Source organism: Vanellus vanellus, assembly GCF_965231255.1.
Source record: "Vanellus vanellus genome assembly, chromosome: 8".
Taxonomy (NCBI): Eukaryota; Metazoa; Chordata; class Aves; order Charadriiformes; family Charadriidae; genus Vanellus; species Vanellus vanellus.
In genome coordinates, this window is record NC_138913.1 from 29,322,175 (window position 1) to 29,435,951 (window position 113,777).

The following is a 113,777-nucleotide window of genomic DNA, read 5'->3' on the forward strand; positions in this document are numbered from 1 at the left end:
CCCGCTCGAGCCGCTGCTGCGGGGGCCGGCGAGCATGCTGGCTCTTGGGGCAATGTCTCGCCCTGCCCTTGCTCCTAAGGGGGCTTTGAAATGCGGTCCTCGCCCCTCGTTAACGAGCTGTTTCCTGTGGGGTGGAAATGTGCGGGTGTTACTGCAGCCCCGTCCTGGAGAGGCTTTTCCACACGGTTTTTAAAGTGTAAGAGGAGCAAATGGGGCAGATGAAAGTTCTCAGGGCTGGAATGGCTCCTTTGGGGGCAGCCCTTGTCCTAGGAGGTTCTGCTAGCTTTTCACGCCTGCAGGGAGTCTTAAGTGTGATGGTGGTGCCTGGTTTAATTAAAAAGACCTTCTTCATTACTTTAGGAACTTAATTACTGCTCTGCTTATGCTTCAGGGCTTTGTCCAAGGAAGATGCCTGAGCCCTGGATGCAGAAGCGCGATGCAGCAGGGCTGCAGGCAGGGTGGGCGGTGGAAGCAGCCCAGCAGAGGGCTGCCTTGGGCCTGCGGCTTGCAGATGCTGCTTCAGTCGCCTTCTCCATCTCTCTCCTCTCCCCATCCCGCGTGTTTTAGCTGAATCCTGCGGCCGAGAGCTCGAGGGGGCGCAAGACGCTTGTTTGAATTCCTGGGTAAGGAAAGATGCGTGGGTTTTCTCAGTTTAGCTCTGCAAAGCCAAGACTCATCAGCAATGCTCCTGCTGTTTCTGTCCACGGCGGAGAGAAAGGCAGAGCGCTGAACCTACCAGACAATATCCTACCAACTAAGTAAGGAGGAAGGATGGCCTTTTGGGGGAGGGGGTCTTCCCTGCCCACAAGGCAGACGTGGCACACACGAGACTCATACAGCTTGCCCTGTGCCACAGGGTAATGCTGAGGCTTCTTTCCTGCCCTGGGACCCCCACCCTGAGCACAGGTGTGGACCAAGCTCTGGGGCTGCAGGATTCCTCTGGCAGGCACATCCCCCCCAGCTGTGGTTTCCTTCACCCCATGGTATAACCCACCGCAGAAATCTTAGGGTTCAGAAAAAATATGAGAAATCTTCTCAGGAATTGTGTTTGCTGTTTTAAACAAGCTCCTCTGTGCCTCCTGATAACACCGCTTCCTCATCCTCACCAGAACTATAATATTAATATTGTTAAAATAATTTAAAACACCTGTGTGAATGGCTTTGCTTGTGCTTCATAAGTTCGTGACGGTGACAACAGGGTCAGTGCAACTGTGGTGCCCATCCGACATCCTGTGCAGCCGGAAGGTTTTGTCCTGGGCACGTGAGGACAGTTAATGTGGAGTTACACAGTGTGATTCATTTTAACATGGTGTTTGGTATGAAGACTGTTGCGATCTCTAAAGCATCAATAACCAAATACATAAAGAATTTAACGTTTCATTAAATTAATGCCACCAGACTGAGAGTCTTTCTTCTTGGAGTTGGGGCTTGTTGTGCCTCACATGAAATGCCTTTTTTTTTTTTTTTTTTTTTTTTTCTTTCTCGCAAATACTGCAAAACTTTACATTTTTTTTCTAAGGGCAAATATAGCAACAGCTAGATATGTGAGAGAATGTATGTCGTAACTCCTGGGGTGTCTTTACAGTGCAGTTTTACACGGGTTACATTTCTCAGTCCCTGTAATTTATGCAGCTGATGGTTAACTTCATGACTTCATCCTTTACTATGCCTTTGAGCTTCTCCCTCAGTACATTGATGTGTAATGACTCAAAATTATGACGTTTGGTGCATGTAAACCCAGAATCCTGTTACCAGCCATTTACATACACATGGATTACTTGTGTCCCATCCCCAATCTGATAGTGAATGCGGATAATTACAGAATCCAGGCTCATTAATTGTGAGTTACCCAAAGTCTCTACCTTTAGAGCAGCTTCAGTGTGAAAGCATTGTAGCTCATGTACCTGGATGCCAAAGCAGTGTCTTTCAAATTAGGGGGAGAACAAAGTAATTCCACTGAATAATTAACTTTGGGGCTGGAGGAATGGTCAATAATTTTAGGTATACGCCTAATTTTGTGTATATACAGCGTAATATACTTCGTCTGTCATTTAAATATCTTTATTTTGCACGTTTTCAGGATAATGTCCAGGTGGCACAGCGCTATACCAAAGAGCTGTTTGCCAAAAAGACATTTTGCTGTTCCCCACACCCCTGCTGTAACGTGGCGAGGGGCCAGGTTAGCTCCGGGGCCGTGATCCTGTCCCGTCCTGTCCCCATTTTCACTTACTGCCTCCAGATGGGGGCTTGGCCTGCGTGTTTGGAGCTCAGCACTCCCAAATCAGCACCGCCAGTCCCCGCAGCGTGCCTTTGCTGATGCTTTCACTGGCTAATCTTCATGATTCTTTGCTTTGGGTATCATCCTACTAAATATGATTCAATTTGTCAACATAGCTGCCTTATGACTCCTGTGTGTTTAGCCGATCAGCCCATTTCGTACAGTCGCTGGCTCTCAAGTGGCATCGCATGTGGCAATAGAAATGGTTGGAAAAAAATAGCTTATATTTCACCCCGGATAGCTCTGAGGGTGAAACTTGCTCGCTGTTTTCCCGCTGCCCTGGTTGAGCGAGGTTATGCATTACAATGCGGTGCCTGTAGTTAAGGTGCATTTATAATACTGGTTCACATCGGTTGCGTTTTTTCCTTCCCTGTAATTTACATAGCTGAAGGTTAAGTTCACGGCTTTGCTGTGTATTATCCCTTTCAGTTTCCTGCTCAGGACATGAATAAATCTCAGCACATCTCTGTCCAGCAGAGATGTCCGTGTTTACGGTGCGTCGTAGCCAGTGGGGAGTATTTCACCCAAGCGCCTGTGTCTCCAGCGTGCTGGGCTGGGTGACCTCACGTGCATCTGAACGGGGCACCTAAGAGCACGGTGTGGGAGGAGACGTGACTTCCCTTTGAGGACCTCGCAGCTTGTCCCCGCTTCCCACCCTAAAACAGCCACTCCAGGAGGCAGACTCCGTCTCGGATGTAAAATTGCAGAGCGTCCCTAGTGCCCACTCTGAACACGGCTGGTGGTGTGGTGGCTGCAGGACCTTCTCAACCTCGTCCTGCTGTGTCTTCAGGGCAGGTGGTTACCATTGCCGGAGGGAAGTGAAGAGCATGGCAAGGGATGGGAAGGGAGGGCAGAGCAGAGGGCACCCAAAGCATCCCGGCCAGGTCTCCCAACCCCATTTTGAGGTCAGGATGGGAAGTCCCACTTGCCCTAATATTCCCCCACTTCCCACCCCACATGCTCCCAGCCAGGAAGAGGGCCCTGGGAGGGGGCAGCAGTGATGCCCAGGGTGGGCATCCCAGTGCTGGAGGTCTCTGGGAGAGCCCAGAGGCATCTCCGCTCTGAACTGTTTGGAAAAGGGCTGCAAACCAGGATCTGGGAGAGCCTTGGCGTGAAATGGGTTTAGCCAAGGCCTCCAGCCTGCCCAGCACTGTCACGGGTGACAGCAGCGGTGCTCCTGACACTGGGTCTCCCAACTGTGGTGCTCCCAGGGTTTTATCCCTGACCCCCCCCTCCAGTGCAAGCGAGAGATTATACTTGACCACTTGCTTCCTGGATCCACCACTTTATATCGCATTTAATGAACAGCCGCCAGACTCATGGACCCTCCGGTCCCTGCACGGCACTGAATGGTGTGTGCAGTGGTTGCTCTCCCTTGGGGTGGCTTCTCCTCGGCTACCTAGGTGTGACTTTACCTTTTCCTAACAAAATGGGGCTGCGACTAGTGGGCCAGGTGCCACTGTCATGCGGCGAGGTGAGTTGTGTCATCCTTCTGTGGTTGAGGGCAAACAAAAATACCGCGGCGCAGAAAACAACGCTGGCGATGATGACTCATGTCCCTGCGATGCCACGTTAAACTTTCTAAACACAGCCAGCTGGTCTTTTTTTTTCTTTTTTTTTCTTTTTTTTTTTTTTTTTTTTTTTAAGCAGATGCTGAACTTTGCAAATAGGAATTGCCAAGCTAGAAACCTCGGAGGACTTGCAAAAGCCCCGGAAAGGGAAGAAGATGCTGGCAGGCTCCCGGCAAGGGACCGCACGCTCAGCACAGCCTTGGCCGCTTTGGGAAGATGCTTCTGGGAAAGCTGGCATGGACGCAGGGTTAAACTTGGCTGCTGACTGGAAGGGCACAGGCACCGATGCATGTGATGCAGCGCCACACATTAAAGCCAATCCTATTTTCTGGGACAAAAGCAGTTTCTGAAGGATGCATTCATGTCCCAGCCATGTCCTGAGCTTCTGCTGTGTTGGCTGGTGATGCACAGAGGCAGGAGAGAGGGGAGGACCGCAAGGAAATGGCTTGGAGTGATGATACGATGTACTGAGATGCAAAGTCTCAATAATTCGAGTTGTGCTCCCACATCTGGATCCTGTGAAGCATCCTCACAGCCATAGGGAGCTCTGTGGAAGCTCGGGGGCTGCAGGAGGGGAGCTGGGACAGGCTTTTAGGGCAGGTGGCCCCACTCACGCCTGAGCACAGGCTGCAGCTTGGGATAAACGCTCAAGGCAATCTGCATCTTCTTAGTGCGCAGCAGGTGACTTGTTGAGTGTGTAAATGAGGATTTTATTCTAGGATGGTTACTGCCTCCAGCTCTGGGGCCCCCAGCACAAAACAGACGTGGACCTGTTAGAGCAGGGCCAGAGGAGGCCACAGAGATGATCAGAGGGCTGGAGCCCCTCTGCTGGGAGGACAGGCTGAGAGAGTTGGGGGTGTTCAGCCTGGAGAAGAGAAGGCTCTGGGGAGACCTTAGAGCCCCTTCCAGTCCCTAAAGGGGCTCCAGAAAAGGTGGGGAGGGGCTCTTAGGGAGCGATGGGATGAGGGAGAACGGTTTTACACTGAAAGAGAGGAGACTGAGATGAGATCTGAGGAAGAAATTCTTGACTGTGCGGGTGGTGAGCCCCTGGCGCAGGTTGCCCAGAGCAGCTGTGGCTGCCCTATTCCTGGAGGTGTTCAAGGCCAGGTTGGACGGGGCTTGGAGCAACCTGGGCTGGTGGGAGGTGTCCCTGCCCAGGGAACAGGGCTTGGGACTCGATGGTCTTCAAGGTCCCTTCCAACCGAAACCATTCTGTGATTCAGTGATCCTCAAGCATTTGCTTCCCTTTAACTCTCGCTTTCAGCAGATGACTTATTTCCTTATCAGTCGCCTCCAATGCTCTTCCAGAAACCGTCTGTCTGGGAGTGGGAGCCGGGGCTTTCTGCCGGGACAAGCCACCGGCAGCTGGACTGGGAGCAGAAGTGGACAAGCCATGTGTAACTAAGCGAAGTTGAATTCCACTTTGTGCGGGGTGGTTTGCAGAAAGCTGAAAAAGGAGCCTTTCTGCGGCAACCCATCCTTTCAGAGGGGAGGATGTTTCCAACTGCAAAATTTCTGAGCTTGTCCTACAGGGATTCTTCCTCTTCTCCACCTAGAGAGATTCAAAGCCTGACATAGAATCCAGATTATCCCAAAACACATAGTCAGGACTAACGGCACGAGGGTGAATTCGTTGCCTGGATAACTTGACAAACAGGAGCAAGTTCTGGGAAACACAGCCAGAGAGTGACCTCCCTTGAAAAATTGTTTCAAATCGAATAAAGGAAGTTCAAAAGAGCACCAGAGAAAGGGGAAGCACATCATTTGGACTGAATTTTTTTTTTTTTTTAAAGAAACCAAAAGTGCTGTTTCCCTCCTGCTTTTCTCACGGTCCCTTGAAGAACCCATAAATGAAAAATATTGGTGCTGTTCATCAAACAGCGATGGTCAGGAGCCGCCAGGGAGCAAGCTGGTCAAGCAGCCCAGGAGACAGGTTATTCTGTAGAAGCAGCCGAACCCACCGGTGGGACCGGACCTGCTCTAGGTCGCCCGTTTCTCTTCTCATTCCTCCATGATGATGCTCGAGGGGTATTTCAGTGGGAACGAGCGGTTGAGGGGGCATCGCCCGGGTTGGCATTTGGGACCAGAGAGGATGGGAATGTTTCCACTTGCTTCGGAGGGTTTTTAGGGTAGGACGGGAGGTAATTGGTATCGACCCAGCACGATGACCGCTGCTCTCAGGCCAGGGGACTCAGCGGTGGGAGCTGAAGCGGTGGTCCTCTCTGCTCCGACGGGCTCGCGTTAGGCGTTAACATTGATTCGGGGTGACCCCTGCCCGACTTGCTAAGGAGCGTTTCCAAAGGAAAACTCGTGTTAAACTCTGCCAGAAGGTTCTGGCGGCCATATGGAGCTGGGAGAGGGGTGGGGACCAGCCCTGACCTTTATTGTACAGAGGGCATCACTGCTGACCCCCTCCCTGCCCCCCCCCCGGGTGGCTGTTCCCATACAGCTCAGGTTGTTGCACGCAGAGCTTGGGGCTCTCTGCTAAATAAGACAATTAAATCCTTGAGTCCAGGTTTTAGTGTTTCCATGTGCCGCCGAGTATCTTAATCTGCGCCGTTTGGGGAATTTTTATCCCGTGGATCCCTTGGTATGCCTGGAATGTTTGCTTTTCCTACTGTGTGCGTGTGTTTGAGGCACTCCTGTAAAAACAAGAGCTTCCTGCCTGCCTTGTAAATCTTTCCTTGATTGGCAGAGTCGCCTTCGGTGATTAATCAAGGGGTGAGCCGAAGCTGACACCCTCGAGGGAGCTCGTACCTCACAAATGCCCGGCACATCGGTGTGAGGGACCTGCGAGGGGGACGGAGAGGAGAGCTGGCCGGTCTCCAGAGCCTGCCGTGGAGACACATGTGGTGACACCGGTTTTTCGGTAAGAGCCTGGGAGAGGAAGAAATAAACGGAAATTCCAGCGAGCTAAGGAAATGCTCCGGAGGGCTGGGACTTCGGAGGCATTTTCTATTGTATCATCCAGCGCGCAGCTAAAACACGCGGCTCTGCTCGAAGGTCTTTGCTCAGTGGGCAACCTAACTGTCCCGCATTGGGCTGGGCCGGGGAAAGGTGAGGTTTACCCCATGCACGGATGAAGGTTTCTCCAGGAACCGGGCCCAGGACATCGTAAAAGGGGAGACTGCTGAGAAGACCAGGACCGCCTCATCGGTGCACTTGGGTTTCATGTCCACGTTCCCCTTTGAGGCTTCCAGGTGCTGCAGGCTCTGCCTGCATGCGATGCAAGAATGTCAAGTTAGCTCTGAAGAGCAGGTCACCTCCAGAACAACAAAACCAGCTCCAACATCCTGGCCAAATGGGCTCTAACTTGCCCCAGCTAATGCAGCTATTGCTCTTCAGCCACCTGAACTTGCGTGTCGGCGCTATCCTAACCCAGAGGTGGCTGTGGGATTCCTGAACTGATGCCGTGTTGTGCAGGGCGGACGTGGGGACCTGTCCCCATGTCCCCATGTTCTCAGAGGAGGTTCACTTTGGCAAAAAAGCTGGCTTGTAGAGCAGAGCTGCGGGCTGCCAGCCACGGGGCCAGCCACAAACTCGCTACCACAAGCAAGATGACCTTCAGCGTGGATGTCTGGGGGAAAGTTGCCACCAGAAAGTTCTGTACCCATCACTTTGAGGCCTCCCGCTTTTTTCTTTGCTTTTCTCCATTGGTAGAGGCAGCATCCATCCCGCGTGCCAGGGGAGGGACACCGCCAGGACAAGAAGGTCCAGGAACAGAGCACTTCAGCGTAGTGTCAGAGCTGAGCAGGCAGCTGAGGAGGGTCCGTATGTCCACCCCAGCCGAGCCATGGGAGGAGGGACAGGTAGCAGCACAGGAGCACTGGGGACACACATCTCTGCCCAGAGCAGCCGGTGTGGCTGCTGGCTGCTCCCCGGAGCTGAGGTATAGGAAGAAAGATCATTTCTGCCAGGCACAGCTGCAACAGTCTGGGCACAGCAAGAGACTCCTCCAGCATCTCCCTAAAATGAGACAAACTGCCCCCAAGGTTCTGCCTCTGTTTATGCTGTTGGCTAATAAATAGGTGCTAGTTATGGGTCCTCCTGGAGACCGTCTCTCCACAGTTGTCTGTGTTCACCTGATAGACGAGACCGGAGGCAACACAGCCTGTGGGCTTATCCATCTTGCATCTTTCTCAGGCAACGTTGGGTTTGAAGCTGCTGCTGCTCCCCCCTCCACCTTTACACCCCGCTTTGCCTCAGCTGTGGTTCCTCCCTACCTTTGCTGGGCTGGAGGGAGCTAGAGAGAGAGAGAGGTGCTCTTCACTGTCTTCTCTCCATATCTGTCCTTGCTGTTTCTGCAGTCCCTGCAGTCCCCGGGGAGGTCATTCATTATCTCTTTCTCCCCTACCCACCACCCCTTTTTCCAAGGTTTGTAGGAAATGTGTGGTTTTGAGAGCTCTGTGTCTCTACAGGTGCAATTTCTATGATTTCTAACTTCGCTGGAGGGGACGGGCTGACCACTGCACCGACACCTTCCCACCCCGGCAGCGTTACCCGCATCTCCCAGGCAAGCCACGAGCAGCTCCAAGAGTTTCAGGGGCAGATCCAGTGTCTCTCCCAAGCCTTTGTGGCTCCAAAACACAAAGATGCTGAAAACACCATGGCAATTGTCAGCTTTGGGCTTCCCATGTCATGCTCGTTCTCGTTGTGCAACAAAATGCTTCGTTAGACACAGCGCAAGACAGGCAGCTCCTGCAGTGTCCAAAAAAGAGCAATAACATCTCCAACATGTCCATGTAGCAACAACGAAGAGCAATAACATGTCCAACACCAAACCCAGTCTCCAAGGTTTCTCTTTCTCCCCAGGGATGCCTGGAGGCAGGCTACCTCTTCCCAAGGGATGGCCACCATCCTGGAGGACCTCGAGGTGACAGAAATGCTGCTGACCTCCTTCTTCCCATCTTCAGGAGGCATAGCGTGATGCGTGCCAAGAACTGACCTCTGGGGCGTCCTTCACCTCTGCCCTACTCGGCACCTCATCCCAGTGCCTTTCCTTTGACGCTTCTTTCTGTTGAGGAGTGCTGATGTCCATCTCCTCCTTTCGTGGAAGCTGAGCAGCCGCTGAAGAAATGGAGACATCAAGCAGAGCTTTGAAGAGTTTGGCCTTTTTATTGGTGTATTGATAAGACATAATTATCTCTGTGGCATTTAAATGGGGGAAAAAGGAAGAGCTTTCTTTCCATCCATCCCTCCCACTGTGGATTCCATATTCTGCTCTAAGATTGTCTTTACGATTTCTCAGGCAGTTAACTTGTTGCTACCTAAAAAGACCAGCCGAGGTGCCCTGAGAAGAAGGTCTGTTGGAGGAGGAGCGTGGTGAGGGCTTGGGGGAACACCTGGTCCTCCTCCTGTCTGCTTCTGTTATCCCGTATTTGCATGAAAACTTAAAAGCGGGTTGTTCTTCACAACGCCGAGCTGTTTTTGCCCTGGCTGCGTCCCCGGCAGGTAATCCTCACAGCCGGGAAGATGCGAAGCCTCCTCAGGGATCCAGATGCGTGTGTTTATTTTCGTGATGAAAGAGTGCTGGGGAGCGGGGTGGCTGGTGTCTGTCCGCCCCTCTGGGTCCTACACCCCCCTCCTTCTGCAGGTGGTGGGCTCCAAATTAGGGTGCTGATCCCCTGCTTGGCCATGGGGAGGGGGTACAGACAAGGAGGCCACGTCAACCTGGAGGTGCTCCAGAGCAGAGACCAGCACCCAAAGGTGGCCAGTGCGAGGACACTGCCCATGGCCACCTGCCCGTGGCACTTTCCCGGGTGGCACTGTGTCACCCCACGCTCCCACCCAGCGCCGGGGCAGGGGACGGAGCTGCCCGCTCTCCCGGTGATGCCGGAGCCGGGGCGGGGGGGGGGGATCCCTGCCAGCCCTCCCGTAGGCAGGAAATCGCACCCGGCGCTTGGTATTCCTCAAGAAAGAGTGAAAATGCCTCAAAGGTGCAAACGCAGCCAAACGACAGCCAAGGGCTTTGCTATGGAAATGCCGAGTGGTGTCCCCCGGTGGGGGGGGTGGCAGTGGCTCCCGGCATCTCGCCGGGCGGCGGCAGGCGGCCACGCTCGACCTTTGTTCCCGCTGGCATCTCCTTGGTGGACGCCGGCGACCGAAACCAAAGCCCACCGCACCGGCGCCGGCAGGTCAGGAACAACGAGCCCCTTTCAGGAAACGGGGAAATAAAGGAAAACAGAAGGGGACAATTTAACAGCCAGGAATGGAAATGACTCAGGGGGTTTAAAATGCAGAGTAGAGGAGGAGGAGAAGGGTCCCGGCCCCTCTCTGGTGGCCACGGGGCTTTGTCACAAGTTCGCACGTTGTCCCTCGCCTTTCCTACCTGACGCCAGGGTTTGGCTCGCGCCGCCTGTGGAGAGGGGCTGGAGGGGACAGAGGCATCCAACCTCACTGCCGCCTCGCCGGGCTCCTGTGGTGACGGCTTCCTGAAGGCCGGGCAAAGCTTGGGGCTGTCCCCGCCACCGGGAATGGGTTTCGGGGCTGCAGAGCGGCCGGCGGAGCCGGAGCCGGCAGCGGGGATGGCCGGGAGGGCGATGCAGATCTCGCATTATCCCATGGATGAGCAGCAGCTGGGAGGAAGGGGGGGGTGGGGGAGGTGGGGTGGGTTTCCAGCCCCGCTTTTCCCCTCCCCGAATTTCCGAGAAGGGGCTTTGTGAAGGCACCGCGGCATCACCCCCCTATTGATGGAGATGTCCTATTGGAGATGTCCGCGGTGTCCTATTGATGGAGAACTGTGGCAAAAATCCCCTTGCCGGGGAGCGGGGATGTCCCCTGGGTCACCCAGGTGCTGGTACGGGGACATCCCAGCTGCGTGGTGGGTGGTCGTAGGGGGAACAGGAGCTCCCCAACCTTGTGTGACCCTCACCTGGGGCCACCATCACCCCAAAAAAGGGGGAGTCTCGGGGCTCCAGCTCCTGGGCGTGGAAGCAACCTGCTCTTTCCTGCAGCCATGGGGCAGGTAGGAGCAGCCCTGGAGCCCTCTTTTGGGGGACAGCTGCCCACGGGGACACCCCCATCAGCATCTTTCCAACCGGACTGGCCATGGTCCCCCCATTGCTCCAGCTGAGCCCCCACCGAGGCTGCTTGGGTTTCTCCCTGGGCAGGGAGAGCTCCAACTGGAACGAAAGTGGTTTCTATGGGAGGGGACCAGTTATAGTGCCCAACTTTCCCTATTTCCTCCTCCGAGGAAGAGCTGTGTCGGTCACCAGCTCCCGAAGCAGCAAGAAGAGGAGCGAGGGATCCCCACACGGGTCCTGGCGCCGAGAAACAGCCCGGGAAAGGCGCTTGTGTGGTTCCTGGAACTCCAGCTCTCCTTCCCACCCAGTCCCACTGCGAATCGGGAGCTTGGGAGAGAAGTGGGTACCCGGAGGGAGCTTTATAGGGCAAATCGCGGCTTGGGGACTTCAGCATCCCGCAGCCCAGCAGTGGGGGCTCGGTGGCTTTTAGGAGGGAACACTCTCACCACCATAACCATCTCCCTGGGGAGATGCGTTGAGCCCAGCCTGAAGCCGGCTGCAATCGCAGGCACCTTCGGCCGCCCGCAACGCCCCGGTTATCCGGGCTCGGCTTTGGGAGCCGCCGCGAAGAGCGCCGAGGTGATCTCATCCCGCGAGTATTTTCTTGGCTCATTCGTCTCGCTCCAACGCCTCGCCGATAAGGCTCGGTGGTGAGGTCAGTGGGAGGGTTGTGCATTGCGGAGCTGTGTGTCACCCGGGGAGCCTGGGACACCGGCACCTGCGCTCACCCGATGCCCTGGATCCCGCCGGAGTGGCCAGTCCCTGCCCCACGGCACGGCCCCAGACGGGCTTTCCAACCTGGGCAGAGGGTGTGCGTGGGGAGCCCACCATGGTGCCCACACCGCTGCCTGCAGCTGCCGGCTGCTGTTTCACCTTCTCCGAGGGGAAACAAAAAGGTTGAGGCTTTTCCTACCTCCAGCATTAGAAAGAAAAAGAGGAAACTCTTCAGATCGCTTTCCAGAGGGGTGTTATCAGCCCAGGAGGGGTTTCCTGCTGCCAAAAATAGAGCGGTGTTAAGATAGGAAGGGAAGTGGGGTGACGCAGGCGTAGATAAGGCTGGTGGATGAGCCGGGAGAGGCAGCCCAGCTCCCTCGGGGCTTGGGGTGGGTCGCCCCATCCCCTTGGGAAAGAGCAGGGCAAAGGCACAGTTATTTCCCCGCCGGAGCTGCTGCTGCTGCTGGGCTTGGTATCTCAGAGTGGTGCATCTGTCCATCCCTCCATCCATCCCTCCATCCACCCATCCTTCCATCCCTCCCTCCATCCCTCCATCCCATCCCTCCATCCATCCACCCATTCCTCCATCCACCCATTCCTCTGTCCCTCCCTCACTCCGTCCATCCATCCCATCCCATCCCATCCCTCCTTCCTTCTATCCATCCCTCCATCCACTCATCCCTCCCTCCATCCAACCATCCACCCACGCACCTGTGCACCCATCCCTCCCTCCATCCATCCTATCCCTCCCATCCCTTCATCCCTCCATCCCTCCCTCCATCCCTCCATCCATCCACCCACCCATGCACCCGTATACCTGTCCCTCCCTCCCTCCATCCATCCATCCTATCCCTCCATCCTTCCACCCATCCCTCCATCCACTCATCCCTCCCTCCCTCTCTCCATCCATGCACCCATGCACCCATGCACCCATCCCTCCCTCCTTCCCTCCGGTGCTGAGCCTGGGCTGGTGTTTCCAGGCTCAGCAGGTCCTTGGGGACACAGGGATGAGAGCCGTGCCCTCCTCTCCTCCCCACGAAGAGGTAGACCATCGCCAGCATTTCGGGATCTCCCCCACACCCGCAGGGCTGCTTCCCATCTCCAAAACTCCAGCTGGACAGATTTGACTTGTCACCGGTAAAACTGGGCTGAAAAACTTCTTTCTTGAGCCCTGTTACTGTTTGCTGAGCTCCCAGGTGCTGAGCGCAGGCTCAGGACCTGCCCGGGTGGGGATGCTTTGTGCAGCCCGCATCCAGACTGACCACACCAGAGCCACAGCCTTCATCCCTGGGTCTGTAATGCCGGGGCTACTCTTCCTCCAAGCACCGACTCCTTCTCCCCGTGCACCTTCTCTGCGCACTCCCCCGCCTCGGAGGCTGGGACCTGCTCCGCAGCAGGGATTTTAAAGAACTGGCTGGACGGTCAGACTCAAAGAGTTGCAGTCAACGGCTCAATGTCCAAGTGGAGACCAGTGATGAGTGGCGTTCCTCAGGGGTCGGTACTGGGACTGGTGCTGTTCAACACCTTCATTGGCGACATGGACAGCAGGATGGAGTGCACCCTCAGCAAGTTTGCCGATGATACCAAGCTCTTTGGCAAGGTAGACATGCTGGAGGGGAGGCATGCCATCCAGAGGGACCTGGACAGGCTGGAGAGGTGGGCCCATGCCAGCCTCTTGAAGTTCAACCAGGCCAAGTGCAAGGTCCTACACATGGGTCAGGTTAATCCCAAGCACAAATCCAGGCTGGGCGGAGAATGGATGGAGAGCAGCCCTGGGGAGAAGGACCTCGGGATGCTGATTGATGAGAAGCTCAACAGGAGCCGGCAACGTGTGATCGCAGCCCAGAAAGCCACCCGTAGCCTGGACTGCAGCAGCAGGAGTGTGGCCAGCAGGGCGAGGGAGGGGATTCTGCCCCTCTGCTGTGCTCTGGGGACACCCCCCTGCAGTGCTGCCTCCAGCTCGGGGGGTCCCAAAAGCAGGAAGACATGGACCTGTTGGTGCATGGCCAAAGGAAGCCCCGGAGATGCTGCGAGGGCTGGAGCCCCTCTGCTGGGAGGACAGGCTGGGAGAGGTGGGGGTGTTCAGCCCGGAGAAGAGAAGGCTCCGGGGACACCTTAGAGCCCCTTCCAGTCCCTAAATGGGTACAGGAGAGCTGGGGAGAGACTTTTTACAAGGGCATGGGGTGATAGGACGAGGGGGAATGGCTTCAAAGTGGAAGAGGGGAGATTTAGATGAGATATCAGGAAGAAAGTTGTCACTGTGAGGGTGGTGAGCCCCTGGGGCAGGTTGCCCAGAGCAGCTGTGGCTGCCCCATCCCTGGAGGTGTTCAAGGCCAGGTTGGACGGGGCTTGGAGCAACCTGGGCTGGGGGGAGGTGTCCCTGCCCAGTGCGGGGGGGTGGAACTGGGTGGTCTTCAAGGTCCCTTCCAACCTAAACCATTCTATGATTGTATGATTCTCCCCCCCCCCCCCCCACTTTTGGGGAAGAAAACCCAGAGGGTGAGAGCTGTGCCTTCAGCGCCTGCTACCAGGGTGGGATGGGCTGGGTTTCACACCGGCAGGCAGATGAAGCTGGAGACCACCGTGTCCCCCCTCCCCAGACCTGTGTCCCCAGTCTGCACCGGTTGGACGATGCCAAGTTCCCTCTTGCAAGAATGGGAGCTTAATGTCCCGTGGCTAATTAGCAATTTTCCCCTGCACCTGCCTCTCCTCCACCGCCTCCCCTCCGGCCATCTGCCATCGCAGGGCCCCGCAGGCAGCCCCGGCTTTGGGTTCCGCACCGGCAGAGCTGGGCCGAGCCGGCACTTGTGTTCTCCTGCTTTGTTGGGTTGGGGGTTCTTGGCGTCCCCCCAAAGATGAGCTGGGGCTCTTGGGTGTTGAAAGGGGAAAAGGAATTTGATCCCTGGTGGCCCCCTCCATCCCCTCGTGTCCCCCAGCCTGCTGGGTGGCCAAGCCACCGCCGTGGTCCCGTGGCTGTGCTGCGAAAAGGGAAACTGAGGCTGGGAAAGAGGCACCCAAAAATGCTGAGCCCAACAGGCCCGAGCTGGCAGGGACGAGCCAACATCCCCCAGCGAGGGGAAGAAGGAGAGGGATGCGAGGAGGAGGAGGAGGAGGAGAGGGGGGGATGCGAGGAAGGCAGGGGGGGTGGAGGGGTGAGGGCAGAGCAGATGGGGCCGGCAGGTTTTTTTGTGGGGCTGAGTTGGTCCTTGTAGACAATGGCGCGTCTCTCCGAGCTGCGATTAAACGGGAAGATTTATGCCGGCGGACAGCTGGCGGGCAGAACTCGCTGGCCCCCCTCTCCCGGCAGCTGCGACCTCCCCGCACGCATGCGGCACGCACTGGCCCCCAGTGTGCTCCTCCATCTGCCCCCCCCCCCAACCAGGCCCCTCGCACGCCTGCGAGCCCCTGTGCCACACGCGTGGCCGCTTGCCCACACGCTCCCGGGCCAAGGGCCGGCTGAGCGCCCCGAGCATCCCCGCACGCTTGCCGCTCTGCGAGCCACGTCGTCGGGGCTACCGGTGGGCTCAGCGGTGGGCTCAGCAGTGGGGTCACCGGTGGGGTCACCAGTGGGCGCGGGGGGAAAAGCCTGGGAGCGTTTTGGGGGTGATTTTGAGGAGGGTGGGAGTGGGGGTTGAGGATGAACATCCCGTTCCCCCAGAGGGGAGGCTGAAGCTGCCAGCCGGGGGTCAGCTGCCCCACGACACCCCCCACCCCCCCCCCCGTCTCCGCGTCCGCGTCCGCGCTCCCCCTGCCGGCAGCCGCCCCGACGGGCCGGGGAGGGGCGGTGCGGAGCGGAGCGGGGCGGGCGGGTCCGGCCCCCGCATTCCGGGCATAGCAGAGCCCGGACCGGCCCCCGCTGCCGGCGGGGACGCCCAGAGCCGCCGCCGCGCTCCCCCGCTCCGCACCGCCGCCGCCCCGCTCCGCCATGCCCCGGTAAGCCCTCGCCCCCGCTCCGGTTCCCCCCCACCGGTACCGGCACCTCCGTGCTCCCTTAGGGTCGCCCTGGCTACGGTGGGGGGGCGCGACGGTGGCCACCCCCCCCCCCTCCTCCCCCCCGCCGGATCCTGCCCGCCCCCCCGGTGGCTCCCTGCCCGGTCCCCCGGGGCCACCTCGTCGCCCGTCCCCGGGGCAGTCCTGCGGGGGGGGTTTCTGGGGTGGTAGGGAGCCAGCTTCGACTCCTAAGCCATCCCCAGTCGTCCCCCCCCCCCCCAGCTCAGCCCTCCTCCCCCGCCCCCCCCCCGGAGCCAGTCCCGGCCATGGGTGTGATGAGAGCGTCAGTACTCAGCCACGGCGGTGGGGAGGTTGCGACTGCGCTCCTGCCACCGCCACGGGCTCCCACCCGGCCGGCACGTCCCGGCCAGCCTGCCAACACGCCGAGCGGGATTGCTGGAAAACCAACTCTTGTCGGTCAGGGTCTGCGCTGTGTCCTGCCTGGGCCCGTTCCTAATTAATCCCCCTTTTTTCTCCCCGCCCCCCCCATACCATGCGTAGGTGCCTCGGTGTGGCCGGCTGCCGCTAAACTCCCCAGGGACGCCCTTCTCGGGTGGAAACGTGGCTTTGCCGACGGCGCGGGCGGCGATGAGGACGGCGGAGGACTCGAACGGCACGGTGCTGCACCGCCTCATCCAGGAGCAGCTGCGCTATGGGAACCTCACCGAGAACCGCACGCTGTTGGCCATCCAGCAGCAGGCCCTGCGTGGTGGCGGCGGTGGTGCCGGTGGTGCCGGCAGCCCTCGCTCCTCCCTGGAGAGCCTCAGCCCGGAGGAGAGCCAAATGGTGCAGCAATCCACGCGGCAGGAGCCGCAGGGCCAGGAGCATCACTCCGACCATGTCTACTTGGAGAACAGCGTCTATCGGCTCTGCCAGCCCCAGCACAAGGGCGAGGAGCTCCCCACCTACGAGGAGGCTAAGGCACATTCCCAATATTACGCCTCGCAGCGGGGCGGGCAGCAAGCCAGCCCAGGAATTCGGGGGGAAAACGGTCCGCGGGGAGCCGAGAGCGGCGCCCGCCGCCCCGACGAGGGGCTGAAGGAGCTAAAGCACGGCCACGTGCGGTCGCTGAGCGAGCGGCTGATGCGGATGTCGCTGGAGAGGAACGGGGCCAAAGCGCAGAGCCCCATCAGCGCATCCCACAGTTACCCCCAGCTCTCCCGCCACCACCAGCTGGCTGCTCTCCGAGGGCAGCACCCCGAGGGGCCGGAGCCACGGGGACCTCCCCCAGAGTATCCCTACATCATCCCATCCCAGGACACTTACCTGGCTGAACCCCGACCCTGCTCCCAGGAAGGTCCTGGATTTCAGCATCCCGAAATCAGGTAACCACCCCCACCCACCCCCCCCGGACTCTGCTTTTGGGGCACCTACCGGAGCAGCCGGGATGGATGCTCAGAAGATGCGGGACGCGGAGGGCAGTGGGGGGACCGGGGCAGCCATCACCGAACCGCTTGTCCTTGCAGGGCCGGATCCGGCTGAGCCCGTGGGGGTCTGCAGGGACCCCTCCGGTCCTCTCCTCTCCCCAGTTTTCCCCAACACAATCGAGTTTTTCCAACCGGTGGCAAAAATCCCGCTGCCTCTGCGGATCCTGCCCATTTCCCCCCACACCGGGGAAGAATTTGGGGTTAATTTAGGAACTGGAACCAGCTCAGGAAATGGCTAAATTTAGAACCCGGTGTGGGGCAGGGTGGAAGGCAAACGCGCTCCCCGCTCTGTGGAAACCCACCCCCGGTGCTGCGGGGTTCTGCTGAGCCGGGGCCGGACTGGCGCAGGGGCAATTAGCGGAGACGGTGAGCAATGCCGGGCACCTCTCCCCTTCGCTTCGGCGGCTTGACACCTCTGGCCAAGCCCCAGGTTGCCTCCGAGAGGGCCACGGAGAGAAGATCAGAGGACCAGGCACTGCCTGGCAATTCCGGGAGGGCTGGGAACAACTTTTCCCAGTGTGGAAAACAATAGGAAAGAAGGGAATTGCAGCCTGGATGGGAGGACGTGCGCCTGTGCTGACCTATCCAGGCGGAGAGCGATAGCATCTCCGGCAGGAAAACCTTCTCCTTCCAGGGAACAAAGAGGGGAAGGGGAGCCGCGAGGAAGATGTATGTATTCTTCCTCGCTCCTATATCATTCCGCAGGAATGCAGGCCCTTGGCGGGCAGCCCGTGCCGAGCGGAGCGGGGCCGGGCTGTCCACGGGGGTATTGGAGGCGGCCGCGGGATGTCGAGGAACTCGGAGCGGTGGCGGCTGGTGGGGCTGGTCCTGCTCCTCCGCGTACGGCCAGGATGTATTAACAGTTTGGTGGCGCGGAGCCGTGCCAGGAGCCCTCGCTTTGCCCAGGAAACAAGGAAAAGGGGCAGTGCCGCCGGCTTCCGAGGGGTACCCTTTGCCAAGCTGTCATCCATCTGGGAGCCCATCCTGACCCACCAGCTGGGTCCTGGGGTTGTCGGGTCAAGGCATCCCTGCGAGACGGAGTTTATATGGTGCTTGAGGGTGCTTGGATGAGCACCTTTTAGAAAGCAAACACTTCCCAGCTCTGAAAAGCAGGATAGGGGCTTTCCGGAGCCTCCCACCTCCTTAGAGGTGACCCGGTGGCACTGGCACCCGCCTGGCTCGTGTGTTCGGAGCGGTCGGCGCGGCGCCGGCGATGCGGTCGGCTCTCCTGTCCTGCCAAACCCCTTGAGCATCTTCCTCCTCCCTCCATACAGGGTGCTGCCCACCCACGTCCCCGCCGCTTTCCTGCCGCCACCGAGCGCCCTGTGCCCGGCCACGCTGGGTCCCGCCGGCGTGGAGGCACTGGTGAGCGCCCAGGCGGTCTCGGCCAGCAACCGGCTGGCCCGGGTGGACGCCGTCCTGCGGGAGAACGAGAGGCTCCAGCGGGAGAGTGAGAAGCTGCGGCGGGAGCTGGAGAGCTGCGCCGAGAAGGCGAGCCGCATCCAGAAGGTGAGCAGACGGGCGGCAGCCCGGTGGCATCGTGTCGTGTCCCCGTCCCCCACCCCAAGGTGGGGGATGCTCAACCAGCTGCTGTGAAAATTCACCCCTTTTAGCGTTTTAATCCCTTCTCCCCCTCCCTCCGGCGGCGTGCCCCCCTCCGAGCAGCTGCGTTTCGGCGGCACGGCAGCCGGGATGGGGGAGAAGGAGCCCATTCTCCGGTGACCCCCCCCCCTCCCTCCGCCTGTCCCCCCCTCCCATCCCCGGCCACCACAGAAAGCCCTTTGTGCGGCCGCGTACAAGGGGCGGCTGTTCCCCGCCGGCTGGGCTACGGCAGAGCCAAAACCTGCGGAGGGACTCTCTCCTGCAAGGAGAAAGGCAGAAAAAACTAGTTTTCTCCTCAAAAGATGTGCGCCAGGGGGGGAGGGGGGGTTTCCCGTGGGTGCGCTGAGCTCCTCTGGCAGCTTGGGTTGAGCTGAGCGACCTGGGTGAGCTCCGGCCAACATCTCCCTCTCCTTTCCTCATTCCACGAATATCTAACCCCGGCCTGTCCCTTCCTCCGCCCCAGCTGGAGAGCGAGATCCAGCGCATCTCGGAGGATTACGAAAACCTTGTCAAGGCCTCTTCCAAGCGGGAAGCCTTGGAGAAAGCCATGAGGAACAAGAAGGACGGCGAGATGCGACGGCTCCAGGACTTCAACCGGGACCTGAAAGGTGAAGGACCCTCCACATCCCCATCCCCATGGGTGCTCTCCATCCCCCGGCTCTTTCCCTGCTGGGAACCAGGCCTTCCTCCGGCCGAAATCTTGTATTTAAATCTTAATTGGGTTTTTAATTGCCTTTGGACCAGAGCGGTTGGAATCGGCGAACAAGCAGCTGGCCAGCAAGACCCAGGAGAGCCAGGAGAGCAACCAGGGCAGCGTGGCCAAACTCCTGGCGCAGAGTAAGTCCCCGGAGGGTGCCCAGCCGTCCTCGCCCGGCTCCCCCGTGGCACCCGTGAGCGGGATGGCAGGGCTCGGCGTGCTCCCCTTCGGCCAGAGGAGGAGGAGGAGGCGGGTGGCAGGCGGCAGCTCTCGCCCTTCCCCAGGGAGGATGGAGCCGCTCTTGGCGCTGGACTCTCGCCATTAATCCCGGCCGGCCGGCGGCGTGACCCGCATTCTCCGCATTCCTGCCGCCGAGGACGGCTCTTCCACCGCCGAGCCCGCACTCCCGCCCCGCGCCAGCCCGGCCCTCCTCCCTCCTCTGCCTCACAGCTTGGGGTTTTTTTTCGGGGGGGAGGGAAAAACACCTAAATCCATTATTTTATCTGAGAGATACGGTGTTGGTGTTACACGGGAAGAATCGCATCCCTTTCCCGAAGGCGGCTGGATTCACGCCGGGTGGCTTTGACCCTCCCCGAGCCAAAATTGGGGCTGGAATGGGGCAAATGGAGGCTTTCGGCCGCCTGCCCATGGGGCTGGGGTGCCCCTGGCCCCCGTATTCCTTGTGTGTGTGTGAAGGATGGCCCGGCTGGGTTTTGGGGAGCAAAGAGCCCCTCCCCCCCCACAATGGGGCTTGGTAGACCATCCTTGAGTCGGCGGAGCCTCCTCGGCTGAGACCTGGGGCTTTCCTCTTGCAGGCTACGAGCACCAGCAGGAGAAGGAGAAGCTGGAGCGGGAGGTGTCCCTGCTGCGCAGCGCCAACGAGGACCAGCGGCGGCGGGCAGAGCTGCTGGAGCAGGCGCTGGGCAGCGCCCAGGCGCGGGCGGCCAAGGCGGAGGCCGAGCTGCGGAAGAAGCGAGCTTACGTGGAGAAGGTGGAGCGGCTGCAGGCAGCCCTGGGCCAGCTCCAGGCCGCCTGCGAGAAGCGGGAGCAGCTGGAGCTGCGGCTCCGCACCCGCCTGGAGCAGGAGCTGAAGATGCTGCGGGCTCAGCAGGTGGGGGCTGGTGGGACACGGCGAGCCGCCGTGGCTGCCGCATCCTCCTGCCGCCTCCTCATCCTCTCTTTTTTGTTTTGTTTTGTTTTGTTTTTGTTTTTTTTTCTGCTGTCGCAGAGGCAGGCGGGTGCCGCGGGCGGGGGGACGCCGGAGCTGAGCGCCCACACGCTCTCCGAGCAGCTGAGGGAGAAGGAGGAGAAGATCCTGGCCCTGGAGGCTGATATGACCAAGTGGGAGCAGAAGTACCTGGAGGAGTGCACCATGCGGCAGTTCGCCATGGACGCGGCGGCCACCGCGGCCGCCCAGCGGGACACCACCCTCATCAGCCATTCCCCCCGGCACTCCCCTAACAGCAGCTTCAACGAGGACCTCCTCCTGGCCAGCCACAAGCACCAGGAGATGGAGAACAGGTAGGACGACCTCGCCAACAAACTCGTGCCGTGGTCTGGCCGGGCAGTGCCCGCATCCTCCTCCCCTGACCTCCGGCTCCTCTCCCAGCTTCTGCCTCTTTCTCCTCTCCAGGTTAAAAGCCCTTCACGCACAAATCCTGGAGAAGGACGCCGTCATCAAGGTCCTGCAGCAGCGCTCGCGGAGGGACCCCAGCAAAACCCTCCAAGGGTCCCTGCGGCCGGCCAAATCCGTGCCCTCTGTCTTCGCCGCCTCTGCCGCCCCGAGCTGGCCAGGGGCTGGCCAGGGCGACCGGCCGGCCGAGGGCACCTCCCGGAGCAGCACAGGTAAATAACGGCGCTTGCCTCCTCCCTGCCTTCGCTGGCGTTTGGGAGTAGAGAGCTTGGGGAGGGGGGGGGATTTCTCCGGCGAGCCGTAGGAGGTGGCAATCCCTCACGGCGCCTCCTCCAGCAGGCAAAGCCACCGCCGAAGGGGCAGCAGCGCCCGCTGCCCTCCCCCTGCCCTCCCACGCCAAGCACGGCAGCAAGGACGGCAGCACGCAGACGGACGGGGCGGCCGAGAGCAGCGGCGAGGCTACCGAGCACCGGGCTGGTTCGTTGGGTGAGTCCCCCGGGGATGGAGATGCTCCGGCGCGTGGGCTCGGCAGCCGGGAGCACGAGCGTCGGTGATTCTATAAGGCATTTGAAAGACCTGAGTGGAGTCCGGTGGGATTAAATCCCCGCGGTCCCTCGTTGGTTTTATTTTTGAAGCGCAGAGCTGATTTTTTTTCTCGAGCGCTCTTGGGGGAGGCTGGCGCGGCGGTACGCTCGCTGCCGGCCCTTCGGTGGGCCGGGTGCCGTGCCGGTGCTTTTCGCCTCTCCTCCAGCTCTCACCTTCTTTCCCTACAGAGAGCTCAGCCACTGCCAGAGCCCCGGACCTGTCCGACATGGTGGAGATCCTCATTTAAGGCCGCCGCCGGCCCCTCTGCCCTCCCAGCCCTGCCTGCACAGGCAGAGCCGCCCTGCCTGCATCCTCCCCCGCGATGGAGGAGCCCGTGGGGAAGGAGAACCTTGGCGGTGGCCCCCGTGTGTGGGAGGGTCACTGTTCCCGCTCGGCACCCACGCGGGTCCCCCAGCTGCGCGGGGCGCGCTGGAGCCCCGGGACCCCGCAGTGGTGGCGGGGCCTCGTGACCCCCCTTATAAATACACCTGGGTTTTGTATGACAGGAGCAAACGTATTTATCGTTTCAGCCTCTTCTCCTTCCCAAGGTGGGGGGCTTCTTCCCATCCCCTTCCTCCTCAGCTCCATCTCCATCCCGGCTCCATCCCCATCTTGGCCACCGGCACCCGCCCAGGTGCTCGGCCGCTGACTGGAAAATCCCTCTCTGTTCGCCCGAACTGGACCCACGAGCCGATGATTCCGTGAGAGGGCAGAGCCGGGAGGGATCCTCCGCGGGTCCCATCTGCTGCCCGTAGCCACGTGGCCAAGCCAAGAGCCGGGAGCCCCAAACCTCCATCACCGGCATCCATCACCTGCATCCATCACCTGCATCCTGCCTCTGGGTTCATCACGGGCGGGCGAGGGGTTCGGGATGGGGCGGTGGTGAAGCAGAAGAGAAAATGATAATGGAGGGAATGAAAGATGGAGGAGAGGTCCCCTCGAAACCAGAGGCGAAACGCTTGGAGTGAACCGAGGATGGCTGATGGATCCCACCGCCACATTCCCTGGTGACGGGCAGCTGGCTTCTGCCCATAGCCAGTGCCGCCGTCTCGCTCCTCGGAGCTCAGACGCTTCCCGTCCTTGCCCTTTGTGTAAATATATATATATATGTTTTTTTTTTCTTTCTTTCTTTCTTCTTTAAACATATGCATTTGCTGGACAACTGCATTTTTTATTTTTTTTTTCTCTCCCAGACACGTAAAAAATGCGTTCGGTTCTCGTGCATTGTTTACAAAGTGGAAAACAAACAAACAAACAAAAAATTATGAAAGAGGAAAAAAAAAACCCCACCCACCCCACAACTTAATATATTTTATATTAATATTGGTATTTCTTTTTAAGTATTTTTTTTTTCGTGCTGTGAACTTTGTTTTATTTTTTCCTTGCCAAAGACGATGAGTTCTTGTTTGTGCGTTTTAAGTTATCTTAAGTATTTAAACGTAAACCTGGCTGTTTCGTTATGCCGCCCTATACCGAGATTGCTGTAGCATTCCACTTGGTATAACAATATTTTAATAAAAAAAACCCAAATATTGACCCACGGGTACTCTTTTTTTTGCCCATGTGATGGGGCGAGACAGAGGCACCGCCGTGGGGAAGGGGTCTAGGGGTGGTGACCCCCTCTCTGCCCTCCGGGCACAGCAATTTGGGGTGAAGCTGCGTGGTAGAGGTGGGGGGGAAATGCTGATAGAGCATCTCTGCGTTCCCCGAAATCCTATTGGGATCCCTTTTCCCCTGCCTTGATGGGGGAAAAGGATGGAGTTGCCTAGAAATGTCGATGTAGTTTTCTTCCTGCCTGTAGAACTCCGGTGACTCCGTCCTGATGGGCTCCTTCTCCTCTTCCTCGCGAGACCCATTCCTGCCCTCCTAAGACCTCACCTTGGGGGACTCCTTGATGGTCGTTGCCTTCACACGTGGCTGGTCCTGGTCCCCAAGCTCTCCCCTGGCTTTGTCACCCACCTCCAAGCCCTTCCCACCCTGCTTGGCTCCTTGGTCTTCTGGAAGACCAGAAGGTCTCCTGGAAGGTCAGAAGGTCTCCTGGAAGACCAGAAGTTCTCCAGGTGTTCAAGCTGGGGCTACCTTGTCTTCCACAACCACGCTGTGCTGCTCCCCAGCCCTTCCCCCGTGAGCTTTTCATTTGCTGCTGTCATTTGCTTTTAATTTTTAATAGCTGTCGCATTAATGTTTCCCAGGGAGCATCCCCGAGGACTCTGCTCTGGCTGGTTGGGTGCTGGCAGCCCGGCTGGAGCTGCCACCAGCTGGGCTGGGGCTTTCCCTTTTGTACATCTCTTGGCATTTATAGGCAGATGGTGTTTTGTTTTTTTTTTTTAAATCCTGCCATCCCTGGGGACCGGGAAACCTTGTGCAAGTCTCTGCCATGGGCTTTAGTTGGGATTATGCAGAACAACGGCATAAGAAACCAGCGCTGCTGCCAACTCCTCCCTGGAAGGTGGTTGAGGACTCCATTTGAGGATCACCAGTTTTGGTGGGACCACGATGCTGAACGCCGGCTTGGCTCTACCCTTCCCACCCAGCAACCTGGAAGGCGCGTGGCTGAAAATTCGGGGCTTCCTGTGGCCATGGGACAGGTCGCCATCCCTGCAAGAGCAGGTTAGAGAGACTCGGAGCGATGGGAAGCTCGGAGCCGAGCTCCTCCTTCCACCCATAGCTTCTCCTGGGTTTTGCAAGCAGGGAAACAAGCCCCCCCCCCCCCTCCATGCAATGCACAGGGAGGGCATGTCTGAAGGGGACCCTTCTGCTCTCCCCAAAAGCGGGGGCAGCGATGGGAAGGACTGGGTGGGAAGCTCACGGGGAGCTGCTGCCGCTGGGAAGATGTTCAGGGGGTGCTGGTGACAACCCCCCCCCCCCCTTAAAACCAGGGACCGTACCTGCCTTGCCCTCCCCCAGCTCCTGCTGCCCCAGAGCTGCAGGCGGCCGCCCAGGGAAGGCTTGCAGCATTCCTGGCATACCGCAGCTCTCACGCCCCATGCTTTATTTACCCGAATCCGGATGCAGAACGGCCTCGCGGAAGGTCTGGCTGTTTGCAGGCAGTTTTCCGGATCCAGGGATTGAGGGAACGGGCTGCTGTGGAGAGCTTCGCCCACCTCTTGGCCACCCTCCGGCCTGCCCATCGCCCTGTGGACCCCCAGCCCCAGCGCTTTCACTATCTCCGGGAACTAGAAAATGGGGGAATACGGCTGTGTACGGCAGAGAAGAGCTGCAAAAAAAAAAAAAAAAAAAAAAAAAAGAAAAGAAAATGGGAAGGGAAAGGAAAACCCTAAACCCCATCTATAAATGTGGGAGTCAGTCCATGGGGAGAGGATGCTCGACCCTGGCAGGTCGGGGCAGGAGGTCATGGCTCCTCCTGCTGCATCCCAGAGGACGTGGCAGCAGCGCCCGGATTCGTTTGTTTTGGTAGGGTTGCTTTCCAGCCAGTGCAACAACCTTCCACACCTCTGTGCGAGGAAGGCTGGTGTGGGTGTGTGTCATCACCTGCTTTATCGTTCTGTCGTCACAGGCATTTCCCTCTGCCCTTTCCTCACCATCTCCCTGGGTTTCACCATCAGCATCGCTCGGACCCACAGTCCTTTATCCCACGCGGGTCCTGCTCAGGCCAGGACATCCCTGTCACTGTGGCACTGTTGCTGTTCCACTCTTTTGCTGTTCCAGCTGAAATACCATGTGGGAACCAAACCTCCCGCTCCCATCCCTGTGTCCATGTTCTCTGTCCTTGATCCTTGTGTCCCAGCAGCCCTGCATCCTTGATCCTTGTATCCCTGCAGCCCTGCATCCTTGACCCTTGTGTCCCTGCATCCCTGTATCCCTGCATCCCTGCGTGCTTGATCGCTGCATCCCTGTATCCCTGCATCCCTGCGTGCTTGATCTCTGCATCCCTGTGTCCTTGCATCTCTGTGTCCTCAGCCCTTGCATCCCTGTCCCTCCTTCCCTGTGTCCTTGGTCTATCTCTGCATACCCGTGACCTCAATCCTTGCATCTCTGCATCCTTGTGGCCTTGATCTTTGCATCCCTGTGTCCCTGCATTCCTTTGTCTTTGATCTCTGCATCCCTGTGTTCCTGCATCCCTGTGTCCCTGCATCCCTGTGTCCCTGCATCCCTGCATCCACAGTCCCCGTGTCCCTGTGTCCCCACGACCCTAAGACAGGGTGACCGGAGATGTCTGCCGAGCTGCTGGCTAGGCTGGCGCCTGGATGCGACACCTTCTGTGGGATGCACATCCGCAGCCCCGGAGAGATGGAAAAGGGCCAGCGGGCTCTGCTCCGAATGCCACTGCTGTCATCCCGGTGGCTTTGAGTGAGACACCCTGTCCTGGGGCAGCAGCTCCCTCGCAGGTGAAAGGGAGACGGCTCGTCTGGCCTGGGGGCTATTCGGTGAGGTACGGTCCCTCCCGCGGTCACAGCAGGTCAGGAGAAGGCTGAGGATCTTGTTGGAGCCCTACGGCCATCCTCTAAGTTCCCTTCCCAGCCAGGAGCACCTCGTTCCCCTGGTGCCACTCCACAGCAGCATCTCTGCAGCTTTGGCTCCTGCTTTTCCCCATTTCTCCGTGGAGCCTGGAGGTTGGAGCTTGGTCCTCGGTGCATCTTTGGAGCTTGGCAGGTCCTTTGCTGGCCCTGGTCCCTCCTCCTCCTCTCCTCTCCTCTCCTCTCCTCTCCTCTCCTCTCCTCTCCTCTCCTCTCCTCTCCTCTCCTCTCCTCTCCTCTCCTCTCCTCTCCTCTCCTCTCCTCTCCTCTCCTCTCCTCTCCTCTCCTCTCCTCTCCTCTCCTCTCCTCTCCTCTCCTCTCTTTTTCCACTTGCCAAACTCTGGAGCTGGATGGGGAAAGAAAAGCTCATCACAACCTCCTTATGATGGAAAACATCTCTTTGAAAAGCCAAAAAAAAAACCAAAACAAAAAACAACAGCAGGATTTGGGAGAAAGGGAATTTCAACTCCCTTTCCAAATAATCCCAGTTCTTGCTGGGGGAAGGTTGGCAACGCCGCGGGCCAGCCCTGCAGCCGGCTTCCCAGCAAACCAGTTGGGCAAAGCGCCGTGTTTTCTCCCGCCTCAAGTCCCGGCTTGTTCGTCGGGCCGGCAGGAATGAAGCTCTCCCCGCTGGGCCTGCTGAACCCTTCCCTTCCCCCTTCCTCCTTCCCTCGCCCCGCCGCCTTCCCTGGGTCCCCCCGAGCCCACCGGCTCCTCTCTGTGCCCAGGGCTTGTTGGGGGGCTGTCCCCCGACCAATGCTTCCCCCTGCAAAGTCCTCGCATTGGGCTTTGCATCCCGTTGCAGTTACGAGCCACCCCCAAAATGTCCCCTCCCTGCAGAGCATCAGCGTGTGGCAGGCGTCGGAACAGAGATGGGATCCGTGGAGTGGGGTGGGTGTCGTTATTTTGGGGTCTGCGTGGACCCGGGGTGGCTGGGACTCCGTCTGGGATGCTCCACCCACCCAACTGTGGAGCAACGTGAGCATCCTCCAGCACCGGGAGATCCTTCTCCATCCTCCCCAGGTCCCTCCCGGGCCCACGGTGGGGACCGGCCGGGTGTCGTGGCAGGGACACCCGGCTCCTGGCCCCGCGGCCGGCGCTGGCAGAGCCGCCCGGCGCTGTGCTGGGCTAAGCAGAAGCGGTTGGGCCGCGGCGCGAGCGCGGCAAATTCCTCATTCCTCTTCCCTGCGCTGTGCTGCCTGCCTGCCATCTTTGCATGCAAACAGTAAACAGGCTGTTATTATCCCGGATGCTTTGAATAACTGTGGCTATTTTTTCTCTTCCCAGTATTCTAAAAAGGCAAAAAATTCCCTGCGGTTTCTGAGTCAACTTTTTTTTTTTTCCTCGCTCTCTTTTCTTTCCTTCCCACCACCTCTGTGACCTTGAAAAACCAGGCGGACGAGCTCGCTGGCTCTCTCCACTCGCACCCGCTCCCCGGCCGTGCTCCGGCTGCCTCGCTCACTGCTTCCCGTGGCTGGCAGCGGGTGGATTTGGGGCCAATTCTGGTGGCAGAGCAGCTCTGGGCTGGCAGTGGCGGGCAGGATCCGGCCTGTTGGGCACCTTGCCCATCTCCTGCCCTGGCCAAGGCAGCTGAGGATGCTCAAGGAAGCTGGGGATGCTCGAGAAGGCTGGGGATCGAATCATAGAATGGTTTAGGTTGGAAGGAACCTTGAAGATCATGGAGTCCCACCCCCCTAACCTGGGCAGGGACACTTCCCACCAGCCCAGGTTGCTCCAAGCCCCGTCCAACCTGGCCTTGAACACCTCCAGGGATGGGGCAGCCATAGCTTCTCTGGGCAACCTGGGCCAGTGGTTTACCACCCTCCCAGGAAAGGATTTCTTCCTGATATCTCATCTAAATCTCCCCTCTTCCAGTTTGAAGCCATTCCCCCTCGTCCTATTTGATGCTTGAGGAGGCTGGGGATGTTTGAGGAGGTTGGGGATGCTGGAGGAGTCTGGAGATGCTCGAGGCAGCTCAGGATGCTTGAGGAAGTTAGGGATGTTGGAGGAGGCTGAGGATTTTCAAGGAGGCTGAGGATGCTTGAGGAGGTTGGGGATGCTGGAGGAGGCTGAGGATGCTGGAGATGTTGGGGATGCTTGAGGAGGCTGGGGATGCTCGAGGAGGCTGGGGATACTCAAGGAGGCTGGGGATGCTCGAGGCATCTCAGGATGCTTGAGGAGGTTGGAGATGCTTGAGGATGTTGGGGATGCTCAAGGCAGCTCAGGATGCTTGAGGAGGCTGGGGATGACTGAGGAAGCTGCGGATGCCGGAGGAGGCTGAGGATGCTGGAGGAGGTTGGGGATGCTCAAGGAGGCTGGGGATGCTCTGAGGATGCAGCTTATGAGGTAGCCGGGGTAAGGGCGCAGGATGCTGCCTGTGCTCCTCGGTTTGTGTCCCCATGGGTTGGAAGACGTGTGTCCTGGGATGATGCGGGCAGGCGGGGGGAGTGGAAGGGCAGCCCGGCCATCCAGCCCTTGCAGGCAGCAGGTATTCCCCTGTTCACCCCGCAGGTGGCAAGAAGCATGGGATGGGTCAGGGCTCCCATCCCCCTACCAGCTCCTCCGGCTCCTCAAATGGGGTGCGCGCATCGGGTTTTTTGGGGGGGGCTTCTTTCCTCTTGCCCATTGGCGGTTTGATGCCGATACGCAATTGTGCAGGTGGATCGACTTTAAGATTCCGGCTGGAGTTAGGGCTCAGTTCGACGAGCGGCTGATGAATTCATCTTCATGCAGCATCTCCAGGGGAAAAAACAGCACTGGGCTTTTGTGAGGGGGAGTCTGTCCATGCCGGGAAGGCACCAGGGTGGGAGCTGAGGGGTGGTGGGTCCCCAGGACGGCTGGGCTCCACACACCAGCTCTGCAATGGAGGAGCACCCACATGGACGTGTTGAGGTGAGTGTTGGACGGAAGGCTCGGGGACCGACAGCTCCCACGGGGTAAGGGAAGGTGTCAGCAAGCAGGACGGGGGTGATTCAACATCTGGAGAGATCCAAGAGTGAGGCCCCACCTCTGGGACCTCCCCCAGCACCCAGGTAGACCCCGCCGGCTCGTCAGGGTGGGAGCACGCAGAGGGCTCGCAGGATGCCGGACACCCGTTACACTACTCGTGTATGTAAATTATTTATGTGTCTCTATGTTCCCTGACAGCTGCAGGTGAGTTTTGGTACCCAGGGCAGCAATCAGCATCATCCTGCACATCGCCTGGCATCAGCGGTCCAGTGCGAGCGAAGGGGAGAGGAGCAAGAAACGTTTCTGAGCCAAATACCAAAACGTTTCTGAGCCAAAAAATTTTTGGTTTAGCCAAACGTTATTCACGGCACCCCCGCCAGCCCGTGAGTTGCCCCTGGCCCAAGCTGCCTTTTTATTTCTGCATTTATTTTGAGCAATATATAATATCACCGTGACATTTTGGCAGCCCGACTTCCCGCCGGGCAGGCGTTGTTTCCCGAAGCTTTTCGCTTTCAAAGGTGCCGCTGAAAATATTCAAGCAGAAATTGGAAAGAAAAGGAACGGAGCATCTTGCTCGAGCTGATGTAGGGTTTTTTTTGGGTTGGTTTTTGTTTTTTTTTTTTTTGGTTGCTCGTTGGGTTTTGTTGCAGCAGGAAAGTTTTAGAGGTTCGTGGCAGGTACCGGCTCACCATCCCGGCGGGATGGGTATGAGCACACCGGGCTGGTGTGCTTGGGATATTTGGCGCTGGGGCCAAATATCCTAAGGGAGCCAGGGATTAATTAAGTGGCTGGAGGCAAATCGTGGTGGTTAGAAGCTCGTTTGGAAGCAAAGGGGCTGGGAAGGGGGATGAGGCTGGTGGCCCTTCCTCGGCGGGACGGCAGGACATGACGCCCAACCGCTGGGGACAGCCACCGTCGGTCACAGCCACCGCTCGGGGCCGGAAAAGCTTTTAAAAACCGCTGAACTTCGTTCCCCAGGTCTTAACACCAGCACTGAGTCAGTGCACAGTAACACTGCTCAGGAAATTTCAAGTGAAATATTTTCCCATCCAGAAGTGACTTTGTTTCTTTTTGGGTTTTCCCCCTATTTTTTTTCTTTCTTTCTTTTTTTTTTTTTTTTTTCCTTAAAAAAAACTGGCTTCTTCCTTCCAGGAAAAATTGGACATTTGGCCTTCCTGCCCGCTGCGGGGGAAACGTTTCGTCGTAATTTTCCTTCCCTCTCCACTTTCGAGCTAAAACTCTTCCGAAAAACCAAGCGTGTAAGAATTTGCATCGGTTAAATGGAGAGAAGGTGCCCGTTTCTCACTGTTCTCACGCTCGGGGAAATCACAGAAATCCTTAAATTTGGGGAAAACGACCGGCTTTGGGCCAAAGGGAAGTTTTCACTCCTGATGCTTGAAATCTTCCGTGTATGAGGTGTCCTTGAAACGTTTCACAGCGGGGAGGGAGAGACGAGGTGGGGGGGAGGAGGAATCACTTCCCTTGATTTTCCTAATTCTTCGGTGGAGAAAGTCGGAGTGTGTTTCATCTCAAGCTGACACTCGGAAGCCAAACATCGCGCTCAGCTCCCCCCCCCCCCCCCCCCCGGGTGCTTTTCTCCCCGGGGGTTTTTGCACCCCGCCGAAGCGAAGACGGGGATGCCGGAGATGCTCAGTGCCCACGGCGGGCACGGGGGTGACCCCCATCCCCACGTACCCCCTCCCCGGGGAGCCCCACCGCCGCAGGCTGGATGCCGCAGGGAAGGGGGAGCGAGAAAGGCATTCCAGAGCCTGAAATTAAAAAAAAAAAAACAAAAACCCACCAAAAAACAACCAAACAGCAAACCCCCAAGTTTCAGGGAGAAAAACACAAACAGCGAGAGGCAGAATGTGAATTTTGGCCTCGACGGCGAATGACACAGGCTGGAAAATATTCCCACCCGCATTTTTACAGCCTTAAAGCGCGATCCTTTTATTTTTTTTCTGCTTGCATAGGATCCAGCGTGAAGTAACACTATGCCGGCGGAGCCCAGCCCTTGCGATCCCGTGGCATGCCCCAGCGATTTGTAAGCAACAGCGTATTTTGCCGAGTAAACAGGGGTCGGTACGGAGGGTAGGTTGGGGCCACATGTGCCCGGAGGACCCGGCGGAGAGCAGCTCCCGCCGTTTTTCGGGAAGCGAAGGTAAAACCTCTGCCACCATGACTGGCCGTCCTGGAACTCCTGGCATGCCTTGGACCCACCAAAAGTTTAGGAGCATGTTTCCAGGGTAACCAAAACATGTTATTTTTTCCAGCTGTCCAAAAAAAAAAAAAAAAAGTGGAATTTCAGAAAAAAAAAAATTAAAAAGAAACGGAACCAACAGAGGAAATTCTAAGAAAATGAAATCAGGCGGAAAACTGGCAGGCGGGTCCCTCTCCCCATTCCTCCCTGCGGAACGTTGGCTGGAGATGGGCAGGGGAGATGCTCGTGGTGCGACCGAGGTCTTCTCCAGGCAGGAAAGCCCAGCAGGGCCACGCTCGCCAGCCGGGGCTGTTCCTCAGCTGCTGCCCCGTGCGCCAGACCAGCAGCGGCTCCATCCCGGAATAGAGCCGCCATGGAGACGTTACCCCCATGGCGGCTATTTTGGGTTGTGTCCCTGCGGAGTTATATGTGTGTCTGCGGTACCCTGGAGGCTCCTTCTCCGGCGCCCAACCACATCTTGCTTCTCCCCCAAAGCCCCTAGATTTTCATCTTGCTCCTCTTCCATTCATTTTTCTCCCAGTTTTTCTTGGCTTTTCTTTTTTTTGGGTCTGTTGAACCAGCGCCTTTTTCTTCCCTGCCCTGCCAGGACGATGCGAGGGAAGCCAGGCAGCTGAGGCAGGAGACCCCACTTCGGCTTTGCAAGGTCCAAGAGGACCATAAAAGAGAAGATGACCCACGCGAGAGAGGGACATGGGTGCCACGGCTGCAGCAGAGCTCAGGGAGGCAGACGGTGGTTTTGTGGGCATTTGTGCTGCAGAGGAATGGGAGTGACAAGGAAGGAATGTCACCCTTGGGGCCACCACGCCATGGGCAGCAGGAGGGTTCGCTTGGGAAGCAGAAAACGTCACTGTGTGGTAAAGCAAGTCAGACATCACATCACCTCTCGTGGCTTCTGCTTGCTTCCAGGCGGGACAACCAGTCCCAGCCCTTCCAAACCACACGCTCTTCATGCTCCACCAAACACCATCTCCACTCCAGTGGTCCAAACACCATCTCCATCCCACAGTCCATCTCCACTCCCACTGGTCCTGGGAAGCTGCTGCCCCGGCAGGTGGGAGAGAGCACTGAAAACCACTCTGAATCTGGAGCATCTCCAGCTCCACAGCCTGTCCTGGCTCCAGCACCGGGGATCCTTGGTGTTAGGATTAGGGATCCTTGGGTGCTAGAACTAAGAATCCTTGGTGCAACCATGGCACAACTGCTTTGGAACAGAATCACGAGCATACAGGCTCCTCTGTTGTGTTGCGGACCCCTCTTGCTGCCCCCACCTGAAAACAAACATGAGGCTTAACCCTTGAAAACCAGAGCATCCCCGAGCATCTCCATTTGGAGACTGTTCCCACTCGGTCCAAAATGAGCTCAGACCCTTCCTTTGCTGGAAGAACAGGGGCAGATGGCCTTTGTGGTTGGGGCTGCCTTCTGGGTTGTTCCTTCCCTTAAAGATGTCACTTTGGGGCAACGGGTGTCTCCTGCTGTCCTCCTGTCCTAGGTGGCCAAGGACATGGGTCAACTCCTTCTGTGGTTCGACAGCAGGCTGTGACGACTGAAAGACATGAGCTTGATAGCGCTATCCACAGACACGTCAAGGGCTCAGGGACAGGCGGTCTTTCCTCCTGTGGCCAAGAATTTGCCAGGTAATCCTGGATGCTCCCCGAGCTTGACTTTAAGAGCATGACTAGAAAGTCTCGGCTGGCTCCAACGTGCCGAGGCAAGCGCTGCCTCTTCCTTCAGGTTCTGCAACAAACGGAGGGCGCTTTGCTTTTGTGCAACACCTGGAGACCTTCCAGAAGTTGGGGTAGGTATAGGGGAGGGGTGGGAGCCTGCGCCGCTGAGCCTGCTGGGAACGCCGGCTCAGCGTTTGCCGCATCCCCGGCACAGCGGGTCGGGATGGCGTCACCGCACTCACCCCCGCCCAGGGCACACAACTGAGGTGGATTTTGTGATGACCTTCTTTCATTTTATCCGTCTGGTCTGGAACCAGTGTCCCAGGGGCTGGGAATAACCCTCCTCTTGTACTCTGGTGTGGTTCGGAAATGAGAATTCCGCACTATTCTTTCGAAACTCCCCAACTTTCTCAGCTTCTCTGCAATCTCGGGGCTTCGTCATCCTTGAAAACGGGTGGAATGAGCATCATTTCCCTGGTGTCGTAATGCTGATGTAACAGGGTGGTGAATCAGTGGGGACCTTTCTGCCGGAGCCGTGTTGTATCATGGTTATGGCTGAAATTTTGCTATTTTAAACCACAAAGCCCCGTACAGTCCAACATAAGTAAATGGCGAGTAACTCTGCCATATCCGATTTCAAACCTATGAGCTGGTGAGAAGTGTATTGATGCAAAATTATTCTGGTCCGTGAGACCCCGCTCCAAACAAACTGGATGCCGCGCGGTAATCCAAGCGGTGTGTATGATTATAAAGTGTATAAATAGCCCTTGTCGGCCTTCGCCTGGGTGTGTCGGGGGGGCAGAGGGAATTATAACGCCCGTGTTTGCCTGGGGAAGATGAGCTGCAAGCCAGCGATGGGTTCAGGGCTTGACTTTACATTCAATTCTGGTTCCTGCCGCAGTACAGATGCCGAAGCGGGTCAGCTTTGCTTAACAGAAACCTCAGGAGACCTTCAGCCTGCGCTGCCTTTTCCAGGTCTTTAGGCAGCACCCACCAAAGCGGGGTGCTGGGTTCCTAAACGGTGGTCCCCGCTTTGCCGCCGGACCACGGCATGGCTGCCGCTGGCCCGCCAAGGATGGCTTTGCCCAGATTTTGAGCCGCCTGCCGCGTTGAAACCAGCCCATCCGGCAGCCCCCAGCGCACCTCCCGCACTCCCGACTTTTCCAAGAAAAGGCTGACTTATCTGCAGACTGAGGGGCAGAGGCCACCAAAACAAGGAGAAGCAATTCCCCAGGTGGTTTAGCAAGAGGTGGCCCATACGGGGAGACCCTTTGAGCGCCTGGAGGTGACGAGGGAGCGCATCAGCCCCCCTCCGGGTTACAGCAGCGTTGTCACCGAAAGCTGAGCCCCGCTCCCATCCTGGCGTCCCCCTTGCCCGGGGCTAGGGGTGAATGAACTCCAGCGCTGGAGTTTGGAGCGGACACTGTGTCCACATTCTTCAGCCCAGGGCCAGGAATGTCAGCTCCTGTCCCGACGCCAGGGGCTTGCATTCCTCCCTGATGCTGCTCCCAAAAAATGCCAGCCCGGAACGGTGCTGGGGAGAAGGGGGTGCCGTTTGGTCCGGGGGGGGACAGGAGATGCGCTAAGACCACAGAAAAGCCTTTAGTGTGCCGGTGGGTGCGTGGCAGAGCTGGGCAGGGGTGAGCATGTGGCAGGGGTTAGCATGTGTGTGCTCGCGTGTGTTTACTAAACACTGCTCCCGGCGAGAGGGAATGGCTGGAATTCACCCCCCTTCGCTCCCCGCCAGACCCCAAGGACACGCGGGCGGACCCGGGGAATTCGCTCCTCCAGCCTGTTGCCATGGCTGCATATTTCAGAGATCCAAGCAGCAAAAAAAAGAAAAAGAAAAAAAAAAAAAAAGAGAAAAGAAGAAAACCAATAACATTTCATTGGGAGGGAAGAAAAATAGCAGGGAGAAAAAATGCAGAAGAGTAATGAGAAGGACCAGCGAGTCCAAGAAATGTATTAGGTCATCCTTAGAAACTGGTGTCTGAGGAGTTCTCCGCAGCTCAGGCTATTCTGATATTTATTGTGTGTTATTTAAACCATGACTCTTGGCACCGGCTGGGGCTCCATGGCACCGCGTGCTGCTCAGAAACGTTATTAAAAGCTGGTCCTGGTCTCTAGGACTGCTCGAGAGGTGCTGGAAGAAACCCATCTGCGCTGGCTCTTGCAGAAAAGCTTCCAGATGAGCCGCTGGCAGGATGGCAGCGGGGGTATATCGAGCAAGCGTGAGCCGGTGCGGAGCTGGCGAGCACAGTAATGTGGGATACAAACCATGAGCGTGATAAAAATCCTCGGAGAGGCTAAGCAAGGACGGGCTGGTGGCTGGCTGCGGCGTGAGAATGCAGCCGAGCCGGGGCAGGACTCGCTTCTATGCCTCACCGCCATCGAGCGAGTGAAGGCGAGATGCAAACCTGCAGGTGAGCAGGGATCCCTAGTTCCTCCGATCCTGAAGGGACTTGTTTCTATCGGAGCACTGGGTACTGAAAAACCACTCCGTGGGCAGTTTTTTTCCGAGCAGGTTTCAGCATGCGGCTTGCGAGGCATTGCTCCCCGTGCTCCGTGTGTGTGACGCTCCGGCGAAGCATCCCTTCCTCGTGCCGAGGCAACGCAGGGCATCGGGAGCCTGGAGTTCCCGCTCTGGGCCAAGATGATGCAAGGCTGGCTCATTTGCCCCCTGCGGTACCAATTTGGGTTCGCATGGGAGCGCCAGGCGTGCCAAAACCTCAGCTGGTTTTGAAAACCCTCCAGTGTTGTGGCACTGTTGGCTCTACTCCTATCTCCTGGGAGGAACCTGGCACTGCAGCGCCGGTGATTCTCTCCTGGGATTCCCCGTCCTCGGTGTTAACGCCGAGACACCGGCGGGGAATGAGGGTGCCGCAGTCGCTGGCAGCGCCAGGGCCGTCTGACCCCACGCCGCAGCCTCTGCAGGGCCAGGTGCCCACGGGAAAACTTTTCCCTAGGGATGAACTCAGGTGAAACCAGCCTGGCAAAAGGGGAATCCCTGGAGGTGTTTAAGGGGAGGTTGGATGGGGCTTGGAGCAACCTGGGCTGGTGGGAGGTGTCCCTGCCCATGGCAGGGGGGTGGAACTGGATGGTCTTTACTGTCCCTTCCAACCTAAACCATTCTGTGATTCCATGAATTGCGGAATAAGACACCCGGAGAGGTGCCAGCACTCTGGGAAGGGGTGTGTGTGATGTTCCCGTGGACCACGCTGGTGGGGAAACACTCCCTCCCACCGCCCTCAGCCAGTTGCCGGGACGGGGCTTCACAGCCCCCGGGGCTGCGGAACTGGTGGCGGTGGCGGTGGCGGTGGCGGTGGCGGGGGGGGGGGGGGCGGGGAGGCGTTGCCCGCCCCGCCGGCGACATCCCGGGCGGGCAGTGACACCTAGCGTCCCCTCCGCTCCGCCGGACCGAGGCTCAAAGCCTGGGGTTTTGGGGGTGGTTTTTATGGGGGGTGCATATCATATTCTGCCACTTTGCTCTCTCCGGGGATGTCCCGGGGGGGGGACACCACCACTTGGGGATGGTGGAAAGCAGCCTCGGGCTGAGGGTTTGATGGAGACAGAGCAGCCCGTTCTTGTCTCAATTCTCCAGCGCCAGGACCTGTCACCCCTTGTCACAGCCACAGTGGTCCTCTACTAGTCTGGTAACAGCACCAAAACCAGCTGGATGCCATCCAGAGGGACATGGACAGGCCCGAGAGGTGGACCCGTGCCAACCTCATGAAATTCAACGTGGCCACGTGCAAGGTCCTGCACCTGGGTCACGGCAATCCCAAGGCAGAGAATGGATGGAGAGCAGCCCTGAGAAGAAGAACTTGGGGGTGTTGGGGGATGAGAAGCTCAACAGGAGCCGGGAATGTGTGCTGGCAGCCCAGAAAGCCTCCGGCATCCCGGGCTGCATCCCCAGCAGTGTGTCCAGCAGGGCGAGGGAGGGGATTCTGCCCCTCTGCTGCGCTCTGGGGACACCCCCCTGCAGTGCTGCCTCCAGCTCGGGGGGTCCCAACAGCAGAAGGACACAGAGCTGTTGGAGCGTGGACAGAGGAGGGTCACAAAGACGATCAGAGGGCTGAAGCCCCTCTGCTGGGAGGACAGGCTGAGAGAGTTGGAGGTGTTCAGCCTGAAGAAGAGAAGGCTCCGGGGAGACCTTAGAGCCCCTTCCAGTGCCGAAAGGGACTACAGGAGAGGTGGGGAAGGATTCTTGATCAGGGGGTGTAGCAATAGGACAAGCTGGAGCGGTTTTAAACTGGGATAGGGGAGATTTAGATGAGATATTATGAAGAAATTTTTCATTCTGAGGGTGGTGAGCCCCTGGTGCAGGTTGCCCAGAGAAGCTGTGGCTGCCCCATCCCTGGAGGTGTTCAAGGCCAGGTTGGAGGGGGCTTGGAGCAACCTGGGCTGGTGGGAGGTGTCCCCGCCCATGGCAGGGGGTTGGAATTAGATGGTCTTTATTGTCCCTTCCAACCGAAACCATTCTATGCAGAAGAAATCTACCCCTGAGTGCTTAAAATCCGCACACAAATCTTCTGCTCATACCATCCTCCTTGCTGCAAATATTATTTAGATGTCAGGAGGGCTCTTTAAAAAATGCATTTAGCCCATGATTTCCAATATCTTAGTGTGGCAATGATGGTTTCCAGCTGAGAGCTTTTTCTCATGATTCATTCGGGAGCATATCTCCCTGTCTGGTTTCATTTTGCACACAATAACGGGTCTTTAACGCGAGCCTCGCTGCTCTTGCCCGCACGTGTGAGACAAAGCTTATAAATTAAGGATAGAAAATCTGTTGCCCTCCCCAGGAGGGATTATTAACATGAGTTGTGAGATGCCAATATTACCAAAATAAAAACAGTCTTGAAACTGCATGACTGTAAACTTTCTGCACGGCTTTCACCCCATAAAAATGCCTGTAGATGGTATTCCAAGAACAGCCTTTTTATTTTAGTGTCGTTCAAGAGTTGTTAAGCACCACACCCGCAGCAGAAAGCTCGTTTCCACCTGACCCAACCCTCACCCTGATGCACATGGAGATGCCTCCAGAAGGAAACGGGAGATAGAATTCATTTGTGTGATCCATCACTGGATGATGTGTCCAGTTCTGTCACCGACAACTGAACAAAGAAGCCGAATAAATGCAAAATCCTGAAATAAGACTCGTGGAAGCAATTCAAGGTCAGGCTTCTGTTTTACAGGGAAATGCCAAGGAAATGGAGCTTATTTTGTTTATGGGGGAGAAACGGTTGATCATGGTAATCACAAAGCAAGAGAGATGCTGGTAACCGGTCTCTACTCCACTCTCGTGAGACCCCACCTGGAATATTGCGTCCAGCTCTGGACCCCTCAACGTCAGAAGGACACAGACCTGTTGGAGTGGGGTCAGAGGAGGCCACGAAGATGATCAGAGGGCTGGAGCCCCTCTGCTGGGAGGACAGGCTGAGAGAGTTGGGGGTGTTCAGCCTGGAGAAGAGACGGCTCCAGGGAGACCTTCCGGTCTCTAAAGGGGCTCCAGGAAAGGTCCCCTTTGGGTCCCTTTGGGTCCCCTGCCTCTTTCTCCCTTTCTCAATAAATCTCTGCCCAACTACCAAGACTAAATGCTGGACGAGGAGTGGAAATAACCTCTGAGCCATGCAGCTGGGAACGACTGCAATCCAGCCTGCAGAGAGAATGGAGGCGTCCAGCAGAGAAACTCTTCCCCTTTCTGCAGTGACTTGCTGCCGAATCACCTCGTCTAGAAAATGCCCGGCTCGGGATTTTTGTCACAGCAGTGACAAAGTTTTAATCAGCAGAGGAACAAGCTGGTGAAAATATGCGAGGATCCCGCAGATCACTCACTTGTCTGCTCTTGGAAGCTGTCATCCAAGACGGGGCAAGACCCGGCCCAAGGAAGTGCCTGCTTACAGGATCCCTCCTTGCTGACTCTGGGGCCTTAAAAGGCTTTTCAGCACTGAAATCTACGTGGGAATACTGGATATTTTAGGAAAAGCATTTTTTTGTTGTTGTTGTTGTTGTTGTTGTTGTTTTTGAAAGAAGGCATTTTCATTGAATTTTGGGTATACATGATTTCCCATGTTGTGAGCTGCTGGAGGATGAACGGTCCGGCAGGGACTCCGAAAACAGCCCGGAACAGTTGGCTGGGAGGAGGTCAGGTTGTCTTTCCACAGCCTTTTTCCTGACCCTTACCTCATTTTCAAGACTAGGATCTCTGAAAACACAGCAGCCCTGAAAGAACAGAACAGAGTCAAAAGCACAGAGCATTTTAATGAGGCAAAACATCCTGCTAAGTCTTCCGGTTTATTGGTGTTGAGTATGTTCCAAGCCCAAAGAAAAGGACTCAGAAAGAATCCGTTAAAATAGTTGGCTTACGGGATCTGCAGCGTAAGCGTGATTAAAACTGATCTATTTTTGTCTATATGAGAATATATCAGCTTTTTGTTTTGCAGAAGTACAACATATTTGTTTTCAATACAAGGTGTCCAGTTGAGCTTAGGGTGTAACAGTATTGCCCAGTGCTGGGAGGAGAAGCACATACCTTCATTTGGCCATCAATAGTGCCTCAGATCCCGTCTCCAGCTGAGGAAATCAATACCAACACTCTCCTTCATCCCCACAGGCAGGTGCCGGTGAATTTGAACACCTTCTCCTTCAATCCAAAGGCCTCCAGAAGCCACGGGAAGATTCCCATTGCCCACAATGAGTTCATTAGTATCACCTAGCGTTCACCAGAGTCTCGTACATTTGGTTACAGCAATAACTTAAACACGGCCAAATCTGCAGGATCTAACCACAGGTGCCCAGCCCGCAGACCGGAGCTGGAGCCCAGGCGTCTCTCTGGTGTGTGTGCAGAGGCAAAAATCTCCTAAGTATTCCTCCCGCTGAGTAGGAGTCACCCAGGAACTGCTGATTCGGGGCGTGCAGGTGACCACGGGCATCCAAATTGGGACTGCAGGCAAGAGATTTCATCCCTGCAGGACCCAGAGTCCAAAACACTCGCTAGCAAAAGGGTCTGTTCATCCCCCGTGTGCGGGGAGCGAGCAGGGTTTGCTCGTCCCCAGCCACTTGGTCGGCTGGTGCTGGTGACGTTGCAAGAACTGTAACGCCACCCGGCCAGAAAACGGGAGACAGGAGTTACATCTCTGCAGCCTGAAGAAATCCAGACTCGCTGCTCCCCAAAGCAATCTAAACCCGCAGAGGAGTGTGAGAGTCATGGTCTCTCGCGCTTCTCCCTTCAATGGATCCAGGGGTTCCGCAACTTTTTCTTGTAGAGGGAGTGGGGTTCAGCGAACTGGGTGAGTCGCTTGGTACATCTTTCTGGTTTTCATGTGCAGTGACTTTTATCCCAGTGAAAACGGGGTTTTTTAATATTTTCCCAGAAAGGAAGTCAAATAAATATTTTCCACTTCCAATTGTGCTTTTGTAAAAGAAGGATGGGATACGGTGACTCCAACAACTAATTATCTCCATTCCTATATCGTGTGTGGGCTCTGAAAAACCCTGGTAAACCATAACACAGCTCAAACTGCCAGAGCACAGGGAAAAACTTACAGAACTGATCTGTAAAACACGACCACGCGAGTTTATGACGGCTGTTCAGTTAACTTCCCAAGGGAAAAGGGAAAGGCACAGAGAGGATTGAGCTCTCCGAGGACGGGTGCTGCATTTGGAGTCATGGCGGAGATGGAAGGAAGCCCCAGAAGACAGTTTTTGAAGGTTCGTTTGCACTGAAAAGCCAACAAAAGACCAAGCAGGAGAGAGAAACCCAGGAGCACCTGCTCGCTGGGGTGGAGCACTGCCGAGCTGGTCTTGGGTCTCTGCCACCGAGCGATTCTCAGGACGTTTGTGCCAAGGTGGTTTTAACACCAGGGGTCGGGGGTGTTCAGGGTTGGTGTTTTACCACCAGCAACCCTTTGATGAGCTAGATAAAAACCCAATGTTTTCCAGCGTCTGCCAGAGCACGCTGGATCTGACAGCCTGCGCTAGCCACAAATCCGGACAAAGCCATTGCAAAGACAAACCTCCTGACCCAAGGTGAGACGGGGTATCCTGTAAGATGGGAAGTGTTCCCACCAAGCTGGGGCTGGCAGTATACATCGCCAGCTCCCGAGATCCGGTATCCCACCGCCAGGAGGGAGGCCCCAGCTTCAGGTGCTCCCTCCAGCAGACACCTTTCCAATTTTCTCTCAATTTTGTCATCTAAATGGTTTTATTTGTCATTTTCTGGCCTGTCCTGATATCAGCTCTCACCTGAGCATTAACCCCGATGGTCTGAGCACAGAAAAAAATGTGACAGCATTACAAACCTTACTGTGCAACCCAAGCCTTAAAATGGCCCCAAATCCTGGCATCTATTGGCAAGGAAAACATCTCAGATGACACACACCCCAGCCAGCATCTCCTGGGTGTCCTGGGGAAGGAAGAGGTGAGCTGACCGACCCCAGAACACAATTTATTTCATATTTAGCAATATCACGGTGTGCAACGCTCCCCTTACAAGGCAAACAAAGGAATGGCATATGCCTTCACAACCACATGCTTGAAATCATATTTTGACACCCTGCTTTCCTCCAGCCTCTGCTTGCTTAATGCTGTAGTAGCTCTCAGTTAGCTTAATGTTCCCAGGATGTTTTTTCCATCATATGCTACATTTCCAGGAACTTGTACAGGGCATTTCCCTCTGCTGCTGCGTGAGTGACTTCTCCTCCCTTTATGTATTCCAGCCCAAGTGGTCCGACTCTGCAGCGACTGATCCGCCAGCCCTTCCTTCTCCAGGACAGCTTTATGGACCTGCGTGCACAATTAGAAATTCGAAAAGGAAAAAGTAGAAGTCTGTTGCAAAAGGGAGACAGCTGGAAGCCTGAGGCTTTTTATCTTTCTTTCAGTGCCGGGTCTCTGCTATTCCAGGCACAGGGACACCAGCCTTCACAGCTACTGCCTCCTGTTTACGGCTGGGGTAAAAAGAGTTTGGGGGGCTCTGTATGTTTTCAACTTTGAAATTTCAGCTCTTCCCTACCCCGGAAGAGTCGATAGGTGACTGCTGATATGAGTGAATCCATCTGTCTCTTTGTACAGTTTGATATGAAGTTCATTCCCTCATTCTCAGTTCTCCTCCTTGGGCTGCAGGAAAAGAGATGGCAAATTTAAAGACGTGAGAGAAAAAAAAAAACAAACAGTGAGCTCCCCAGTCAGTTCCACCCACACGAGAGAAAGAACTGGAAACCCTGGGACACCTTGCTCCGTGAAATACAGAAGTGGGACACCCCCCCAGGAAACGGAGGCAGGTGAAGCAGAGCAAATGAACAGGGTTTATCCCTTCCCAGAAGCGTACTCACGTGTCCTTGCCCATGGAAAGGGGTTCTTGCTGCCATTACAGAGCCCTTTAGAAGCTGCCTGAGAAGACAAATAGCTTGGAAAGCCCAGTGCTTACAGAGGCTCAGCTGGGATACCTTCTCCTAGGTCTCCTAAAATCCCTTTTGCCCATTCCTAACGACTGTCCACGAGCAAAGCCAAAGCTCCGCAGCGTTTCTGTGGAGAAGCCTGGCTGGCAGAGGTCTCTGTGCAAAGCCACGAGACGAAGGCTCCCGGGCCGTGTAACCAACGCGCAGTTTTGCTGGAAGCCATCCAAGTGCTGAGGTCACCTGCGACTCGTAAAGAAGAGAAACTGTTTGAAGGCAAAAATGTTGGAAGACTGATTGAAGGAGGCAGAAGGACTTCATTCCTGTGTCTACGTGAAGGGGCCAGTTCTCCTCTACAGGGAATGCTACACAGTCATTTACAATTGTAAAGAGGCGGTGGGAAAAGCCACCCTTTATCGCAGCAGAGCGCGCAAGCGAGTCTGGACACGGAGCAGTCGTTACCAAAGCCCCGTCTCCCATCTTCCAGCACCCACGTAAATATCCCTATATCGTATGTCTTCCGTGAGCTTCTAACGTTATCAAATTCTCATCAGTTCCATTAATTGTCAGCTATTTGCTTTCGTTGATTTGTTTTACGTCCAGAAATGAATACCAGCTCTTCCCTGCCTCTCGGGACACAGTGGTGGTAAATGCTGATACAATCACGCTCAGAGCACAAGCAATGATGCATCCCACTGCCTAGCCAAGCAAAACTTTTCCATACGAGCGCTGTGAATTCACAGCTATTGCTAGCAGTTTTCCATGGAGAGACTTTGTGTATCCTCTTGCAATATAAGCTTACCCAGAATGGTTTTGAAAGACCGTGAACTCAATCCTGCCAAAAATAGTCCGTGCAGCCAAAAAAAATCAACAGAAGATCTTTAGCATTTGAGCTGGCCCGTGAGTTGCATTTTTCACCTTTTTTCAAATGATATGTTTCTTGACATCCATGAAACCTTCATTTGACTTCTAATACCCCTGATTATCCCTCTAAGTGCAGCAGACTGCATTTTAATTATAACTTCAGGGCTCAGCAAGCAATCAGCTTCGTGGGCATAATGGAACAGCCACACCAGCAATGACTTTAGCCCTAAAAGCGTCTGGGCGCAGGCTGGCAGACGTATCCTAAGAATGTGTTTATTTGCATTTGGTTTATGTGGTTTCGGTGACCTTTTGTTAAAATCAGCCAGTGACTTCCAGGAGGCAACTTACATACTCGCTAAAAAGAAATGCAGTAAAATAATCCAGCCTGGGTCCTTCTGATTAATATTATGTTTCTGCTGAATATCACATCCCTGTGTCCAAGGCAGGGATGATGGAGGGTAAGGTTAAAATAACGTTATCGGTGGACGGGATGGCTGCGTAGATATTGCCCCCTTGTTCCTAATGAAGAATGGCAGCCCAGAAATGGGTTATGGGGAAACTGGGGCCCAGTGACCATGTGGGGCTTCCTCTGGGGCCCATCACCATTACAGGCTGTTTCACAGCTGGGGAGTGCCTGCATTTTCCTGTCTCTTCTGCCAAGTCTTTGATGAGTCCACAGGAAAAAATGAGCTGCTCGTCTCCTGCCTGATGCTTACACGGCATTCTTCGGTCTTGCTGGGTTCGTGCAACCTCCGGAGAGCAGCAGCAATTTCTTGCTGTTCCCTCGTTGCTCCAACAAGACCGAGAGGGAAGCTGGGATCCCTCAAAGTGATAAATCCATGCCGATGCTCAGGTGGCTTTGGCAGCTTCTCAGCAGCTAAGCCACTTGCGAACTTCACCAGAGAAGGCTGCCGAAAGTTTGCTTGGTCTTTGGGCCTTTCAGGGTGCCCATTGTTGAAACCCAGGTGAGAGCGGCTCTGCTCAAGAAAATTCCGTAAGCGCAAGAGGTAACACTGCAGAAGTTATCTTTGAGCGACACGCTGTTTAGGGTGTTAACAGCCCTCGCTTCTCACAACGCGAAGCGTGGTTAGTTACTGCTAGTGTGAACAGAGTCTTTAAGGGACTGAATGAGGATTATTGCTGAAACAGGCCGACTCTGCGTTCTCTGCATTTCTCAAACAGAGCTTGGTGCAAATTCATGCTCAGTTAAGTGCAATAGTTTTGCGAATGTTTTTGTGATGATTTTTATCAGGCAGTTCAGGAATCCAAAGCCAAAGATGAGCCTTAGTTTTGGCTTTGATCACTCTAGACATGCAAGTTGCCTTGTCCGTAAGTCCCTAAGTGAGGGTGCGTTAGAAAATACCCACAGTCTGAAATTTATACTACATCTGAAGGACAAATAAACACACGTGCCCAGACTCTGGGTTTAGAGGCTGAGGAAATGGTCTGTGGAGAACCTGTGGTACGAAGGGCTCACTCTCGGTATCCACTGCTGTTCAGACTGGACCACATCCACCCAACTAAATACCTACACTCAATGTGCAACTCCATTTTCAGTTTGCCATTTTATTTTTTCACACCTCATGCTGCTAAGTAAGTGATGTTTATTGTGGGGAGGCATGCGAGCAATTTCTCTTTCACCACAGTGATTAGAAGAGCAGAACTTCCTATACGCTTTCCGCTCTTACGGTTATGAGGTGAAAGACCCACTGATTAAAAACCCTCCGTGGCCAATTAGCCTGCAGCGTCCTCCAGTCTCAGTGTCCTGTGTAGGTATGAAATTCCTCCTGGCAGGTCAGAAGTGAGCGTATAACACAAAGCTATTAACTGATTTGATGGTCATAAATGAATATCGTGACACATCTGCTGAAAATCTCAATCAAGCAGGCAGCCACCAGCGATGAATTTGGCTAAGATCGAAGCTGTTATGGCTCTTCAGGGAGTCCGGAGGGGCTGGAGAGCAGCCAGGTCTTGGAAAGCAGGTAGGAAGGTGGTGATGGAGACGGCTCTTTCATCATCAGCCCGGAGGGGTGAGGGACCAGGCACGTTTTAGGTCAGAAAAACAAGATCCGCTTGCTGAGCCCATTGCAACAGAGGTTTGGCGTTTCAGGGGAACGGTGGACATCTTGAAACGGGGGGTGGGGGGTGCGCCAAACTGCAACAGAAATACTTACTCTTGAAATTCTGCGCAGAGGAGTATTTTGGGAAAAGGTCAGGAATGTTTGTATAGGAGATTCAGAGTCTCATGCTGGAATTTAATGTTGTTTTCGTCGTTTGACTTGATTGCATTCTTTCAAAATATATCAGCTGTCAAGCAGGGCTGCTGCTGGCATTTCATACTATAACAAAACAGCAGACGTGTTTACAGTTTAGATTTTACTTTAGGATCATTATAGGCAGAAACGGCTTGGCTGGGAGTGAAATAACCATCCTTTGTAGATCAAAGGCCTTCCTTTGTTAGAGCGAAATGAAACGTTGCTGCTATTCTTTAGCTCTGGACAGAGCGCAGGTTAAAAGCGAAAAGCAGATTAAAGCATTAAATGTAACACCACTACACACGTTTTAAAAAAAAAAAAATACCAAAAAAGGAAATTTTCTTAAACTTAAAATGCTGGTGTTCCAGGCGTGTTTCCAGTTGGGTAACTTTGTGATCAGCACCGGTTACTTTAGGGTATCTTTTTTTGGCAAAAACCCGCCCAGCCCCGTGGATGAGCCCCCACAGGCCGAGCCGCCGGGCCTGCCTCCGGGCCAGGCCACCCGACCACGGGGACAGCCTGTGGGGCTGGAAGGGCAGGAGATGGAGGAGATGGAGGACAGAGGAGGAGGAGGAGGAGGCCAAAGACCAGCGTGAGGCAATCCGTGGACCGCCCGGGGTGGGGGGGCGGTGGTGGTGATGGCCACCCCCTTCCAGCCTTCCCTCTCCCTCAGGACAGACCCGGAGGCGCTCCGGGCAACGGGCAACAGCACCGGGAGGTGTGAGGGGCCGGGCAGGGCGGGCAGCGGGGATGAGGGGGCACAGCGAACACCGACTCCCACCGCGGCGGCGCTGAGGGAGCGCGGTTGGGGGGGGGGGTGGTGGTGTAGGGGGAGACGACACCTCCTGAGGCGGCGGTGGGAGGGCGGGGCCGGGCGGCCGCGCGTGCGCGGGGCGGGGTCTGCGGCGCGGCGGAGGAAGCGGCGCCAGCGGCGGCGGCGGGCGCGCGCAGCCATGAGTGGCGGAGGCGGCGGCGGCCGCGGCGGCGTGTGAGGGGGGGGTCCGGGGGGGGTGGGGGGTCCGTGTCCCGTCCCCCCTCCCCCGCCCCCCCGCCCTTCCTTCCCCTCCGTCAGCCATGGTGCCGGGGCGGCGGTGGGACCGGCCCCTTTCGGCGCCGGGGGAGGCGGGCGCGGGGCGGCCGTCGTCTTGCCGGCTGCGGGGCCCGGGCCCGCGCCGCCATCTCCTCCGCCTCCTGCCGCTGTTGCTGCTCCTGCCCGCCGGCGCCGAGGGACAGGCCGGCCCCAGCTCCGGCCCGCACGCCGCGGGGCCCCCGGACTGGCCCCCCGCCGGCCCCGGGCCTAGCCTCAGCCTCTACCTGAGCGAGGAGGAGGTGCGCCGGCTGATCGGTGAGTGCGGGCCGGGGCCGGGGCCGGGGCCGGGCCCGCCGGCGGGGCGGGCGGGGGGACGCGGGGGGGGGGGCTGTGGGGCTGATGGGGGGGTTGGGGGTCCGGGCGCTCAGAAAGGGCTGAGGGGAGCTCTGTGGGGCCGTGGTGGCAGTTTGGGGGTGTGAAAGAAGATGGAGGAGTCTGTGGGACTGAGGTGGTGTTGGGGGTCTGGGCGCTCAGAAGGGGTAGAGAGGAGTTGCGTGGGGCTGGGGTGGCAGTTTGAGGGTCTGGAAGAGGATGGGAGGGGGGCTGTGGGGCTGGGGGAGGTGGGGGGGGCTGTGGGACTGAGGTGGTGTTGGGGGTTCAGGTGCTCAGAAGGGGCTGAGGGGAGTTGTGTGGGGCTGGGGTGGCAGTATAGGGGTCTGGAAGAGGATGGGGGGGGGGGGGGGGGGCTGTGGGGCTGGGTGGTCTGTGGGCCTGAGGTGGTGGTGGGTGTTTGGGCGCTCAGAAAGGGCTGAGGTGAGCTCTGTGTGGCTGGGATGGCAGTGTAGGGTTCTGGAAGAGGTTGGAGGGGTCTGTGGGACTGAGGTGGTGTTGGGGGTCCGGGCGCTCAGAAGGGGTAGAGGGGAGTTGTGTGGGGCTGGGGTGGCAGTTTAGGGGTTTGGAAGAGGAGGGGGGGGGGCTGTGGGTATGGTGGGGATCAGTGGGACTGAAGGACTTGGGGTCGGTGGTGGTTGTGAGGGTCCAGGAGGCAATGGGGATGCCTGTAGGACTGGTGCAAAGGGTGGCAGATCTGGGTGTGTGTGTGTGTGTGGGGGGGGGAGGATAGAGAGGGCTGTGAACGGAGATTAAGGACCAGGGGCTCAGGAGAGGATGGGGGGCTATGGGACCGGGGAGGGTTGGGTGAATCTGGGAATCTGTGTGGGGTTCTGTAGGACTGGGGGGAGCAGGGGATCGTGGGGGGAAAGGAGGAGTGTGAGGACTCAGGAAAGGGTTTCTTCGCTGCCTCCTGTGTGTGGGGCTGGGGTTTTAAGGGAAGAAAAGGATCCTGGGCTTTACTCTGGTGGTGAGGGGCTCCCTGGGTTCAAGTGACTGGGGATGGTGCCCCCTGGAAGAGCTGAATTCAGGCCCGTGCTTTAATTAGCAAGGCGAGTGACATTCAGAGGGCAGAGAGGAGACCTGGCAATAATTGGGTGCGTGTGTGAAAGGAATCTTAATTTCTAGGCAGGCTGACAATTGCTGTGCAAGTACTTGGAGACAGTTCATGAAGTCCCCCATCTGGCCCGCTGCGGAAGGCTTTTGCAGTAGTTTTGTGCTTGGAGAGTCTCTGATTTAAACAAAGATTTGTTTTCTGGAGGCTTTGGCTTGCTTAGGCTCTTGTTTAGAGTTAGTGACCGCGGTCTCAAAACAAATACATTGGTATCCCCAGTGATTAGTTTTTTAGCAAGTGTGCTGTATCTATCTCTGCAAGCTGAAAAAGGAGCAGTGCAAGATTTTATTTGCATCAAATAGACAAAATATTTCCAGTTAATCTGAACGTTGTAAGCACGTAGCTGACTGAAGTCAGGGGACCCGGGGAGTGAATAACACTGTAAACATTTTTTCCCTTATGGCTTGCTCTGGCGATTAGCGTTCTGTTGCCGTCATTTTTACATTGCATGTGCTTGCTGCCAGATGCTCTGTTACAGAGAGAGGATAAAGATGTCAGGCTGGCTGTTTAGCTGAGTTTCTAAACAAGTAGTTAATCTCAGAAATACTGAATGGGGAGGTTTGAGCTATCCTGAGCCTAGTGCCTGAAATCTGTATTAGTTGGATTTGCTCAGCATGGTACACTAGCACAATTATTCATCAAGTAGTGACTGAGGAGGGAAGATCTGCTGCTGCTGTTATTTTTTAAGTTAAATTGCATCCCATAATCTCCCTTAGGGGTGTCTATTGCTAACATGGCTAAAGTCACTTACTACTCAAGCTGTCTGTAGCTGTTTTATATCTGACGCTTAATGATCTGTTCTGCTCCTGCGACCCCAAAGGCTTGGGTAAACTGGTATCTAATACAGAGATAAACTGGTATCTAATGCAGAGATGAACTGGCACTTTTTTCAATTAGTGGGATTCAGATCACAAGAAATCTGTTGTAAACAGAACTTTCAGGATCTGCCTTGTGTTGTTGGCATGAGTAGATTTAATTTTAGGGGTATCCTTTACAGGTACTAGCTGTTGTAGATAAAGTGTAGTTTAATGAGGCACCTAAACAGTCTCCAGTATCTCTACATATTTCTCTGGCAGAAGAAAGTCCAAAGAGAGACATGTTTGTTCCAGTTCTTCACACTTCTGAAAACAAACCAAGATATTTTAAAATGTTCAGTTTTGTAGAATCTGAGTTGTGGTTACATACAATCAAGTTTATGATGTAAGTGCTTGTATTGAGTGTGCATGAACTTTGAAAGAGCAGGGGGATGTTTCAGCTTCTGTAACTTCTTTGAGGAAAACCCTGGTTCAGGGGATCCTAGAATAGTCATTCACAGCGGATGGGGAAACAGTGTTGCTTATGAAGCTGCTAATATAAACATAGAAGCTAGTTTCTTTCACCTTTTGTTTCTAAACAAACTCTGTCTCTGCTACTGTCTTGCTGTGGTTGAACAGAAAACTCTTAGGCTTTCTGAAGGGCTCATAAACCCAAATGTTACACGAATTGTTACAGCCTGTGGTGTGTTTTCATGTTTATTGATATTACCCCCATACATCTTTAGATCGCAAGTTTGATTTGGAACAAATGTAAGCGTGCGATTTCGAGTTGTTGAATCAGCCGTGGACGGTGATAGGGTACGTCCTCCATGCAAAGCCGAAGCATCCACAGCGTCTGGTGTAAGGTCTGCGGGGCCGTACCCATCGTGGTCTCTCCACCAGTGAGGCCGAGCCAGTTCAGTGGCACATTACAGTGCTACTCCTCTCCTCAAAACCAGAGTTCAGTGTCTTACAGAACCATGGCCTGTGTTTTTAATTAGGTTGTGGCTCTTGCAAATGAAATAGTGACTTGCTTAAGATTATTTGTGGCTGCTGGTCTTTCTGTGTGGCGTGGAGGCAGGACAGATACTATGGCTTATAGTGAAAACTGCCCACTACTTTCCTGTATGCTTATGCCAAATTTCCACTGTTAGGCTATGTGATTCTGGCCATGTGTCTGCCTTAGGAGGAATTGTTTTTGACATCTTCAGAACTTTACAGAGAAGAAAACTAGAGAAAACTGGCTTGGCTTGTTGTGTGAGATGGATTTTTATTTTGAAAAGTTGCAGAGTTCTTTCTGAAAGCAGGACTTGCTATATGGCAGGCAGATGGTGTCTCCGTCAGAAATATCTCTTGCCATTCCCGTGAAAAATGTTCACAAGCCATCCAAACTATAAGATTTTTTGGGGAAAAAAAAATTGTGGTTTTCACATACTTGAATGCGTCAGATTCCACTCACACCAGGCATGATTCAGCAGTAGATGGGATAAAGGTACAAAGAGAGAGAGGAGTTAGTCAAGGGGACTTGTTTGAAATTAATTCAGTGATGGCCGCAGGAGCCAGAGGTGTTGGAGTGAAAGCAGGGGAGGGGTGCATGGTGGTGGGGAGTCGGAGAGGAGAAAGAGAAGTGCTGCTTGCTGGGGAGAGACATCTAGAGCACCAGAACCCTTTTTAGGGGTGTCTGTGAATGCTCTTGGCACTGTGATCCATAGCTTTTTGCAGTTGGTTCATACGCACAGGCCCAAAAAAGATTGTCCGTAAACCTGAAGAAAGTATTGTTAGTCTTATGGAGTGGCTAACTATTTAGGCATGATGATACCACCTGATCATACCACTTTTTTCCAGTGACCGCCCTGTGATGCTAAACACGCAGGGTGGATGGTATTAAATTAGTGACGAGTTCTTCAGTAGAAGGTCTGTACTTGATTTAGTGACTTTCATTCAGATTTTCCTGTGAAATCAGAACGTGGTGTTTGCCTGATGATGAAACGCTCATTGATCTGCTTTTCACAGGATCCTGTGATATAAAGGCACATGTATCCCTGCTCTGCAGGTAGTGAACTAAGGTTTAGAGAATAAATAGCCATTAATATTAGGTAGCTAGTTTTAATAGTTAAGGATTTGATCTGGTCTGTTTAAAGTACATAGCTTTTTTTAGCACTTAATGCATTCATGGTCTATCTCTTAGACCTTCAGCTATGGGTTCCAGGCAGTTCTGCAGCTCAGCCTCACAGGAGACCTCAGGTTATACCCTCTGAGTACAAGGACCAGAATCAAGGACCAGAATCAACAGCTGCCTGTGAAAACTTGGCTTAAGCGGTTTTTCTTGCGTTGCAGGCAGTTCTTTTGCAGCATTCATGAGATAGCCTCTAATTGTTCACGGCAGCAACAAGGTGCTTAAGCAGTGAGGACAATCCTTTCTGTTCTTGCAGTTTTGGGTTGGTGTTTTTGGTGTTTTTTGTAGACTACATACCTTTCAGCTGTGAAATTGGTCTTGTGGATAGCCCTCCTCATCACATGGCTCTGGTTCTTTTTAGAGACAGGTCTAGCCTGGATGCTAAATAAGACTTTAGTCCCATGGGGGGAAAAAAATACCATGTTATCGTGTAACTAAGGGCTGTCATAATGCGTACGTATGGGGGGCTAAATTAGAATTACAGGAGAATCTTGAAGTCAGAAGTCCTACAATGTTGGCATTGAGTTTGCAAACTTAGTATTCTTTGGCCTAGTTTTTTCTGAGTAATCGTATCAAATGCTGTCTTCTGTTGGGTTTATATTTGCACTTACTTAATTACAGAGTTAAATTAATTTAACACTTGTGTGACTCTTTCTTATGTGTTCTAGAATTTCATTTGAAGCCAGCGTGCAGCTTATTAAAACGAGTTGTCTGGTTGCAAGATGCAAAATTGATGCAAAATCTATTATAGCGGTGGTTGGTTTGTTTTTCAAATTGTACTACTGACTCACAGGGTGGTTGAGGTTGCCAGAGGCCTCTGGAGATCATCTGGTCCAGGGCCACCTAGAGCCATTTGTCCAGCACCATGCCCAGAAGCTTTCAAACATCTCTGAGAATGGAGACTCCATGACCTCTGTGGGCAACCTATGCCAGTGCTCAGTCACCCTCACAGTCAAAGAGTTTTTCCTGATGTTGAGACAGATCCTCCTGCATTTCAGTTTGTGCCTGTTGCTTCTGGTCCTGTCACCAGGTGCCACTGAGAAGAGCCTGGCTCTGTCCTCTTTGCATGCACCTTCAGATAATTATGTACGTTGATGAGATCTCTGAGCCTTCTCTTCTCCAAGCTGAAGAACCTCAACTTTCTCAGCCTCTCCTCGTAGGTGAGGTGCTCCAGTCCCTTTAATCATCTTTGTGGCCCTTTGCTGGACTCTTTCCAGTAGCTCTGTGTCTGGACCAGCACTGGACCCAGTGCTCCAGGTGTGGCTGAGCAGAGCCCTGGTAAACTGTAGATCAAATGCAGCTTTGAGAATTTCAAATGGTGACTGAAAATCTCCTGGTTAACACAGCAGTTGATCAAGTGGTGTCTTAATTTTGCAGTGTGGAACAACTTCCTTAACGTCACTATTTTGGGGAGGTAGCAACAGGAGTTAATGTCAAAAGTGCTTTATGGTGCTTGCAATGCATTTGTAGTGACTGGAAATCGTCTCGTTCCTTTGTCTGTCGTCTGGTTAGTTGCCCTTGTTACGAAAGGGAGCTGAAAATCAGTGTGTTGGGATGAGCTGGATGTTCAGTTTATTGAAAGGTTGAAGTATTTCATTCTTGTGATTCTTGAAATGCTTCAGGGCCTCGTTCAAAGCCTACCCACACCTGTCTTTGACAGCATCACTACCTAGATGGCCACCAACGAGCTAGTGCTGTGAGTTTTGTTAGTAGCACCCAAGATAAATTTCGATGTGAGATGGGTAACTGACAGGTGCTTGTACATGGTGCCTCTCTTTAGGACAGAAAAATTACAGCAAAGAGCCTCTGTGTAGCTGTGGGACAATGAATGAGATGTCCACTGAAGAGCAGATAGATGTTTGACTACCCTAAATGTCTATGTGGTATGTGACCTACAGTTCAGGATATGGTTCTGTTATTAAGTCTTTGTTCTTAAATCTTTGGTTTTTAGCTTTTAAGTACTTGATGCTGAAGAACGGTAGGTTTTTGCATGTTATATGCAAAAATAAGTATTGTATTGCTATCGTTGACACTCCTGTCTTTGCAGAAGTGCAAAAACCTGCATGTTAATGCTTCATTTTACCATTCGAAAGGGACTTAACATTAAAAATTACTGTCGGTGCATGCTGCTGGATGGAAAGCTGAGCTTCTAATCTTGCCAGATACCATGAAAATATTCTGATGTGCTCTTTTTAGAATAATTATTTTATTACCGTGCCCTGTAAAGCCCTTTTGTCTAATGATAGTCTGTGGTAAGTGCTTATTAGATGGGCTTTTTCATGTTGCAGGCGAACGTCACTCAAGTCCTTTTTGGCGAAGTAGGGGGATTAAGGCTGGCGGGGCGTTGGGAGGGTGCATGCAGCCACATCTGGCCACTTGCAAGCTGCAGCAGGTTGTGACAAGTCGCTTGCATCACGGAGTTGGGCAATCTGTTTTCGTTTTGGAGCCTTTCAGTGTGCTTGGATGCTTGTCTGTCTGATTTACTGAGTACCACGGTTCATGTCGATGTTGTTTTGAGGTTTATGAGAACAAGCTGCATTTAGGGTTCCTCTGCCCTTTTCCATTCTATTACCTCACTTTTAACTGGCAAAGTTCAAATAGCATGTGGATGGCCGTTTCTTCGGAGATGTGTGTCGTCATATAAACCCTCTGCAATATTTGTAATGCTTGCAAACCCGCAGAAGAGTACGCTTCTAAAAGTTTGAAATAGCCTGTGGAAGGCCGTAGGGAGTGATGGTAGCGGAGGCAGCTTCTAGTCCGGGTGAGGATTGCTTTGAAATAATTTATTCTGTGTGACTGCCCTTAAGAGGGAAGTCTGAGGAGTACTTAAGACCAAGACCTTGTGTGTATCAATCTATGCGGTGTTGCTGAGATGGGTGGTTGATTTCTTCGGCCTGCTTTATTACACCAGTTTATGTGTTGGGATTTAAAAATGCTGGGGGCTCCGTGTGAATCGTACCCCAAGAAAGCCATTTGCTGCTGCAAATTGGTGGTTCAGGAGGGACTGCATGGGCAGTAGGCAGCTTGGCTTCCTCATGTGGCTGTCTTCTGTGCTCAGCCCTGGGAGAAAGCAGCCATTTCAGCTCCCGAGAGGCTGAGGTCTGTCTAGTGACGAATGCCTGTGGCTCTCGTAACATTTATGTGTCAGGGACTTGGAAGAAATCTGACCTCTGAGACGGAAGGCTAGCCTGATGAGGGGGGGAAAAACAAAATCCCAAAGCTGCATTCCTCACTGCTCTGATTTTACACCTGTGTTCTGTTTGGCAGCATCTTATTTATCAGTGTTGATTGTTTGGGCTCGTTGAATACGCGATCTCTTTCTCCCTCCAGTGTGTGGACAGAATGGGAACAAGAGAGAGGAAATGGAGGCAGAGAGCTCCCTGCATGCATGAGAAAAGCCAGCAAGAAGGGCTCACGGTACTGAGAGGAAGGCAGGGACTGAAATTGCTCCTAAATGCTGCTTGGGCAGAGGGAAGTACAAGAGATTAGGATCACGCTCACAGGCATGAAAAATCCCGGGGTGGCATTTTCCTGAGAGTGGGGAGCTGTGGAGGCAGCTATACTGGACCCTGGTGTGTGGGTATGTGAAAAGATGAAGCGTTTGGGGAAGTCTTGTGATTTTCTGCTCACCTTCTGCTATTCAGAGTTGTGTTTGGATATGGGAAAAGCTGAATTAATGAAACAAATTCCAAATGTATCTTGGTTCATAGTTGTTCTGAGCTCTAGCGAAACAGGATTGCTTGATGACTAATTCCTACCCGAAACTATACATGCTGAAATATTGCTGAGGCTCCTACTTTTCTTGCAGTGGAAGGGCCTTTAGTTATTCCTCTAGTAACTTAGTGTGCAGTATTAAAATTGTACTTCAGGTCTCGACTGTGAAAGCAGGGAGTGTGTAAAGGGTAAATTGCATTTAATGAGTTGTGCCTGATGAATTGATTTTTTTATTCCCCCCCCCCCCCGAATGGCGGTAGCACCAGCAGATCCCATGTAAGAATGAATGCTAACACTCTCTGAAGATGCCTTGTGGCGGTACAAAGGGCACGATGGTAGAGGCTTCAAATGCATTATTTCTCTTCCATCTCTGCCTTTGTCCTTCTTTCAAGCGGATAACTCGCATATTTGGACTGACTGCTTTGGAGATCTGGGAGCAGAAGCAACAGCATGAAACTAATGTGATGCTTTAGAATTTTGCTGCCACTTACTGGGTGTTGAATAGCTGTAATTAAATTAACCAGTATATTGATTTCACCGTGCTGCTTGGGAAAGATAAGAGCAGTAATGTAAGTGCTGGAGCTGCTGCTTAGTAAGCTTGAAAAGCTGCAGCTGCTCAGAATACATAATGCTAGCGGTACCAATGAAGCTGAGCAGGTTGATATACTAAAGATTGTTATCTTCTCAAAACTGTTTTATCCTTTATGAAGTTAGCTGATGGCCTTGGAGAGTAATTCCTAATAAAAGAAAAATATACTAAGCTCCGTGGCTTTCCTAGGGGCAGAGATTGTCACAGAAGTGAATAGACCTGTTTTAGTTTGTGGAGCTTGGTTTTGCATTAAACAATTCATGTCACTGTGATGGAAGCTTTCCAAAGCGTCTCAACAGATCTGAAGGGTGCATTATCCCTTCAGCAGTCCTGTCCGTCACAGAACTAGAAGCATGAGTTTTGAGGCTGAGAGGTCTGATGTGTTGAAGGAAGGGTGTGCGTGTGTGTTTTTTTTTTTTGAAAAGCTTTTTTTTTTTAATTGTACTTAGTTGGGTACTTGTTACTGAAATAGTCATGGCCACTGGCAGGGAGACTATTTAAAGGTGGCTTACACTGTTGTATCTCATGGTCTTGCCTACAGGGATAACTGAATCAGCGTGTGGGTGCATTACTACAGCTAAAAAAAAACCAACCCCAACCTAAAACAAAACCCGAGGTGTCACCACTTCTGTGGGTAGGTGATGCTAAAATACTGTGAATTCTCGTTATTCACAAGTCCAAATGATGTCTGACACACCTTGGTTAGGTGATTGAGTTTGGGTTGGGAAGATTGCAGCAGTTCACTTCAAAAGCTTTGTGATACTAGTAAGTATATCATCCGAAGTTATTTTATTTCAAGGCGTGTGCTATTGGGCAACTGTGGTTTATGTGGATGGAACCTTTGTTTTTGTTTTCTGTTCTCAGTGTCTATTTTCATTCTTTTTTAAGAGGAGCATCAAACTTCATGTTACAATAATTGAGACATTTGCCTTTACTGATAAGGTATATTTATGAAATAAAAAAGGAACTAACTATTCCATATGCTAAGAATAAAGTTAATTTGCTCATTGAAGTTAGCTTTATTTTTTTATATTGAAAAGTTCCCTTTCAGTCACCTCCAACCTTGTATCTGTACCATTCCTATTCCTATCTGTCCCATTTGCTCTTGCCCGCTGTGTAGGTCACTGGCACTAATTTTCCTCTGCCTTCAAGTATCCATCTCGTGCATCTCTACTGCATCTTTCCTTTGGAATCAGCCCTTCAGGTAACTCACACACACTGTTCTGGCTATTAACAGCAAAGTGTCTGCTGTTTTTTTTGTCAGTCTCTTTCTAAATTTCATTTAGAAGGTGTTCTGGGGAGCAGAGTTTACTTGTATTCTGCTCTGAGGTAAGATATGTGTTCTTAGTGTCTTCCCCCTATTAAGGAGAGTGTCATCTAACCATTTTCACAGTAGTCTTTATATCCTACCTATCAGAAAAATGAAGATTTTTCTGTAGGTGAAGGAGAGAAGAATAAGCAGGCAGTCTGTTGAAATGTAATTGTCGCCTCCATTCGGAGACAAACAAAAGGGTAAGCAGTTGAGTCCTAGGAACAATGAGCATCATCTTTCTAGTATGGATTGAGTTAAATATTGCAAAGTTCCTTATGCTTTCACTTCAGCAAGTGCTACCTCCTGGGGGAACCTTCTTCCTGTAGAAGGGAAAAAGTCTGTTCTGGGAGTTTCAGAAAGGCCTTTTGGTCTGAAAAAATCCTGTTTGCCTGTGGTGTTGAACTTGCAAATTCTGTTTAACAGCATCAATAAGGTGAATTGTGGGTGATGTATCAGTGAAGATTCACAAGGATTTAATGAGAGCTCTCAGCTATGAGTTTCTCCTCTTGTTTTCTAGATGTTGGGAAGCTTTCTACTAAAATTTCCTGCTAGGAAGGGCGGTTTTCAAGGATGCAATCATTGTCTTGAAGTTAGGTTGAGCAGTTTCTCAAATTGAATGCATTGTGTGTTGTATTCCATCTCCAGCTCATGAGAAGTTAACTCTGCCTGGGTAACAAAGGTGTTGTGTAAATAACCACAGTCCATGTGCTCTCTGCTACTGCTGAGTAGAGTTAGGTGAGCTTGCAAAGCAGCCGTGCTCTTCGTAATGAGGCATTGGTCTCCGGTGGGAGAGGTTTTCTGTGGAGGTGAGAACAGATTTAATTCTGGAGCCTCACCAATCGGTGTGTGTTGCGTTAAGGTAGGGTTAGAGCAATGCCACAAAGAGTGTGCATGTTTCAGTAAGCTTTGGTGATGTGTCAAGCTGGCATCTTGCTTCTAGTCTCTTTTCCATGCACTCGATACTATAGTTTGGCTTTTTTCTTCAAGGTCTGTGGTACTGGATTATAAAACACTTCTTTCTAGCACAACATAGACTGAAGTTTGGAAAAGTGGGTTAGAGAGCTCTTTGGTGAGATAGATGCATGTAAACAGTGAAGAACTTCATGTAGAGGCAGGAAGTTGCCCCCCAAAATGAGGGATTCTTTTTTTTTTTTCTGTGATGTGGGCATTGAGCAGAAGGACTATTCAACATTCAGCAAAGACTGTTGGCACCAGTGTTATGAGAGGGAAAAGCTGTTTCTTCATCATCTCTGTGTTACTTAAGATTTAATATTTTTTTTCCTGTAATATTTTTTCATCGGTCATCTTTTCCAGAGACTTGTGGCCTGTAAGATGTTCAAAAGCAAGTGTTTCAGCCCAAATTCCCGACCAACAGCTATAACTGGCACACTGTAATGTTGTGGAAAACTGAAGTAAAACTGCAACTAGAAGGCTATAATCTGTTACTTGTTTTAATAAAGGAAAGTTCACTTTTGTTGTTGTATATACTAGATATGTACGAATAGGATATATAACGTTTTTTGTGTATACATATTCAGATGCTTAGTATTACATTTCCAATACTTAGCTATTTTCTAAGTGAAATTGATCCATGTGGATCATTTTGTACTTGATTCCCTCATTTTTTTAAACTCGCAGTTGTAGTTTCAGCCCCGTGTAAGCTGATTGTTGTACTAATTAAATACATTCAAACTGAGAAGGCTTGCTCTGGGAAAGTGTTCTCTCTACCCTGATTAAAAAAAAGTTTCAGTAGTCAAGAGCTGATTTTTAATTCTTCAGCCACGTTTCCTTGCGCTTAGGCTGATGATATGAAAATGGCAGAATTTTTCCAGCATGCGTTTGTAGAACCTGTTGCAAAAAAAAGGGAAAACTTAGGATTTAAAGTCAGTGTTTCAGACTTAGGGTGTGCTTTTAATGAAAGGAAAATGGAAGGCGGAGTAAAAGTATCTTTCTTTAACAAGGGAAATTGTCCAGTGACGGGAGAATCCTGTGTGTTTATGGGGTAGGTTGCACAGATGTGGGGGGTGGTGAAGGGACGTGTAAGCTCGAGATTCGTGTTCTTTCATGTGGATGTTCACCCTGGAGTGGAAGCTTCTGGTCTGGCCAGAAGGCTACCCCCGATGAGCCGCTCAGGAGTGGAGGCATCATTCTCTGGAGCACGCAAACTTCTGAACAAATAGAATATTTATATAAAGATAATAACTTGTTTAACTGTGGAACTCTTCTCAATTAATTTTTTTCAGTGGCTGTGAGTCAGGAGCAGGAGTGGCTTGCTGCACGAGGGCTATGGTGGTTTGACATCACACTGCAGAGGTTTCTCAGCTGCTTAGGAAGAAACACTTGTGAATTACAGACTAGTGTATTAAGAAAACAGGCACTAATTTCAGTCATTTCTGTACACAGGAATCTACCAGAGGGTTGGGCAGGCAGCTGGGGGAGCCAATTATGTCGGCTGTCGTTACCAGATTGCTCTTAGTCTAGGGCTAATATTCATGCTGCAGCAAGCAGTGTTTCAGGAAGAGCAATATCATCTAACTCTTACATTGAACATTCATTCTTGATTTTTAGACATAATCTTCCAGACTTATGTTATGGTGATTTGAAGTCTGTTACCTGAGATAACAGATGCCTAAATACTGTCATTGTCTTTAAGAAGGATATGTTACTACTACTAGTGCATGTTGTAGAGTAGATTTGCTTCATAAGAATAAAATCTATTTTTTTTCCCATACTGATAGTGGCAAGTTTCTTTTGTATATAGTGCCTAAAAAGAAAAAAAAAAAAAAGTTGAAGCTAGACTGCATTTACACAAGGGCATTTGAAAAGAAGTGTGTTTTGTTAGGCTGCTAGACTGACATGATCCAATTTTGTCATGAACACAAGGGCTGCTCAGCATCTTTTGCATTTGGGAATGAAAATTGGCCTCTCCCCTTCCTTTTTGAGCTTCTTCAGATGTTTTGTTATGTTAAACAGTGCAAAGAATGACAGACTTTCTCTATGGTGCTGCTTAAATTTACCTTTTTGTTTGCGTTCAGCTTTAATTTATTCTTTCAAGTTTGCGCCCAAGGCTGGGAGGTACAAAGATGTGGAAGTTAATAATGAGATTTAGGGGTTGCCTGGGTAAAAGAGTGGCGATTTTGCCTCGAAATCAAAGCAAAGCATTGGTCTTACTGTTTTTGCGTGGGTTGCTGTAGGTTAGTCAAGTCCAAATAATGAGAAACTAGATCCTTTAGTGTTGTGCATTGTCTGCGTGTGGACTCATTTCAGGAAACTTGCCAAAGCAGAAGTGCAGACGACTTTTTAAAACCATTCATCACTGATCGCCAATATACTGCTTAAACCAATGGAAGCATTTCTGAAAAGCGTCTTTTCCTCCTTTGCAGTTTATGGAACCCAACAATCTTTTGGTATTTCTTTGCAAGGTTCCCCACTTCTTTGTTTTATCGCTGTGCCTAGAAAATGGTTAGTGAAGAACTGTCTATTTTCAGTGCATTGGTGTCTTTCTTCTACAGCCACTTGTTTTCGCCTTTTATCATTCTACGTGTGACATAAACCATCATGTACCAGTTTGTGTTTGTCTTGGGATGCTGGTGCATTTGCCCTACATAAAGTGCAAGGTGGTGTAAAGTGTTCAACACCTTAGGAGGCACCCGACATCTTGCAGAATTATATTTTTCCCTCCCCTTCTACCAGTCAGTAGGTTTTGGTGGAGTCATTTAGTAATTTACTAAGCATTCTTGAAATCTCAAACAATTGAGGAAAGGAATCTTGTTTTTATCCTCTCTTCCTCAGCGACCTGCTAGGTAGGCTGATCACGCCTTATGCTGCTACTGTGTTTGAAACAGAGATTTACTCATTTAAAAAAAGTAAAAAATTGAGGTTGCTGGTTTTGGCTGTGTATTGACAGTGACTTGCTTGATTTGATACCATCTTTTGAAGCTGCCTATGCACAAAGAATGCTTTGGAAAAAAAAAAAAAAGCCTAGACTGTCTGGATAAGGTAACGGTATTGTTTAAGTATAAGCTTCATCTAAGTGCTGCTGCAGTCTTGCCTTCCATATGGGCTGCTCCTGAGAGTCCTTGCTAATTCAGGGAGTTAAACTGACTGAGGAGTTGTGCCCCACAGGTTGTTGGGTTTTTTTGGTTTGTTTTGTTTTTTTCTTTTTTTTTTTTTTTTCTTCCCTCCCTGTGTAGTGCCAGCTTGGCTCCTTGAACTTGGCTTGCTCAAGGTTTAAATAAGGAATATTGCAAGGCAAGCGTAAGTATGCATGTCTGAAGAAAAAAGGCGAAATGCAGAATTCTGAGTTAAGATTTAAACCGTCACGGTAACAGTACCTAAAGTGTTTTCTGCAAACTCCTTAACCATTTTTAATGTCTACTCCAAGAAGAGTTAATAATAGCACTTAATGGTCTGGAAATCGAAGCAGTGTGGAGGCACAGCTTCATTGTGTGTAAAAAGGTATGTAGATAAGAAGGAACGAAGTAACTGATGGAACAGAGGTAACTCACAGCCAGTGTTTAGTGAACATAACTGAACCTGTTTGACACTCCACCGAGGCTGGTCATTGTCCTCTTGCTCTGAACTTGTGGGGAGAGGCGCATTGGATGGGATCTGCCCAACGTGGGCAGTGGGTGCCTCACCCCCTGTCTTGAGCAGGGCAGAACTGTTGCTGTCTGTTAGGCTGTACCAGGGTTTTGTTTGGTGAGAATTTAGTGTGTGGCGTTGACAAAAGCGTACTGTATCTTGGCTAAAATGCACTAGCTGTAGAAGTCTGGAGTCCACCCGCCGTTGAGCTCCTGAGCACGCACGGTGCTGCAGCATTGCCCAGGCAATTTCTGTGGGTGCGGGGAAATGTTCTCTGCCTCTAAGTGGAAGGCTCTGGAAATGGAGGAAGCCCAGGAATACAGTGAGAGCCAAGCCATGGCAGCCTGCGTCAGGAATACTCCAATCGGTGAGCTATGACTCTGGCTTTCACCACTGTTCGCTGCAGTGCCCTGCACGACTCCTTACCTGGTCATACCTTCCCAGTGCCCTCCCTGTCAGCTGGGACACGGTGCAGCTCTGAGCATCGCTGGGCATCGGTGGGTGGACTCCCTTTTGTTGGGCAGAACACACCTGGCTCCCTGCCCGGAGCGCAGGCAAGGTGCTTTTTTGACTGGCAGGTTCAACTGCAATTTTCTGCATGTTCTGCTAGCCTGATTGAGATAAACTATGTAGACAAAGTGCTTCAGCAATTTGGGATTGAGGTGGGGGAGGAAGCAAGGGGATGAAGAATCAGGGATGGAGGGATGGTGCAGAAGCAAAACTATACTGTGGTGGATTGGAGGTAGGGAGATGGGAGCTTGGCTGTCTGGTGTGAACATGGGTACTTTGTCGTGCATGGCAAATTGAATTTTGTCTGTAGTTTGCTTATGGGAAAAGGTGGGCTATAGGGGAAATGTTCTAATTGTTGATAAAAGGAAAAAAAATACCATACAGTATTCAAGCACTGACATTTCCCAACTGCGTCTGTCAGTTTCCAGGGTTTGAGAAAGCATTTATCTAAATTCATAGAAGAAAAAAAAAAAATCTAGTGAGAAGCTGTTGGAAGATACTGCCTGTTAGTTTAGGGAGACTGTGATCCAGAGATGCTAGAAGCATGGAGGATCTCCCGGTAAAGGTCGCTGGGTACTTACTTTGGTTTTATAGTCTCCCCCTAGGCATTTCCCCTGATAGAAATAGGATCCTAAGCTGCGCAATCTTCTGCTTTTTTTATGAGTTGAGCTATACTAGAAAACCTCTTAAATTATTTTTATATACCAGTCTTTTAATTAGAGTGTATTTTTTTTGAGGCAATAAAACTTGATGTTGATTCTCATGCTGCTCTTACACGATGCTGTTGAAATTCATATAATTAGCAACGCCTGTTAGTGTGCAGCTTTTTATGGCAGTACAGGCATTAAAACATTAGTGGCCTATATAATCAAATTACTCAGTGTTGTACCACTATTCAAGCTTAAAGAGTCGATTGATCTTCTGTAGGGCAATTTGGTTTTGTACACCTTTAGATATTATTGCACACTGTTATTTATGCTTGACAGCTTCAATTGGGTTAGCCTTTTACAGTACTTTTATAAAGGCCAGTTTTTATAGCAGGCAATTTTGTTGCTCTGTACCTATTCGTTTTCTGTGACCGCTTTCTCGACAAAGATTATATTAAATCAGGGATTATCACCTTGAAAATCTCATGGTGTTACAAGTTCTGAAAGTGTTTTTGTGACCCTCTAATCGTTGGTGTAACCATTGACCAGCAAGAGAAGGCTTCCTTTATTCAAAAAGCAGTTTAGTTTCATTGTTCTGATTTCATTGTTTCACATGCAAATCCTTTTGTCCTCCTATTTTTTTTAATAATTTGTACTTACTGGGTTTGATTTGAATACTTTGTTTAATAAGTTTATGCCCATAAAGCTTCCCATTTCCTTGATCAGATCTAATCGCAATTATCTGATAGTTGCGAGATCTCTGTGCTCCTTCCATGTTTTTTAAATCTAACATAGATTTCATGTATAAATGTGGATACATGTAAAAATCATCTGGGCAAGCTATTTGGAAGTTTACTGTTTCTTTTAGGTGTTTTCAAAGTTTTATTTTGTTTCTAGATGTGTATTTATAGGTGTGCTTTCCCCTCCTCTCTATTTTACTGGTGGATGGGCTTTTGCATTTGCCATTTATTATTGAGTGGAAATATGGACAAATTGAAGAAGAAAGATTTGGGTTTTGGTTTATATACTGTCTCAAGCTGATTACGTGCAGCACTTAAGGCATCACCTACATCTTTTTCTGTTCAAGGTCTCGTGTGAGAGCATTTCTCCCTGGGATTACTCCATTCTGCTGATTGCTTTCATGCATCCTGTCTCTAGGGTTCTCCCCCTTGCTACCCCCCAGTGTCTGTGATTACGTACTCTTGGGTTTTGATTAAGTTTCAGGACATTAATGAGACAGCAGGGAGTAAAAGGAGTTAATAGCAACAAGAAGGAAGAAGAATGTCTTGGCTGCATTTCTATATCTTGTGAAAACAAGGTGGATTAAATCACATGCTGGAATAAGACAACGCTTATCACTTTGCACTGGTCTGTGCCTAGCTTTTGTACTAAACAGGAGGAATTATTTCTCTCAAGCTAATTCTCCCTTTCTTCAAATGCAGCTTGGCTACACAGTTCAATAGTTATCTTTTATTATTTCTTTTTATTTATTACAAAAACCCCACACCTTTCCTGATTCCCTAGGTTCTTGGAATAACTTCAGGGTGCCTTAAATGCTGTCCTCTTGCAGTCAGTCACAGTCTCTCCAGTTTTCTTGACTTTCCAGCCATAATAAAAATAACTCCGTTGTTTACGTTCCTGATTGTACAGTGAATATTTTAACTGAACTAATTTCCCTCTGTGTAGATCATGCTTGGAGTGTGCACGTGTCTGATTTGCCCAGTTGTTCTCTCAGCATGACAATATATTCCTGAGCCTGGGTAGCGTTTAACTGGGAGCGATGGAGGCAAAGCTGTATGAGACAAGACAAAATTGTACTGGTTACAAATACAGCATGGTTTTGTCCTGAGGATATGGAGGTGGGATTAACTTTACAGCTGCAGGGAAGGGGTTTAAATTGTAGTGCTTACTTTACCACTAATTACTAATGCCACCCAGGGCAAGCTGTAGGGCCCTACCCTGATTCAGTGTGACCCTGCAACGTGTACGGCAGCTTCAGTATTTTTAATATCAGGAAATTAGGAAAATGCACTTTATTGCTCTGTAATAAATAGTTTTGTGTGTCTTTCAATTCTCTAGGTTTATTAAAATGTTCAGAAAACAAAGAGTAGGCATAAAGTATGTTTTACTTGGTGTGCAAATGTCATTCCTCCTCTCACTATGTGCTTTGTGTTACGATCTAATTACCTTGAAGATAATCCCATAGTGTTTATGTGTCTCAGTCTCAAGAAATGCGCTATTCCAGGAAGAATTACCTGCAATTAACAAGCTGATCAGCCAAAGCAGTTTGTCTTGAGCGTACACAGTTGTGAATAAGAGCAAAACCGGCCCGTGATTCCCAGAAGCAGATGGGGGTACATTCAGGAGAGTCTGTAATGACTCTTTTGGATGATTGTATGAAAAGCCATGTTTCCTTCTATTACATTCCAACTTTTACCTGTTCATTAGGCTGCAGAATCTCTCTGAAATTGTTGCTTTGTAAGAATTTGAAGCACTCTTGTTAACGCTGATGTGCATGAGCCCTGATCTCCAAACTTGTAATTGAATTTATGTACTCGAGGAAGTATTTACTTAAACATTCAAATACAAGTGGAGCTGGTGGTATGGCGAGTTGTTTGTTCTGGTGTGTTACTGCTGGTCCTGTTCTTCCCTGTCTTACTCTTCTTTTTCATTACAGGTCTTGATGCAGAGTTGTCTTACGTGAGGAATGATGTGGTTAATCACTATGCATTGTCCTTCAATCTCTTAATACCCAGCGAGACCAACAATCTGAACTTCAGCTGGCATGCGAAATCCAAGGTAAGCAGGCATAACTTCTGTGTTGGCGTACTCGATACGTGATCCGCGTTGTGTAGTGAATACCCACTATTATAAACTTAGTGGCTTTTGTCTTCGCAAAAATTAGCGTATGCTAGGTGCAAAAGAATTATTTATATCATTGCAGGCAATAAATTAAGATTGTATGTATTCAAATCGTTCCTTTTTTGTTTTAGAAAGGTTAAGCACTTCTTTTGAATTATTTTATGCTTCTTGCTTCTGGCAAGCTACATGTGCATATATACAAGCTGTGGAATGTCTTCTGGTGGTGCATTGAGCACACAGAAGGGGCAGTCATGAACTGAAGCTTCTGGAAATCAAATGTAGAGCAATTCTGTTTTAGATATTTCTACAAACATATCTTTGGAGACAAGAACAACCTATAAAAGTAGCATCTAGGATGTTATTATCAAGCTCTGATTAAATGGAAAGTGATTTTTATTTCACTTGATGACCATGGCTGGAGCATGCAGCAACAGCTGTCATAAAGATATAAAGATTGCATATGCCCTTACATTTTGAAGGATTTCCAGTTGCTTAACAACTTGTTTTTGTATATGAAATGATCTGTTTAGTCTTTGCCAGATGTTAATTCTTTTTTTTTTTTTTTTAAACTTGAGCGATGGTTTTTCTTCTGTCCTTATGTAGGAAAGACTGCAGTAGGAGATTCCTTCTGTCAGTGTTCTTCCCTTTGAGGTGTAACTTAAGAGATGTGAATTTTGGCCTGCAATGGTATTGGGTACAGTGCAAACCAGCCCTACTACTTGATACTGTACTCCACCTTCACAGGCAGTTCAATCGCTTCCAATTTGAATAGGACCTTTGAAGGAGTTTCCTTGTTCTTACAACTTCAGCTGTGAGCTACCTGCATCGCTGTCTCTGCCCCGAGTTTCCGTGGGTCTGTCTGAATTTTTGAATAGGAGTTTTTGATCTTGTGCAGCCCTGCTTCCAGTACCGTGATTATCATCCTTTGGGCCAGCTCTGTAGGATGGGCGTAGTGCATTTTATTACCTGAGCCCAGGAACTGGGTTGTGTTTCTACACTTGGCATCTTGACTGAAAAATAAATTGATAACATAAATGCATCCTGTTATGTTTTAGAAAGGAGGAAAAAAAACCCTAATGGGGAAAACAACATCAAACCAAATTCATTCAATTGAGTGCGGAGGGATAGAATGAATTTCTAAAAGCAACTTATGGCTTAGTTACAAGAGGACCTTTACTTTTTTGAATGAATATTTGAGGAATCTACTTCTTAAGCAGAAACAAAATTGTGACTGTAGTTGAATAAATGGTTAGTAAGCAATTTTGGCTGTGTCATTTATAAAACTGACTAGAGGAAAGGGAATTTCTTGAATTCCTATGGTTTTAACAAACTGCCTTTTGAACAAGTAACTTCAAGTTTGCGGTGTGGTGTTTTTCTTTTCTTTTGTTTTCTTTTTTAATACAGTAGCACTTTAAATTCTGCCCCCAATTTTCAAGCATGATTTCAAGAGTGGCTTCTATTTTGAGTTGCTTAATTTGAACTGTCACAACAGTCTGATATTTAGACTTCATATAAGAAATTTTAAATTTGGGCACCTAAAGTCACCAGCATTCTTTGAAAATAAGAGACATTTTTTTTTAATTTCAAGAAGAATTCTGAAAAGGTATATAGCATTTCTTTTTACTATTGTAGAGATTTCTTACATGTTTTCCATCTCCCAACTGTTGTTACAGGTTGAGTATAAACTGGGATTTCAGGTGGATAATCCCATGGCTATGGCTATGCCCCAGGCCAACATTTCTCTACAAGGAGAAGTTCCTCGCACCCTTTCAGGTAAAATCCCCATTCCCCAAAAGTGCACAGCTACTGCTGGTACTGATAATGCTTTCTGGTGGTACTTTTTGTTCCAAAATGTGTGTAGTGTTGCATAAGAGCATAATTTTTCTATATTAAACATAATATGTTTCCAGGCCTTCTGCAACAGTTACAACATTGCTAAAAGGGTATTATAGATTGAGACTATTAGTCTGAGGAATATTTTTTCCTCTTGTTTAGTGGAGGATTGAGATTTTCCTGGAAAGGAAATGTTATGTTTTTTCTGTATATGTACGCACACAAGGTTCCGGTTCCGTCTCAACAAATTATTAGCAATTGCATGGATTTTAAAATCCACGGCTTTTAATTTCTCTGTCCTACAGAGATGACATTTTGAGATGCATGACTTGTCAGTACATTAGTTGATGGTAAGTTTAAAACCGAGAAAACTTATTTTGAGTATGTATTAGCTCCTCCATAGAATTTATTATAGAAACAATTTTATTTGTTTCAGGAAATGTGTAGGTGGTCATCCTTCCTTGCTCATTCAACTAAGGTTCTTTGTATTCTGTTAGATAGTCAAAGGGTAATAAAATATATATTGATGTTTAGGTTTTGTACCACTTTTTTTTTGTGAAAGCAGACACTAGAGAATCAGGCTGGTTGTGTCTGCTCTCTTGGCATAAATAATACTGGTATATAAGCTAAAAAGTAAATAATGTCATATTAGTTTGAGCTTTGCTCCCAGTCAGAGTTGCAGAGACCAAAATATTTCAACTGAACGGTTGTGAAAAAAGCATTTGAAAAGCCAATGAGGAAAACGAAATTTTCTGGCTTGCTGTGCTAAAGTAGTTTTCTCTTGTTACAGCACTTTAATTCCAAAGCCAATGGGTGGCTAATGGTCATTTATCCACAAATACAATTTTAGTAATCTGTAAACTTTTAATGTAACTCACATAATTTAAAATCTGTGGCTTTTAATGCTTTAATAATTGTCTGAAATTATAAGGCATGAAGACTAAAGTAGCATTTCTTAAAAAGAAGTTGTTTAAAAATGTACATTATAAACATCGTTTAAAAAGACCTTTATTTAAATGTTCTTTCACCACAATGTCTGAAAAGTGCTCAAACTTCGTTGTAACGCCTGCTTGTTCTCTGCTTGCAGTGTTTCGTGTCGAACTCTCCTGCACTGGCAGACTCGACTCTGAGGTCACTATACTAATGCAGCTCAACTTGACAACAAATTCCTCAAAAAACATCACAGTTTTAAATTTCAAACGAAGGAAAATGTGCTACAAAAGTAAGACACAAAGTTTCAAATATTAAAAAGCTTTTGTTAAAGTATGATGGGGAAGAAGGAGTGGGAAGGTACACGCGTAACAGTTCCCGAGGGTGAAAGTTGGAGGGGATGGGAAGAAACCAGGTAAAATTTTGCTTTTCAGAGACAAATGGGGACTTTTGGTAATGGATGAACAAAGTCCCCAGGTGTCCTGCTGCACTGACTGACCTTTCTGCATATATAGCAAAAAGGATTTTCTCTGTTGTGTTTGGAAGGAAGAAACTAGTTTCCTCAAAACTGCAGCACTCTGGATATTTGAATGGTTCTAAGAATTACCAAGAAAATCTACGTAGTTTATAAATTGGGATAAACTGAAAATTGGCTATTTAGAGAATGTAAGTGGGTGTTAGTCTTTGGGACTTGGAGTACAATAGGATCTTGGTAGCTCATGAAGACTTCAGAAATCCCAGATGGACTCTTCTGTGTTTTGATATGGGAATCTGCAAGGACAGCTTATTCTTGGATTGTTACTAGCTCCTGTTACTGCTTCCTAGAATTACTTTCATGGGCATCAGAAGAAATTTTTCTTGGAGAATCCCAAGAACTGTACCCTCCTTAAAAATAGCTGTGGTGTCCTGTTCTCAGGCAGCGTTTGAGGATGGCCATGTCCCTATTTGCATACTGCTGGCACTGTTTGGTTTACTTGGAGCCTTTGGGGACAGTCGTTGGTTTTTCAGAGGGGAGTTGTCGCTCCTCTTGAGTATGAATGTCTAAGGATGAAGCTCTGGAAGGTGGGGGTGAAAGAGCTAGTATAGCTTTTTAGCACACGGTGTTGTGATACTCATGTTCCTTGCATTGACGTTATGGAAAGATCATTCTTAATTTGAAGTGTATTTCTTTTTCTAGTGGAAATGGAGGTCTTGCTGATAATGTTGTGAAGAAAAGACACTCTTACCTTTATTTTGTGTTTTCCTAGGTACTTTTGCAAATGTTCTAAGTGGGGGAAGTTAGCTCTGCTTAGGCATTCATAGCTTATTGAGCTGCTGAATGTGTAGAGGGAGGTTCCCACAGGCACTATGCAGTTATCTGGGTATGTGAGAGAGCGCCACTTCCTTAATGATGCAGAAGTGATTCTTACAAAGATCATGTTTCTGTGGGTTCATAAAAATGTCAATGACTTTTTTGATGTGTGTTGATTGGTATAGAGCATCCGGGGATTTCTGATTTTAATTTAGCGCATAAGTTAAAAATATGCAGGAACTTGCTAACAGTTTTGCTCAAGGCATTTGTAATAGTTCCTCTTAAAGTTTAAGAAAGGAGAAGAAAAAAAAAGAAAGAAAACCTCAGATTTTTCCCTCCTCCAGATTATTTTTTCACAAGTTTATCAGGCTGAACTGGCTCCGAACAAGGAGTCGGAAGGGGCTGTGCTGGGGAGGAAGCGACTCTCCAGCTGGGAGTGGGAGGGGGGATGTGGAAGTGGGACTGCACCTTTGCAGCCACAGAAATCCCTTATATTGCCTCGACTGCCCATGAAGGGAGGTTCATCTAAAGTCATCTCCACAGCCTGTTTGCCCTTGGTTTGCAGCGCTTCTCTTAGTGACCAGACTTGTAGTAAGCTTAATAAAGATTTATCCCCTTTCTAAAGGACTACTTTCATACACGAACCTGAGTATTGTCCTTGTGCCTTTTGTTCCATGTTTATGAGTATTTAAATAGGCATTACCTCTTTCATCCCTCAGTTTTAAAACACTCTTGACTGTAGCATCAGCTGAGAAGGCGCAGTGCCTGTGGCTGCATCTCTGACTTCTTCCTAGGATGGGTGGCATTAGGCTGGAGCCAGAATTTCTTCCAAAAGGTCAGCGTAGTATTGATTGAACATTCCAGAAATTTTGTATCCTGTAGTAACTGATTCTGTGAGGGCTTTGTTGTTTAGTGTCATAGTGTACACTCACATACTCTGCACCTCCTCTTTTCTGCTGTTTGCTGCTTTGGACTTTGGGGGGGGACGAGCCGGAGGGGTTTTTGAGGTAGGTAGATTCCATGGGTTCAAGTGTGGCCTCAATGGGCATGTGTATTAGGGGTGAAATATATCTGCCCCACGCGTCTTAAGTGTGATTTTTTTTTTTTTTTATTATACAGTGGTTACATATTTAAAATGGAAATCTAGAGATAACTGCAATCCTTAAGTCAGCTCACATATTTAGAAGAGCAGCTTTGTTTTTCCATAAATGAGGCAATTGACTTCCTGTGAAGGGCTACAATAATAAATATATACCAATGTTTTTTTCTCATCTGTTTAGAGCTTGAACCAGAAGTAAAATCTCCAACATCTGACAAAAACAGCAGCAAGGCTCTCTGTAAGTAATTCTGAGTGTACAACTTCAGGTGTAAAAAATGAAAAACTTGTGATATTCTTTGTTTTCACAGCGTTCCCTATGAAAACACTCCCCAGGTAGTCTGCCTTATACCCAGTATTTTAGTGGAGTTTTTTTGTAGTTAATTATTTTAACTTTGAATATGCACTAGTGAAGAGGAAGAAACCTATTCCAAACCTCCTAACAACTTTTTTTAATCACGTCTTAGGGACTCTGGTTTCTGTATATGACTCTGATCTGTTTTCTTGACTTTAGGACCTGTCTGGTTTGCTTTTTTAACTTGTCAGTACTAAATGAATACAGTGAGATAGTTTCTTTTACTCACTTCTTTTCTAGCTGGAAATATCATTGACTGACTGTGCTCAGCCTCTGTAGTACCCAAAATGTAAACATTTTTGCCAAAATGCTTTTGGAAAGCAGTGGAGCACATTGTTTCGTTTTTCTCTTTACCCCCTGCTGCCTCTTCCAGGGCAATTTTCCTCCACAATGCATCGTTCAAAACCGGTGATGGCTGGGGCTACTGCCCCTTCATGCCTTCAGTCCCTCTGCCTGTGTCGCTGCTCAGCAGCCGCTGAAGGCCAGCGTGGCAGACAACCCTCTGCAATTGCAGAATTTTGCCATAAAACTCGCCACAGTTGAGATTCTTTTGAGAGAGAGAGAGAGAGGGGGTTAACTGCCCTGTTAACACTGCTGCCTTAAGATTCAGGTCAGAGGGCCGTAATTGTCGTCCCCTAAAATCACAGAAGCTGAAGTTGTGTGCTCTGGCCCATTTGGTCAGTGAGAGAGCACTGCTATCCCACTGCACCTAGGTATTATTTATGTATTGGTGTGTGTCCTGGTGTGCAGGCGACTCCTACTCTTCCAGCCAGTTATGGTTTGAGAGACCCATAACAATTTATTGTCGTTTAGACCATCATTCTATCACCCGATGATCCCTCCCCACTTGGGAGAGGGAATCGGGAAAAACAAGGAAACCTGTGAGTTGAAGTATAAACAGATTTAATAGAGTAGGGTTAGATAATTAACATCAATAACACTAAAGAACCAATATTGATCCCGATACCAGTACAGGATATGCAAAGATTATACTCAGCCAATTCTATCCGTAGGAAGCTGTGCACTCCCAACAGTGGACAACAAATGTGGGACACTGCGAGTGCTATGGCTTCAGGAGGAAGGGAAGGGCTCAGGAGTCCAGCACTGGGGCACGCAGTTCTCAGGATCTCAGCCACCAAGGGAGAGAGCAAACTTCGCAGCAAACTTTCTTATTTATAGTGAACGTGATGTTGATGGTATGAAATCACCCTGTTGTCCAGTTTGGGTGCAGTGCCCAGGTCTCGCTCCTCCTCATCCCTGCACCTGGCTAGCTCGAAAACACCGAGACCTTGAAACCCACACACCATCCCTGGCTATAAAGTCAATACTTTCACAAACTCAGACACCAGAGTCTGCTATAAGTGCAGTCTTCCTAAGTATTAGAAGAGAAATTAGTCCTGTGTCGCTCAAACCAGGACATAGCCCCAACTGGCAAGTCTATGCCACGTGCTACGTCGGGGCTTAGCTGAGGGTTTTTCCATGTTCCTGCTGTGTTTGCAGCATGGGAGCTCTGGAGGACAGTCGAGGGGTCGTGCGAGGTAGAACCAGCACGACCAACAAGACCGTTTGGGAGATTCCTGGCTAGCTTTTATCCTTCAGTAGGAACCTTCCTTTTGTCCCAGTAAATAAATGGAGGCATGGAGTGACTTGCTGGGTCTCGCCCTGCTTTGCTGCAGCAGGAACTGTAGTGCCCACTTCTCAGAGGGTTGCTGTAGTCTGCCCCTGCAGCCTGGCTCCTGCCGGACCTGGGTGGCAGGGCACCAGGGGCGAGTCTGGGGACAGCAGCACTGCCCTCCTGCCGTGTCAGCCTGCTGGGAACTAAGAAAATGTCATTTGTTGTGGGGTTTGTTTGCATTTTGGTTTTTTTGTTTGTTTTTTTTTTGTTGTTGGTTGGTTGGTTTTGTGTGTGTTTTTTTTTTTTTGAGAAAGTTTCAGTAACTTTTCACCTTTCTATTTCAGTTGATCCTGTAAACGCAGCTCCCACCACTTCTACCCGTGTGTTTTACATCAGTGTAGGTGTGTGCTGTGCTGTTATATTCCTGGTGGCAATAATATTAGCTGTCTTGCATCTCCACAGCATGAAAAGGATAGAGTTGGATGACAGGTACGTATCCAGGCTTTTCCAAGTGCATTTACCCAGATTTGGAGGAGTTCTCGTCTCTAAATGAGCACTCTGTAGTATCTTGCAATTTCTGTTGTTGATGTCAGGGTGTAACGATTACTACCTGTGCAGAGTTGTAAGTGCTCTGCTGCAGAAAGGCAGCAGTTGCAGGTGCTCAGCTGTTTATGGGGTTGGAGTGTTGTGGCTGTTGGGTTTTTGCCCAAATAGTTGCCTGTAGGACACACAGTGGGGAAATTTGGACAGAAGCAGGTCCCCAGGGATTGTCAGGATTGAAAGAAAACTTGATAGATACCTGGGCACACTGAAAATATTTGGTTTTTACTGACTTCTACAGCAGATTGAATTTCAGCTTTCTCTATTTCGATGGATTTACCAGTATTCACTTGGGCCTTAGGGTAAAGTCTGGGGATTACAACTGGTTGGTTATAAAGCTGAAAATGTGGCTGTCTCCCAAATGTATTTTCAATTCAGAAGAACCAAATTGGCCTATGCCTGCGAAAAGGACTTGTAATGTGAACCCAAGGGCACTCCGGTCAGCTGAGTGGGAATTAAACACCGAGGTGGAAGGGAGGCTGAAAAAGCAGGTGGACTGAGGCTCTGCTGAGGCTGCGTGATCCATCTGCATCAGATGCAACTGTTCCGAAGCAGGCAATTTTGAAACGGAATACTTTGGAAAGCAGTTGGGTCCGTGGGTGGTCACCCCTGTTGAAAGGATATCTTGAACCATTTCTGTTCCTGCCTGCAGCCTCTCACAGTAGCTCTATCTTTTCATCTTCCTCTCTGTCCGTTCATCTGATTCTTTCTGTTTTTCTTTCTGCTGTTTTCTCCTCTGGTGTCCCCAGACCACTTGGTTTTTGGGGGCTGTCAGTGTAGTAAGTAGGAATGGCCTGATCATCTAACCAAATGACTTGTCAGTTTTCCTCGGTTCATTTGTGCCTAATTGATTAAAAACCCTCAGTAGACAATAGAAGGTGTTAAAGGATGTCCAGCTTGCTTTACTTCAGAAAGGAAAAGTGTTAAGTTTATAGAGTGTGTGAGTTGTGTTATCTATGAGGTTTTGAGGGACTGTCTCAGCCTAGCAGTGTAGTGAAATGTCCTTTCGTCCGCTCCATTGTACTTGATTTCTGTGGAGGTACAAGGTAAAAAAGTTCATGTGATGCTGATACTCTGGTTTGTAGATATTAAAGATTTTTCAGTGCTTGAATGAGAAACTGGTTCAGTGTTGTGATTTAGCCTCAGTGTTATGCATATGATCAGTGACTGCTTGATGCAGCAACTGGTCAAGGAGCTTGTGAGAGAAGAAACAACTTTTTGATTTGGTTTTGAATAACAAGCTCAAAACATTGCTGTAAAGGGGTTCTGAATTGAAGATAACATCGTCAGGGTTAATGGCCTCCCAGGAGCAACAGAGGTGAAAAACCCACTGCTGTTGCTCTTAATGTCAAGAAACAGAACTGAATAAAAATGAGGAAGGTTGTTAAATAGAAACTAAAGCCAGGCAGCTGAGTTTACAGGCTGCACATGGACTATTGTAAGAACATTGTACTGAAAGTTCAGAGCAAATGCTTGCATACCTCCTATCAAAGGCACTTGAAAAAGTGCCAGAGAAAGTTGGCATGGCTTAACAGCGGAATAAGGGAGGTTATTAAAAGCAAGAAGGCATCGTTCAAAAAGCTGATGTTGTATGCAAGTGAGGAAACTAAGAAAGCTCATAAACATGAGCAAGTTAAACCTAAAAACCAGAATGAAGCCAACCAAAAAAGTAGTTTTCCAAACTTGCCACAGACAGAAAAAGAATAATTCCTTTTTCAAACTTGCCTGCAGCAGGAAGCCAGCCAAAGGAATCTGTAGGGCTAGTAGGTGATCAAATTACAAAAGGAGTTTCCAGCCATAGCAGGAAAACAAAATGCGAGTTCCGCATCGGTGTGTGTTTAGTGCAGTGACGGTGCCAGGACGCTTCTTTCCGGGGAGCTCGCTGGAGAGTGGATCATATTGAGGCAGCTTCTAGACGCAATAGTGCGAGCGGTGAAAATAAGCAGTAAGAAGTTGCCAGCAGCGGAGAATATGCATTGAAAAACTGAAGGAAGTTAAAGCAGAGTAGCTAGACCACCAATGGTGGCTTTTAACCCCGTGCTAAAAACCATGCTGGAACCCTACACCTGGAAGACAGTGAATTTGGGGATAACTTTATAAAAAGGTTTCCAGAGAGAGATTGAGGCCAGCTATAAATCAGTAAGCCTGACGTTTGTGTTGTGAAAATGAGTAGATTCTGTTCTAAAGAATAAATTCAGTAGGTGTGTCTGTGATTATGGTATAATGGGGAAGAGTTGACTTGGCTTTCTTTTTTTTTTTTTTTCTTTGAAAGAAGTCTTGCTTCAAAACTAATGGTGGTCCTTGAAGGCATCACCAAGCACGTCTAAAAATCCTACAAGGATCGCTAGCGCTGCTTGGCTGGTGCTCAACAGCAGCCCAAGAAACAAATGGAATGTTGATTATTTGGCAAGGCAGAGGGTTATACCCCAAAACAATCTCTTCTTTGTTCTCCCCATACAGGCACCAGAAGTGGGGAAGCTTTTAAGTTTCAAAAAAGGGGGGGGATGTTTGTGTGTGTTTGGGAGGGAGATCAAAAAAGCTTCTTCCGGCCCTGCCATCTGAGCCAGTAACAGGTACTGCCTTTGCCTGCAAACTTTCTCTCCTGTTTACAGGCTTTACGGCTACAGCAACTCTTTTTATAGGGTTTTGCCTATGAGGCTAAGACAGAAAACATCCTGCTACAGTTTAAGCTATGATTTGCCTGTCTCTTGAGTACTGCTCGCAGCTGTGGTCCTTTTACCCAAAGAAAATATCTTAAAGGCACATTGTAGGTGCCCCTGGAAGGGGCAACAAGTATCCTTAGAGGGAGGAATGACAGAGTAAGCTGGGGCAGTTTGGTCTGTAAAAGAGAGCTGAGACAGGTACAGTGGTATAAGGCAAACAACCGTTTGCAGCAGCGAACGAGCAGGAAATATCTTTTGGATATTTGCTCCAGCACAGGAACGAAAGGGCAGCAGATAGAGCTAGCAGCTGGCCTGCCCAGGGCAAGTGAGAGGAGATCGCTGGCTGAAGAAGCTAGGTGAGCTTTGTAGGGTGTCACGGGTGCCTCTCCTTGTGGTTCAGGCTGCTGCTTTCAAACTTCTGTAGTCATTGATTCTCAGTGGGGTCTTGGTACCACGAAACAAATGCATGCAAGTCTTCCCTGGAATACAGTAGTTTTGTTGTTTCTAGTGTGACAGGGTGGTTCTTGCAATAAATGTGTTGTCACCTTGATTTTTCGAAAGTGAGGAAGAAGTACTGGAAAACAGAGCAAATCCTGCCAAACAAATAGGAGGAAGTTGTTCATGCTCAAGCACAGGAGTGCTAAGATCTTTGAGTTACCTGAAATACATTTTAATGTGTGAGAGACTTTAAAAATGCCATTCTTTCAAAGTCTAGCCTGGGAAATCTTCTGGTTTTAACTATGATAGGTTAATTTTGAATTTATTACAGTGGCAAGCAGTCACGTTTATGTCCATTTTTGTTTTAAAACAGCATTAGTGACAGCAGTAGCTCACAAGGTTTATCCCAACCTTCCACACAGACGACGCAGTACTTGCGAGCTGACACACCAAACAATGCAACGCCAGTAACCAGTAAGTGTTAATCTAATTACAGACCCTTGCAACAGACCCTCTTGGATACAGCTGGAGTATTTGGGGATAGAGGTCTTGCTGATTTAGTTTTTTAATCTTGTTGCTGCAACCTGCAAAAGAAATGAATGGGGACAAAGCTCTACAAGGGTGATATATTTGTGATTTCTTTTGAAGATTTATTATCTGCAGAATGTTTATTCCTCCAACTATTGTCTGTCCTCCCTAGTGGAGGAATATCCCATATAGCATCGCTCCAGGGAAGGGATTCTTTAGACCTTGGGGAAGCTGGACAGTGTAGAGACACACTTGGTGTGCAGTTCCTTTGGCAGTTCAGTCTCACTGGACTGACCATGAGCCTTTCGTTTGTGCTGGCACTTAGGCTGCAAGACGGTTCCGGGAGCTGAGCCAGCCAAAAACTCACCTCTTCTGTAGAGTGATGGGCTTTTGGTTGACTGGGGTCTCTGAACTGGCTTGTAGCCTGGCTGTATGAGCACCAAGATTGGTGCTTAGAGGGTATGGGTCTCCGCGACTGAGTATCGGAAGGAGGCAGGACTTAGCCCAAACTCAATTGGCTTAAGCTACTGCTGAAGAGTCTAATTTAAAAGATCTAAAGTGAAGTAAGGGTTGATAGTACAGAGTGAGAAAAATGGGGGAACTTGGCCAGAGGAACAAACTGTCTTCCTGGTAAACTCAAATTGCTGTTTTTCTCCGTAGAGTGGGAGCTGCCAAGCTGAAGCAGTACTCTGGTGCTCCTGAGCTTTTCAGAAAGTGTAAATTAAATGGCTCCTGTTTTCATCTGCCACCAGTGATTTTCTCTTCTGTAATGCTCAATAGCTTGAAGACACTGTTCAGAGATCTAATGAGTAGGAATTTTAATGCAGATCCTTTTATTTAGAGCTAGGTAAAAAAAAAAAAATTAACAACTTGACTGTTTTTTTTTTTTTTTTTCTTTAAAGCAACCAATAAGACCCAAAAGTGTCTCCCATTTTCTTCTCATTGCACTTAGTAGTGACACAGATGATACCAGTTCATGACGGAGCACTGCGCAAATGTCATGGTTACTGTTCAGCCCTACTGTGTTTTCTTGTTTCCTCCCCCTGTGTGGAAGCAGGTGTTTACCTAAGATTGAACTCTTGCAACTTTAGGAAAGTTTTGGCTTTCTTCTAAATTGTACTGTATCTCCTTAAAAAAGAAAGGGGATATTTTTTGTCACCTGGGTTTATCTTTCCTTGCAGAAAAAGTGCTTTTAAAACTTACTTAGTAGAAGCATTAATTGTAAAATATACACAAATATATATCAAATATATATCAAAATATTAAAAAGAAGCTTAGAAAGTATTAAAGAAAATATTAGAAAAAATCTTACAGAATATTAAAAAAAAAAATCTTAAAAAAGGCCTTAGGACACAACTAATTCTTGAGATGGTTTTCCCTCTTGCCACCTGAAGTCCCTCCTCAGCCTTTTTATTTTCCGTAACATTCTTAGTTCTTCCACAATTGTATTAATCTTGTTTTCAGTAATGTTTAAATTTAAAAAAAAAAAAGTGTAATCAAAGTAATTCTCAAGGTTTTTCTCTAGCGATTCAAACCTTTCTGACTATATCAGTGTATCTAGATATCTAGAAGTGCCAGAAGAGGGCACTGGTAGTTTTGGTTATGTCCTGCTGGGGTAAGGCATCTTCCTCACTCCAGCAAGTCATCTGACAGTCTCCAATCGTGATCTTTATTTCCTTGTTGTCAGGGAAGTGCAGTGTCGTGTTAATCAGCTTCATTACGTAAGGAGGAGTTTTATTTACTTGGTGTTAATAATGAGACTTGATTACATGACACTACATAGAATTCCTGTGTGACTTTCTTCCTGCGGATTATTATATTCACATGACTTCTCTAGTGTTTGTTGATACTATAATCTTTTTAAGATTAATAAATAATCTATTTAAGTACGCGCTGCTTGCATGGCTTTGTACCTGTAGGTGGTGCTGAGGTGAAGCGGTGTGCTTGAGTTCTCATTATAAGGGTATTTATATTGGTTTGTTTGGCTCTGCTGGCTCCTCAGGTTATCCTACGTTACGGATAGAGAAGAATGATCTTAAAAGCGTCACTCTAATGGAAGCAAAAGCTAAAGTGAAGGACATAGCCATCTCCAGGGAGAGGATAACTCTAAAAGATGTGCTCCAAGAAGGTATTTACAGGACTCAGACATTTGTTAACTGCAACATGGTGTATATATATATATTATTATTTTTTTAATAGCTGGATTTTTCTAAAATTAATCATGGATGACGTTTCTGATCTTCGTAACTTTGGAGGAGAAGAATGATGAATGATGTTTGCATTTGGGGTGGGGGGTGGGGTGGGGAAAGCAGTTTCCAGAATTCATTAGAACGGGGGAGCGACTAATCATGCTTAGTAAATCATTCAGCTTGTCTGTCTTAATAATCTGGTCCTTTAAATAAAGGAAAGGGTCAGATGGCTGGGGAATGAGGTCATCAGTTGGGGCTGTAAGTGGCAGAGTAACTCACTTATGTAAGTTACTGCAGGAGAGCTTCTCTTAAGAAAAAAAAAAAATAATAGGAAAGAACCCCAAAGCCCACAAAAACTTTAGTCGTCTAAACTCATCTCAATTTAATAGCTTCTGATTTGGAAATCCAATCAGCAGATGCAACATTCACAGCTCTGATATGAAAAATTTGGAGATTACCTGATTCTTTTGTCTTGTTTAATGTTTACTTTGGAAGTGTTCATGTACAATCTTAGTTGGTTCTTGTTGGTGTTGAATTTGGGAAATAGACTTAAATTTTTAGGGTGTTTTGTCGGTAATCTTTAGTGCTGCAACTTCCAAGTTTGTGTTCCCTGAGCCTCATGAGAAAATCAAACTTTCCAAAGCTAGAGATCTGACATACTCAGCCTTTGGAGGTAGAACTGCTAAAAGCTTTGTGTTACTGTCTGAAAAACAATGGGAGGATGCTAACACTCCCCATTTAATGTGTGCCTCTAAATCTCTAAGGAGGTAGCTTTGTGCTCAACTCCAATGTCGGTTCGGCAAAAAGCTTCCTTCGCATGCGGGATGTGCTTTGTGTTCCTTTGTGCTGTCTCTTGCCTGTAGCTGTGATGTTAGGAGTCATCCCGTGATGAGAAGTGACTCAGTGCCGCAGCTACGCTTCAGATGTTTAGCACCGAGTGACAGAGCCACTCTATTCTGCAAGATGTGGCTTAAACAGCCGTTGAATGCAAGGTGGACCCGGTTAATACTGGCATCTTGATTTTGGTCTCCAGCTGTTATTTGAGTCTGTCAAAACCTTCAAAAGTCAGAGGACTAGAAGGCAGATCTCGATGAACAATCACCAATTTTAATTCAGGATTGTAGCAGAACTGAGCCTCTCTCATCTAAGAACAAATGAGCTTCAGAGGGGAAGAAGCGAGTAATAGAAACGTTTGCGTAAAATTTTCAAGAATTCCTAAGTGCTGCCAATGGAACTTAAACGTATTTTATAGATCTCGGCCAGAGATTCATTATAAACTTCAAGTAGCTTCCATAACTTAAACTACTGTAACTTTTTAATAATTTAGGTGATTATGGTTCTGCTGTGGTGTAACCAGTAGGCAGATGCAAAGCACCAGGTCTGAGAGTGTGCAAAGAGGGATCTGTAGGGGCCTCTGGTATGGCTGGGCTTGTGCGGCGCCTGATTCTGAACGTGCTTCAAGCTCATATTGCACTAGATGTAAGACAAAAATGTAGGTGTCTTAAAAATAAAAAGTTTCTGATGGAATAGCTATGCTTCAGCAAATGGAAGATATGTTAACAGTAAGTGGACCTTCACCATTTTCTGGTTAGGTGGAGAAATGGCTTATATGTCCAGTCTGGAATACAAACAGCATAATTTGTAAAAAGTCCAGCGGAGAGTGAGGCAGAAGTATTGTGTTCATGGTGCTGTCTCTAAATTTTATGGCACACTGGTGACCCGTAATTCCTGCTAAGATCTGTCTTTCAGAGTACTGTTAAAAAAACAACCAGCAAAACAAGAAAACCCCAAACCATGGACCACACAGGCATGCTGTGTTACAGTCTTACTATGTCTAGATATTGGATTGCATGCAAATTACTTTCTAGTCATAACTGCTTTTACATGCTTCTCCATTCTGTTTAATTCCAGCATTTACAAATAGGTAGACACCTTGATACCATAACACATTTCAGTACATCTTTCCCTTGACTTTCACATATATCTGTATATTGGAAATAGGTATTTAAGGCACTCTTATGATGTCTTCAAGAACCAAGATAGGAGGCTTTTAGTTTACTGCTAAATACCTCGTGCTGTGTATTTATAGTTGCCTGTAGTCTGTAGTTAAACCACTTCTTGATGCGATTAGAATTTGAAGATCCCTGTCTTGCAGGGTTTACTTGCAGTCCCAGGGTAGATGATAGAAGTGTTGCGCTGTCCTTGTTAAATATCCGGGAACCAAATAAGACCCGCATTTCATGCCAGAAGATGTACAGCCAGGCTAAGGCAGTCCCCATCAATGATCTTTCAACGTAATCAGACAGGAAAAATCAACAGGAAAGGGATGCAGCATATGAATAGACTGTGTGGAGATGATGTGCACGTTGGTGTCACGGTAATAGCGGGACAGAAAAGCGTTATCAACCTGAGTTGTACAAAAAGTTAATTCTGTGTGTGCTACCACACTGTAATTGTTGTTACTCCAGCTGTTCAATGTAGCTCCTCTTCCTGTAATAGCTTGGTTAAAATTTTGGGAATGGAAAAATGTTGGAGAGACTAGAAAAAAAAACCCAAACAAACCCAACACCTTCCAGCTGAGGTGAAACATTTGAATAATGTCCTACTGGTTTTTTTGTTTTTTTTTTTTTCAAACTGTTCCATGTGTACAGTTTTGCTGAAACCGGTATTTCCCTGTGAACACTTCCAAAAAGATTTCATCTTTGTGAGAAATGTTTTTACTGGAGAATTCCAGACCTGCTGGATGAGAAACGGATGGAGCTGGAGTTTTTACTGCCGCCAGTTGACAGCCTGAACTGCCACAAATAAACCCATCACCAATATCGATACCTAATTTAATTGGATTCTGCTGCTGTCATTAGTTCGTTCTCACGCTTGTCCCCCTAAGTTTTAGTTATCTAAGCTTGCAGCGTTTACTGTGTATAGTTCTGAATCCATCTGGTGCTGGAGAGGCGGTTGGGTTATATATTGTTGACTTCATAGTGAATTGAGGACTTTTGCCTTAACGGTCGCTGTTCCTAACTTTCTGCTGGGGCTGAATCATTTTAAAGTGGTGTTTTCATAATAGCTATTACATTCTGTTCACGTTATCAGTGTATTTTTACCACGTAATACTAATTGTATGTTCTCTTCGTAGGCACGTTTGGGCGCATTTTCCATGGGATTCTAATAGAAGAAAAAGACCCCAGTAAAGAGAAACAAGTTTTTGTCAAAACTGTTAAAGGTATGTTTACGTAAAGGAAGGGGGGTTTTGTGTCCACTTGTTTGGACTGTGCTGAGTGTATCAAATCTGTCTTTAAAAACAAACCCTTCCTCCCCAAAATATGCAAATGGATACTGCTTAAAAAGCAAAAGCAATTTGGATGCTGCCTTCAGCCAGAGAGAACAGAAATCTTATATGGAAGAAAAATGCATGTGTTTTCCACCAGCGACTTCACTTTCTGTGTCTTGAATACTTTTGCTTATTGTTCTTCTAAGTAAAAACTATTTGTGTTTTTTTTTTTTTCTCCTAGCATGTAATTGTTATTTCCATCTGCAGCCTTTTCCCCTGCAAATTGCTGAAAAGGGCACCTGCAGTGCATCTTAAAAATCTTTTATAAACATGCATGGCTGAAGATAGGCTGTGCAGAAGACGGCATAGTTTTTGCCGTCCTTAAACTTTGCTACAGAAGCATGAGAATTATCATTTGGAACTTCATTTATACAAATATAGCATCTTTCTTCAAGAAATATGTTCTTGGAGTGAGTTAAATCATGATAGGTAGACTCAAGAAACAAGGTAAGTATAGGTGAAAACCATATTAGGCATAACCTACATATATATTACATATATTCTACATACATCCCTTCCTCTACATTCATAATTGTAAGAGTTCTCTAGTAGCTCACAATAGTTTTGCTGAATTCCCTGCACAGCACTACAGCTGTACAGCGTCATCAGGGTTTTTTTGCCATTTCAGCTTGGTTTATTATTGCCTTTGGTTTTTCACCTTAAAAATTCCTTAATTCTTTCTTAAAAAAAAAAGAGGTTTCTATAAGAATTTCAACTTGTTTTAAATTTTTTTGCCCGGCTACTAATTTTTAAAGATACTAATTTTAAAGAGGACAGTGGGAATTGGTGAAGCTGCTAAGTTTTGTTGTTGAATCTTTCTGCAACCCATTTATTCTGTACCATTTTTAAGAAAAATATATTGCTTAAAGAAAGCAAACTTCTAGTATTCTTGATATGTTTCTCACACAATCAGATGCTTGTAATAATACAAAAAAGTTTATGGGGAAAACCACTTAGAAAAAGATTCACGCTCACTTCAAGGGGAGGAATTTCTTAAAGCCACCCTGATTTGGAATAAAAGTAACTGAAAAAAAAAGGGGTCCCTACTTCTTGAAACAGTCTGAAGTGGCACTTTGGGATGGATGCTGTGGTATCCCTTAGCTGCGCGTTGTTCGTGGTGTGCTTTGGCAGTGTCCCATACCGTACCTGCTGCTCGAACAAAATCAGTTGAGCTTAAAAAGGTTTGACTTGTCGCTGTTGTGAGCCAGGTACAGGCTGGGAGTAATCAACACAGGTGGTGTGCAATCAGCCTCCTTTCCTGCCTAACAAATCCTTACCTCCTACTCAGCCTGGTACGGCTGAGCTGTCGGGCGGGAGGGGTACCAAGGATGTAGTAAGTGCTTTATGAGCAGGGTAGCCTGCGAGGAAATCTGTCTTGGCATCGACTCGGCCAGCAGAGCTTGATCTGTGCTGCAACGGTTTGTGTTTCTGCTAATGGGATTCACGAAGGGCTGAATGGTGAGGATTTGCTGCTGGTGCTTTTCCTGCTCTTTCCTCTTGCACGTTCTTGTGGGCGTTCCTAGATCCAGGGTGACAGTTACTCTCATAGTCACGAGACACTTCCATTATTTATTTAGGAGAGCCTCTGAGGTGGTACACTTTCATTCCATAGCATTCTTCCTCCCTGTCAAGTCCAGAGAGGACATCTGAAAAGTAGATATGCTGCCCCTTTGGAGAGGCTACAGGAGGGCTGGGAAAGGACTTTTTACATGGGCATATAGTGATAGGATGAGGGGGAATGGCTTCAAACTGGAAGAGGGGAGATTTAGATGAGATATTAGAAATTTTTCACTGTGAGGGTTGCCCAGAGAAGCTGTGGCTGCCCCATCCCTGGAGGTGTTTAAGGCCAGGTTGGACAGGGCTTAGAGCAACCTGGGCTGCTGGGAGGTGTCCCTGCCCGGTGCACGGGGTTGGGACTCTATGGTCTTCAAGGTCCCTTCCAACCTAAACCACTCTGATGTTGGTAGCTACTGTTTAGCATGATGGTGTTAGCTAGAACTGTGTCTGCTGAAATGGTTGTAGCCTTAACAAAAGTAGTAGTCCTCTTAATATAAAGGCAAGAATTTTCTTGTAGTGACTTCTAGCAAGCAGCAAAGGGGTGTCCTCTATTTAAAAAAAAAAAAAAAAAAAACATCATTCACCAGTGTTACCTTAACCCGTGATCCCTTCGCTTTGTTATTTCATGGTTCTCTGTCCTCATTCAGAGGCCACAAATGCCATGGCTCTTGTGAGCCCCAAAATGATTGTAAGCTAGGGCAGTTTGACATCTGTACAGCACTACCCAAGCACGCTTACTTTTTATAGTGTTGGATTAAATGACAAGGCAACATTTGTGAGAACACATCTTAATTTAGCTGCCTTGCATCGCCATTATCCGATTGCTTTACCAAAATGGGGCTTCCAATCCACTTTTAAAGCTGCATTCCACCCTTGTCGTGGCTTGTGTCTTTGACACAGCACACATCCTAATTTCTCCAGCCCTTCCCTTTGCAGAGAAACGTTTGCTGGCTGCGGGGAACTGGAGCGTGGTCTTAAGGGAGTAATGGTATTCGCATAATTGTCTGTGGAGAATTTCTCAGCTTTTAAAAGGATCTATAGGGACAAAGTTTATAATAGATTTTGCTGATACTTGTCTGTGAAATAATATTGGTTTGGGCAGCAGAATGTTGCTAGGAAAATAACTATAAACATCCCCACTTCTTACAGCAGTTCATTTGCAGCGCCAATATTAAGCGGCTTCGTCTTCGTACCCTGGCTGTGATAGCTGTGCGTGCAGCTGGGTCATGTAATAAGTTGGGAATTTGATCCGCTTGGAAAAGAAAAAACCTGCAAAAATTCTCCCTTAACCAGACTTTTTCCCTTGATCTCATTCTTTCTGTGACCACACACACACTGCTGTTTTGGCACAAACACGGGAGTAGGGCAGGACCACAAAAGCAAGATGGGTATGAGAACTATTAAACTGACTTAAGTATCTCTGCTGCTGAAGGCAAGAAAGGAGCCTGAGGGTCATGGAAGAGAAACAAGGGAAAAAGGCTTTGTCTGTATAGCTAAAATAAAGTACAGCAGTACCCCGAGCGATAGAAAATCGTGGGGAGGAGGTTAGGGATGATCCAGATCTTCTGAAAAATATGACCTGAAATTGTTTCAGCAGGTGCTGTGAGGAAGAATAACCTTCTTGAGAGGAAAACCACTTCTTCTCAGCAGGATCAGAGCTTGAGAAACTTAAGACATTGCACTGGCTGTTGTGATATTAGAGTAGTTGCTACAGCTTTAAATCTGGAATTGGTAATAGAAGGAACCCTTTGGAAGGAGAGTACCTGGACATGGCAAATATGATCAGTACGCTTGTGCCCAAACTAGAACTTCATATTATAACAGTACTCATTTGGGTTGGAAGGGACCTTTAAAGACCATCTAGCCCAACCCCCCTGCCATGGGCAGGGACACCTTTCACCAGACCAGGTTGCTCAAAGCCCCATCCAGCCTGGCCTTGAACATTTTCAATGATGGGGCATCCACAGCTTCTCTGGACAACCTGTTTCAGTGTCTCGCCACCCTCACTGTAAACAAATACAAAATATTCTTCCTGATGTCCAATTTCAGTTTAAAACTGTTGCTCCTTGTCCTGTCAGTACAGGCCATGATAAAAAAAAAAAATATCTCTCTCTTTCTTTTAAGATCCCTTTAAGTGTTAAAAAAACATAATAAGGTCTCCCTGGAGTGTTTTCTTCTTCAGGCAGAGCAAAGTCAACACTCTAAGCCTTTCTTCATTGGAGAGGTTTTCCAGCCCGCGGATCACTTTCATGGCCCTTCTCTGGACCCACCCTACCAGGTCTGTGTTTTTCTTGTCCTGGAGCTGGACACAGTACTCCAGGTGGGGTCCCGTGAGAGTAGAGGGGGATAATCTCCTTCCTCAACCTGGGAACATTGTCTAGACGTGATGTTAGTTGGTGCAGTTGTCTACTGTGCCACTGGATAGAAGCCTTCACCCCTGCAGAGTAACACCAGCGTTCTGGCTCACGAGTGGCTTTGTGTTGGGTGTTACCATTGCAGGCTGTATAGATCATAGCAAGTTTGGGTTGTGCAGCATGGTAAAGCGAGTGGATTAAGTGATCATAGAATCAGAGAATGGTTGAGGTTGGAAGGGTCCTTGAAGGTCATCTAGTTTCAACCCCTCTGCCATAGGCAGGGACACCTCCCACTAGACCAGGTTGCTTAAAGCCCCATCCAGCTTGGCCTTAAACACCTCCCTGTCCGCTGGACGTGCCCAAGAAATCCCAACAAGTAGTATACATGGGACTGCCATGGGCAGCTCATGTATGCTGACTTGTAGAAGTCCTCTGCTACACTAGGAAGGGTGCCAAAGAAGGGCTATTATGCCATTCAAATAATGGTTTCTGAGTACTTCTCATCAAGAAAACTTGTGAAGAAAGGTCATGCTGCAGATGTAACAGCAGCTATATATCATAATGGATCTCTTCTTTCTTGTGTTCCTTCTTCATATGAATGTATTTATAAGAACCATCACCTTCCTGATAACATGGACGGAGGATAATGTTCTGTCCGTTTTCTCATTTCATATCCTGGAGAAGATGAATGTTGTCGCCGACACACTCATCAGGCAATAGTTAGATCTGCGAGTATTTCCCGCTCTGAGAGGAGTGTGTTTGCAGCCTTGTCCATTTGCCTTTTTCCTATGTTTTTCCCTTGCCCTAGGGTTGATCCTATTCCCCAAAGGCTCAAAAAGCAGAGATAGTTGACTGGTCCTGGTGGTAACTGCAGCAGCCCTTCCTGCTTTCCTCCCCTGATATTTTTGAGCCTTCTAGTAAGGTGTTGGCCATTATTGCAAACCAGACGAGTGCTAACGGAAATCAAGAAGCCTTGATTTTTCTGAACTTACTACTTAATTACTTAGTACTACATAAAAACTGAGAAAACCTGGACCTGCCTACCTTTGTCCTGTGAAAGAGGCTGTTCAGAGGGTGAGACTGGTTTCCAGGAACGTCTTTTATTTCCCCATTTTCCCAAGCTGGTATTGACCTGTTAGGTCAGACTCTCAAAGGGCAAGTTTGATCCTAATAAAGCATCGTCAGTGCAGGAGGCAAATAGATTGGAATTTGCTTGTTTAGTGTTATTTGACTAGTTTCTCCTACGCCACAGAACTTGTCTGGGGTCTTTCGTCTGAACTGTTCATTAAGGCTTTGAAGTGCTCTTCAACCGATTCAGTGAGTACTTGTTCCATAGCTTGTAAATTGATATGGCTGGAAACTCTCCTCTTGAGATCTCAACGCCGCATCTTTTATAAAGAGATAGTCTGAAGGCAGAACTCATCCCTGCGTGCCAGGAGTTCACTCCAGGTCCCTTAGGAGAGTTTTTTTTTTCTTTCACCTAACTGTAGTGCACTCCAGAGCAAAGTTGTAACATGCCCTGGGTAGTGACAAAGCTTCTACCTGCATGTTCATGAAATGCATTAATTTATAATGTGGTTTTTTTAATGCTGTATCATCTAATGCTTTAGAGAGCGTCTGGAGGCCTGAGTCTTCCATTATGTGCAGTGCTCTGTGCCAAAGAGGAGAGCTTAGAAGAAAAAAAAATGGTATCAGCTGCCAAAATTAAAGGTAGCTCTCTGGAAGCTCTAATAACTTTGGGAGTACAAAGATCACAAGCCCTGGGCAAAAGGTGTCACTTGTTCGTACTTCTCTATATCCTTCATGTTGGCCACCCAGTTGGTCTTTCCTATTTGCAGTTTACACTTTCCCTGTGTATTAAGTTGCTTGTCGTTGCCATAAAAGTTTAGCTTCTTTCACATTTAGACTTTTTTGTGGATAATTCGCCTTCATTCCTTCTTTAAATGGACACTCATGAAGATTAAAGATGTGCGTCTCCTTACCAGTATGAACAAAAATATGTATCTGTACTATATTTGGGATATTATCAGGAATAGTGTGTTGAGCAGGACTAGGGCAGTGATCGTCCCCCTGTACTCGGCACTGGTGAAGCCCCACCTTGAGTACTGTGTTCAGTTTTGGGCCCCTCACCACAAGAAGGACATTAAAGTGTTGGAGCATGTCCAGAGAAGGGTAACGGAGCTGGTGAGGGATCTGGAGCACACGTCTCATGAGGAGCGGCTGAGGGAACTGGGGGTGTTCAGCCTGGAGAAAAGGAGGATGAGGGGAGACCTCCTCGCTCTCTACAGCTCCCTGAAAGGAGGGACCTCTTCTCGCTGGTGACAATTGATAAGATGAGAGAAAACGGGTTTAAGTTATGTCAGGTGAGGTTTAGATTGGATATTAGGAAAAAAATTCTCACTGAAAGGGTTATTAAACATTGGAAGAGGCTGCCCAGGGAGGTGGTGGATTCGCCATCCCTGGAGGTGTTTAAAAAAAGGGCAGATGTGGTATGTGGGGACATGGTTTAGAAGTGGTTTTGTCAGGGTGGGTTAATGGTTGGACTTGATGATCTTAAAGGTCCCTTCCAACCTCAACAGTTCTGTGGTTCTATGATATTGGAATCTGGGAATCAACACCACCTGAGGAAGTTTTTTGTTGGAAAGACGGGGAGACTTAGCTGGAATTTGGTTTCTTTGGTGTGTTTCTTGCTCTACAGAAGAATTATTTTATGCGGTTGTAATGCTTCACTTTCCGACAGGAGGTTTCCAATCACACTAAACTTTGGGAAGTGTCTTGCTTGGCTTGTTTCTCAAAGCTGGCGTTGCATCTCTTGCCAGTGATTGACACATCTCTTCTGCCTTTATATGGTGTGAAATAGACTTTCTTGTGAATCTTCTAGATCATCTTACATCAGAAGAGGAAGAAAACACACGGGTTTCACCTCTGATTTAAAGAACACATTGTTTAATGGTTCTTTTCCTGTGAAGGAGAAAATTCTGTGCAAAACAAATGGAATTGTATTATTCCAGGAACAGACGCAGTGCGTTTGAGTTGTGCAGAGCCCTGACTCATTTAGTACGTTCTGGCCAAGGTACATTTTTGTTAAAAACAACCGATCATGCTGTTCAAGATAACCTGACTGCTTCCATTTCATTTTCTTAACCACTTAAAATTTTTCTTATGTATAAGGAAGGAGTGTTTGAAAACAAACCACCCATGAAAAACACTGGAAACAAAGTCATAGTGTAAGTGAAGATTAATGTCGTCATTTTATTAACTTTACCAATGCTTTGAGTGTTGTTCGTATCATCGTAGGTCACTAAAAGGAGTCTTTCAGCACTCTTGGCTACCTCCAACATTATCATTTTAACATTCTTTAATTTGTTATTAATTGAAGGGGGGGTGCTGGAGCGGAAGCCCTGGAGAAGGACCTTCCCATGAATTCACCTGGTGCCCCTCGGGACTGCCGCTGCCCTCAGGGTATTTGTAGTACACACGACTTTTCTAGTATGAGTCAAAATATGTGTTTTGCAGTGCAGATTTGTGTTGAGTTGTAGCCAGGAGGAAACCTATGAGATGTTAAACATCATGTTTTTTGGCCGAGCTGAGTGCAAGTTGGGGACCCTTTAGGACTTCTTCAGTACATTTTGGAGGTGGAGGAATAGAGAGTCTGAGAACTTAGTCCATGCGAAGCAGTAGGCATACTTAGGTGGCTTAAGTGTGTATGATGAGCTTTGTGTTAACCAAGTTGAAGGGTTTCTTGTTCATATTAGACATAGCATACCACAACCTGGAGCATACTCAGTTGTTCCCAAGGTACCATTTTAAAATTGCATTGAATTTGCTGTTCTGGGTAGTTGATTCTTAAAAGCACAGCCTTGTGAAAATTGTTACAAGTTTTAAGTTCATGCCTTAAATGCACAGTATTTAAGTTAATTGCTAAAAGTATTTAACCTCCCAAAATCAGGATTCTGTTTCTGTAGAAGAAAGTTTATGATTAAAAAAAAAAATAAAAATCAAGAAAAGAGCTGCTTCTAGTCTGAGCTAAATTCAAAGGAAGATACTTGAATTTAAAGAATCAGGGGAAAAGTAGCAAATTTCTGAATATCAGCTTTAAAAATCCACTATATTTGTCGTTCAATCCTATTTCTTTAAGAAAGTCTCCTGAGAGACCTAAAATCGAACAACATACATTAAAAAATACTCAGTAGCAGCTCTCAGAGGTTGATGTCCAGAGTACTGTACTTCGTAAAGAACTTGCTATTCCATACACTTCTGCAGGAAAAAAAAAATAATTCATAATTTACAGTACACTTTCGTTTACATGCAGTTAAAATCACTACTTGTATTTCAAATTTTAACTGCTGCCCTTCAGCAGTTGATAGAGTTTGAAACGTTAAATCAGTTCTGTCTCTCTTCCCCAGTTTCACCTCACATTTGCTTACGCTTTCAGCTTTAATTTAAGTTAAACAGATTACTGAGCGAAGAGCCTTTGACTTGTTGCTATTTGCTGCTGCTGGTTGGATTCTAGCGGTGGTGTTACGCAGGGAAATAGCGCTGTCCCCAACTTGTACCGCTCTCTGCCCTTTTCTGTTGTTTAAAGGTGTGTGTGCATTTCTAGTGTCGGAAAACCAGAGCAGCATTCCCTGTTTTAGCAGCGTCAGGTTGAATCGCTTCCAGAATATATTAAAATTAGGCTTGAATTTGAAACCACGAGCTGCGTTGCTTTGGAAAATAGACTTGTGTGGTTGTGGCATGGAAACAAACAGTTTGATATAAATAGATATTAAGATTGGAGGAGAAATCTTGCTCTATTGAAATTTGTAGAGCGTAGTGTGTGTGTAACCTCCTCGTGTTGTCATTTGGGTACGTATGTCCTGACATCCGTTGGTATTCTGTAGGGTGTGTGGTTGCCTTGTGAAGCAGGTAGAGGTTGGTGGGTGAAAGCGTAGCTGTTACCGGGATGCCTCTATCTGCGCTTGTGCGTGCAACAGAGCTGCCAAAGAGGAGCAAGGGGGGGGGTGTGGTGGGGGCAAAAAGCCATCGGATGTGCTGTTGGCATCTGTGGGAGCTTGTCACCGTCTCACTGTTTCGGCCTCCTGAAGTGTTACAGCGTAGATATTTTTGTGTACTTCCTTCCCCTTCCTACCTGTAAAAAAAAGCATATTGGATCATGAGTACTTGCATTCCTCGAGCAGTTCATCCTTCTGTTGAAGGAAAGTTCTGAAAATGGCCGCTAGCAGCGTTGAAAACGTCGTGTACAACAGATGTGGAATCAGGATAGTCTTCCAGGGCTGAATTCCTTTTAAAACCATGAAGACTTGTGCAGAAGGGTTGAAGAAGTATTCAGGCGTGTATTCTCTCTGAAGTGGGATTGAATTCTGCCTTGGGAGACATTTTACATAACGAACTGCTGGGCAGAAACAGCAGTAATTAAAAAGGATGTGTTCATACCCGGAGCGTCTCTTACCTGGAGCTGAACGCGTAGGGCAGTTCTGGTACTGCACTCTCCATTCTGACGGGCACAGAGTCTGTGGCCATCGTGTCCGCCTGTATGCTCTTCACCCTTCAATAACTTGAGCTTGTGGACTTTAGTCACAGTGTGTTTGGCAAAGCCCGCAAGTTTGAAAGGTAATAAGGGTAATACAAGCTTTGTGGAAACAGGGAGCCCTATAGAAAATGGGTTGTGTAAGTGCTGTGATGTCGGGGAATATTAGCTTGCAATATGAGACAGAAGGAAGTTCACGGGGGAACGAGACATTACAAATGGTCCAAAGGTGAGAAGAGCTTCAAGCAAAACATCTTTTCAAATATTGGTGTCAGAGAACCACGTTTATCAGAAGCCGTAGCTGTAGTGTTTGCCAGGCTGCTCCTGATAGGAGAGCTGAAAGAAATCGCTGTGTGTTACTGCCCACAGTAAGCCACAACAGGGCTCTGGAATGACTTGTTTCAATTTTGAAACCTTGAGTTACATCGCTTTCAAGATTCTGCTTTGTCTTCCATCTGAAGAACCAGATTTCAGTGACGGTGCTACAATTTAAAGTCTTTAAGTTGTAATGCTTTGCTATTTTGAGGTTCTAGGAGGTCTGACTTAAAATGTTATTCTTGAAAGCCATCCACTAACCGGATAACCCACTGCAATATCCAGGTAACTGCTGCTTTTCATCTCTGATAAGTAATTTGGGGTGTGGAGTGACTCTTTTCCGATACACTACCACCCAGTGAACACAGAGCATGATGCTCTGCAGTTGGTAGGAGTGCCCGGTCTCGTAGCAAGCACGTTGCTGCGATCTTAGTGTCATCGCAAAACTTGCCAGCGATCTTTTTTTTTTTTCCACACGAGTGTCACAATGATTCACGTGACTGACGAGTGATGGTAAACAAAGATGTAAAATGCAGTTTTGCAGACGGCCTTTTAGAAGTTGGTAAAAACCAAAGAGGTGTTCTTTCTCCCCAGGAACCAGGAAGGGCCTTGGCAGTATCACACTTGCCAGAACTGTATGGCGAGATTAGCCTCTTATATAAAAATAGTAGTGCCAGGAGCCCCATTGTGCCTGGCTATATACAAATAACGTAATATCATGAGATAAACTTGCAGCCGTATCAAAGCTTCTTGAAATCCGAGCTTGTTCTTGTTCTGTGCCTTAGGGTAGAATTTCTCAGCCAGGGTCTTTGCCCAGAAAGGGTAAAACCAGTGCTTTGAAAGCATCTTCCTAGCTCTGGAATGTCTTTACATCTATTTCAGTCTTGTTTTTAAACACCTTCTGAAAGTTGGACCTTCTAGGTCCTAATTGAACATCTACAATTACTACTGGGTATTAATTCTTTCTTTTAACTCGTGTGACCTGAAGTCTTTGCTGTTCGGTTGCTCGGCTGTTGGCGCGCGATGGCCTTGTGGAAATGGATGATGCTCTTTCAGGGCTGAGAAGCACTGACCTGGCAGCACCTCACGATCATCAGGCTGCAACTGCATGAATTGTTGAGCACTGACGTGTTCTTAATCACAAATAGCGTTAATATCTCAGAGGGGAGTTTGGGGTGGTGTTTTTTTTTTTTTTACTTAGGGCTTTGAAGAAGTTGTGCAATAAGCCATTGTTGCCTTACCCTGGAGTGTTCCTCTGACTTGGGGCTGTTTCCTGATGCACAGATTGAATATATGGGAGACTACGGGCTCCTCTGTCGTGGCGCTAAGTTGCTCTTCTAATTTAAGAGGTTTCTGGCTCTGTGGGAGGCTTCCTTCCCATTCTCCCCCCTCTTCAGCTCTGTGTGTGGCTGTGTTCATATCAAATGACTTCACGGATCCGGTACAGAAAAAATGAGCCGCAAAAGCCTGTGGGCATGCTTGTGTGTTTGACAAAATCGTTCTCCGGGTCTTGTTTTGTGTGGCTACACAAACAATTCTGTAAATAAAAAGCCCACGTGTGTGTGCTTACATGTAACGCTTAGAGATTTGATATACGGGTCCGGTACAAGATTACACTTTGGCCCAGGCAGGAAAATGAAATCTGTAGGATTCACTTTAGTATCTCCTTGTAAAAACCTCTCGCCAAGCCGGAATTGCTGGGTCACTGCTGTCGCCAGCTCTGCTCTGGGACCACGTATTTCTCATATTAAAGGCAGAAATGCTCTGGATTTTCTGGATGGCTTTTAAGGGATTTCAGTGCGGGATGGTCAGACTCACCAGGCCCTCTGCAACAAAATGTTTTATTACCAAAATCACCTTCTTTGTAATCTATGAAGACCAGTCTCTTGGATGCTCAAAAGTGGTTATAATCTACTAAATGTGACTAAGAGTTTGTTTAAATGTACTTTTTGGTGTGTAACTAAAAAAAATGGCTATAAAAAGAAGTCTTAATTGCAGTGGGGACTGTTCCAGTAGTGTTATTTTGGTATTTTTCTGACCCCTTTTTGACTAGAATCCCTCAAAGAAGTGGTGATTTATATTCTGTTTTGAATTATATCTCGTGGAAAACCACAATAATCAAATTGTGTGGTTGTTCTAAATTGGCACTGGTCTAAGCCAGAGGAGGATTAGCCTCATACTGCTATTGTTTGTTCTGAGTGCGTTGAATGTGTTGAGTGTTGTGTAAGTTTTTTCCATACAGAAAACAAGGAAATAATATTGATAAGAAAACACAATACGGATGCTGGGACTGTTTCACAAGATAAGATGTAGATTTCCGTATATACTTGAATGGGAGTCAATCGTCCTTTTGGGTGCTCGACGGCTATAGCGTAGTGTCTCTGACCTGGAAGAAAACAATGAAACGTAACAGCGACCTGCTACAAAACACCCGGCGTGATGGAAAGGGAAAGGCATTGGAGTGTTGTCTTTTACAGCATTAGCACGACGAGATGAATATGTGCCTTCTCTGAACCAGCTTAACTCGTTCTGTAGATTTTGAAGCCAGTCTTAAATAATCTCCAATTTAGAGCTTCGAATTATTGCGTGGTGGCTCTTATAATTAAAAGCAAACCAGTTAAGCAAGCACAGGGCCGAAGAGTGTATAAGCGAGTTAATCACCTTAAACTCACACCGAGTAATCTCTTTCCTCCCTTCGTTGTGGGCTGGGTTGAAGAGGTTGTGGTCTTTGAGTTCTGGTAACTAATGCATTTAAACATGAAGCTGTCTTCTAGTAGCTGGTGGTTCTTCTAACTTCTTATAATAGGCTTTTACACCTCTACTTTTAATGCTTCTTACCCTTTATAACAGGTGAGTGATTCAGCCATTCATGCCTATATAACTTCATTTTCATGTAGTATCTTGGGTTTTCTTACTTGTTTACAAGCCTTTTGAAGTCTTGTCTCCAACGTGTCAGCTTCAATGTTATCAAACACTTGAGTGCTATCGCTACGCAGTAGGTACAGCCTTCTCTTTCTGATGCCTCTGTGCAAACTGGAGGCTTCTGCTAACCATTACTTAAATATCTTCTGCACTGCAAGAACCCGTTCTTAGCCTCCCCCGATATGACGTACTTGTTATCAATGACAAGGAAATGAGCCGTTTTGATGCATCCCATAATATACTGCCGCCATAATTGTCACTAATCTAATGGCACCTCTGTGTCTGCACTTCTCTAGAGTGCTGTGTCCTGGCTTTTGGTGGCCTTGGTCCTTCCAGCCTGTACAGGGTCTCGGCAGCGATGGTCCTCAGAGGCTTCCAAGCACGCTCGGGGTTCAGTGCCTCTGCCTGGGACCTCTGCATTTATAACCTCCATTTCCTGATATCCTCCTTTTTTTTTTTTTTTTTCATTGCCTGTGTGCTTTTGGGAAGGCATGCCAGCTGTCTGATGCCTCCTGAGCTGAGGTGGTAAAGCAGCCTTTGAAACAGTTTGCCTCGGGATGCCGTTCCTTTCCCTGGCTTAGGGGAACTCTCTTGATCCAGCCGATTGTTTTGTGGCTCGCAGGTTCTTGAGTTGCACAATTTCTCTGTTGATGAACCCTTCTTAGGCAGGAGCTGTGTTGCGCCTGAAGCTGTCTCCCTTTCCAGCAGATCTGGAAAGCTAAATGCCAATTTGTGTATGATAGTTAGAGCCTGTCTACTGGCTTGCTGTTGCCGTGAGTGGGAGGCTGTGCTCTCCCTCTGGGCTTTGGGTTGGCTTTCCCTACCTTGTGCTCATCAGCACTGGCCCCATTCACCACGCTTAACTCGGTCAAAAGTCATGTTTTCTTTTGCAGGGTTAAAATTAGGAAAGGATGGCGGAGCTTGTACAGGAAGGAGGGTAAGACCCTGAAGAAGGGAAAATAGCAGATGAGTTCTCTTTTCCCTCTCTTCTTCCTCCCAGGGTAGTAAAATGTTGGTTTCACTCATCTGTAATATGTAAAATCATCCTAGTAGAGCCTTTGCTGGGCTCTCTCCTGTGCTAGCTTGCTGCCTGGGCACACCGCTACTAGTTCTAGCACGAAGGAGGGACACAAAATGCACCCGGGTATGAGGCGGGTGGGATTGTGAGAGCTCTGATTTCCATCACGTGAAGCTCCTCTCTTGCCTCTTGAGTCCAGAGAGGGGAAGGGGTTACAGGCAACACTTCTGTTCCTGCCCAGTAGATGTTCTGATTGTTGTGGGATACTGGAGTTATCACAGGTGCTTGAATTTTAGCTGGCAGCAGTGGGGGTTTTGGGTATTTCTAAAAAAAAATTTTTTTTTAAAGGCGGGGAAGGGAACAGCAAACATTTCTAAGGTGACCAAGAGTCAAGTGTTTCAAGTAGAGAGCAAGTAAATGAGTAAATCTAGCAAGAAATGGTCTCCCATCAACGTGGAAGGAAACTGCAGGAGCCTATACTGGTAATTCAGCAGCAAACCAGTGTCTTCTGGGCACTTTTGTGCTTTTTGGGAAACGTGTGGCATGTTCCCCTTCTTCCAGCAGCGCCGGCCCCGTCTGCATGATGTGACCCACGCTGCTGAGCGCGGGCAGTTCATGCCTGCCCAGAAGCTGTCGGGAAGTGGCACAAGCGCAGTCTGTCAGCACCTGGAGTGGGCTTTATTTCCTTTTTTGGCTTCACCCCGTTTGTTTAAGCAGAAATATTGTCCTAGAACTTGGCTTGCTCGTTGGGTTTTTTTTTTTAACTCCCATTTTTAAAAAGTAGGCAAACAAGTTGTGTTTGTGCACAGATGACCTCGACTGACTTGCAGATCTGGACCAAATTTTAATGAATATGTTGGTTTGTTTCCAAAGTTATATCTGTGTCTCTTCTATTTTTTTTTTTTTTTTTTTTCATTAGACCAAGCCTCAGAGGTACAGGTGACAATGATGCTGACTGAAAGCTGTAAACTCAGAGGACTTCATCACAGGTAAGCTAAGCAGTGTTTATAAGCAAAACTGTATCCGTGCCAGCTGAAAATACTTGTGCTTAAAGCTTCCTAGGGGGAGAAGATACATATTTTTCAGAATTCAGCAACATTTTGTATGTTTGAAGGGTTTTTTTTTTTAAGCTGTAAAGACCTGAAGCTAGGTTTGTGTCGCTTTAAAATACAGATATGCTGCTTCTTGCAAGGAGTGCTTATAAGCTTTGTTCTTGGCTGCGCAGTCAGTAAAATAAAATAGTAGCAGCCTGTGGGAAAGTGGGGAAAGTATTTGGTTCGGTGTTCCAAGCCTCGCAGTGAAGTATGGGTGGATATTCCTTTTGTCTATTCTTAGTTATTCCAGAAAAAGGTGCTGCAGGCACGTGTTGGTTTACGCTGGTTCTTGTTAAATCTTGTTAAATGTGGTGGGATCTTAGTGATGATGCGAGTCAGTATATATGCGGGTTGATCATCAGTTTAGCTAATTTACTAGGCTGCTTGGTATTCATAATTTTCTCTATGGCACAGAAAAATACTGTGATTAGGTACCCTCCCACGTGGAGACCGGGAAATGCTTTTTAGCGCTCTTGCATGCCTGTTGTCCTGGTGTGGCATTGTAACATCACTGGTGGGATTTATTCCTTAAGAATTAAGGGCATGGCTTAAGGGTTTTTTAAGTTTTTTCAATTGATGCCCCAAACAGCTTGAGTTAGTGGCAGTTTTGCAATTTGGATTAAAGGCTGAAATTGGCCTTAGATCTTCGTTACAGGCAAGGGTGTAGGTAAGAAGAAACCTACACTCATCATCAAGTCCCTAGGCTGGTAATGGATCTCTCTTACTGCTAAGGGGAAGGAAATGAGTATAATTCAAGCAGAATCATTAGTTCTACAGTGCATTTAAAATCTGCTTTTCTAAGAATTATTATAGGTAAGACCTTGCCTAAAATACAGTTGTTATTTTATTAAGGGGAGAAGCAGGTTCTTGGGGAAACATGCTTAAAATTGAAACCAAATGAAGCTACCCCCTCTCATCATTCAAAATCAGTTGTTGTCCTCCCTTTTGCAAGTCAAACTTTTTAAAAAGTGCAAAAAGCTTTTTTTTTTTTTTTTTCTGTACACTGCCTGTAAAGCTGGGACCTTTATCTCAGTTGAAGGTAGAGCTGCGTGGGTATGTAGAGCTCGTGGGTGGGACACCTGACTATCAGACTTCTTCAAGTAAGAGCAGGAAATAGCAAAGTTCCTTTTTAAAAATCATTATAACTCCTTGAGACTTCCTAATATGTTTTCAATACAAGAGCCATTTTTTTTTAAAAGTGGAAACTACGTACAGTCTGGTTCAAGTTTCTCCCAATTCCTATGTTGGTACTGTAGGAAGATGTTTAAGGAATGCAGCGTGGGGGTTATCTGAGCCATAAGGAGGAGTGAAACACGTATGATAACTTCAAATTTTTAGGGTTTGAGAAGATTTTTTTATCAAATTTCAATTTCATAAAATCGGGAATTTCTCTCCCTATTTTCCAGGAATCTGCTACCTATCACTCACGTCTGCATAGAAGAGGGAGAGAAACCGATGGTGCTGCTGCCGTACATGAACTGGGGGAACCTTAAACTATTCTTGCGACAGTGCAAGCTGGTAGAGGCCAACAATCCTCAGGTACACTCAGAAATCTGTGACTTCTTGCCCCTTACATTTAGTCTTGGTTTGTCATATGTGTGTGTGTGCGCCTTCAAAGAAATAGTTGTGGCTGTGACAATGAAAAATTGGCAAGCAAGTTCCTTAGCAAGTGTTTGTCTTGATTCATACAGGGAAAACATTCTTGGCTGCGTTATCACGGACCTTCAGAGGGCACGAAGCTGAGTTAAACTCTGCTGGGGGTAGTAGCTGGTATATCGATACGTCTCACAAAAAGTATTTTAAAAAATAGAGAAAATGGTATATGGTTGTGGATTTAAGGTAGAATACACAGGGGGAAATTATGTATGGAGAACTTTCAGATTTATGGATTTTTTTCTATTATTAATAGAGTATCCCTTTAATTACTGTATTTAATTATTTTAAGTAACATAAAGCACTTGAGTTAAACTTTTACGGTGCTGCTGTATATTTGTATTAAGTAAAATAACTCGATTTCTTTAACTTCAGATACTAAAAGAGGTGATCTGTTTTTTTTTTTACTGCTGTTGGGGGCTCTTTAGCATTCGTAACTGCTGTGTTTCAGTGGAACCTATTTCATATATATATATATTATGAGAAGTGAGAAAATATTCCTAGATGAGAACTTATTTTGCATATTTTTAAAAATCTGAGTACGTGCTTAGTGATGGATGTGTCTATGTATTAAAACTATCCCTCTTGTTAAGATTACCTTGTCTTTTCTTCAACTTCACCTTGGTTTGCCTTCTCTCTTTAGACTAAATGCAGCACAAAATGCAGTCTTGTTTCCTGAGGTCAGCATTTGTCCCTGTTATGTAGCAGATTTCAAACTAGCAAGGGCCACCTACCTCTGTTAATTTACAAGTTGTGATAAACCGCTAGGATTTTTAACCTTGATTTTACTTGTTTTGCTGCTTAATCTGAATTACACATCTCTGTGCAACCCACTAATATCCCTTTCCCAGAATTTCAGCAGAAATGGTATTTATAATCTGTATTATCTCAAACAGGAGTTGCCTCTTACTAACTAGGGATGACTTTACTTAACTATCAAAAACTGGGTTATTTGGTATCCTACATAGTTATTTTAAGATGGAGCTTTTCCACAAATACCTAAGGCAAACTCTTGAGATTTCTGAAATAATACATGGCTATTGCTCTTAATGACAACCTGTTAACGAAGAAACCCATTTATTATTGTTTTAATTTAGTATGTGGTTTATTTTAACCCACACTTCAGTGTGTCCACCTACACAGTGAAGTTTCTGAAACACTGTAGAAATGGAAGAGCGAACGTGGCGTATAAGTATGTGCAAGGGTTTACTTTTTACAGGACTGTGAATTTGTAGAAGTTGATGGAGCCAACAGCCTTTGGTACTAGATAGCAACAAGAATTTTGACTGCTGTTTGTGCTCTGCTCCCTGAAAACGAGTTAGTTTCCAGAGAAACAAATAAAAAAGTTAATATTTATAGTAAGAAGTCTTCATAAGTTTTCAACAGTGTGTGTAATAAGCTACTAGAAAGCATCAGCCGCTAAAGGGAGGGGGCACCAGAATATGCCAAAACCACTAACCTGGCAGGTGCTGGGCTTGCAGTTTTGCATTGATTGTTCTTCTGTGCTCTTGCAGGCAATTTCCCAGCAGGATCTTGTACATATGGCGATTCAGATTGCCTGTGGAATGAGTTATTTGGCCAGACGGGAGGTCATTCACAAAGACCTGGCTGCTAGAAACTGCGTGTAAGTACCCAACGGGATAGCGTCATCATGCAGGCAATGTTACGTCAGTAGCTAGGGCTTGGATGGGCTTTCTCCAGTTAGTTAACTTCAACTCTACTTCAAAATATACCGCTGCTTGGGTTTTTTTTACAAATTCTGGATGAATAGTCTTGTCACTATAGTTGTACTCCTCTAAACAAAAGGTGAACCAGAAAGCATGGTTTTCAAGAAAGCAGAATATCCTCATCTTAAATACTCTTGCTAGGTTTTGTCTATCCTTATTTTTTCAAAAGCTTGAAAAAAGCCTAATAGCTTTGCTTGCCAGTAGACTTCTTAGTTGTCAAATGATGGATTGATACGATGTACTCTCTAAATGGTAGGAATGTCAAAGTAGGGTTTGAGACCATCTTTTGGAGTCCCCAACATAGGAAAGACATGGACCTGTTGGACTGGGGCCAGAGGAGGCCACGGAGATGCTGTGAGGGTTGGAGCCCCTCTGCTGGGAGGACAGGCTGAGAGAGTTGGGGGTGTTCAGCCTGGAGAAGAGAAGGCTCCGGGGAGACCTTAGAGCCCCTTCCAGTCCCTAAAGGGGCTACAGGAAAGCTGGGGAGGGACTTTTTACAAGGGCATGTAGTGATAGGACGAGGGGGAATGGCTTCAAAGTGGAAGAGGGGAGATTTAGATGAGATATCAGGAAGAAGTTTTTCATTCTGAGGGTGGTGAGCCCCTGGCGCAGGTTGCCCCGAGAAGCTGTGGCTGCCCCATCCCTGGAGGTGTTCAAGGCCAGGTTGGACGGGGCTTGGAGCAACCTGGGCTGGTGGGAGGTATCCCTGCCTATGGCAGGTGGTTGGGACTGAGAGTGGTCTTTACGGTCCCTTCCAACCCAAACCATTCTATGATTCTGACTGGAATACACCCTCAAACTGTACGGATTGTTAGAGGTGTTTGGTGACTTTCGATAAACCAAGTCACTCGGAGACCACCGATTGTGCTCATTCTCCACCTGTTTTGATACCTAATCAGGGGAAATGCAGAACCCTGTATTTTCTACCTAAACTTAGCATCTGATAATGCCTAAAGGAACAATTAGTCCATGAGCTCAGTCTTATGATATCTGCAAATAACATCATAATTCAAGTAATACAGTTCCCTTTCAGAATTCAAGATGGTGTTTGAAGCCTTGAATTCAAGTTCTTGATTTGGAGTGGCACTTCTGACACTTGACAGGACGAGGGGTAATGGACACGAGTTAGAACATAGGAAGTTCCGTTCAAATACATGGAAAAACTTCTTTACGGTGAGGGTGACAGAGCACTGGCACAGGCTGCCCAGGGAGGTTGTGGAGTCCCCTTCCCTGGAGATTTTTCAAGACCCGCCTGGATGCGGTCCTGAGGAATGTGATCCAGGCAATCCTGCTTTAGCAGGGGAGTTGGACTAGGTGATTTCTAGAGGTCCCTTCCAACTCTGAAAACTCTGTGATTCCGTGATTCTCCTTTGGGGGCTGGGGAGAGAGGCAAAAAGGACATGTACTGGTCTATTAACGAACTAGCAATGAAAGAAAAGGAGAAAGCAGCAACCTCAGAGCTGTGCACAAATTGTTGGTCACTGAGTAAATTCTAATGAGGTAACTGAACTGATGAATAGGAAGTCTTTAACCTGAAATTGGCTGCTAGCAGTGGTTTTGAGATTTGATGAGCTCTCCTTTGTCATAAATGATGTCATTTGTGAAACAGTACATCATCATTGGATCACTTTGGGATGAAGGCACATCTTGTGTTCCTTCAGTTACGATGCTTCATTTCTTTTTGGAAGAAAATAAAATGCCTCACGGTCTAGTCATGAGCTTGATTCTTCTTGTGTCTGTTTTATGAAAATAATATTGATAAAATACTTAATTTCTCAGAATTGCTGCCCGTGTTTTCTTGATGACCTTGGGGCATGCATTACATGTAATCTGAGAGGCTTTTTTGCCTTGACAATACCTACAAGGTCTTCTCAGGTCCTGTCTTCTGCCAGTGCAAGGAGGCAAAGACAGGAGCATGCTCAAGAACCTTCAGGTTTCTCAGTTGCCCGTGAAGGGCGAGTGACAGGGTTACTGTCTCAGTTCCTGTTCTTTGGCTTCCAGCTCTTTCAACTTTTTGCCACCTTTGTGTTTTTCTTTAATTTTCCACAGTGTTTTTCGGTATGCCTTTGGAAACACCTCCTGGGATCCTCAAGGCATCGCTCCCTCCAATATCTTCAAGGCACAGTTGTTGAAGCGCCTTGTTTTACCCCTTTTTGATTAGGGGTTTGCTTTGATTCTTCCCATGTAGTCCTTGAAGTGGAAGCCCAGTTTTCTGTCTTTGCACTTTTCAGGGACAGCATGCCCTTCTGGTGTGCGATCTGCCTCGGGGCTGTGCCACTGCGGTCCGTTAGAGAGCTCTGAACGTCTGGCTCAGCAATTAATAGTGAAATATAGATCAAAATATCTGACCCCAGGATAGGTCCTGCTCCTGAAACGTGGACTGACTTCCCTGCCCAGACCCTCAGGGTTGTCAGGGGTCACTCTTGCTACAACTCTTGTCCCTCATTCCTTCTGTCCACAAAACCACTCGGTCCTCTCGGGTGCAGTCCTTCTCCCAGTTCTTCAAACGCCTCAACCAGAGCCAACAGAGCTTCTGACGTTGCATCCCAGGGGCTAAGAGGAAAAACTGGGAGACACTGAAGCTCTTCATGCTTGTCCTAGGATATTCTTTCACCTACTGCACCTCTTGTACTGGCACCAGGCACTGTGGGTGCAGCAAATGCTGGGACAGAGGGAGCAGTGAGATCCACCCGAAACCACCCCTTGTGCTTCTGAACTGGTGCCAGCAAGCAAGTCCAGCAGAATCTTTCCTGGCTCTTGCGCTACGTAAGGATGCTCAGTTTGATACAGTTCCTTAGAGACTCTTTTCCTAATTCCTGTTGCTTTTCCTCTCTGGTGAACATGTTGAGGGAGAAGTGGTACCACAGGAGACAAAGATCGTAAACTGCTGCAGGGAAATTACCCCGTGACAGCCCCTCATTTCTGTGCAGTGAATTAATTGCCTCGTGCCCTTGCTGCGCAAAGGGTTGGCAGTCCCGAGAGCTTGGCTCCTGCCCTCCTGGGGCAAAGTCCAGCTTCACGTTAGTTGTCATACTTCTGATCTGCTGTGCTGGCAGGTAAAAATCAATTCATAGTACACCTGGCACTTCTGCATGGGAAATGCAGGCAGGAGCTCAGCATCTGCTGATCTATGCTGCAGTACAAGAAATTCTGGGCTGGCCGTGGGTTTTTAAAGAGAAAAAGAGAGTGCCAGTAGCCAGGATCCCTCGAAGGGCTTTGTTCATCTGCCACCCCTTTGTTGCCCAGGTTTGTTCCTGTGCAGTGACAGACTGGGAGAAGTTGGTATGAAGTGTGTCATACCTATGTACCTGTGCATTAATTTTGGGAAGAGAGCCAGGATTGCAGTCGTCTTGGCAGGTTTGTTAAGGGTGGGTGTACTTTTGGTCTCAGATGCCCATGGTACAGTTGGGCCCAGTTAGACTGGACATGGGTTACACGAGTCAGAGCTCTCTACTCACTGAAAAATTACCCTTTGTATTGTATTTGTTTATAGACAGGTCATAGAATCACAGAATGGTTTGAGTTGGAAGGGACCATAAAGACCATCTCGTTCCAACCCCTCTGCCCTGGGCAGGGACACCTCCCACCAGCCCAGGTTGCTCCAAGCCCCGTCCAACCTGGCCTTGAACACCTCCAGGGATGGGGCAGCCACAGCTTCTTGGGGCAACCTGCACCAGGGGCTCACCACCCTCACAGTCAAGAATTTCTTCCTAACAGCTAATCTAAATCAGTTTAAAACTGTTCTCCCTCCTCCTATAGCTCCACCCCCTGATCAAGAGTTCCTCCCCAACTTTGGAGCCCCTTTCGAGACTGGAAGGGGCTCTAAGGTCTCCCTGGAGCTGTCTCTTCTCCAGGCTGAACACCCCCAACTCTCTCAGCCTGTCCTCCCAGCAGAGGGGCTCCAGCCCTCCCAGCTCCTCCGGGGCCTCCTCTGGTCTTGCTCCAACACGTCCATGTCCTTCCTGTGTTGGGTGCCCCGGAGCTGGAGGCAGCACTGCGGGGGAGGTCTCACCAGAGTGGAGCAGAGGTTTTTCTAGGAATTTCTCTGAGCTCTTAAGAGTGATTAGATAGGGAAATTTCCTGGTCTGTAAATTTTGAGGGCAATGAACTGACCTGAAAGCGCACAGAAATGGGAAAAATAAAAGGTAATTGGGATAGTGAAGCAGGAAAGACACAAATTGAGCGTTTGTCTTTAATTTTTCTCATCAAAATAAAGAAATAATTGACAAGATGAAAAGACAGCAAACGCCATTTTGTTACGATCCCCCTAACCCAATGTTATTTCTATACTTTTGTCATAAGAATTTAAAGCCAACATCTTGCCCATATTCAGATATGAGCTGTTTATGAGAACAGTGAAGTTTATTGCACGCTTTTTTAAGTTCAGATGAATGTGAATTAATTTTCCAGAGGTGGGGAAAAAAAAACAGTAGGCTCAGTGTGCTTTTTTTGACTGATCTTTTGTTGATTAAAAGTAAGTTTCCCTTAGCCAGTATTCTATTTCTCACAACAGTCAGAATTGATCTCTCTTGTTGAGGGGAATAAATATCCTACCAGATTGCTTGATTAGAGACAAGCTTTTAGGCTGCGAATAATACTGGTTGCTTTAACGAGGTATTACTGGATCTTGCTTTGCTCAAATCTTTGGCTCATTATTGCTACAGAGGTACCATAGCTAAAATTTGTTTAATTAGTCTGATAGGGGATCTCCATGGGAGGAGGAATAATTTAAGGGAGTTGTTTGTTTGCTTTAACTGTGTTTTTATGCACTTGTAAATGTTTGATTTTATTTAATCTGTCTGCTGATTTTTCTAGTGCTTATCTGTTAACGTAGAATAAATACATTCTTTGATAATATTTGATAATCACAGAATAAGTGTGTCTCGATCTAGAAGAACGCTAGAGCTTTGAAATGTTGCTAGTGCAATTACCGTTCCCCAATTAAATCCTGAGTCTGAAACTTAAGGTTGAGCATAAATATTTTCTGTGAAACTGTAATGCCAAGTTTGCTAAATACATCTGTTTTTTTTTTTACATTAGCATTGACGATGCACTTCAGGTTAAGATTACAGACAACGCGCTATCTCGAGACCTATTTCCTATGGACTACCATTGCCTGGGAGATAACGAAAACAGACCAGTTCGATGGATGGCTCTTGAAAGCCTGGTTAACAATGAATTTTCCAGTGCTAGCGATGTGGTAAGTTTGGGTTTTTTTTCCTCTTATATTTTGGAAATGTATTTTGTTGACATTTTTCCCTTTCTTCAGCTGTTGGAGAGTCATGGCACTGAATAGGTAACCGTGATTTGTGCTTCCTACACTGGCTGCGTGTGACAGATAGTTCAGAGGTCGAGCAGGCCCTACCAGCACGGCAAAATTGTCCGTTGCACGCTGTTTTCCTTGGTAGTGTTAGCAGAAAAGGCAGTTAAATTCAGTGTGCAGTCTGTGTTGGGACTTGACTGCTATTTTAGTGAACGTGATCCAGAGTCCCCAACAGAGTATTTCAGTTGCAGTGTCGCAGATAGAGAAAAGAGGAGAAGAATTGCTTCCCTTGACCTGCTGGCTACACTTATGCTGACACAGCACAGAATGCAACTGGCTTTTTTTTTTTTTTTGTTTTTTTTGTTTGCTGCAAGGGCTCACTGCTGATGTGTTCACCAGGAGCCCCAGGTCCTTCTCTACAAGGCTGCTTTCTAGGTGGTCATCCCCAGCTGGTGCATGGAACTATTCCCTCCCAGATGCAGGACTTTGCATTTGCTTTCCTTGAATTTTGAGGTTCCTCTTAGCCCATTTTCTCCAGCTTCTTGAGGTCCTCCTGCAGAACCCTGTCCTCCAGCCTGTCAGCTACTCTGCCCAGGTTGGTATCATCCACAAACTTCCCAAGAGTCTGGGTATTCAGGTATCAATACTGGTAAAACAGTATTGATACCTGAGCACTGCCACTAATAACCAGCTGCTGGTTGGCCTACTACTGCTGGTAACAGTAACTTGAGTCCAGCATTACCGCTGCTTTAATGTCAACGTCTCAGTAATTTGGTATAAGGATGCTGTGGAAGATAATGTCAAAGGTCTTGCTGAAGTCAAGGTGAACATCCACTGCTCGCCCTGTGTCCACTAACACGGGCTTCTCAGCAAAGAACTAGTCAGGGTAGTCAGGTGCAGTTTGCCCTCGATAAATCCATGCTGGCTGTTCCCAGACATATTTATGCTTCATGGTGGTGACTTCCATGATCGCGTGCTCCCCAAAAGTAGCAGGACCTAATGTTAGACTACCTGACCCGTAGTTCCCCGGATCCCACCTCTTCAAGAGGGTGGCTTTTTTTGCCAGTGGCCAGCAGCCTCCCTCAGTTGCAGTGGCCCTGCAAAGGTGACGAGAGCAGCGTTGCAATGACTTCAGCCTGCTCCCTCAGCACTCTTGGACGCGTCGTGTCTGGTACAGTGGTCTGGTGTGTACGCGCTTGTCTTCAGTGCAGCCTAAATGTTTTCATCATAGAACGGTTTAGGTTGGAAGGGACCTTGAAGACCATCCAGTTCCAACCCCCTGCCCTGGGCAGGGACACCTCCCACTAAGACCAGGTTGCTCCAAGCCCTGTCCAACCTGGCCTTGAACACCTCCAGGGATGGGGCAGCCACAGATTCTCTGGGCAACCTGCGCCAGGGGCTCACCACCCTCACAGTGAAAAATTTCTTCCTCATGTTTAATCTAAATCTCCCCTCTTCCAGTTTGAAGCCATTCCCTCTCGTCCTATCACCCCATGCCCTTGTAAAAAGTTCCTCCCCAGCTCTCCTGTACCTGTTTAGGGACTGGAAGGGGCTCTAAGGTCTCCCCAGTGACTTCTATTCTCTGGGCTGAACACCCCCAACCCTCTCAGCCTGTCCTCCCAGCAGAGGGGCTCCAGCCCTCTGATCACTTTTGTGGCCTCCTCTGGTCCCACTCCGACAGGTCCATGTCTGGGCATCCTCTGTGGGCATTTCTTGGTAGTTTAACTCCGCTGAGCTTTGGTTTTCCAAACTCGATCCCTGCATGTGAATGCTTTCTCAATGTGTTCCTTAAGTAGCCTTCTCCTGCTTCCACCCTCTCTTTCCTTCCTTCGTGTCTGAGCTTAGTCAGTGCATCCATGGTGGCCTTCCACCATGCTTGCTCAGCTTCCTGCACACCAGAACGGACTGTTCTTCTGCTAAACAGGAGCTAATCCTTGAAGATCGACCTGTGATAATTAGAGTGCTAATTGATGGTAAACCACTTGCCCTTATGATCTGTGTCTTCCTGCTAAGAGGGTGTTTTCTTTGGTAATGATGCTTTCCTTAACAGGTCTATGTCCTGAGGATGTCATCTGCATCTCAAAATGTGCTAGTTTAGAAAACTTTGGAAAAGTTCTGGTTGGGTGTTTTTTTTTCCTTATTGCTGTGGTCTCCCTACTAGTGCTCAAGCCATGTAAACAAAAAAGGGGAAAAAAAAAAAAAAAAAAAAAAAAGAGGAAGGAAGGGAAGGAGTCAGCTCTGCTCCAGAAATACTTCTGTACTTGTTGGAAAATGTGGGGGGTTTTGTGTTATACCAAACTTGAAGACAGAAACAGGAAATGGAAGTTGCCTGTAAAAGCATGTTTTTATAATACTAAATGGGATCAATTAAATGTTGATTTCTTATTCTTTTTTTTTTTTTTTAAATCTGGAACACTAAAGCATTCATTGTTCATGGAGACTGGACTTGGAAATAAAAGCTTATGTAACACTGGCAGTGAAATGTAGAATTTTACTAGGATGAAGGCACCCCGGTATCATAATCATTTTGGAAAACTAATGCAATTCAGCCTATATTCCACACTATTTCAATGCTGAACTCCTTCTTGAATCATATAGGAATAAATCCAACTCGACTTCCAATACATGGTTCTTAACTTTGCATACGTAACTATCTGAATTTTGCAGTGTGCAAAAATTGAGAGTTCTTCTGGGTGTGGAAAATACTATCTGTCCTAAATATCAGCTTCGTGTTTACCTGGATGCTTTTCGCAAATATGGTGTAATGTGTTTTTGTCTATTTGCTAGGAACAAATCGACTTATCAATCGCACAGAACTTATAATCGGTGGTGAAATCTGTTACAAACAATTTAGGTGGTGTCTGTTAAGATGCGATTGGCGTGTGTTCTGGGCTTGCTTTTTGGATGCATTTCTTTCAAATGGTTTTGCTGGCTTGAAACACTCCTAATGTGTTCCTCCTCTGCCAACAGTTATAACAGTCAGCCAAAGCGTAGAAAAACAAAACACGGTTCCTGTTGAGTTTTAATTCTGTGGGGTTTTTTTTTCCCCTCTGTTGGACATGAAGCTCTGCATCTCTCAATGCTGTTTTTTTTATGCCGCTGCTTATGGGGTTAGAAATAGCTATATTCTTTAAGTAGTTTTGCTTGAATCGCCCTTTATTCTCATGTTTTAGGTGCACCGCCACTTGTGCCTCGGCGTTTTTGATAACTGCTGGTAAAAGGGACGTCCTGCCCTGCCTTCCCACCCTGCCAATAGATGGCATCTGGGCCCCTGCCCCTCTGAGCTTCATCAGCGGCCACCGCCAGCATCCCTTAGGGAAGGCTCCCGTCGGGGCTTGGGGGTTTCCTTTGATTAAAACCAAAAATCTTTTGCAGGCTTGCAGAATTCTGCCCCTTTTTAATAAAACCTGATGTTTGCAGCATTTGGAACTTCAGCAGTGAATCATCAGCGTGTGGTATCAGCACCATCTATATTTTGTCTCTTGATACCAGCTAGTAAATCATTTAACTTGTACTGTACTTGCACACGACTTGATTGATTGATTTTTCATCACCTTACGCTCCTTTTGGCAAGTATTGTCGGCTGAATGTGTTGAATGCGGATCCAGCTGTCAGGTTTACTTAGATGAAATCTTTATTTTTCCCATGAGTCCTACTTCTGAGCATATACTTGAGATACACAGATGACTTTGATTTTAAAAAGCGGTGGTTTTATTCAGTCTGCTCTTCTGAAACTTTAAATTTCCCTTTTTGAGGAATTTTGTGTAGTGTTTTGAAGAGGTGAAATGTAACATAAAATCGTTAATTTTTTCAAAACAGTGAGTTTAGTGTTTAATATTCCTTAGATTTGTCAAATGTTTTGAAACATCATACTGGAAAAATGCAGTAAATACATGATTATGGTTTGTTTTTTGGTAGCACTTAAACCTTCGTGCACTAAGATTTTAATTTTAGTTCAACTTAACGCCTGTTCTGTGATTCTTAATTGTCCCTATTCAGGAAAAAGTATTGTCGTGTAGAACTTGGAGATATATATAGCATTTATGTAAAGCTTTCTTACTCTGTGTAGTCTTTATTCATGACCACTTTTGTGGGATGTCTGAAGGAGCTCTCGAAACTCAGCATGCTCTGTTGATGACGTACGCTCTTTCTTTTCAGTGGGCCTTCGGAGTGACGCTGTGGGAGCTGATGACTCTGGGACAGACTCCGTACGTCGATATCGACCCCTTTGAGATGGCTGCTTATTTAAAGGACGGCTATCGAATAGCTCAGCCAATCAACTGCCCTGATGAACTGTAAGTGCACATTTTTGGAGAGGGGATGCAATGTCTGGTTTGTAATCGGCACGTTTAAGCCACCCTTATCAATGGAAGAGCCGGGTTTGCCTTCCCCTGCCTGTTTGTTCTGCCTTTTTTAGCCAAACCCTCGTGAAAGTATTTGTGTGGCTTCGGTGACCTATGTCAGGGAACTCAGGCTAAAATTAAATGCTGCTGGTTGTTGCAGTTGAGTTTCACTTAATCCTCACCCAGGAGAAACGGGCTTGACCGGGAGAAGGGAGGCAAAGGGGGGGGTTCAGCTTAGTGTTTATGGCACTGCATTGTAGGAAGGCACTAGATCTGTAGATAGAGGGAATGTCCGTTCTCTCAGCAGGACTACAGAGAAGTACTGTGCGTAATGGAGTTAAATGGCAGCGCTTGAGGTGTCCATTCATCACCCTAACACAAGGGCACAGGCCCTACCTTCTGCCTCATGTTTTCTTCTAAATCCCCTTCCCATAAACCCAGAAACACTTTGAACTACGCTTTTACAATCATTGAGCAATTTCCAATGAACTATGTATTGCTTCTTCCTGGATTTTCTCAGACTCGTATCCTAAATCAAACCAGCGCTTGCTGTCACAGTGCGTTTCTCGATCATTTCAGGTGTCTGTCTTCTGAAGGAGTTGTGCAGCATCGTGTATCGGAAGATGCAGAGGTTTTTTTCCTCTCTCTGGTCAGCAGGTTTTCTAGTGGCAGATGCTGGTTTTTCACTTTTGGGTTGGGACAGCGGTCGCCTGGCTTACCTTCTCATGTCTTCCGTTTGTCTCGCGTCTCGCAGGTTTGCTGTGATGGCCTGCTGTTGGGCCCTAGATCCCGAAGAAAGACCCAAGTTTCAGCAGCTGGTGCAATGTCTAACTGAATTTCATGCGGCGTTGGGAGCCTACGTCTGAAACTGCGCAAGAAGATGCAATTCGCTGATTGGGAGAAGGCATGGCATACATCTGCAGCTCCGTGCATCACTCGGACTCACACACGTGATGTGTATAAAGCAACACCAAAGGGAGAAAGCACTTCTTCCAAAACACTGTGCCTTAGAATGCTTTAGTAGTCTGAAGTTTTTTTGTAAGACCTCTTGATGTTGAGTAATTTTCTAGATATCACTTTTGCTAAGTTAAATCGAGACCTTTTTATTTGCCATCAGGATTTTTAAAGCGTAGCGATAGCGAACTTAAACACGAGATTTGGATGGACTTTGCACTCTTACAACAGACACGTGATTTTTTTTTTTTTTTTTTTTTTTTTTTGAAGGGTTATATGGAACTGGTAGAAAAGTGAGGACAGGGGAAATTAATGTAAAAAGCCACACTGCGGAAAATTTTCCCTGCTTTTTTAAAAATGTTGAAACTGAACCTTTCTGACCAGCTCTAGTGTTTGTACTTGTATGTATCTGGAATAGCTTTTTAGTATCAACTTCTTCTATTTTGAGACAACAGCACATTGTGGTTGGATCCACGAGCGGCATCTTATTTTTTTTAACCCATTCACGAATGTTTTTTGGAAAAAGCTGGTCTTCAGGATACAATATCCCCTTTTTAAAGCAGTAAGTGATTATGTAAAAGTGATTCCAGTTTACCTCATACAGAGAGTAGTAAAGGTAGGGTAAAAATGGTGCCCCTCCTTGCAGATAAAAGGCTGATGTGATTTTTTTAAGGTGGTTTTATGTGCTAAATAGAGGCCTTCAGAGAAGCGCCAAAGCAGCCCTTGTGTGGGAGTCTTTCACCTCAGACTTCTGGATAGCAGTTTCTCTTGTTCAGAAAGGTACTGGTTGTTTTTTATGGGCTTTTATGGCCTGAAATGGGCTTAAATATATAAATATATATTTGTAAAGACACTTGCAGAGTAAAGAATGTTTTTCTATTACATCTAACGTGAAAGCTTGGTCCCTCACATTGCCCTGTGTGTTGACCGTGGAGGTTGGTGGTCGTCGTTGGGCTGGAGACGGTACAATGACAAGGTGGATTGCCTTCCTGCCACCCTCCCTGCAAAACTAGTCCCTGAGACTTCGTGTATTGTCCTGCTGCTACCTTTAACCCAAATATCCCTTCCGCCCCAGGTTATTTGGAGTTGAACGTTACTTAAGAGGACTGAACAAGGTATTTCAGGAAAACGTGTGGTGATCCATTGGTGTTCAGCCTCCGTAACTTTCATGTTCTCTATATGTAACGATGTTATTTGTAGAATAACTTCCAGTTCTCCGAGTGAATGGTGGATTGCATCCTCTACCCGGTGGCACCATGAGGCGGGTTGTGCTTTAGCACAATGTGAAACGTGAAAAATCACCTTTTGTCTTGCACCATCTTCAGAGTAAAGCACCCGTAACCTCGAGCAACTGCGGGGTTGGGAGCGTTGCCCTGGCAGGCTCCCGAGCAATCGTAGTGTTTTGGGAGACTCTGGGCTGCAAGTACGAGCAGCGGGATTTGGCCGTGTCATGCTGATGTGCAGCTTTTGTTCTTTCCAGAGTTCTGAACCTTGCTGAAGAAAATTAATCCGTTCTAATTAGTATAACGTGAGGCAGACCGTTGTGCGCTCTGTTCTCACTCTCCCAAGCTGCGCCTTTGCATTGCCGAGCTAAAATGGAGTGTCCCTCAAAACGCAAGAGCTTTCCAATCTGTGCTTCGGTTTTAGATAGCTGTGGGTAGTGAACGGCATCTTGCCTTATCCTAGAAGGAAATTTTCTTGCTGGCTCAAGTTTGGGCACGTTAGAATAGGCTGTGTTTGCTTGAACGAATTGAAACTGGTTTCATTTGGTTGACTTCGGAGTCACTGAGGTTGTTGGGGGTAGCAGTAAGGCTTAGGTCCTGTGGACTTCTGTGATCTCTTTCCTTTCTGGCCCAGGAAAACTAAGCAATGTCAGTACGTGTTTACCATGACTTGATTGTTAAAAGCTATCCGTGGCAGTTATTCGTATCCAGATCTGTGTTATGATGGGATCTGCAGAGGTCATAGCTGTAAGATTTACTTGAGATGGGAAGTGAAGTTCAACCAGGCCAAGTGCAAGGTCCTACACCTGGGTCAGGGCAATCCCAAGCACAAATCCAGGCTGGGCGAAGAATGGATGGAGACAAGCCCTGAGGAGAAGGACCTGGGGGTGCTGATTGATGGGAAGCTCAACATGAGCCAGCAATGCTCGGAAGGCCAACCGTATCCTGGGGTGCATCAGAAGTGTGGCCAGCAGGGCGAGGGAGGGGATTCTGCCCCTCTGCTGCGCTCTGGTGAGACCCCACCTGGAGTACTGCCTCCAGCTCTGGAGCCCCCAACATAGGAAAGACATGGACCTGTTGGAGCAGGGCCAGAGGAGGCCACAAAGATGATCAGAGGGCTGGAGCCCCTCTGCTGGGAGGACAGGCTGAGAGAGTTGGGGGTGTTCAGCCTGGAGAAGAGAAGGCACTGGGGAGATCTTAGAGCCCTTTCCAGTCCCTAAAAGGGTACAGGAGAGCTGGGGAGGGACTTTTTACAAGGGCATGGAGTGATAGGACGAGAGGGAATGGCTTCAAGCTGGAAGAGGGGAGATTTAGATTAAACATGAGAAAGAAATTTTTCACTGTGAGGGTGGTGAGACAGTGGCGCAGGTTGCCCGGAGAAGCTGTGGCTGCCCCATCCCTGGAGGTGTTCAAGGCCAGGTTGGAGGGGGCTTAGAGCAACCTGGGCTGGTGGGAGGTGTCCCTGCCCAGGGCAGGGGGGTTGGAACTTGATGATCTTCAAGGTGCCTTCCAAACTAAACCTTTCTGTGATTCTATGAAATCAGCCCAGGGTGAAAGTGGTATGCACACTGTATGTACTTTGTAGGGTAGCGTACACTGTGCTGAGTGCACTGCAGTAGTTGCGTACAAGATGTCTTATCTTGCAAGATCTGTTCACGTCTGATACGGATCAGCAGTGGCACTTAACCGCTGTGGCCTTAAGGTGGGTTAGGGCTGTGCTGCGCTTCAGGCTGCTCTGCTCAATCAGCACGAGCTGCGGGAACGGTAAACTATCTCAGCTATGTCTCCTCTGATGAGCATACGCATCAGGAGAGCCTGAGAAGTGGTTTAGTGTGGTGTTAAGGTATAGATACAACTCTCAATTTTGGAAATTCTACTTTCATTTAAA

At 48.5% G+C, this 113,777-nt stretch overlaps 2 protein-coding genes across 3 annotated transcripts; both read left to right on the plus strand.

Annotated features, from left to right (window-relative positions):
- Nucleotides 1–15,437: 15,437 nt before the first annotated feature.
- On the plus strand, nt 15,438–23,055 carry AMOTL2 (angiomotin like 2). 2 transcript variants are annotated; one of them, XM_082487072.1, is made up of 10 exons: nt 15,438–15,518; nt 16,077–16,900; nt 18,277–18,511; nt 19,068–19,212; nt 19,349–19,441; nt 20,117–20,412; nt 20,530–20,822; nt 20,935–21,146; nt 21,271–21,420; nt 21,708–23,055. In XM_082487072.1, exons 2-10 carry the CDS (start codon nt 16,164–16,166, stop codon nt 21,764–21,766), a joined length of 2,220 nt encoding a protein of 739 aa, XP_082343198.1. In that variant the 5' UTR covers nt 15,438–15,518; nt 16,077–16,163; the 3' UTR covers nt 21,767–23,055. The 2 variants fall into 2 exon arrangements, with proteins under 2 accessions (XP_082343198.1, XP_082343199.1); XM_082487073.1 differs by having other exon boundaries at nt 21,274–21,420.
- Nucleotides 23,056–46,262: 23,207 nt separating this feature from the next.
- Nucleotides 46,263–111,519, plus strand: RYK (receptor like tyrosine kinase). Its single transcript, XM_082487014.1, has 15 exons — nt 46,263–46,690; nt 64,883–65,004; nt 66,741–66,840; nt 67,988–68,122; nt 70,402–70,458; nt 72,532–72,676; nt 76,262–76,362; nt 78,419–78,544; nt 81,742–81,828; nt 96,552–96,621; nt 98,133–98,265; nt 99,894–100,003; nt 105,147–105,306; nt 109,528–109,664; nt 110,467–111,519. The coding sequence occupies exons 1-15, from the start codon at nt 46,420–46,422 to the stop codon at nt 110,576–110,578; spliced, it is 1,866 nt and encodes a 621-aa protein (XP_082343140.1). The 5' UTR covers nt 46,263–46,419; the 3' UTR covers nt 110,579–111,519.
- Nucleotides 111,520–113,777: the final 2,258 nt, after the last annotated feature.

Coding starts and splice junctions, on each gene's coding strand:
- AMOTL2 (XM_082487072.1), top strand. CDS start 16,164: ATGAGGACGGCGGAGGACTCGAACGGCACGGTGCTGCACCGCCTCATC. Junction 19,213..19,348: donor CTTCAACCGGGACCTGAAAG/GTGAAGGACCCT, acceptor CCTTTGGACCAG/AGCGGTTGGAATCGGCGAAC. Junction 21,421..21,707: donor GCACCGGGCTGGTTCGTTGG/GTGAGTCCCCCG, acceptor CTTTCCCTACAG/AGAGCTCAGCCACTGCCAGA.
- RYK (XM_082487014.1), top strand. CDS start 46,420: ATGGTGCCGGGGCGGCGGTGGGACCGGCCCCTTTCGGCGCCGGGGGAG. Junction 96,622..98,132: donor CTCAGAGGACTTCATCACAG/GTAAGCTAAGCA, acceptor CCTATTTTCCAG/GAATCTGCTACCTATCACTC. Junction 98,266..99,893: donor TAGAGGCCAACAATCCTCAG/GTACACTCAGAA, acceptor GTGCTCTTGCAG/GCAATTTCCCAGCAGGATCT.